Source organism: Puma concolor, chromosome C2 (genome assembly GCF_028749965.1).
Source record: "Puma concolor isolate L17-30 chromosome C2, mPumCon1.1.hap2, whole genome shotgun sequence".
Lineage (NCBI taxonomy): Eukaryota > Metazoa > Chordata > Mammalia > Carnivora > Felidae > Puma > Puma concolor.
Window position 1 is genome coordinate 101,021,932 of NC_141675.1, and position 121,896 is coordinate 101,143,827.

A 121,896-nucleotide genomic window follows, 5' to 3' on the forward strand; every position below is an offset into this window, starting at 1 on the left:
TTCCCCCCACCACAGAGACCCTGAAGGACTGCATTAGAAGGGCAAGAGGATTGGCTATACACTGACCACATCTCCCCTCCTCCAGACCAGCTCTGTGCTGCACCAAGAGGGCCCCTTTGGGCCTACATTTTACCCAGTGGATAAAAGAGAGCCCGAGGTGGACATATAGCTCCCTCAGAGTTGTGGGACACTTCTTGGGAGGCCCACTCAGATCTCGCCTCATGGGGATCACTGGGGGAATCTTCAAGACTTGATCACTGAGGATTAGAGAGAGAGAGAGAATGTGGGGCAAGGTTTACAGCAACAGCACTCAGATCTTGGAGAATCACGTTCTTCCTCGCAGCAGTGCCCTGGGAAGAGATCCCAGCCAGCAGCTCTGCCCAGAGTCAAGCCAGTGGCCACATCTGCTCAGGGAGCTTGGTGGGCAGTTCTGCATAATTCTGGTCTCCAGTCAACAAACCATGCAAGCAATGAGCCCATTCTATAGTCCCAACCAGTCAGGGGAGCAAATTTGCAGCCCTGCCCAATTGCTGAGTATAGCCTCTAGGCCCACTTGACCCGAAAGGCTGACCAAGGAATCTGAGCAGCTGTAGAGCTCATCCTACAGGTGTGCTTAAGCAGGGAGCCAGGCCGGCAGTACTGTCCAACTGTTAAGTGTAACCTCTGGTCCCACATAACCAGGGAGTTTAAACAGTGACCTCAATATCTAAAATATATAAGCAACTCATACAACTCAATAGCAAAAAAAAAAAAAAAAATCAGATATTTTTAAAACGACAAAAAACCTGAAAAGACGTTTTACAAAGAAAATATATGAATGACCAGCAGTACACAAAAAGTGCTCAGCATCACTAATCATCAGGGAAATGAAAAACAAAACCACAATGAGATATCCCCTCACATCTATTAGAATTGCTATTACCAAAAGAGAAGACATAACAAGTGCTGGTAAGAATGTAGAGAAAAGGCAACCCTCGTGCACTGTTGGTGGGAATGTAAATTGGTGCAGTCATTTTGGAAAATAGCATGAGGTTCCTCAAAAAATTAAAAGTAGAGCTACCATATGATCCAGAAATTCTACTCCTGAGTATATATCCAAAGGAACTGAAATCACTATCTTAAAGAGATATCTTCACTCCCTTCCTTGTTCACTGCAGCATTATTTGCAATATCCCAGATATGGAAACAAGCTAAGTGTCCACTAATAAATAAATGGATAAAGAAGATGTGGTAGATACACACAATGAAATATTATTTAGCCAAAAAGAAGTAAATCCTGCCATTCATAACAACATGGATGAAACTTGAAAGCATTATGTTGAAGGCATTATGTTAAGTGAAATAAGTCTGACAGAGAAAGACAAATACTGTATGATCTCACACATATGTGGAATCTAAAAAAATCAAACTCATAGAAATAAAGATCAGATTGATGGTTGCCAGGAGTCAGGGGTTTGAGGAGGGTAGGGAAATGGATGAAGGTAGTCAAAGGGTACAAACTTCCGGTTACAAGATGAATAAGTTCCAGAGGAATAATGTGGAATAATATAGCATGGTGACAATAGTTAACAATACTGTAGATTTGAAACTTGTAGGAGAGTGTATCTTAAAAGTTCTCATGCACACACAAAAATTGTAACTATGTGAAGGGGTAAACATATTAACTAACCTTATTGTGGTAATCATTTTGCAATATATGCATATATCAAATCATTACGTTGTACACATTTACCTTACACAATGTTATAGGTCAATTATACCTCAATTAAGCTGAAGGAAAATTTTTAAGTACCCATGACCATTACGGCTGTTCTTAACAGCTATATGGATAAATGGCACATCTGCTGAGCCAAATAATTCAACCACGGAGGGCAGTGTGTGTCAGAAAGGTAATGATTGGAATCAGTGAGAGATCATAAAAGAAGGAAAGGGCACTTGCAAAGGAATCACAGTATTAAAGAAGAGTATAATCATACTATTTCTGTTAGAGCATTTCAGAGCAAGAGAATAATATTCTCAGCTCTCTCTCTGAGCTAGCACTGGCTGGTGTTGGGAGGATTTACTGCATAGATGCCCTTTATTAAAATTGTGAAACTTTCCCAGAAGTCATTCAATTGAATTCCCTATAGCTGGTGACATGAATAAACACGATGGCTCTTACTAGGTTCAAGGCAGTTGAGAGAACTCAATCACCACTTGAGCTGGGATTGTGAAGGAAAAGGGGACTTGAACTGTGTGTATATTTACCCCATTAACAGCATCTCTCACTGAGAGTGAGGAGAGGTGGTAAACAGATTTATGTATTTGGAAGGTCATTGTTTCTATAGAGTAGAAGATGGGCAAGATAAGGCAGGGTTCTGGAGCCAGGGAAATCAGTGGGTAGGCTGTTGCAGAGTAGGGGGTGAAGGCTGAGACTGAAAATATGGTGGTAGGCATGGAAGGGGAGGTAATAAGTGAGGGAGAGAATGGAGGAAGACTTGTCAAAACTTGGTTAGAGGGATCAGGAAGAAAGAGAGAAGATTCCCAGGCTCTGTGGAGTGATTATCAGTGCTAATGGAAAAGAAGAATATCAAGGATGATAATTCATTTGGTTATTTGTGCCTACATAATTCCACTTAACTATTTTCCAAATATATGTATTTAATTTTAGAGAGAGAGAGAGAGAGAGAGAGAGAGAGCAAGTGGAGGAGAGGGGCCAAGGGAAAGGAAGAGAGAGAATCTTGGGCAAGCTCCACACTCAACACAGAGCCCAACTTGAGGCTTGATCCCATGACCCTGGGATCATGACCTGAGGGGAAACCAAGAATCAGATGCTAAACTGACTGAGGCACCCAGACACCCCTCATCCTCTCCTTTTAATGCCTCTTTTATTTTTGGACCATATTGTCCTAAATTGAAGTTAAATGGTCCTGAAATATTATGATAAATGTGACAGTGGTTATAATCCCAAATCTTAGAACAGTAGTATCATGGGAATCTATGTGTAGATCTTAGAATTGCAGGACTCATAGTTACTTACAGAATTCCTGTTTTGAGCCCCCCAATTCCCAGAAGAACCCTATAAAAGCCAAATGAGATAATCATGAGAAAGTCAATTGTAAATGAAAAAATGTCATAAAATGCACACTATTATAAGAATTCATTTTGGACAGACGGATATCCAGTGGGGGAACACTATCTCTGATTCTTATATTTACAAAAATGGAGAATTTTTACTCCACTCCAATCAACAGGGAATGTTCTGTACAAAACACTTCGAATTCTCTACATACCTTCCTACAAGAAAAGGAGTGATGTATCGACCTAGTGAATTCATGAGATGAAATTGAATTTTGGATCTGCCTGCTGGTGGAGCAGGCCTGGACTCCGTGGGAAAGGTTAACCATGTGAGAGGATCAGTTTAAGTCTGTAGTGACGTACTAAGAAACTCATTGTGGCTGCATATTTAAGCTATATACTCCAATCCAACTTTTGGTTCTAATTTATTATATTTTAATATTTATCAGTCTAGCTATGACTCTAATTGTCTAACTGCCCAAATCAATGGAGAAAGGAAGAGGGTAATCTATGGGTAGCTGTGGGGGGCCGGGCCCCGGTGCCAGGCTGAGACCGGGTCGAGCAACGTTCCCTGTTGACTTAGCCAACCCGGTGTTTCCCCCTCCCATTCCCCCACTTTCAAGGGCATACGAAAGCCTTGTCAAGGCTGAGAAAGTTAATTCCTGAAGCCTGTGGTCTGCAGGTGTTGGCAGTAATGCTACCTCCCTTTTTCTATCCCGAGTCAGATAGAAACAAACATGGGAACTGTGTTTTGCTAGCAATCTATCAACAAGGTCTTGTGACGCGTTCACAAAGTTCACAAGGTATACAGAACTAAATGTTTTGGCTGGCAGTGATCATGTGAAACCTGTTTATTCTTAGAATGACCTGATCCATAAGAGTCTTATATTATAAAAGATTGTGGACAGCAACAATAAAGCCGTCACTTGGGCCATCAGCCCAGGGGACCCTCCTGTTCCCAAACTTTCTCTTCTCTCTTTTTTTCTTGCATTCCCCTACCCTCAGGACCCTGACCTCAGTGTTTGTCGCGCCGGTCGCGACAGGTAGCCCCATGTTCTGACACTACCCATTAAATATCTTTCCGGTGGAGATTTTCAAAACCTTATGCAATCACTCGCTTCAAGTACAAGCATTTTCCTCTTTCTAATGTTTCCCTCTTTTCTAGGAACTTCTATTAACAGAATCCATTCAACACTAAATGTAGAGGAACCTGCCATCATAGATGGAAGTGAAAAATGTTTGAGGAAATAATTAACATTCCAATTATATCTGATAGATTAAACACACAGGAAGAATGCCACTCTGGGTGTTGTAAGCTTCCAGAGGTTAGGCATGTCTTCATAGGAACTCAGGAAGTGGATCATATCTAAGCTCCAAAATACATGAATTTCACATTAATGTATCTTAACCATGTGAAGTTGTCTGCATCCCTTGAGACACTTACACCGTGGTGGAGACACAGGATACTCTTGCCCTTATGAGTTTTTATTCTATGAGAGAACAAAATTTATGGGCATAGGAATACCTTCTCTCATGGCTCCCACTTTCTATTTGGAGAGCCTCCCTTTTCTCTGGGTCCTAAGGCAATCACATTTGGAGAATAGGGTCTATTTTCATAGGAAACAATTTTAAAATCCTAGACTGAGGCACAAGTTGGGCTCAGTGTCAAAGTCTCAAGGCTGGATGATAACCCTTGGAGCTACTTTCATTCCTCCTTCACTGTGTTTTGCCTCCTTCTGGTTCAGAGCCCTTCACTGGATTCCCATTTCCTGCAGTCTCCTCTTCTGGGCAGTAGAAGGTACATTATTATAGTTAGGTGTCTGTTCTCCCAAGCTACTGGTGCTAGGTGTTTCTTTCTTTTTTCCCCTTAATTTAAATCAAGTAAGTTAACATAAAATGTAATAATGATTTTAGGAGTAGATTTTAATGATCCATCACTTACATGCAACACCCAGTGCTCATCCCAAAGTGCCCTCCTTAATGCCCATCACCCATTTAGCCCATCCCCCCACTCACTTCCCCTCCAGCAAACTTCAGTTTGTTCTCTGTATTTAAGAGTCTTTTATGGTTTGCCTCCCTCTCTGTTTTTATCTCATTTTTGCTTCCCTTCCCCTATATTCATCTGTTTTATTTCTTAAATTCCACATATGAGTGAAATCATATGATATTTGTCTTTCACTCACTGACTTATTTCACTTAGCATAATACATTCTGTTTCCACTCATGTTGCAAGTAACAAAATTTCCTTCTTTTTAATCACTGAGGAATATTCTATTGTACATATATACCACATCTTCTTTATCCATTCGTCAGTCAACGGACATTTGGTCTCTTTCCATAATTTGACTATTGTCAATAGTGTTGCTATAAATATTGGAGTTCATGTGCCCCTTTGAATCAGCATTTTGGTATCCTTTGGATAAATATCTAGTGGTGCAATTGCTGGGTCGTAGGGTAGTTCTATTTTTAATTTTTTGAGGAACCTCCATACTATTTTCCGGACAGGCTGCACCAGTTTGCATTCCCACCAGCAGTGCCACAGGATTCCCCTTTACCCACATCCTCATCAACATCTGTTGTTGTCTGAGTTAATTTTAGCCATTCTGACAGGTGTGAGGTGGTATCTCATTCCGTTTTAATTTGTATTTCCTTGATGATGAGTGATGTTGAGCATCTTTTCATGTATCTGTTAGCCATCTGGGTGTCTTCTTTGGAGAAGTATCTACTCGTGTCTTCTGCTCATTTCTTCACTGGATTATTTGTTTTCTGGGTGTTAAATTTGATAAGTTCTTTATAGATTTTGGATATTAATGCTTTATCTTATATGTCACTTCTCATTCTCTCCGTTGCCTATTAGTTTTTCTGATTGTTTCCTTCACTGTACAAAAGCTTTTTATCTTGATGAGGTTCCAATAGTTCATTTTTGCTTTTATTTCCCTTGCCTCCCATGTCAAGTAAGAAGTTGCTGTGGCCGAGGTTGAAGAGGTTGTTGCCTGCTTTCTCCTCTAGTATTTTGACTGTTTCCTATCAAACATTTATGTCTTTCAGCCATTTTCAGTTTATTTTTTGTGTATGGTGTAAGAAAGTGATCCAGTTTCATTCTTCTACATGTTGTTGTCCAACTTTCCCAACACCATTTTCTGAAGAAACTTTCTTTATTCCATTGGATATTCTTTCCTGCTTAGTCAAAGATTAGTTGGACATACATTTGTGGGTCCACTTCTGGGTTCTCTATTCTGTTCCATTGATCTGAGTGTCTATTTTAAATGTGCCAATACCATGCTGTCTTGATGATTACAGCTTTGTAATACAATTTGAAGTCTGGAATTGTGATGCCTCCAGCTTTGTTTTTCTTTTCAACATTACTTTGGCTATTCGGGGTCTTTTGTGGTTCCATAAAAATTTTAGAATTGTTTGTTCTAGCTCTGTGAAGAATGCTGGTGTTATTTTGATCGGGATTTCATTGAATATGTAGATTGCTTTGAGTAGTATTGACATTTTAACAATATTTCTTCTTCCAAACCATGAGCATGGAATGTTTTTCCATTTCTTTCTCCTTCAGTTTCTTTCATAACTTTTCTATAGTTTTCAGTGTATAGATATTTTACTTCCTTGGTTAAGTTTATTCCTAGGTATTTTATGGGTTTTGGTGTAATTGTAAATGGAATCAATTCCTTGATTTCTCTTTCTGCTGCCTCATTATTGGTGTATAGAAATGCATCTGATTTCTGTATGTTAATTTTATATCCTGCAACTTTGCTTAATTCATGTATTAGTTCTAGCAGTTTTTTGGTGGGGTCTTTGGGTTTTGCACTTAGAGTATCATGCCATCTGCAAAGACTGAAAGTTTGACTTCTTCCTTACTGATTTAGATGCCTTTTATTTCTTTTTGTTGTCTGATTGCTGAGGGCTAGGACTTACAGTCCTATGTTGAATGACAGTGGTGAGAGTGGATATCCCTGTCGTGTTCCTGATTATAAAGGGAAAGCTCTCAGTTTTTCCCCATTGAGGATAATAATAGCTGTGGGTCTTTCACATATGGCCTTTATGATTTTGAGGTATGTTCTATCTCTATTTTCTTGAGGGTTTTTATCAAGAAAGGATGCTGTATTTTGTCAAATACTTTTTCAACATCTATTCAGAGGATCATGTGGTTCTTATCCTTTCTTTTATTAATGTGATGTATCACATTGATTGATTTGTGAATATTGAACCAGCTCTGCATCCCGGGAATAAATCCCACTTTATCATGGTGAATGACTCTTTTAGTGTATTGTTGGATCCAGTTTGCTAGTATCTTGTTGAGAATTTTTGCATCTATGTCCATCAGAAAAATTGGTCTGTAGTTCTCCTTTTTATTGGGATCTTTGTTTGGTTTTGGAATCAAGGCAATGCTAACTTTATAGAATAAGTTTAGAAGTTTTCCTTTCACTTCTGTTTTTTTGGAACAGCTTCAAAATAATAGGTGTTAAGTCTTCTTTAAATGTTTCATAGAATTCTCCCAGAAAACCATCTGGCCCTGGACTCTTGTTTCTTGGGAGACTTTTGATTACTGATTCAATTTCTTCCTCTTCTTTTTTTTTAATGTTTAATGTTTTTTAATGTTAATTTATTCTTGAAAGAGAGGAGAGAGACAGAGTGTGAGCGGGGTAGGAACAGAGAGAGAGGGAGACACAGAATCTGAAGCAGGCTCCAGGCTCCGAGCTATCAGCACAGAACCTGACACGGGGCTCAAACTCACGAGCTATGAGATCATGACCTGAGCCAAAGTAGGATGCTTAGCCAGTTGAGCCACCCACGCACCTCTACTGATTCAATTTTTTCACTGGCTATGGGTGTGCTCAAAATTTCTATTTCTTCCTGTTTCAGTTTTGGTAGTTTATGTTTATAGCAATTTGTCCATTTCTTCCATATTGCTCAATTTGTTGGCATATAATATTTGTTGGCTCATAATATTCTCTTATTATTATTTGTATTTCTTCAGTGTTGGTTGTGATCTCTCCTCTTTCATTCGTGATTTTATTTATTCTTTTCGATCAATCTGGCTAGGGGTTTATCAATTTTGCTAATTGTTTCAAAGAATCAACTCCTGGCTTCCTTGATCTGTGATCTGTTCTGTTTGTTTGTTTGTTTGTTTTATCATTGATTTCTGTTCTAATGTTTATTATTTCCCTTCTTCTGCTGGTTTTGGGCTTTATTTGCTGTTCTTTTTCCAGCTCCTTTAGATGTAAGGTTAGGTTGTGTATTTGAGACCTTTCTTCCTTCTTTAGGAAGGCCTGGATTGCTATATACTTCCCTCTGAAGACCAGCTCTGTTGCATCCCAGAGGTTTTGGACTGTTGTGATTTCATTTTCATTGACTTCCATGTACTTTTTAAATTCCTCTTTAATTTCTTGGTTAACTCATTCATTTGTTAGTAGGATGTTCTTTTTTATTTTTTAGTTATTTATTTTCTGGGAGAGAGAGGGAACACAGTGGAGGGGTGGAGAGAGGGAGAGAGAAAATCTCAAGCAGTTTTTGGGCTATCAGTGCAGAGCCTGATGTGGGGCTTAAACTCACAAACCATGAGGTCATGACCTGAGTCAAAATCAAGAGTTGGACACTTAATTGACTGAGCCACCCAGGCATCCCTAATAGGATGTTCTTTAATCTCTGAATATTCGTAGCTTTTCCAATTATTTTCTTGTGGTTGATTTCAAGTTTCATAGTGTTGTGGTTTGAAAATATGCATGACATGATATTGATCTTTTCTGTACTTGTTGAGGTCTGATTTGTGACCAAGTATATGATCTATTCTGGAGAACGTTCCATATGCACTCTAGAAGAATGTATATTCTGCTGCTTTAGGATGAAATGTTCTGAATATATCTGTTAAGTCTATCCAGTCCAGTGTGTCATTCAAATCCATTGTTTCCTTGTTCATTTTCTGCTTAGATGATCTGTTTATTGCTGTAAGTGGATGTTGAAGTCCCCTAATATTATGGTATTATTATCGATGAGTTTCTTTATGTTTGTGATTAATCGATTTATATATTTGGGTGTTCCACATCAGGGGCATAAATATTTATAATTGTTAGATTTTCTTGGTGGATAGACTCCTTAATTATGATATAATGCCCTTCTTCATACCTTGTTATAGTCTGTTTTAAAATCTGATTTATCTGATATAAATATGGCTGTTCCAGCTTCCTTTTGATGTCCATTAGCATAATAGATGGTTCTCCATCTCCTTATTTTTAATCTGTAGGTGTCTTTAGGAAAAGGAGCCAAGATGGCAGAACAGCATGGAAGTTTTTTTTTGCGTCTGTGTCCATGAAATGCAGCCAGATCAACACTAAACCATCCTGCGCACCTATAGGTGTCATTAGGGTCTAAAATGAGTCTCTTGTAGGTAGCATAGAGATGGGTCTTGTTTTCTTATCCATTCTGATACCCTATGTCTTTTGATTGGAGCTTTTAGTCCATTTACATTTAGAATGATTATTGAAAGATATAAATTTAGTGCTATTGTGTTGTCTGTAGAATTGGTGTTTCTGGTGATGTTCACTGTTCCTTTCTTATCTTTGTGGTCTTTGGTCTTTTCGTTTTGTCTTTTCTCCACTTCTCCTTAAAATTTCTTGCAAGGCTGATTTATGGTCAGAAACTCCTTTGATTTTGTTTGTCTGGGAAACTCTTTATCTCTCCTTCTATTTTGAATGACAGCATTGCTGGATAAAGAATTCTTGGCTACATATTTTTCTGATTCTGTTAACTATCCTGCCGCTCCTTTCTGGCCTGCCAAGTTTTTGTGGATAGGTCTGCTGTGAACTCGATCTGTCTTCCCTTATAGTCTAAGGACCTTTCTTCCCTTGCTGCTTTCATAATTCTTTCCTTGTCTGTGTATTTTGTGAATTTGACTATGATATGCCTTGGTGATGGTCAGTTTTTATTGAATCTAATGGGAAATCTCTGTGCTTCTTGGATTTTGATATCAGTATCCTACCCCAGATTAGGAAAGTTTTCTGTTACAATTTGCCCACATAAACCTTCTGTCCCTTTTTCTCTCTCTTCATCTTCTGGGACTCCTATGATTCAGATGTTATTCCTTTTTAATAAGTCACTGAGTTCTCTAAGTCTTGTGTCATGAACTTTTGCCTTTGTTTCTCTTTTTTTCTGCTTCATTATTCTCCATAATTTTATCTTCTATGTCGCTGATTCACTGCTTTGTTTTGTCCATCATTGCCATCATGGCATCCATTTGAGATTGCATCTCAGTTATAGAATTTTTAACTTTGGCTTGATTAGACTTTAGTTCTTTTATCTCCACAGAAAAGGATTCTCTGGTGTCTTCTATAGTTTTTCAATCCTGGCTAGTATTTTTATAATTGTGCTTTTAAATTCTAGTTCAGACATCTTACTGATATCTGTGTTTATTAAATCCCTGGCCATCACTTCTTCCTATTCTTTATTTTAGGGTGAATTCTTCTATCTTGTCATTTTGGAGGAAGGAAAAGAATTAATAAGCAAAAAGTTAAAATTAAAAAATCAGAAACAAAACAAAAAATCAAATAAAGGAAGCTAGATCCCAGATGTGTTTAAGTCTGCTTATTGAAAGAAGCTTGATAGAATAGAGGAAAAAAATGGAAAGAAAAGAAAAAAAAGTTAAGAAAATATTTAAAAATTAAAATAATAAAATAATAAAATAGAATAAAATAAGGAAAATAAAAAAGAATAAACAATTTTACAAAAAAATTAAAAAAAAAAAAGAATTTGCTCTTTGTGTATCCAAGGAAGAGAAAGAAAAAAGAGGACAATTTAAGCAAAAACAGAAGCAAAGGAAATGAACAAATAAACAAACCAGAAACAGAATGAAACCTGAATGAAGTTACATCTAGTTTCCCCTAGAACCCAAACTTTGAATCATACTAAGCAGGTGGAGGGATTTGTGTTGGTCTTCTGAGTGATGTGACTAGAGGGTGCAGTTGGGGGAAGCTTGGTGTAATAGCTCCATTCTCCACTAGGCGGCGCTGCTTAGCTTCCTGGCATGGAAATGTGGGTGTGGGCACATGCACGTGTTTGGTAGAGGTGAAATGGTTTCACCCAGCTCCCTAGTCCCTGGTGCAGGAGCTTTACACTCTCACCGACCTACAATCAAGCACCCCTCCTTTGTCTCAGGCCTCTGTCAACTCCCCACCTCTACTTTGTCCTTCTCCAAGCTGCCCACTTGCCAGGTGGTGCCTTCCTCCAGAGTTTTATGTCAGAGGGGTTGTGTTTCAAAACCCCACACTTCAGAGACCCCTGCAGCTAGGACCTGCTCCAACTCTCTGGGGGAGGGTCTCACTGAGCAGTGGCTAGGTGCCAGCTTGCCCAGAAAATGTTCGTGCAATAGCATAGAACAGAGGTTCAGAGATTATGGCAAATCACAACACACAGGTGGCACCAGGTTTCACTTCACTCGGGTGTCTTCGTCCCAATTCCAGGAAACGTGGCTGCCCTCTGGGGTCCTCTGGGACCTTTGCTCATGGGCTGCCCTCTGGGGTCCTCTGGGATCCTTGCCCATGGGGAAGCAATATGGCCTCTACCAAATGCTCTTCCACCAGGAGAATTGCTTCTCCCCATGTGGCACACAGACTTCTCAGACCACACTGCTTGCTCCTGGGGATTCTCCCTGTTTCCTCACCAGAGCACCACCAGGAACTATCAAACTCTGAATCTTCAGACTCTGTGCTCCACTGTGGACCATCTTAATTTGCTATGTGCTTCTTAAAAGCAGTTTGCATGCCATGTTTGTGTGTCTCTTCATGCCTGCCTGTCAAGTGCTTAATAAAGTGAGTTGAGTAAGTCATGGTGTGATCAGATTCAAAGTTTTGTTAAGCAAGAAAGGTCTATTAAAATCCAGACCGTGAAATGGGGAATAATATCAGGAAAGTCAGGCCCATAATTTTTTTCACAACACTTTGCATTTTCAAATATATAGAAACATTAAAACGATTTTAAAGTTAGCACCTAGGTACCCATTACCTAGATTCTGCCCTCAGCATCTTAAAGATTTTATTCATTTTGGTCACTTTGTTGGGATATAATTCACATAACATAAAATTCACCATTTGAAAGTGTATGATTAAGTGGCTTTTAGTGTGTTCTCCAGGTTTCCTGCTAACACCACATCCATTCTGTGGCCCATGGATCAAGGAGTCATTTTGACTTTCAAGTCTTACTATTTAAGAAATACATTTCATAAGGCTGTTGCTGCCATAAGTGATTCTTCTGATGGATCTGGGGAAAGTAAATTGAAAACCTTCTGGAAAGGATTCACTATTCTAGATACCATTAATAACATTTGTGATTCATGGGAAGAGTCCAAAATATCAACATCCTGTCAGCATGGTAGACCTTCCCCAAACTTTCAGTGTGACAGTGTTCTGGCAGGCTGCAGAAACACTTATAACCAGATAATCAAAAATAAAACCTCTGCTACAAAGAAGAACAAACAACCCAGAATAATGAGATATTTGAGAAAACCAATACATCAGAGAGAAAGCAAGCTCAATGAATGGAAGAACCAACAATGGAGAAACAGTTAATAGAACGAGCTAAATAAATCTTTCAAAAAAATAATAAAGCTCAGGAGTGATGAAAAAAAAGCTATCACAGTCATAAAAATAACCAATTACAGAGCACAAAAATTAAATATTTGGATGTTGAAATGAAAGCTTCAAGAGACAGTCTGTAAAGTAAAGCACACACAGCTGATGAATACATCCAGATTTTAAACAACCACTTCATAGTAGTCCCCAAGAGTAAGAATAGACCAAAGGGAGGAGAGATGATATTTAAACAAATGACAGAGAATATTTAATCTAAACTGAGAAACACATGAGTCCCAAGGTCAAAAATCTTACTGAAAGCCAAAAAAAGAAAAAGAAAAGACTAGACCACCTATAGGATAAGTTTCAGAACACTAAAGATTAGGTAGAAAACCCTTAAAGCTTCCACAAGACAAAAACAACAATTATCTACAAATGAATAAAAATTAATTGACATCAGTCTTCTGATAAATAACAGTGGGAGTGATAAGATCATGAACTATTATCTTCAAAGTTTCAAAAGAAGGCAATTTTGAGCCTAGAATTCCAATCTTAGCCAAATTTTGTAGATAAAATAAAAATATCTTATACATGGAAGAACTGAAAATATTTACCAACAAAACTCTTACCACAAGAATTTCTTGAGGATGAGGGACCTGGGTGGCTCTGTCAGTTGAGTGTCCAACTCTTGATCTCTTGATTTTGGCTTGGGACATGACCCCAGGGTCATTCTGAGTGTGAAGCCTGCTTAAGATCTCTCTCTCTCTCTCTCTCTCTCTCTCTCTCTCTCCCTCTTTTCCTCTGCCCCTCTCCCCCACTTGCTCTCTTTCTCTCTCTCTCAAAAAAAATGATATATTTCTTGAGGATGTAAATTAGTGAGAAAAACATCATTGAATTCAATGAACCATTGAATCCATGGAATTCAAGGAGCAATGATAACCAAAGAAATTACTAAAGCTTATTGTAAACATGTATTGATTTGTTAAACAGGAACTTTCATGTAATAAAACATGGAATAAGGATATGGAGAGGCTTTGAAAGTGAGCAGAGAAACTCTTAAATGTACCAATTTTCTTGTCCAGTTGAACAATATAGGCACTCATTAAGCCTAGATTGTTAGAAAAATATGTATTAATTACATGGGACAAAAAAAATCAACCTTTATAGAATAGAATGAGAATACCAAACATTCAAATAAGTCGAGGGAAAAGGGGGAGAAAAAAGGCAGGAAAATGGGGAAAAAAAACAACTGAAGTAGACTAAATAAAAAATATGAAATATAAGGTAAGGTAAAGAATAGCTCAATCAAATAAATCAACACATCAAAAACAATTAAGTTCTATTACTCCATTTAGATAGAAAATCCTTTTTTAAACCCAGGTATATATTATTTAATAATATCTATGGTGGAAAAATCAAAACAGCAGTTGTATCTAGGACTTGGAGAGAGCATGAAGGGATTTTCTGAGGTGATAGTAATGCTCATATTGTGATAGGCATTTGAGTTAGCCAGATGCGTGCATTTTTCAAAACTTAGCAAATTTACCTGTGAGCTTTGTACATTTAATTGCATACAAATTTCACATAAAAGAAAAAACTCTAAATACTGAAATCTAGTTCATTCCATGCAAATTAAAGTATTTAGCTGGAAGTGCCTAAAACATTAACAGGAGTTTGAAGGAAGTTCATTCCAATCCTCATGGATGACTTTGAGGAGTCCAAGACTTGAGTGGAGGCAGTAACTGCAGATGTGGTGGAAATAGCAGGAGAACTGGAATGAGAAGTGGAACCTGAAGATAGGACTAGATTGCTGCAATCGCATAAAACTTTAATGAGAGAGGAGTTACTTATTTCAAATAAGCAAAGAAAATGGTTTCTTGAGATGGAAGCTACTCCTGGTGAAGATGCTGTGATGATTATTGAAATGACGACATAGGATTTATTGCTGTCAAACAGTATCATATGCTCCAGAGAAATCATTCATGAAAGAAAGAGTCAATCAAAATGGCAAATTTCATTGCTGTCTTATTTTAAAATGTTGCCACTACCTCCCCAACCTTCAGCAACTGTCACTGTGATCAGCCAGCAGCCATCAACTTTAAGGCAAGACCCTCCACCAGCAAAAAGAGTATGACTTGCTGAAAGCTCAGATAATGGGCAGCATTTCTTCTTCTTCTTTTTTTTTTTTTTTAAGTTTATTTTTGAGTGAGAGCGCAAATAGGGGAGGGGCAGAGAGAGAGAGAGAGAGACAGAGGATCCAAAGCGGGCTCTGAGCTGACAACAGCAAGCCTGATGTGGCGTTCAAACTCATTAACCATGAGATTATGACCTGAGGTGAAGTCGGGTGAGATCATGACCTGAGCAAGTTGGGCACTCAACCAAATGAGCCACCCAGGCGCCCCAAGGATTTCTAAGCAATAAATAGTTAGTTAGTTGTTAGTTTGAGAGAGACAGAGAGAGTGTGAGCAGGAGAGGGGCAAAGAGGAAGGGAGACAGAGAATCCCAAGCAGGCTCTGTGCGGACAGCGCAGAGAGACCTACTCAGGGCTCAAACTCATGAAATCAGGAGATCATGATCTGAGCTGAAACCAAGAGTCGGACGCTTAACCAACTAAGCCACCCAGGTCCCCCCGGCAGGAAAATATTTTTTAACCAAGGTATGTACATTGTGTTTTTAAACATAATATTATCTCATATTTGATACACTACAGTATAGTGTAAACATAACTTTTATATGGACTGGGTGGGAAACCAAAAAATTTATTTCAGACACTTATTGCAATATTTCCTTTATTATGGTGGTCTAGAACTGAAAACACAATATCTCAAGATGTGCATGTGCGTGTGCGTGTGTGTATGTGTGTGTATTTAATAATCTTTTTATATATGTAGTTGATCTATAAGACTAATTGAAAACAATTGGAGACAAGTAGTTGGTGGAGTCTAGGCCATCAGTATTTATTTTTCATAATAGATGAAGAGGCTGAGAGAGAATTTTGTTTGGTATACACCACAAGATTGTCAAAGATGAAAAGTGCCCTGTTCTTTGTTGTAGTGAGAGTACTTAGCACAGGCTCTGTCAACTCAACAAACCCAGCAAACATTTATTGCAGGAATGAATCAAGTGAATGAGCGAAGTTCCAAGGAAATTCACACAGGGCTCCTTTTGGGCTGGACCCATATCTCTTTTATCTCGGCATTTCTAGTTTCTACCACAGAAGATTCTCAAAAAGTGGTTGTAGATATGGATTAAATATAATCGAGTGGGTCAATTATTCTTTTTCATGGAACGTCAGGCTATTTACGAGAGAAGTGCTCTCGTGGCAGCTTCCAAGTTGAATCCAAGTAATTTTCTCTTTCCTGTCCAGGTGTCTATCTTTTGTCTTCCCCCCACTCAGATCACACTCATAATACATGAAAACCAATATATCTGTAGTGTCTAGCGGAGGTGATTTAACGCGTATGTTCCCATTGGATTGTTACAACATGGTTACCATGTGAGACAGGAATCCTGGTCTCCATCTTGCAGTGGAGTAAACAGAAACTCAGAAGGGACTGGCCCAAGAGCATATTCTGCAAAGCGGCAGATGGACATAAGTCTTTGGTGACAAATTGAGTGTACCACTTTTTATAAAAACTAGTCCTTAGAATACCAGTCTGCAGCAGATAGTCAGGAGGAATTTGTTAAAAATTAGAAGCCAAATTTCCTCAACTTTAGAATGAGAGTCAGAGAAAAGGGGAGAAGTAAGAAAAATGAAAATGAACAAAATCAAGTGATAGAAGCAATTTTAGATTTATTTTGTTTTGTTTTTATGTAAAAATCTGATTTACATGTTGTTCATGGAATAATGTCTCCAAAACGTTCCTTTGATCCTGACTGGAAATTTTTCCTTTTTAATTTATAATTTCCTGTGGAAAATGGTTTGATTACTAATATATTAACTTATTTATGTCCTTGATTACTAGTCCCAGGTGTCAAGGGAAAATATTACTAAAGGAAGTAAAAATTCTTCTCAGTTCAGTTGAGTTTCCATGACCATCTAACTTAGTATTTTCCCTCTCTTAGAAATGGTGTACTCACTATGTTGGAGCTACTCATAGTCTTAACATTGTGTCAGAAGTCGAGGGTTTCAGGGTCGCCTGGGTGGCTCAGTCGGTTAATCGTGGGACTTCGGCTCAGGTCATGATCTCTTGGTCCATGAGTTCGAGCTCCGGGTTGGGCTCTGTGCTGCCAGCTCAGAGCCTGGAGCCTGCTTCAGATTCTGTGTCTCCCTCTCTCTCTGCCCCTCCCCTGCTCATGTTCTGTCTCTCTCTGTCTCAAAGATAAATAAAAGCATTTTAAAAAATGTAAAAGAAGAGAAGTCAAGAGGTTCAGAAAGGGTTTGAAGGAGACGTCACAGTAATTCCTCTCAGATTTGTTTAAATACTCAAAATTTGTATGCAGTCATACTATGACCTGCTCTGCTCTAATCATACACTGTGCTTAGCCTAGTTGAATGATTCATTCAACCTATGAGCTACTAAGGTACAAATAAAATTTGCTAACACTACCTATTTTATAGTTGTTTCATTTATATTTTTACTTGTTAATTCAGCAAAAATTGAGTATCTACTCTGTGAAGATATTGTGCATGGAGGGTGGACACAGAAGTGAAAATAGAGGCCCTTCCCTTAAGGATCTTGTAGTCTATGTGGAAAGAGAGTAGGGATGCCAGATTTAGTAAATAAAAATGCAGGACATCCAGTTAAATTTGAATTTCAGATAAGCAACTAAATGTTTAGTATGAATGTTCATGGAGTATTTGGAACAGACTAAAAACCTTCGTTGATGATCTAAAATTCAAATTTAACTGAGAGTTCTATTTTTATCTGACAACCCTAGAAGAGAGACCTGGACAAAGATAATTATGACACACAAGAGTAAGTGTTAGAACGTGGCTAAATCCAGAGAGCGATAGAAATATGTGGCTCCCTGTAAATTAGAGGTTTTATTTTTAGGCTTTCCCTATGTGCTGGGAGTGAATGCAATCCTTTTTTGCAATTTGACCAGGTCAGTAGATGAATGTCCTGGCAAGAGAGTAGACTCTTAAATAAAAATGATACATTTATAATATAAATATGGGGGGGGGGGATTCTGCAACCATATTGAGATTGATTGCACTGCAAAACATCAAAAGCATTTCAGAGCCATTTAAGAAGTGATTTCTTAGGATTAAGCTTGTTACAAATGTCCCCTTACTGTGTTTCTACATGGCAACAATGGAGAACAGGCATATCTACTATTCTCAGAATCTGATGTTTTCCCGGGGGGAGCAAATTGCTGTGGCAGAAATCCTGGGCCTTGACCTTTCAGGGATTGTACTCAGAGAAGGTACATTAAAGCTGGAAGACCAATTGGACTTAAATAGTCCATGACTTTCGTGCTATGGACAAGAGAGCTGAGACCAGCCTGGGTTAAGAGGCACAGTGACCATGAAACAGGTACTTCTGTATCATTTCCTTACTACTTTTTCTTTCCCAGCAGACAATGCATTAATATGGGTAAGCATTATAAAGAGACTCTGACTGACTTTTGCAAAGCAGCAGAAGAAATGGAAAAAAGAGAAAATATAAAGGAGGAGAAGGATGAAAAAGTGACAGTAGGGAAATACACCTATTCTGTTTCAAACATATGAACATTTAAGAAACAAAAATTGGGGGGCACCTTGGTGGTTCAGTTGGTTAAGCGTCCACCTTTGGCTCTGGCCATGATCTCGTGGTTCGTGAATTCAAGGCTCGCATTAGGCTCTGTGCTGACAGCTCGGAGCCTGGAGCCTGCTTTGGATTCTGTGTCTCCCTCTCTCTCTGCCCCTCCGCCACTTGCACTTTGTCTCTCTCTTTCTCAAAAATAAACATTAAAAAATTTTAATTATGAGGGTTTAGTGAAAAAGGTAACCTTAACTTGTTTTTTATACTGGAGGGTTTGTTAGGGGCATAGGAGACCAGCTCAGGAGCATCTGAAAATCTAAGAAAAAGAATTTAAAATAAGTGTGTTATTCATATTTTAGCCTAATATTTAAAAAAATAGGAATTACTGTCATTGACTCCATGGAAATCTCGTATGGCTTATTTCTGTATTTAATTTACTTTTTTTCTTATTTCCCTCAGATGTAACTGCTTATGATCTGAACTCCAGCACTGCCTTATAATTCAAGAATCCTGAAGATCCATAAGAAATCTGATGCCCTCTGATTCTTGTTCATTGGTAGGTAATTTGGTTTTGTTTTTTCCCCCTCTCTCTGGTCTTCTGAACCTCCATGGATATATGTGGGTTTTCATTTCATTTATTGTCCTTGCCATTCAGTGGTACCTTTCAGTGTTACCCTTCACGTGTGGGAATTATCTTCTCTTTATATATACTCTTTACAATTCCCTCCTGTGATGATTTCTGTAAACTTACTATTTAAAAAATTCCTTTTAGTCTATTGTTAGACATCCAGAATCGATTCTCTATTTCTTTCATGTTCCTCATCCCATTTTTTAGATGGATTGTTTTTGTTTGCTTGTTATTGGGTTGTATGAGTTATTTATTTATTTATTTTGGCTATTCAACCCTTATGCAATATGTGGTTTGCAAATATTTTTACCCATTCTGTAGATTGCCTTTTCTTTTTGTCGATTGTTTCTTTTGCTGTACAGAAGCTTTTTGGCTTGATGTAGTCCTACTTGTTGATCTTTGCTTTTGGTGTTATATCCAAAAAAGTAATTGCCAAGACACATGTCAAGGATCTTCTTCCATATTTTTATGTTTTATTTTGGGGAGTTTTATTGTATCAGATCTTATGTTTAAGCCTTTAATCTGTTTCAAGTTAATTTTTGTGAGTTGTGTAAGGTAAAAGTCCAATTTTATTTTTCTGTATGTGGTTTTCCAGTTTTCCCTACACCATTTGTTGAAGAGACTAACATTTCTCCTTGAATGTTCTTGGCTTCCTTGTCACATATTAGTTGACCATAGATGCGGGGGTTTATTTCTGGGTTCGTTATTCTTTCCATATGTATATGTGGTTGTTTTTAATGCCAGTATCATACTATTTTAATTTCTGTGGCTTTGTAGTATAGTTTGAAGTCAGAAAGTATGATGCTTCCTATTTGTTCTTCTTTCTCAGGTTTGCTTTGACTATTTGGAGTCTGTTGTGGTTCCATACAAATATTAGAATTGCTTTTCTATTTCTGTCAAACATTTCAGTGGAATTTTGATAGGGATTGCATCTAATCTGTAGATGGCTTTGGGTAGTATGGACATCTCAACAATAATTCTTATGACTCATGAACACAGGCTATACTTCCATTTGTTTATGTCTTCTTCAATTTCTTTCATCAAAGTCTTATAGTGTTCATTGTACAGATCTTTCATTTCCTTTGCTAAAATTTATTTCTAAGTATTTTATTGTTTTTGATGCTATTGTGAATATGGGATTGCTTTTTTCTTCACATTTGTGTTGTTAGTGTATAGAAACACAACTAATTTCTGTATGTTGTTTTTATATTCTGCAACTTTACTGAATTCATTGATTAGTTCCAGGAGTATTTTCGTTGTCCTCAAAATTTTCTATATATAAGATTATATCATCTGCAAATAACAGTTTTATTTCTTCCTTTCTGATTTGGATAGCTTTTATTTATTTGTCTTCCTTAGTTGCTCTGACTAGGACTTCCAGTACTATGTTGAATAAAATGAGAGTAGGCACCCTTTTCCTGTTATTGATCTTAGTGGAAAATTTTTTGATTTCCCCGTTGCATATGATGTTAGCTATAGGTTTGTGGTATATGGCATTGACTATTTAAAGTATATTCCTTCTGTACCCAATTTCTTATGGGTTTTCACTATGAAACAATGCTGTATTTTGTCAAATGCTTTTCCTGCATCTATTGAGATGATTATAAGAGTTTTATCTTTCATTCTATTAATGTGATGTGTCACATTTATTGATTTACATATGTTGAATCATCCTTGCATTCCAGGGATAAATCCTATTTGGTCATGGTGTATGATTCTTTAAACGTGTTGTTGAACTTGGTTCACTAACAATTTGTTGAGAATTTTTGCATCTATATTAATCAGGAATATTGTGCTATAGTTTTCTTTTTCTGTTATGTCTTTATTTGGTTTTGATATCAGGATAATACGGACCCTGTAAAGTGAGTCTGACAACTCACGTTTTTTGGAAGGATTGGCATTAATTCTTCTTTACAGGTTTGGTAGAATTTACCAGAGAAGCCATCTGGTTCTAGGCTTTTCTGTATTGGGAGGGTTTTAATGACTGCTTCAATCTCCTTAGTCATTATCCGTCTGTCCAGATTTTCCATTTCTTCATTATTCACCTTGGTAGATTTTATGTTTTTAGGACTTTATCCATTTCTTCTAGGTTGTCCAATTTGCTGACACATAATTGTCCATAGTAGTTTCTTATGAACCTATGTATTCTCTAGTATCAGTTGTAATGTCTTTTCTTTCATTTCCGGTATTGTTTATTTGAGTCTTCACTCTCTCTCTCTCTCTTTGTCTAGGTGAGCACTTTTAACTAGTTAATTAATTTTAATTTATTATTAATTATAACATTAAGACTTTTTGAATTATGTTTACCATTTCAAAAAACCATCTCTTTTTTTATTAATCATTTCTATAGTGTACTGCAGTCTTTATTTTTCATTTATTTCCACTCTGATCTTTGTTATTTCATTTTTTGGTTAATTGTCTAGTTTCTTAAAGTGTAAAGTTAGGTTGTTTATTTGAGATCATTCTATTTTTTTAATGTATTCATTTATTGCTAGAAACCTTCCTCTCAGAATTGCTTTTGCAGCATCCCATAGGTTTGCGTATTGTGTTTCCAGTTTTATATGTTTCAAAAATATATTTGGCATTATTTCAGTCTTATTAGATTTGCTAAGTTATTTTGTGGCATATCATATAATTCATCCTGGAGGATGTTCCGTGTGCACTTCAGAATAATGTGTATTCTTCTGCTATTAAATAAAATGTTCATAAATATCTGTTGAGTTCATTTGGTGTAATGTATGTTTCAAGTCCATATTTTTTATTTTTTTAATGTTTTTTTGTTTTTGAGAGAGAGAGAGACAGAGTGCAAGCAGGAAAGGGGCAGAGAGGGAGGGAGACACAGAATCCTAAGCAGACTCCAGGCTCTGAGCTGTCAGCACAGAGCCCGATGAAGGGCTCAAACCCAGGAGCTGCGACATCATGACCTGAGCCAAAGTCGGATGCTTAACTGACTGAGCCACCCAGGTGCCCCAAGTCCAGATTTTCACTCTAGATGATCTACCCATTGCTGAAAGAGGTTTTGAAGTCCCCTACTATTATTGGATTCTTGTCTCTTTCTCCCTTCAGATCTGTTATTATGTGCTTAATATATTTAGGAACTCCAGTGTGTCTATATTTATGTTCATTATGTCTTCTTGATGAATTGACCCCTTTATGATTACAAAACGGCCTTCTTCATCTCTTATTACTGTTTTTGGCTTAAAGGCTATTTTGTTTGATATAATTATAGCTACCCTTCCTTGCTTTTTCTTTCCACTTGTCCGAAACACCTTTTTTTGTTTCTTCACTTTGGCCCTTTGTGTATCCTTAAATCTAAAATGAGTTCTTGTAGACAACATATCATTGGGTATTGTGTCTTTAATCCATTTAGATGCTCTGTGCCTTTTGATTAGTGAATTAAATCCACTTGTATTTAGAGTAATTATTGACATGTAATGATTTACTAATGCCATCTTGTTGCTTTCGGTATGTTTGGTAGTTCCATTGTTTCTTTTTTTCCTTTCTTTCTGCCTACCTTTGTAAATAGGTGATTTTCTCTAGTGGTATGCTTTGTTTATCCTTTAAATTTTTTTTTGTTACTCTAATCTAGATTTTTGTTTTGTAGTTACCATGAGGTTCATATAAAACAAAAATAAAACAGTCCATTTTTAAGCTTAGAGCAACTTAGCTTTTATGGTATGTGAGAGTGCTACCCTTTTACTCCCGTCCTGTTTCTATTTTTTATCTCAGAATTTACCTCTATTTCTATTGTGTATTTATTAACAAATTATTAACAAAAACCATAGTTATAGTTATTTTACTACTTTTCCTTTAACTTTTATACTATATAAAGTGGTTAACACACCATTCTACAGTTTTCTAAATCTATTTATCTTTACCAGTGTGTCATATACTTTCACATGTTTTCATATCCTTAGTTAGCATCTTTTCATTTTAGCTTAAAGGTCTTCTTTCAGCATTTCCCACAAGGCGGGTATAGTGGAATGAACTCTCTCAGCATTTGCTTGCCTGGGAAGCCTTTATTTCTCCTTCATATATGAATGATAACTTTCCTAGATAAATTATTTTTGATTGGCAATTTTATGATTTCAACACTCTGAATATGTAATTCTTCTCCCTCCACCCAGCAGAGAGTATCTATTGAGAAATCTGCTTATAGCTTAATGAGAGTTCCTTTGTAGGTTTTTTTCCTCTGGCTGCTTTCAGGATTTTCTCTTTGTCTTTGATTTTTGACAATTTCATTATAATGTGTCATAGAGAAGCTCTTTTTGCACTAAGGTAATAGGGTGATCTAATAAGTACATGAACTTGGATGTTCATGACTTTCCCCAGGTTTGGGAAGTTCTGAGCTTTTATTTCTTTAAATAAACTTTCTGCCTCCTTCTCCCTCTCTGAATCCTTCTGAAGCCCCAATTATTCTAATATTTTATAGAGTCTCATAGACCTCATAGATTTTCTTTGCTCCTTTTCATTCTTTTTTCTTTTTCTTCTTTGATTAGGTCATTTCACAGTTCTTATCCTCTAGATCATTGATTCTATCTTCCATTTGGTCTACTCTGCTATAGATGCTACTGTGTTTTTCATTTCATTCACTGAATTTTTTAACTCCAGAGTTTTTGTTTGGTTCTTTATGATTTCTATTTCTTTGTTAAATTTCTCATTTTATTTATGTATTGTTTTCCTTATTTCATTGAATTGTCATTTTGTATTCCTTGTAGCATGTTGAGTTTCCTTAAAAGAGGAAAAGCTATTTTTAATTATCAGCAAACTCACAAATTTCCATGCTTTTGAGTTCAGGTATTGTAGGAATATTGTTATCTTTGGGGAATACAGTGTTTTCTTGATTCTTCATGTGTTTTTGCAATTTTGCATTGTTGCTTTCACAATTGAAGTAGCAAACTCCTTCTCAAATCTTAACTGGCTGCCTTCATTTGGGATGTACTATGCATTGGTCCTGTTATATCTGGAGTTTTCTGTGACCTGCTCCACACTCCTCGATTTTTCTCATGACAAAATCTTAAGCTTTTATTTCTTCTATGGTTGTTACAACTCACCAGGCTGGCTGCTAAAAACCTCTCTTTTGTTTTCCAGCAGGTGGTGCTACAGTTCCAGTTTGTGGTTCCCCTTGCCCAAAGACTAGTTTGATATTCTGTTTAGTAGAGCTCACTTACCACTACACTTGGGAGTTAGAGGAGCTGGTCACAGAGTGGGGAGAGGTATGGATTTGACACTTGGAGTGTTGGGTTGACTGCAATCTGCTGGGAGGATCTTTGGATGAGGTTCTCCCAAAGACTTGTGAGCAGACTTCCTGCAGAAGTCTTCAGCGCAGTCAGCAGGAACCAAGTCTCTGGATTGCCCTTTGAGAGTCTTCTATGTTTCTTTCCCAATTTTCTCCCTCCCACCAGTCACAGAGGTCCTGCCTCAGTACTGTGGGTGCATCTGGAGAAAAGTAGGTTTCTCCAATGTCCCACACAACTGAGTAGCCAGGCGCCTACTCCGCTGTCTTTTTCCCTTATGAAGTAGTCACCCTAGATAGTTCAACACTATCTTGTGTAGTCTCAGTGGGACGGGTCACACTGGCAAAGTTTCTCTCAGTCTCTCCAATGTGTCCAAAGTCATATTTTTCTTTCTTTCCAATGTTATGCTGTATGCTTCATTTGGAAGACTCGATTTCTCCAAACTCTCTCATCCATGGAATTCTAGAAACATTTAAAAGATAGAACTTATGAGATTTGTTAATAGTTTGGAGAGGGGGACTGAATAAGGAGGCATCAATGATTACACCCAGGGTTTGAATGTTTAAAAAGGAATTCTTTTTATTGAAGATTCTGATAGGGAGGAAGTATTTGGGGGACAAGTATCACTTCAGTTTTAGACATGTTGAATAAGTAAGCATAATACTGGAGAAAAATTATAATGCCAGTATTAAGGAGTTTGTTCCGGTATTTATAAGTTTCAATTTTATTTAAACACTTGATCAGAATTCATAAAAAAACAAAAAACAAAAAATATAGCGGGGTGCCTGGGTGGCTCAGTCGGTTAAGCGTTCAACTTCGGCTCAGGTCATGATCTCCCGTCTCATGGGTTCCAGTCCCACATTGGACTCTGTGCTGACAGCTCAGAGCCTAGAGCCTGCTTCAGATTCTGTGCCTCTCTCTCTGCCCCTCCCCGCTCACACTCTGTCTGTGTCTCTCTCTCAAAAATAAGTAAACATTAAAAAATTAAACACAAATAGCTAAATATATAAGATACTTCAAATGCCACAATTTATATACACATTACACAGAATCAAGTAAATCGTGAACTTATAAGTGTTCAATATACCTTATCATTCTAATGGAAATTATTAGTTTTGAAAGGTCTTCCACTTCCCTCAAAGTCAATTCTTTTAGCCCCACAGCATCTTCTGATGTTTGCCTCTGACAGAGCTGATTCCCTTGAGTACCAGTAGTATTGTCTCGTGCTTCACTCCTAGAGCTCTTCTTCGCTCTAGTCTTAAATTGCAGGAATTTTACTTACCTTTCTTCTGCACTGTCCTGTTCATAATCTAAAACTTCTCTTTTAGGGGAGTGATTCTCCCATATTAGATAACATCTTAGTCCTTACTCAACCTTTTTTCTTTAGTAGGGGTGTGGTAGGGAGAGCAAAAGAAGACGAGAGGAGTGAGTAATTGGATATTGGAACTGTGTACAAGAGGGCCTGGTAGAGCTTGTAGGGATGTTTGAGATGGGGGCGAGAAGAAGGGAATAGAAGATTTATCTGAAGAAAATCCACCCTCTTTTTTTCTTTAGCCTTCTATTAATTTTCACTGTATGAAACTTCCGGAACTTGTTTTGTGTCTTTGGATCTCAGTTTCTAAATTAATGTTTCTTTTTTCTGCTTCAGGGGAAATCTGAATCCAATGTCAATGGATGTCTTTCAGTAAATGAACAAAAATAGGTTTTGAGAAATCTCTCAGTAAGAATTCTGGGTCAACATGAGAACTAGAGTGAAACAGGAAAAAGTTACCCTTTATCAATATGAATAACATCGTTATTCATTGGGTTATCCATGAGTCTTTGTAAAATTTTTCTCCTGAGAAGTAATTCAGTGAATTAAATGAACTACACAATCAATGAAGACACAAAGATTGCATAATGCTTCTCAGATACAAAGATAACATCTTAATGTGAGATCTGAAGGAAGATTCAAAAAATACTGTCCAAACATGGAGAAAGCACAGTTCAGTGAAAGAGAAACAGATAGCAAAAAAGACAAGAAGACAGAGAGACAGAATATGATCTTACAGTAATCACATGTATTTTCTAGACACCCTACTTGATACTAGAGATTGCCCTGGCAGAAGAATGGATCGTGTTCCAAATGTTCATTTGTGTTCTTTTGTTTACATGTTGGAACAATGTTGATTAGGATAGCAGTGACCTCAACCAGTTCCTCCATGGAAACACTCATGGGAAATGTTGTGCACACTTACCACACAGGCCTACTGTTATACCAGAGTTGGCACATCCTTAGTCTTCCACTTAATAAAGCATATTAAAATACAAATTGATGAGAATGATATAGCTTAGAACAGTGGTTCTCAGAGAAGGGTAGATTCATCTTTAGGGTACATTTGTCAATACATGAAAACATTTTTAAAATTTTTTAAAATTTTTCTTTTATGTTTATTTAATTTTGAGAGAGAGAGAGAGCACAAGTTGGGGAAGGGCAGAGAGAGAGAGGGAAACACAGAATCCGAAGCAGGCTCCAGGCTGTCAGCACAGAGCCCGATGCAGGGCTCAAACCCACAAACCACGAGATCATGACCTGAGCCTAAGTCGGTCGCTTAACCAACTGAGCCATCCAGGTGTCCCTCAATGCCTGAAAACATTTTGATCATCACAACTGCAGGGAGTGGGAGCATTACTGACGTTTAGTGGGAAGGGCCCAAAGATTCTGCTAAACAACCTATGATGTTGAGGACAGCCCTCACAACAAAGAATTATCCATCTTGAAAGGTCAATAGTGTGAGGTTGAGAAACTGTGGCATAGAATATTACCTGGGTATTTGTTAGAGGTGCACATCATCCAGACTTAATGAAACAGAAACCAAGAGAGAGCCACAGCATTTGTGGTTTCAGAAGTCTTCCAGATGATTCTTAGTGATCCACAAGTCTGAGAACTCTTGGTAGAGAGATAACCTTGAATGGACTATAATTTTTAAATAAATTTTTAATAAAGCAATTTCACTGCTTTATTATATTCAGTGCTACCACATAATTATTTTTGAAATACTTCACAACTTAAAGGGATCATGATTGAGAATAGTTTCTCAGCTTTACTTTGCAGAGAGGAATGATCCAGCTCATAGCCTCAGGTAATAGAAATAAACTGAGAAGGGGCACCTGAGTGGCTCAGTCAGTTAAGCATTCGACTCTTGGTTTCAGCTCAGGACATGATCTCACAGTTCATGGGTTCGAGCCCCACTTCGGGCTCTGTGCTGACAGCAGGGAACCTGTTTGGGATTCTCTCTCCCTCTCTCTCTGTCCCTTCCCCACTTGCATTCTCTCCATTCTCTCTCTCTCCATCTCAAATAAAGTTTAAAAAAAGAAAGAAAGAAACTGTAAAAATTGGAAATAAAGAGAAATTTTTCTGATGACTGGATAGCCTGTTAATGAAGCTATGTTTATTGCAAAGCAATCAGTCATACTCAGGTGTGATGTAGGCAGTTTCCTAAAGCAATTAATTTGGATTTCTCAATAATGAAAAATACCATGATAATAAGATTGACTAATCACAATATGTCACATCAACAGCCTGACACAGTGACCTAAATATAATCGGTGACACAGGAAGAATAAAGAATAAATCCAAGGATTCGCCTAGAGGATATTACTGACTTTTATGAGTATATATCAATGTTGACATTGTAAGGTTTTGAGTGAAGATAAAGGAAAACATGGAATCCCTTCCAAAAGTTACAAAACACATGCTACTCAACGTGTGACCTACACATCTGCAGCGTTGCCTTTATTTGGGAGCTGTTAGGAAAGCAGAATCTCAGTTCCCAGTTGTGGACTCATTGAATCATAACCTGTAAGCCCCATATTTTGGTAAGTTCACCAGGTGATTTACAGGCACACTACAGATTGAGAAACCCTGCACTCAAATAACTCAAGAAAAATATTTGTAGGAAGTAGATCATTTCCTTACAGTTTTTGTTTTTGATATACAATAGAAATGTCTTTATGAGTTCCATTGTTAATAACACTTGAATGCACAAGGAAACTATATTCAGTAAACTTTGTTCTTTGACTTCCTTGGAAAAGAAGCATCCCATTTCTGAAAGACCAAAAAATTTCCCAATGAAGTTTCTACTGTTGCCAACGTTGGGTCATATTTTGTTGCCAGCATCCAGGCACACAATAGAAGGAAGGTCATGTCTGTGACAGTTGACTTTTCTTCCTTTCTTTCATTATTCCTCTCAGCCTTCCATCACCAAGGCATAATTCACTCATTCATTCATTCATTCATTCAACAAACATTTATTAAGTATCAAGTGTGTGCCAGGCTCTGTTCTAAGCTCTGGGGATCCCAGAATTTATTTATTTATTTTTTTTTAATTTTTTTTTTAACGTTTTATTTATTTTTGAGACAGAGAGAGACAGAGCATGAACGGGGGAGGGGCAGAGAGAGAGGGAGACACAGAATCGGAAGCAGGCTCCAGGCTCTGAGCCATCAGCCCAGAGCCCGATGCGGGGCTCGAACTCACGGACCGCGAGATCGTGACCTGGCTGAAGTCGGACACTTAACCGACTGAGCCACCCAGGCGCCCTGGGGATCCCAGAATTTAAAATATAGCTTGTGCTCATATTTGAGAACATAGTTTCTAACATATAAACTATATAGAGATGAGATAAATGACAGGTTTTCAATTACTTTAAGCGTCAAGTGGATTTGACATGAGAGTAGGCATTAAATAGGTGAAGTGAGTGACAGATCTATTGTCTAATGTTGCTCGATCAGTTTGAGCACATGTTATGAAAATAGTTCCCTTTATATACTTCCTATTTTAGCAGTTCCTTTCCTTTTGTCAATCTTTGAAAAGGGTGACAAACAAATGAGCAAGGACAAAGCAATAGGAAAAGGCCCAAGATGAAGGACTTTTCTGTTCGGGCTCCCGCATCAGCGTGCTGGCCCTGGATTAAAGTCACTCTCTTTTCTATCAATTCAGCCAGTGAGTCAGGATGTCTCTCCCCACACTAATGTGACAGAAAATGTAATTTAATTTTGTCATCTATCTGATAGTCTCTCAGGCAGGACATACTGGAAAGGGCACCGTCCCGGCTTTGCTACTAATTAGTTTTGAGACACTGAGTCAGTTCAGTGTCATCTGTGACCCTCCGTTTCCTAATGTATAAATTGACAATAAATGTAATCAAATATATGAAAGCGCTTTGATGTAAAGACACGATTAATCATGTAAGAAAACACTATTGCCTTCCCGGGTCTTACATTATTTCAGAATTAATGCTCACTCCGAGTCACCATGAGGTAATGAGGAAGTGAGCTGCAGTAGATGGAATTCTAAATCCGAGTGGTTCCTTCAAAACATGCTGCATTTGCTTACAATAGCACCCCCCCACACACCCAAATTTACTAATCCTGTCTATAATTCCCAATGGCCTTTTACCAAGACTTACAGAGTGGTTCCTGTAAAAACACACTTGCTGCATTTGCTTACAATAGCCTCCACCAAGACCCAGATTTACTAATCCTATCTAGAATTCCCAACAGCCTTTTACCAATCTCTTGAAAAGACTTCCTCACCTGACTTTACCATCAGATAGATGGTATGACTATTGTGACACAGAAAAGGCTATTCACATTCAACCTGTTGAGTTCTCTCATGAAAATTTTCTATTAATATACCAGGTGAGTATGGATGACCAGTCAGGGTAAAGGAGCAAAATTTAAAAGTAGACATTCTCCCTTAAGTAAGCAAAATAAAGCTTCTTTATTTACTGATATTTATTGATTAAAACTTAATGCATATATAATTATGCAAAACAAATTATTATTACAGAGATGTTTAGAAAAGCACATATAAAATGAGACATTCTTCTATATCACTAAAACTCAAGTTTTATTTGTTTGTTTTCCCTCCCTGAATGAGTCCTCTCAATCTTCTGCTAAGATTTGATTGATTGGCCCTTTAGGAGAGATTGTTCTGAGAATTTACCTCCAGGCTTTGCCCAAATTTATTCTTTGTTTTCCATCACAAAAATATTGTCATACATGACACCGTGATTTCTGTCTCCTCAGCTCCTCTTTCTTCATTCCTGGCTGGTCAGAGCTGCTCAGTGACTGATTCTCATCTGTGCCTAGGCCCTCCCCACTCTTTCGAAAATTCTTCCTCTAAAGAAACTCTTACCTTAATCCCATTTATTCCTTCCAAAGTAACACATGCAAGACAAGTATAATGAGATGCATAGCAATAACAGATCCATTTCTAATTAACAAACTGGATTTTAAGTATATATATTTTAAACTTATTTGCACATGTTGGGTTTTCCTCTTATTTTTCATAATAAAACCAAAACAATGTAGTTCAGTATTATATTGTTAATTTCAGAATTTAAAAGTTTAGCTTGCGTTGACACACTTTATAATTTAGTAAATTGAACAGCTCTGTCAAAACATGGATTAGAACTTATTTCTAATACCCTAGAACTCATTTACTTTTCTACTACAGTTTCTTTAAAGAAACTCAGGCCTTGTAGATTTCCGGAGAAATTTCAAAGACAAGAACTATTTCTTCTGTGGTGCTTGACAAGAAGAAAGGAAATTACTAAGTCAAAGTTCAAGAGTAACAAGTTCACTCAAAGTGGAAAGTTCTAAAAACTTTTTGTATTTATTCATTCATCCAATAAATAGTAATTGAAAACCACTATCTACAATTTACTGGGCTTCAGCAGTTCAAAATGGGGAAAGTCCCAAATCAACTCAAGCTACATTTTGAGTTGCTCAAACAGTGGCCTTAATCAGTATGATAATGATTATTTTTTAATGCTTATTTATTTATTTAATATAATTTATTGTCAAATTGGCTTACATACAACACCCAGTGCTCATCCCAACAAGTGCCCTCCTCAATGCCCATCATCCACCTTCCCCTTTCCCCCACCCCCACCAACCTTCAGTTTGTTCTCTGTATTTAAGAGTCTCTTATGGTTTCCTTCCCTTCCTCCCTGTTAGTAACTTCCTCCCTGTTAGTAATTTTTCCCTCTTTTCTTCCCCCATGGTCTTCTGTTAAGTTTCTCAAAATCCACATATGAGTGAAAACATATGATATCTGTCCTTGTCTGATTGACTTATTTCACTCACCATAATACCTTCCATTTCCATCCATGTTGCTGCAAATGGCATGTTTCCATTCTTTCTTATTGCCAAGTAGTATTCCATTGTATATATAAACCACATCTTTGTCCATTCATCAGTTGTTGGGCATTTAGGCTCCTTCCATAATTTGGCTATTGTTGACAGTGCTGCTATAAACATTGGGGCACATGTGCCCCTATGAATCAGAACTCTTGTATCCCTTGGGTAAATTCCTAGTAGTGCTATTGCTGGGTCATAGGGTAGTTCTATTTGTAATTTTTTGAGGAACCTCCACACTGTTTTCCAGAGTGGCTGCACCAGTTTGCATTCCCACCAACAGTGCAAGAGCATTCCTGTCTCTCCGCATCCTCGCCAGCATCAAAAATCCCAAATACAAAATCTAACAGCACACATAAAGGAACTAGAAGCAGAACACAAAGAAACCCCAAACGCAGCAGAAGAAGATAGATAATAAAGATCAGAGCAGAAATGAACAATATAGAATCTGAAAAAAACAGTAGAACAGATCAACGAAATGAAGAGTTGGTTTTTTGAAAAAATAAACAAAATTGATAAACCCCTAGCCAGACTTCTCAAAAGGAAAAGAGAGAGGACCCAAATAGATAAAATCATGAATGAAAATGGATTTATCACAACCAATCCCTCAGAAATATAAGCAAGTATCAGAGAATACTATGAAAAATTATATGCCAACAAACTGGACAACCTAGAAGAAATGGGCAAATTCCTGGACACCTATTCACTACCAAAACTCAAACCGGAAGAAATAGAAAATTTGAACAGACCCATAATTAATGAAGAAATGGAATCAGTTATCAAAAATCTCCCAACAAATAAGAGTCCAAGACCAGATGGCTTCCCTGGAGAATTTTACCAGACATTTAAAGCAGAGTTAATACCTATCCTTCTTAAGCTTTTCAAAAAAATAGAAATGGAAGGCAAACTTCCAGACACATTCTATGAAGCCAGCATTACCTTGATTCCCAAACCAGACAGAGACCCCACAAAAAAGTAGAATTACAGGCCAATATCCCTGATGAACATGGATGCAAAAATTCTCAACAAGATACTAGCAAATCAAATTCAACAGTATAGAAAAATAATTATTCACCATGATCAAGTGAGATTCATTCCTGGACTGCAGAGCTGGTTCAATACTCACAAATCAATCAATGGGATACATCACATAAATAAAACAAAGGATAAGAACCATATGATCCTGTCAATAGATGCAGAAAAAGAATTGACAAAATACCAGCATCCTTTCTTAATAAAAGCCCTCAAGAAAGTCAGGAAAGAAGGAACATATTTAAACATCATAAAAGCCATATATGAAAATCCCATAGCTAATATCACCCTCAATAGGGAAAAACTGACAGCTTTCCCCCTGAAATGAGGAACACAACAGGGATTTCCACTCTCACCACTGTTGTTTAACAGAGTGTTGGAAGTCTTAGCTTCAGCAATCAGACAACAAAATGAAATAAAACGTATCCAAATCAGCAAGGAAGAAGTCAAACTTTCCCTCTTCACAGATGACATGATACTATACATGGAAAACCTGCAAGACTCCACCCAAAGACTGTTAGAACTGATACATGAATTCAGCAAAGTCGCAGGGTACAAAATCAATGTACAGAAATCGGTTGCATTTTTATACACCCATAATGAAGCAACAGAAACATAATTAAAAAACTGATCCCATTTACAATTGCACCAAGATCCATAAAATAGCTAGGAATAAACCTAACCAAGATGTAAAAGATCTATAAGTTGAAAATTATAGAAAGCTTATGAAGGAAATTGAAGAAGACACAAAGAAATGGAAAAAAAAAACATTCCATGCTCATTGATTGGGAGAATAAATATTGTTAAAATGTCAATACTACCCAAAGCAATCTACACATCCAATGCAATCCCAATCAAAATTGCACTGGCATTCTTCTCAAAGCTAGAATAAACAATCCGGAAATTTGTATGGAACCACAACAGACCCCAAATAGCCAAAGTAATATTGAAGAAGAAAACCAAAGTGGGAGGCATCACAATCTAGACTTTAGCCTCTACTACAAAGCTGTAAGCATGAAGACAGTATGGTACTGGCACAAATACAGGCACATAGACCAATGGAATAGAATAGAGAACCCAGAACTGGACCCACAAATATATGGTCAACTAATCTTTGACAAAGCAGGAAAGAGAATCCAATGGAAAAGACAGTCTCTTTAGCCAATGGTGCTGGGAGAACTGGACAGCAACATGCAGAAGAATGAAACCGCACCACTTTCTTACACCATACACAAAAATAAACTCAAAATGGATGACAGACCTAAATGGAAGCCATCAAAACCTTAGAGGAGAAAGCAGGCAACAATCTCTTTGGCCTCAGCTGCAGCAATTTCTTGCTCAACACATCTCCAAAGGAAAGGGAACTAAAAGCAAAAATGAACTCTTGGGACTTCCTCAAGATTAAAAGCTTGCAGAGGAAACTGCAAAGGAAATAATCAACAAAACTAAAAGGCAACTGACGGAATTTGAAAAGATATTTGCAAATGACATACCAGAAAAAGGGTTAGTATCAAAAATCTATAAAGAATTTACCAAACTCAACATCTGTAAAATAAATAATCCAGTGAAGAAATCAGCAGAAGACATGAATAGACACTTTTCCAAGGAAGACATTCAGATGGCCAAGAAACACATGAAAAGATGCTGCTGAACATCACTCATCATCAGGCAAATACAAATAAAAGCTGCACTGAGATACAGCCTCACACTGGTCAGAGTGGCTAAAATGTTTATTTATTTTTGAGAGAGAGAGAAAGAAAGAGAGAGAGAGAGAGAGAGAGAGAGACAGAGTGGGAGGGAGGTGCAGAGAGAGAGGGAGACACAGAATCCGAAGCAGGCTTCAGGCTCTGAGCTGTCAGCACAAAGCCCAACACAGGGCTCAAACTCATGAACCACGAGATCATGACCTGAGCCGAAGTCAATGCTTAACCGAGACACCCAGTATGATTATTTTTAAAAATCAGTAGCCTACCTTGTATGCATTCTTCAATATTATTATTAGGGGCTAATATGTTGAGTGACAAGAGTGACTACAATTTAGCATATGTATGGTGTTTTATTTCTTTGTAGAATTATGATCATATTTTCTTAGAGTTCAAGGTGACCCAAGTTCAATTTTCTCTCCAAAGCAGACTTTTTTCCTCTGTGTAACAAAATAAGTTTTGATTTGGAAACCAGGGACAAAGTAGGATAAGTTGATTTTTCTTAAATAAAAGAAATATGGTATCTTGCACATCTGAGCTAATAGTTTAAGATTCATCTTACTATATTCTTAATCACACCTAGTAGGATAATCCCTTTAACCCACTTCAAAGAAGGGAACAAGTAAGGTCCTATGCTATTCAAATCAAAACCAGATTAAGGATTCATACTGACCTGCCCTTCGTGATAATAAGCTTCTCTCCTCCCTTGTAGTCATCTTCTTTATGGTAATCCTAATTGCCCAGAGGGCTTACACATATTCATCATATCCTGTAAGGAAGAGCTTCACCTTGAAACTGGAGTTTGTCAAAACTACCTCCATAAATTCGCTCTGCTGGGTCATGCTTTATGGCCGAAAGTGAAGGCTCTTTTCTTTTCTTTTCTTTTCTTTTCTTTTCTTTTCTTTTCTTTTCTTTTCTTTTTTTTTCTTTTCCTTTCCTTTCCTTTTCTTTTCTTTTCATTTTTCTTTTCTTTCTTTTTTTTTTTTTTTGTGCTTATTTAAAGAGAGAGAAAGAGACAGAGTGAGAGTGGGGAAAGGGCAGAGAGAGAGAGGGAGACACAAAACCCGAAACAGGCTCCAGGCTCTGAGCTGTCAGCACAGAACCCAATGTCGGGTTTGAACTCATGAACTGCAAGATCATGACCTGAGTCAAAGTTGGACACTTAAATGACTGAGCTGCCCAGGTGCCCCTAGTGAAGGCTATTTTCAATGAAATTCTCCCCTCATTGATGTTGCCCCAGCTACTATGCAATAACCCTGGCCATGTACAGAAGATTCTTTGGTGATCTTGTTTTCCTCCTGGCACTGATGCTCCTCTGAGAAATCTTTAAACAAAGCATCTATGACTCTGAAGAACACTGGGCTATTGCTATCACTGGGGCCCTTAAAGCACTTTGTTTCCATTCATTTCCAGTTGTCAGCCCTGATGCCAAGAACTTCTTGAGGGAGAAGAGGATCACTCAACCTTACTGCTCCTACAGAGTCAGACAGTTGCATTCATTGTTTCTTGCCAACCTGTTTGTCCTGTAGTAGTTTCTCAAGGTATACACTGAAAGGAAAAAATAATAATAACTTACTGTTTTCCTGGGAGAGTTACATCCAATGATAACTTTTACATGGCAAAATAGGCCTGGGTTTCAAGGAATTTGTTCCTTCAACACACGTGAGTTAGAAACGTACCAGATTCTGCCTTTCCAGACATCCTCCCACTATGTGTGTATAAAAATTTTGTAGTACCCATTTATATTTGCTGGGCAAGTGTGTCATTGCTTTAGTCTCTCAGCCTAACTACTATCATTGATGGAAGCTTAACTATTCATACCACAGACTCATAAATAAGATACCATAACCATAAATAGGCATAAACAAGACAACCAGTTGACTTAATAATACATTCCTCAAGTTGTAGGGCATGAGCTCATAAGCCACATCTTTGTGTCAGCTCAGGAAAAAACAAACCTTTAAAATTGCAGTGAGTCATGGACACATTGTTTTCCTATGTAGCCCTGCATCCCTCTTTATAATGGCAACTGCATACTGTCAAGTCAATCTTGCATCACCCAAAACTTCTTTAAACTAAGCATTGTGGATTTGTGAGAGTACAAATGATACCCCAGACTGTGGGTGCAGAAGCAGAGTTTAACATTGTCTGCCATACAAGAAAAATTCATTCTCCTCCTGGCTCCATGATATTCCCATGCCAGTATCTCTTGCTTGGATCCACTAAGGTAATTTTCCTTTTTCAGGTTTTAATGAGCTTGGGAAACAGAGAAAGCATATCAAAAAGTAGAAGAAAGGAAAGGAAAGAAAACAAACACGATGCTCTGCTATGCCTTCTCATTTAACCCTGGAAAACAGTGCAAAGAATTATTCACAGATGAGGACATGTGGCATGAAAAGTTGATACCTATGATTATGTAGTCTGTTGCAAATCTTGAATTTGCAGGAATTTGACTCCACAACCCATCATGCTATTATACTACTGCTAGAAGTCTCTTTTAATACTCATACTTTTTTTTTGGATTAAAAATCCAAATTTTATTTTTAACCTGTATCATTTAAATCTCAAATACTTGGGGCACCTGTGTAGCTCAGTAGGTTGATAATCCACCTTCGGCTCAGGCCATGATCTCGCAGTTCATGGGTTCGAGTTCCACGTCGGGCTCTTGCTGACAACTCAGAGCCTGGAGGCTGCTTTGGCTTCTGTGTCTCTCTCTCTCTGCCCCTCCCCTGCTTGTGGGTGCATTTTCTCTCTCTCTTTCAAAAATAAACATTAAAAAATAATAAAAAATAAATCACAAATACTTGGTATGAACACTGTTAAGTACTAAAACATGGCAAGTCATAATACAACCTTAAGTAGTGGGATCCTTTAGTATTTCAAAGTTCTTCTACATAGATTACCCCTTACATTTCTCTCAACAGTATAAGATGAATATTCTTACATCATCTCTTTTTAAAAAATGGAGAAGTCAAGATTTAGAGAGGTGACTGACTTGTGGGACATGGCATGGCAGTGCTTTTGTCAGAATGTGAAGCTGGGTCTTCTGGTTCCAAGTCCAGAATAGCTGCATTACTCTGCTCTGTTCAGAGTGCTTTGTTGAGGAAACATCTGTAGCTTCTTCTTCCTGGGGGCAGAGCATCAGGAGAAGGGCAACAAAGAGTATACATGCTTTCTCAGTTATCTTTGACAGTGGTTTCCTTACACTAACAATTTCAAGAGTTGTCCTCCCTCCATTTCCTTCCTCCTCTCCACTGAGAGTCTACGGAGTGTTTTATATTCACCGTGGTAGGTATTTGGGCTTTCTCATCCTGGAGATATGCTACCTCTCTCCCTTCGCTTGTTATGACCATATGTAATGAGAAGTTCAAACACAACCAGACTGTTTGTACTGTGGATGCAGGAACCTTGCTGCTACCTGGAAAGCCTAACAGCAAAAACCAGTCCTGCTGGCTGCCATCTCTGCCAAGGGGAGAAGGCTCTCTGTTCACTTATCCACTCAAATGGAAGCTCTTCCTCGGCTTGGGTAACATTTCCTCTTAATTACCTTAATTTTCTTGAGTCATTATTCATGTCCAAATTCCTTTCCTTGGCAGATAGGGACCTGAGGGCTTTGCTCTTGGCTGAGGTTCTGAAAACTTGCACTGAGTTTGATAATAACATGAAACTTCACAGAGGAATAGATTGTAGAGCAAAGGGGAAACTGGAGGCCAGAATCTTGGGGAAAGTGAAGTTGGGAGTCAAGTGGCACAAATATAGAAATTTTTCTAAAGGGCAAAGAGATGAGCCATAGGAGAAAATCAACTCTAAGGCCAAGAGACCAGGACCAAGGTGAAGAGAAAGGCAAGGGCTAGCCTAGAAGTGCCTACAAGGAGCATGAGGAATTTTTTAAAGCACCCGAGATACAAAACCCTTTTTTAGAAGTCCAAGGGCACCAACTTTGTTCTAATCTCTTTATTCTTCACTTAAAAATATCAATTTCAGGGGCATCTAGGTGGCTTAGTTGGCTGGACATCTGACTCTTGATTCGACTCTTGATCCCAGGGTCATGAGATTGAGCCCCACTTTGGGCTGCACGCTGAGCATGGGACCTGCTTAAGATTATTTCTTTCTCCTGAGGCACCTGGGTGGCTCAGTCAGTTAAGCACCCAACTTCGGCTCAGGTTATGATCTCACGGTTCATGAGTTCGAGCCCTTCATCGGGCTCTGTGCTGATAGCTCAGAGCCTGGAGCCTGCTAACGACTCTATGTCTCCCTCTCTCTGCCCCACCCCCACTTGTGCTCTCTCTCTCAAAAATAAATACACATTAAACTAATTTAAAAAAAAGATTGTTTCTCTCTCCCTCCTTCTACCCCTCTTCCTCCACTCTCGCTCTTTCTCTCTATATAATAAAATAAATAAATAAAATTTTAAAAACTCAATTCCAAGTGGGATGGAGGGGAATGAGGTCTCAAGAACCTCAAGTCGAGTTGGATACTCCACTGAGAAACAGCAAATTATCCTGGGCTCAGTCAAAGGGAATTCGAAGACATATAAGCAATCCCAGCAAGATTTATACCTAAAAATATTAATTTTCATGAGTCATTTACTAATATTTCAATGTTACAAGAGCAGGTCCCTAGCTTCCTAGCCATTTTATTTCTACCCAGTGCTTGAGTTGATATTTGACACTGAGCCTAAAACTCCCTTTTCTTATTAAATCATTTATTTTAATTTACCTCCCCTGACTTGTATAGGCATCTGAGATTGCAGTTTCCACTCTAGAGGCATTAACAAACTTTATCTCCATTCCTTTCCTTTTTTTTTTTTTTTTTTCTTTTCTTTTAACTCAGGAATCTCAATTCCAGTGCCTCAAAACTTTAACCAGTCCCAAAGTAGTTCCTCTCCTTCCAAGATTTCTGGGGAGCTTACTTTGTTCTTGTCACCCTTACCATGTTGCTTAATTAATGAACTATTAAACAACTCTACAGACATTAATATGATATAGAGCATGTCATGAGGCAGTACATGATTAATTTTCAAATGTGCATCAAAAGCTATAACTTAGGAGAGTGAGGCTAGAAATGATTTCTTTTTTTTTTTTTTAAGGAAAAGTATACAAAGTTCTTTGCCTTTTGTGACTTGAACAAATCTAAACTTACATTGTCTGGGGACATGAAAATCTATTATGTAACACTTTGCTGATGTAAACAATTTAGTTTGTTATATTTAAGATATGATATGTACTTGTATTATTGAAAAAAAATATGGAGAAAAGGAATCTATGTACTCTTATCTCTTATTTTTTTAGAAGTTAGGAAATAATAGGAATCAAATGCTTAGAAAAAATCATCTGAGTTTTTCTCTTTTTATCCCTGGGTCTTCAGATGTCTAGTGACTGGTCAATGGAAGCATACAGACTGAACCTGGATAAATTTTGTGGAGGAATCACTTTTGAAGGGTGGGAAAGATTTACATAAGCGGAGCAGAAGTGAAGTGGAGGGACAATTCACCCTAGTCAGAAAAGTGTACATATGAGCACAAACACAGCAATATAAAAGGTTGTTACAGAGACTTTTGAGGCAGAGATGGGCAGAAGTACAAGCTTGAGGTGATAAGGATCTTATTTTCTCCTTAAAAGTACTCCAAACTAGGGGTAGCTGGGTGGCTCAGTTAGTTAAGATCTGACTTTTGATTTCAGCTCAGGTCATAGTCTCTGGGTTCATGAGATCCTACCCCTCATCGGGCTCTGTGCTAACAGCACGGAGCCTGCTTAGGATTCTCTCTCTCCTTCTCTCTCTGCCCCTCCCCCACTTGTGCCTCCCCACCGTCAATCAATCAAAATGAACAAATAAACATTCTTTTTAAAAAAGGTACACCAATCTAGCTGAAAACTGAGTGTGATACATTTTTTCTTTTAATAAATTCAGCCAATGAAGACATATTTATCAATTTACTCAACAAGTACTTATAGAGTGCCTTCCCTTATATGACAAATATGCATGTTATATTCTCAACAAAGCCAAGAACAAGGAAGTTATTTACATATAACTGTAATTAGCATATTTCATGAGTCAAAAGTTTGAACACTGACGTGCCCCTGAAAATCCGGGGAAGATGGTTAGCAATTATAAAGAGTAAATAGGTATAAGCAAGAACAAGGGGGATCCATTTACCTCGGAGAGGGACAAAGATACAAGTGTTGCCCAGAGGTGGAATTGAAAGAACCCCAAGACTGACAGTATGGGACACAGCATGAGCTATGGGAATCATCTCAATTCAAATTAAGAACACCATCACAGGATGCTAAGTGAAACACAAGCACCTGCCATATAATAGAAGCTCAATAAATGTTTATTGAATGAATGAGTAAATGACTCAAAGTCGTCTGACAAGTGTCCTTGTTTGGCAGTCAACATAGCGCTTGATGGCACAATAAGCAGGCATCTGCTTCCCATATATAATTTTACTACTTTCAAAGACAATTAAGAAAAAACAAAGCTCCAATAATTTAAAAAAAGAAATAAATATTAAGCTTGCCCGCCTTTGAGTTTAAACAATGTTCGTAATTGCCAATGATCTATTTCTTCAAATTTGTGGGGTCACATTACATGCTTATTTTATCATCTTTTATTCCTTATAAATCCTTTTTAAATTTTTTATATTTAAAAAAATTTAGTGTTTTTTTAATTTTTGAGAGAGAGAGAGAAAAAAAGACTGCAAGCAGAAGAGGGTCAGAGGAAAAGGGAGACACAGAATCTGAGGCAGGCTCCAGGCTCTGAGTTTCAGCACAGAGCCCGACACGGGGCTCAAACTCACGAACCATGAGGCATGACCTGACCAAAGTCAGATGCTTAACCGACTGAGCCACACAGGAGTTCCCTTATAAATCCTTTCTTAATAAATTAGTTGAAAATAAGTAAAAATAAGATGAATTAAAAAAAAAACAACTCATTGCTTTGTCCCCTGCCAATCTCTAGAGTTAGGGAAAGATTATAGCTGAAGCTGAAGTTGAAGGAGAATGAGCCCTCCTATGCAGAAGGTCCAGGAACATTATGGAGTCCATTCTGCTGGCATTCGGGAGGGTTTTACTAATCAGTTCATTTGTCTGTTTTTCTATCCATAACGAAATTTTGTAAAAAGTCTGAACATATGATTAAACACATTTTTTTAAAGAATGCCATGTAAAACCCATGACACTAACTTGACTCTACAGAAGATGTTATGGAGCCACTTTAACCTGGTTTATATCTGCCACTGAATTCAGTACTGAGAAGCACAGGGTCTGCACTAAGGAGATGATCCTTTCTCAATGTTTAAACTATTAGTGAACTGGGTCTGAATTTCCATGTCAAAGTTTTCTGCAGTTTGATCAAAATTTGATCAAGTCAGCTATTGTCCATTAATCTGCTGGCATCTTCACCAGGGGCACCCCTGAGAAAGTTCAGCATTGTCTTCCAAGGAAGTGAAAACCACTCCAGACCTCAAGTGTTCCTAACCAATGACAGTATTATTAGAATATCAGGGATGCAGGAGTGGGCTTTTTTCCAAGCCCACTTGGAACCTTAATTGTCTGCACTTATTTAAAATTAGGCATGCAAACTTACTTGACTGTTATTTTCTATTCAAATTCATAACAGCTTAAAAAGTACTTTTAAAAATAGATTTTAGGGGCGCCTGGGTGGCGCAGTCGGTTAAGCGTCCGACTCCAGCCAGGTCACGATCTCGCGGTCCGTGAGTTCGAGCCCCGCGTCGGGCTCTGGGCTGATGGCTCAGAGCCTGGAGCCTGTTTCAGATTCTGTGTCTCCCTCTCTCTCTGCCCCTCCCCCGTTCATGCTCTGTCTCTCTCTGTCCCAAAAATAAATAAACGTTGAAAAAAAAAATTTAAAAATAGATTTTACCTAACATGATACTTAATGGTGAAAAGCTAGGATTTTTCTGCTAAGATCAGGAAAACAGCAAGAATGTCCCCCTCTCACCACTCCTTTTCAACATTGTACTAGAAGTCCTAGCTAATGCAATAAGACAAGTAAGGAAACAGAAGGTGTGTAGATTGAGAAGGAAGAAATAAAACTGTCTTTGCTCACAGATAACATAATTATGTAGAAAGCCAGATACAATTGCCAAGAAAACTTGACTAAAGAAGTGATTATAACAAGATTACAGTATTCAAGATTAATATATGAAAGTCAATCACTTTTTTATATACCAGCAATGAGCAAGTGAAATTTGCAATTCAAAGCAGAATAAGATTTATGTTATTACCCTCCAAAATAAAATTCTTAGGTATAAATATAACAGAATATATATAAGGTCTATATGAGGAAACCTATAAAACTCTTATGAAAGAAATCAAAAAAGAACTAAATGGGGAGATATCTCATGACCATGGGTAGGGAAACTCATTGTCAAGATGTTAATTATTCTCGACTCTATCTATAGATGCAATGCAATTCCAATCAAAATTTCAACAATTTATTTTGTGGGTATCAACAAATGGATTCTAAAGTGTATATTAATTGGCGAAAGACTCAAAATAGCCAACACAATATTGAAGGAGAAGAACAAAGTCAGAAGACCATTTATTTATTTTGACAGAGATAGAGAGGGAGAGAGACATAATGCTTGAATGAGTGTGGGAGAGGTAGAGACAGAGAGAGAATACCAAGCAGGCTCTGCATTGTCAGCACAGAGCCAGACTCAGGGCTCAATCATGAATTGTGAGATCACGACCTGAGCGGAAATCAAGAGTCAGATGCTTAATTGACTGAGACACATAGGTGCTCCAAACTAAAGTCTATTAAAAAAAAAAAAAAAAAAAAAAAAAAAAGGGGCGCCTGGGTGGCGCAGTCGGTTAAGCGTCCGACTTCAGCCAGGTCACGATCTCGCGCTCCGTGAGTTCGAGCCCCGCGTCGGGGTCTGGGCTGATGGCTCAGAGCCTGGAGCCTGTTTCAGATTCTGTGTCTCACTCTCTCTCTGCCCCTCCCCCGTTCATGCTCTGTCTCTGTCTGTCCCAAAAATAAATAATAAACGTTGAAAAAAAAAAAACTATAAAGTAAAAAGTTTATTAAAAAATAGAATTAAACATTTGCAGAACCTGAAGTGCCTGTAAGAAATCTTCAGTTATCTAAAATAGCTTGAAACCCACCAAATGATACTTTCCTTCATTTTGTAACTAATAATAACGTAATAAAAAAATCACAATACATTTATTATATTACAATACATATATAATATATACATATGTTAGCAATGCAGTTAACACCTCTTAAGGAACTTTACTAAATCTTTGCAAAAATTACCTTCTTTGTTCCTCACTGCAACCATATGAGCCAAGTATTGTCTTAACTCATTTTATGCAGATGTACAGAGAAAATTGATGAATTGCTCGAGGTCACAGAGCAAGTAAATAGAAGAGACAGTGTCAACCCAAAACTCTTGCACCTTGTACTTTTTTTGAAACCATGCCCCATAAGGTTAGTAAGATTGAAAGCTTGTTTAAAGCTTGTTTCTCAGAGAACTGTTTCTCCCTAATCAGCTATTATGTTTTTTCAGACCCCACTAACAAATCCACTAGCTGTCTCTGCAAAAACCAGGACTCAAGGTCAACTGATAAGGGTTCTAACCTATGAACAAGCAAGACCCTGCTTTCCTTACCTGAGGTAATGAGCCTAAGACTCCATCCAGTTTATACTGGCTCTCAGGACATCCTAAAGCAACCTCCTGATGTCAGGGGCTGAATTTTGCCTCATTCTGATGCTAAGTCTGTACCCCAAAGTTAACACAGGATGTATGTTTTACGTGTTTGTTAAATGTGTATTCTCCATCTTTCCTCACGAAGAGTCATAAGTTTCCCTGCCCTCTTCATCAATATGTTTGTATTCTCAACCCCTATGATTATTAAAAAAACTTGTTCTGTCCCCCTTCAGGGAGGCAGATTTGAGGCTTGTCCTCCCATCTCCTCTCCTTGTTTTGCCTGCCTCTCCAATACACTCTTTCCTTGCTGCAAACCTGACGTCTCAGTGATTGGCTTTGCTACATACACATAGTGCAGATGTACTTGGGTTTGGTTACACTTTATTTGGTCTCTTATTCCCAGGGGTTGAGCAGGACTTAGAACAGCCAGTATGAAAAAAGACTGAGTACACACAGTGCATCTGTGCCCTTAAGACTTTGCTCTGTTAGTTTTCCAAAAGGCTGCCTAAAGGAGAACAGAGAGCAAATCTAGTGCTGCCCAGAGGTGCCCTTTCTGCTCTGAAGTTGAACAGAAACAGAAAATGCTAAAGAGGCCGTTGAAAGAGTGTTCTCGTACTTTCTATTCTCCATTCAGGCACCCACACATGTTCTCTGAGAGGCTATTATGTGAAGATGTTGTTCTGGGCACTGGAAGTATAGGAGTGGACAAGACAGAAAAGGTTCATATTCTGGCAGAGGAAACAGCTAATGTGAATGAAGGCCCTGAGTTGGGAATGCACAGATGCGCGGAAGCAGTCAGCTACCTGTGGTTGATCCCCAGCGAATGTAGGAGAAGGCTCTGTAGAAGAGGTCAGCCAGGAGGAAGAGTCTCTGGTAGCCTGGGAGGGCCAATGGCAGGACAGAAGTCTGGTTTACATTTTATTCCATTCATGTGTTTCCTCCTGATACGCTTTCTGCTTCCTTCCATTTATGCCTATGTGCTGACCTCAGTGCAGATGGAGATCATATGGCTACCGGGCAGTGAGGCCTGAGTGGTGCCATTGCCTGTCAGAAAAGTTTATTAGGTTAAAAAGAGAGAGGAGTGGAAGATACAATTGAGCTCTGTTTCCGGAGCCACAGAGCTGGCACCAGGTTCTGCTGAAGGCGGCACAAACCACAGCCTTGTTTCCCAATTGGCATTGCCCACCACGGCCTCTTCACAGCAGAGAGTTCTGGAATAGGCAGTTAGATTCATTATTACCATACCAAGTATGTCAATGGTGCTTTAGAAGTGGGAAGCACTTTGCAGAACTGTTTTTAGCTGCCCCTTGGATAGTTTTCCAAATAAGGAGTTGTGACATCTGCCTCCCTAGGGATTCCTCTTTGATCCTTTATTTCCAGTAAGACTGAAATTCTGTGTTCCCCTACACATTGTTATTCCTCTCTCCTGGCTAACTTTTTCAGATTCCTTATTTCCAGCCTCAGAGTCACTTTCATCAGAAAGATTTCTCAGATCCGTCCCAGGCTGACATCAGTTGGGCTTTTTTTTTTTTTAAATCTCATAGAGGCTTTTGTGTACAGAAAACAATGCTTACAGTAGCCTGTGTTATCACTGACATTCAATCGCCTACAGTTATAAATTGAAAAACTTATTTTTTCTGAGCTTTTAAACACAATTGCAAAAATATAGTAAACTAAGAATTTTTAGTTTGAAATTAAATGCAGTTTGTACTTATTGTTAGGTTAGCTTATACTTTAACAAAATTTGCATAATCCTTTAGATACTATATATAAAACTATCTCATACTTTAAATGTATATAATTCAATAAATGAACGTGTGAATCCGATAATTTGAACGTTCTTACATATTTAAACACATTTTACAGACCTGGTTACTTACATTCTTGTGAATTTTCCAGCTGCAGTCATATTTCATATAATGTATTTCCTCAAGAATCTCAAGCACTTAAGAAAACAGACATACAAACCCCATAAACAAACCTCCATAAGCACATACACAACTTTAATAAAGCTAAATATAAAACTTTCATATTTACATATAATTCTCTTAAGTATTTTAGCTTCTTAAAAGCTAAACTCACCAGAGGCACTAAGGAATCTACTCCTGAAATGATTGTTGCACTATATGGTAACTAATTTGGATATAAATTTTTAAAAATTAAAAAAAGAAAAGCTAAACTCACCAAAGTAATCTTGAGAAAGAAGAACAAAGCTGGAGCTATCAGCAATCCCAGATTTCAAGATATACAAAAAGCTGTAGTAATCAAAACAGTATATACTAGCATAAAAATAGACACATAGATCAATAGAACAGAATAGAAAACCCAGAAATAAACCCGTGCTTGTATGTTCAATTAATCCATGACAAAGGAGGAAAGAATATACAATGGGGAAAAGATGTCTTTTTAACAAATGATGTTGGGAAAACTAGACAGTTACATGCAAAAGAATAAAACTGGACTGCTTTCTTATACCATACACAAAACTAAATTCAAAATGGATTAAACACCTACATGTGAGACCTGAAACCATAAAACCCCTAAAAGAAAACATAGGCAGTGATCTCTTGGATGTCAGCCTTAGCAACATACTTATCGATATGTTGGCAAGAGAAACAAAGCAAATTAAATTATTGGGACTACACAAAATAAAAAAAAAAAAAAAAAAAACATCTGCATAGCAAAGGAAACCATCAACAACAAAAAGGCAACCTAGTGAATATATATATACACACATATATATAAACTAAACAACTCAACACCAAAAAAAAATTTTTGATTCAAAAATTGGCAGAAGACCTGAACATTTTTCCAAAGACAGACAGATGGCCAACAGACACGCAAGAAGGTGCTCAACAAGGCTAATCAGGGAAATGAAGACAAAACCACAGTGAGATATTACCTGACATCAATCGGAATGACTCATGTCAAAAGGACAAGAAACAACAAGTGTTGAGAGGTTGTGGAGAAAAAGAAAATCTTGTGCATTGTTGGTAGGAATGTAAACTTGTACAGCCATTGTGGGTTGGAGATTCTTCAAAAATTATTGGGCATTTACCCAAAAAAGGCAAAAGTGCTAATCTGAAAAGATATATGCACCCTTATGTTAATTGCAGCATTAATTTACAACAGCCACGATATAGAAGCAACCTAAGTGTCCTTTGATAGATGAATGGACAAGCAAGTTGTGGTATATATATATAATATATATAATATTCTATATAGAGTAGAATATTACTCAGCCACTAAAAAATAATGAGATTTTGCCACTTGCAACAATATGGAGGCCTAGAGGGTATTACACTAAGTGAAACAAGTCAGAGAAAGACAAATACCATATGATGTCACTTATCCGTACAATCTAAAAACCAAAGCAAATGAACCACAAAAAGCAAACAACTCTTAAACACAGAGAATGAACTGGTGGTTGCCAGAGGGAAAGCGGGTTGGGGGATGGATGAAAGAGATAGAGGACATTAGGAGGTACGAACTTCAGTCATAAAATAAATAAGTCACAGAGATGGCAAAGTACAGCATAGGGAATGTAGTCAGTACTATTGTAATATAATACTGACAGATGGTGACTACACTTATCACGAGCACTAAGTAATGCACAGACTTGCCAAATCAACATGTTGTACACTTGAAACGTAATACAACATGGTGTGTCAATTATACCTCAAAAAAATAAGTTAAAAATATTTTAAACCTCAAACTCATAAATTTAGTAAATAAGATTACATTAAGTATTGAAAATTGACTGGAAATGTGTATAAATGGATAAACACCCCAAGTATTCCAGTTAAAATAATTTGTTTACTATGTTAGTTTCTCTCAAATGTCTTTAACATAATGAATATACAAAGCAGTAAAATTATCTTTAAAATTGTTATATTTGCATAAAAATAAATTCATATCAAAAACCCATGTCTATTTTTTCATTATATCTGTGTTTATTATTATTGGTTTTTGTTTTTTGTTTTTTGTTTTTTTTTTGGTACAGTCTCAGGTTTGCAAAATCATTTAATCAACAAAGTAAAAGAAAATCACTATTTCAGACCCAGCACAATAGCTGAGATTATACACTTGGAGTTCTTGGCCAGAGATTTGACACCAATGCTGTGGATTTGAGGTTCTTGGTCTTGCTCAAGGAATTAAAACCTGGATTATGTGAACCAGTACAAAGCATACCCCAAGAAGAGTCAGCTCAGGTGTACAGGGTAAGGCCCTTTTCAAGAGTTCTGCTATGTCAATGGAGAACCCACTGGTATATCAATTTAGTGAATCATATAAGTCCTCAACTTCTTTTCAGTTTCATCCTTACCCAAACTTCTTATCATACCTGCCTGCAACATTTTATTACTCAATTTGGATAGATAAATACTGGAACATATACCCAGATTTCAATCTCTTTACTTCCTGATTGAAATAAATATAGTTGTGCAAGATCGTATATTCCATTGCTTTAGCGATCACCATTATTTCAACTGGGCAAGGCAGCAAGTGAGGATATTAATGGAGTACAGTTCAGTGAAAGCGTAAGTATTAGCCTCCTAGGACTGCCATAACAAAGTATCACAAACTGGGCTGCTTATTTGTATCACAGTTCTGAAGGCTCAAAGTCCAAAATCAAGGTGTCAGCAGAGTCATGCTGTCTCTGACACCTTTAGGGAAGGATCCTTCCTTGACTCTTCCTAATTTCTGCTGGTTTCCCGGCCATCTTTGGCACTCAATGACTTGTAGGTGTATCATTCCATCCTCACGTGGAATTCTCCCTGTGTTTCTGTATCCATCCACACATGGCATTCTCTTTATAAGAATACCAGTCATTAGATTACAGGCCCATCCTGCTCCGGCATGACCCCCTCTTAACTAATTATACCTGCAATGACTTTATCTCCAAACAAGTTCACATTCTGAGGAACCGGAGGTTAGGATTTCAATATGCCCTTTTTACAAAGAAACAATTCAAACCATAAGCCATGGAAGAATCAATATATTGAGGATCCTGGTCACGTTACGCAGAGTTTCTCAACCTTGGCACTATTGACAGTGGGGACTGGATAATGTTTGGCTGCGGAGGGCTGTCTTGTGCATTGTAGAATATTTGGCAGAAATCCTGGCTTCTATCTGGTAAATGTTAATAGCATTTAGCATCCAGCTGTGACAACCATACATGTCTTCAAACATTTCCATGTGTCTCCTAGGGTTGGGGTTGAGGGTCAAAATTGCCTTCGGTCCAGAACAACAGGTAGAGACTAAAGAAAACCACAGATAAAGGTTAGCTGGAGTCGGAGTACTTGAGGAAATAAACAGGAAAAATAGGGAGGTTGCCTTACAGCAGTGAAAAGTGTGAAATGAGATCATGAATGAGTAGAAGTTTCTGTGAGAACAACAATTAGAACATGGGCATAGAAGTAAGTGCGTGAGGTAGGGTGAGGACTAGGATTAGGTTAGTGGAGGGGAAGAGGCAAAGGAATTGAAACACCATCTATGCACATGTCACCAAAAATTATGCCAGAAATAGTTTTGGAGATGATAGCAGTTAGTCAGGACTAACATCGTCAAGAAATAAAGATGACCTGGGAAGCTGGGTGACTGTAAGAAAGAGGAGGGGACAGTAAATTATTTGAAGATTCAAGATTCAAAGAAAGGGCTTTTCATGGAGTCAGAAAGGAAAACGGCCTAGCAATGTCATAGAGGGGCAAAAAAAGTGCCTCCTCATGCCATAACTAGGTACAGCCAAACCCCTGCAGGGGCTGCAGGACTCTGTCCTCAGGGGGGCATGGGTTCAGTTATCGCAAAACATGAACGGAAACATTTAGAAAAAATGTTCAAATAGATAAAGGGAATTAACAGATACAAACCTGCAGTTATAAAATAGGTAAGTCACGGATGAAAAGTACACCATAAAGAATATAGTCATTAACACTGTAATAACATTATATGGTAACCACACTTAACCATGGTGAGCACTGAGTATAGAATTGTTCAATCAATATGTTGTGCACCTGAAACTAATATAATATTGTATATAAATTATACTCCAATCAATAAATCAATGTAAAAAAAAAAGATAGAAAGAAAAAGGTGTGAACACAGGGGAGTTTGCTGATGACTGGCCCTGAATTCCAGGGAATAGAGGTGAAGGATTTCAGGACTTAGGGGTTGGTGGGAGACAGTCAGGAAAGGGGACCACAGTGCCTGGAGGAATGAGCACTTTCCTGGGCTGCTTGTAGTGACTGCCATAAACAGGGATAAAGACAAGTTAGGTAGTGGTGACAAAGATCGTGTTCTTGAGAAATGTGGGGCGTGAGGTCCTGTGAGGAGTACATAAATGTTTAGGACTTCCTCTTGATCCCTGAGGATGGATATTCAGCATCATTGCTCACAAGGCTCTGACTGGCAGCTCTCAGGAAAGCTTCTGCTTCTGCTTCCGCAGGGAGTCATTTCCATAGCAAGACAGAGAAAAATGAGCTTGGGCTTTGGAGCCTGCTCACCTGGGTTTGTATCCCAGCTCTGCTACTAAAAAAGAGGAGTGACTTTTGTCTCATTGATCTCAGCTGCCATGTGTTTGTCTTCATTAGCCCCCAGAAGTTGATCGTGTCCATATAATCACCTGGTCACAGGAGGATCTCAACAAGTTATCTGAAATTTCCTAGGGAGAAGGATAGCTGTGTTGGTCAAAAAATGACAGGCACACTTGGATTTTTAACCAAAAAATTACCAAAATATATGCTAAAAAATATCTGCTGAGTTGTGTGGGTATTAATAACTCAGTCATACTTTAATTCAAGTTTTTCACATTTTCAATTAACACACAAGAAGATATACATCTAACGCCCTGACCCAGAATTCAGACCCATGAGCATTTACCTTATCACATGTGATACATTCTAACAATTTCCTTTTTTGCCCCCATTGTTTCAAAGAGAAACAACTTAAGTCCATTTCATGATCCCAAATGTGAAGCAACTTTAATGTGTTTCACAAACATTTACTGAGCACCTTCTATGTGCCTAGTTCTGACAGCCACTGGAGATGAGAAAAATAAGATGTAAATTTTGTTCCACAGGACAGTGAAGAAAAAATATTAATTACTATACTAAAAACTAAAATATAACTCTATAAAAGTGCTCTGGGATCTTAGTCTGGGAAATCTGAGAACATTCTTCAAGAGGAGCAGAGCACTTAAACTGTGTCTTGAAGGGGAAGCAGGATTTGTTTAGACAAAGAAAATATACCGTGAAGACTTATATTCTGTTCCAAATGGTTGTTCCAAATTACAGGGTTTGGGATTACATGAACAGCACTTTACCACTTTTCCCAGTCTTGGAATTGTGGGAGAAATATTTTGTTTATGTGGAATTATCTTGTTGTTGGCTACCTAATTGTAGCCCCACTAGCAATCCTCCAAATGGAAACCCAGGAGACAGTAGACTTGGCCAAAGAAATGACAAATTAAAGAGCATTCTGGAAGTATACTGTAGCATATGCCAGGAGAGGCACACTCTAAGAGGGTGAGACCTAATCTGCCCGCAGGCATCATTCATCATTTTGTGCTAGAGCCTATGGGAAAGTCTGTTCCTCTGCAAATGAGGAAAGAATCAGATGAATCCACTTCAGGTACATGGTTGCACAGTTATGAAGCTCTGCCAGGTATTCCCAATCTATTTGCCAGGCATGGTCAACATTGGCTTCTTCCTGCCCTGGAAACTAACCTTCCTGTTTGGATCTAACTGTATTATTTTTAACCCAACCAGGGATTTTGGCCAATGATGTGAATAAAATCTGGGGATTTCTGAGAAGTGATTCCAGAAAACTGTAATCAGAAATATGTAAATCTGAGGGAAACAAAGTGTAAAGGAGTCTTAAACCCTTCCCTCCTGGCCATTCAACCTCGAAACCACTACTCCAATTTCCAGAGGCCCATGATTTCATAACTTAGCCTCTCACAATCTCGAACAATTCCCATAATTAGAAAGTTCTTTTTTTTTGTTTTGTTTTAAACTTTCAACTTATTCTGGTTCTGCTTTCTGGATCTCTGTATTATCTTCCTAGGGCCATCGTAACAAATTACCACAAATTTTATGGCTTTAAACAACAGAAACATATTCTTTACCAGTTCTGGAAGATAGAAGTCCAAACTCAAGGTTGTCCACATGGCTTACCCCCTCTGAAGGCTCTATGGGCAATTGGTCATTTGCCTTGTCTAGTTTTTGGTGGCTCCAGGCCTTCCTTGGCTTGATGTCACAGCACTCAAATCTTTTCTTCCATGGTCACATTACTTTTCCTCTGAGGTGTGTCTTATAAAGACACTTTTCATTGGACTTAGGGCATCCTGTGGAAATCCAGGATGATTTCATCTCAATGTCATTATTTTAAATTACATCTGCACAGACATATTTTCAGAGAAGATAACATTCTGAGGTTATAGGGATTAAGGTTTATACCTCATTACTCTACAAAAGAGTGAAGTGAACTATTTAATAACACCAAAGACTGAAATGCTAAAACAGTACCATTTTGTAGGGTTGTTGTGCTGGGAAACATAGCAAAGAACTCAAATAGTGTTAGCTCGTTTTATTATCATTATTTTATAGTACTTTGGAATTTTCAATGTGTAACCGGTGACTCACTTGATATAATCCTCATATTCCCATAGTAAGCAGGTATTGCATCAGGAGACCCAAACTTGACAATAGTTGCCTCATATTGCCACTATATTAGTTTAAGGATAAATTTTTGTTGGCACCTCTTCTTCCCCCAAATGGCTTGAAACAGTTTCAACATGCATATACTTAAAAGGTAGGAAATTGAGAAAATCAGAACCAAGTAAAAGGTAAGCACTCATATCAACCCTAATGGTAAATTTAATTCCATTAACTGAGTCTCATATTTGTCTCTTACAAAAAACATTAACAGTGGCTTTTCTGGATGACGGGATCATGGGTTAATTTTTTTATGTCTCTCTTTTCCTTGTTTTTGCTCCTTGGGTATTTTACAACTTTTCTATCATGGGCATGTAATATTTATTGTTTTCATAATTGGAAAGTGACTTCTTAATTGGACTTTGCCTTCTTGATAGTCAAGGTAAAAAGGGGAAATCAGTCATTTAGATAATTAGAATCCAAGAGGAGGTAGTAGGTCAATTCCTTCGGGGAAAGTAACAGTTTTTCTAGTACTGGCTTTTACTCAAAACACTAGGTCATACAATGCCCTCATTTCTCACAAATTCCTGAAAATGCTTCTTGCAGCCTTGTTCAAAAACAGCAGAAGCTGTAAGTGATATTGTAATGGCCTAAGATTATGTGGTCTGAGACGACATGCCCAGTAAACGAACTATGTGTCCTTAGTCAATTACTCCTAAAGATCGCTGTGAAATGAGCCCATGAGCAAGTAGAAAGGCATGATTCCTGGATCTGGTTCATCAGCACTGAGTTTGGAAGTGTGCTCCGAGCTGGCTGTTAACAGCTTTGACTATCTGAAGATGATAAATAAAATATGTGTTTAAAGTTTTGTAATAATACTGTATTAGGATTATATTTTCGTTGATAAAGGCCTAGAGTAATGGAATTCAAGGTTATTGACTGAAGAAAGATTTTATTTGGAAGACGCATGAAAAGGAGGCAGGAGATGACTAGATTGTGAACATAGAAGAGAGAATGTTCTCACTTATATGAAAGGCCACCCTCAAGCAGCCAGTTAATCGCAAAATTGGAGCTCAGTTCTTTGTTTTAAAGTTTGGATTAAGAGATTTTCAAACAATACACAAAACTAGAGAGAAGAATGTAACGAACCTCAGTTTCAACACTGACCAACATGCGGCCAATCTCGTTCCCTCTCGTCCATATCCAAGACATCCTGCCATTACATATGTAATCAAAATATAAACTGAATTATAATAAGCGCATTTCTAAATTTTATTTCCCCTTCGTGACATTACTTCATATTTCACAAGTTGCTTTTAATACACACAGATAGGTTCATTTTCCTGTCATTAAGGGTTAAATTCCTCCAGAAAAAGGGTTTTATTGGTGCCTCCCTCTGTAACTATCTCTCAGGACCCAGTGCAGCGGAGCAGCTGGAACAGTACTTGATAAATGCTACCCGCTTTGAGATACGTGCTGATCACCAGAAACGCAACTAGCAGAAGGAAGTATGTAAAATAATAAAAAGAAATGCAATGCCACTTCCTAATAATTGTATGGTCAGAAAGTAATCTATACTTGGAGCGCCTGGGTGGCTCAGTCAGTTACGTGTCCGGCTCTTGATTTTAGCTCAGGTCATGATCTCAAGGTTGTGAGATCCAGCCTTGAGGTAGGCTTTACACAGACAGTGCGGAGCCCCCCTTGGGATCCTCTTTCTCTCTCTGCCCCTCCCCCACTCGTGCCCACGCGCTTTCTCTCTCTTTCTCAAAATAAACTTAAAAAAGAGAGAACGTATTCTACACTTAATTGTTCTAAAAACCTATTATCACGAACTTCGTCCAATGACATCATTACCTCCATCCCTTTCTTCAAAATGCCAAGCCAAGCGCTTGAATGTGAAATCATTCGTTTTCTTTCTATTCATCTTTCACCGCTGTTGAAATGTTCTCTCTGAAACATTTACCTTTTGAAACTTGATGAAAGTGAATGTAAATTCAAGTCTGGCTTGTAAGTGTTCACTTCATAAGTGACTCTTGGTTTTCTTTGTTTGTTTTAACGTTTATTCATTTTGGAGAGACAGAGAGAGACACAGAATGAGCGAGGGAGGGGCAGAGAGAGAGGGAGACACAGAATCCAAAGCAGGCTCCGGGCTCTGAGTTGTCAGCACAGAGCCCAACACGGGGCTCGTCGAACTCATGAATTGTGAGATCATGACCTGAGCCGAAGTCGGACGCTTAGCCGACTGAGCCACTCAGGCGCCCCTCTTTGTTTGTTTTTAACCTGATATATATAAACTTTCCTCTCCCTACCCAAGAATGTGCCACCCTCCCACCATTGTCAAGATCCAAGGCAAAAAATATGTTTGCTGAAAGCAATTCAGACTGTGTCAGCCAAGGGAAAGAATTCTCCAGAATTTAAGTGTAAAATCAGAACTGTGTGTAATATCTATCAAGCCAGATGTTTACCTGTTCACTGTGAGAGAAATTGGAAGTACATCAAAAACCAGTGATAGGAACAGCTTTGAACCACATGCAGAAAGAGGCAGTTCAGGAAAATTTTGGGTTCCAGTAAAGCCCTGACCTCCTGAAGCTATATTTAAACTTAGGAAATGTTTTTTCTTGGCTGAGTCAGTGCCCCTAACCAGCTTCTATCAGGCCGCAGAAGAGTCTTGCCTGAGCTACGTTGGGAATTTCTACTCCCTCTTTCTTTCCTCTCTCCTGATAAAGGAATGAGTCTTAAGAAATTTCAGTGAGGGGTGCCTGGGTGGCGCAGTCGGTTAAGCGTCCGACTTCAGCCAGGTCACGATCTCGCGGTCCGTGAGTTCGAGCCCCGCGTCGGGCTCTGGGCTGGTGGCTCGGAGCCTGGAGCCTGTTTCTGATTCTGTGTCTCCCTCTCTCTGCCCCTCCCCCGTTCATGCTCTGTCTCTCTCTGTCCCAAAAATAAATAAACGTTGAAAAAAAAAAAAAATTAAAGAAGTTTCAGTGAGCCACTTGAAATCTCCAGGCCTCAGTTTCCCCATCTCTAAAATCACTTCTAATACTGACTTTTTGTGATTCCTACTCAGTCTTTTGTACAGAGACTCACAGGATGCTGTGTCCCTTTGCATACGGCAGGAAGTTTCAACTCACCCGGAAGCATATGCCAATCAACTCCTGAGATGTTAGGTCTCAAACTGTTGTTATTTTTTATACAAGTTGGTGGCTTCTGATGATACTTTGGCGCTAGAACCTGGCCAAGTCAAAAATATTCAAACACAACTTGACAGGCATGGAGTTCCCTTGGGGACTACGTTCTGCCTTTGTAAATTAAAGCTAGCTTTAAGATGAAGCAGAGAGAAGCATCTTCTCTCCCCAGGCGGTTCCTACCATGTCTAGGTCGCTGTGGAACCGGCTTGGCTTCTCAGAAACCCATGGGGACAAATGGAAAGAGGGAATACAATTCTAGGATCTCTTTTAAGCTATGTGAGTTCTCTGGAACCTTGCAAGTGCTGGCAAGGTCCTTCTGTCACGACACAGTACAGATCTGGTGAAGGAACATTAAGTCTAGGGGGGCAATTCAGGGATGTCAATCTGGGCATCCTCTGTATGCATTTAAGGGGGCTCTTTGCCATCTCTGATGGAGGGTCCTGGCTGTGAATACCCTGGAGCAAGATGGAAAAACTGTAGTCAGAAAGCCAACACCCCTTCCCTCCTCCACCACCGCCACCTCCTTCTGCTGCTCCCGGTCCCGTTTGTGTGCTTATGCAGTGTGAACCTGGTACCTCTTTTGTGCAGTGGCAGCTGAGGAGACTCCAGTGCTCAGCACGGCCAACAAAAAGCCCAGGAAGTAGCCAAGACTGAGAACAAGAATCGTATTCGTTTAAAGGTGGTGGGGCAGGATGGTTCTGTGGTGACATTTAAGATTAAGAGGCCCACAGCACTTAGCCAACTAGTGACAGCCTCTTGGGAATGACAGGGTTTGTCAGTGAGGCAGAGCAGACACCGTTCAGATATACTCCGTCTATCGGCTCTAAATCCGTTATGCTTGTCCCCAGGCTTCATGACCGCCAATTTCTAAAAGGCCTTTTCCTGCTGTCTTGGCCAATCATGCTTTCCCATAGGGCAGGAGGGATGTTCCAGTGCAAAGTCGTTTGAACTACTCCTCCCTCCCAAAATCTATTAGCATAAAGTTAATTTGTCCAAAAACTATTTGTCGACCACCTGTCTGTACTAGGTGCTAGAAAAGAGCAAGCAAGCAAGCAAGCAGATAAAAATCTCCGCTCACCATCATGAAGCTTACCATGTAATGGGAGAAGACGGATAATAAATGAAATAAATAAAGCCCGGCGTGTGCTAGATGGAGGTGTGTGCAATGGAGACAAATAAAAAGGAGAACGAGATAAAGAGCATTTGTTGGGGAAATCTTCAGATTGTGGCAATCTTCGGAAGAACATTCCAGGCAGAAAAAAAGAGTAAGTGCCAGAGTCCTGTGGCAGAAGCATGCCTGAACAGTGGTGAAATAGTAAGGAGGCTAGTGTAGCTGGCAGGACATTATCAGGAGAAAGAGGGGTAGATGATTTCAGGGAGTTATCGGGGGGCCAATCATGGACAGCCTTATAGCCCACGTAAAGACCTTGGCTTCTACTCTAAATAACACCGGAAGTATTTGGACATTTTGTGCAGAATGACATGATTTGTGTTGACCCCTATTTTCAAACAGTTCTGACAATAGACTGAACAGGGGAGAGAGCAGAGCAAGGAGACTAACAAGAAAGCTACAACAACAGTCTAGGAGACAGTGGTGGTTTGGGGCCAGATGGTAGGAGTTGGACTCTGAATGTCTTGGTAGAATAAACAGAATATGCTGATAGAGTGTGGGCTGAATCACGGGGTGAGAGGAGGGGAGAGAGGGCACTGGGCAAGAAGCCTGGCCTTCTCAGTTGAGTTTCAGTCCATCTCACATTTACAATGTTACCTGAGGAAAGTCACTGAAAAGCTTGGGGCCTCATTTTTCACCTCTAGAACAATGGCTTTAGCTCCTTCTTGACCACAGGAGTCTCAAGTGTATGTGACGTCTGTGCAAAAGCAGACTTTCTTAGAAATGAATCACAGTTCTGTGTGACCTCATGCAAGTTCATTAGCCTGAGCAACTGTGGTGGGGAGGCTGTGGTCAAATCTGAAATATCTTGGGAGCAACTACAAAAACCCAAACCCAAGAGATATTACAGTTGTGAGGAATTAATTTAGGGATGTTTACTTTTAAAAAGTTAAATCTCTTTCTTGTTAGGCTAAGGATAGCCAAAGAAGAAAGTCTGTTCAAGGAAACTGTTGTTTTTTTTTTTTTTAACTCATAAGGGGTTTTCTGATTTAATTTTTTTAAATGCGTATTCAGTTTTGAGAGAGCACAAGCGGGGCAAGGGCAGAGAGAGAGGGAGACGCAGAATCTGAAGCAAGTTCCAAGCTGTCAGCACAGAGCCCGAAGTGGGGCTCGAACTCACAAACCGTGAGATCATGACCTGAGCCAAAGTCGGAGGCTTAACCGACTGAGCCACCCAGGCACCCCTCAAGGAAGCTGTTTTAACCAAAGCTTTATGATCCCTAGTTACTGTATGGATTTTGTACTCTTTGAACCTGTACTTACAAATGTTACCTTGTTGGTGATTAATACATTTTTACATCCTCCCCCAAATTCTCATCTTGAGTTTTAGTTTTATTTTAAACCCAAAAGGCTTCTTTTGCTTTCCCCTCTCTCTGACCAGGTTTATCACCACCTTGGAATTTTTCTAAATTTTTACCAACAAGAGAACTATGTGACTGAGTTATTCTAAATGACTCAAGTGCTTACAACTTTCCCAGCATTACTTAAGCATACAAAGCCCAAGCTGCCTCTTTCCAATTCACAAATTCAGAAAAGCACTCCTAATTGAAACTTTCAGGATAAGTATGGGATGTTGGAGAGCTCCTCCCAGGGGTGACCAGGCAGGAATCAGAGGGCAAGACAGGTGTTCCACATGCATCGGCCTTCTCAGCCGCGTGCTCTGGGCTACCCCTTCCTCCTCCTCCAGCCTACTAGTCTAAGTCCAAGTCCCTCAATATGCTCGAAGGTAACTGATAAGCCACTTTATAAGCCAATTTAATTGAATTACATGGGTACCTTGCTTTATTTCACTTCACAGATACTGTGTTTTTTACAAATTGACAGTTTGGGGCAACCCTTCCTCACACAAGTCCATGGGTGTCTTCTTTCCAGAAGCATTTTGTCATTCATGTGTCTGTGTCACATTTTGGTAATTCTTGCAATATTTCAAACATTTTCATTATTATTCTATTTGTTAGGTGATCTGTGATCAGTGAGTATGACTCGATGAAAGCTCAGAGGATGGTTAGCACTTTTTAGCAATAAAGTATTCTTTAACTGAGATATGCGCATTGTTTTTCAGACATAACGTTAATGCACACTTAATAGATTACAGTATAGTGTCAACGTAACTTTTATAGGTACTGGGAAAACAAGAAATTCATCTGAGCCCTTTTTTAATGATATTTGCTTTTTTGCAGAGGTCTGAAACCAAACCACAATATCTCTGAGGTACTCCTGGATTAGTGACAAAGAAGGTTTCGTCCTAGGGTTCTCTGCACTAAGTTATGATGAAATGATGAAATGTTTAGGCACTGTGAAGATACCTGTTTAACAAGAAGTTTCCTTGGGAAAGACTCACAAAATCTTCTCATCAGGTGGTCTCCGTCTTTGCGTATTCTTTACAGGATCAGTCTTTAATATTGTCCCTGAAACCATTTCAGGGGGCCCACAAGGTCAAAACTATTGTCACCATCATACAAAAACATCATTTGCCTATTTCACTTTCATTCTCTCAAATGTGCTGTGGAATTTTCCAGAAGCTACACGATGTGTAATGTTGACATCATTCTGATGGCTAATAGAATACATGCTTATATATTTTTTTCAAATATGTAAGTTTTAATTTCAAATGTGGTAAATATTGGCAAACACTTCTCTTTACCAGAAAGTTCTTTGGGGTCCTCAATAATGTTTTTAGGGATGTTCTAAACTTTTGAGAACTGCTGCTTTAGCTATCCTGCCTGATCTGGCAGTTGAGATACAAAGATACAGTAACGCAACAAAACGAGAGGCAGGGTGGTGGCTCCTATTCAATTCAAAACTGTGTAAGCTAATCAGTTTGCAAAGGTTGGTGTCAAAAAACAACATCAAAAGAGCACATGCAAGGAAGTGCTCCAAAATTGACCATATCACATCAAATGGACACAGTTACCAAACTGACAGAGCTCCCTCTGGCTAGATCAGGGATATCTGATTTGTGACTTTGTGACTAATCAGAAATGTTAGTGGCATCTTCTAGTGGGTGAGAGATAGATGGGAGGGGAGGGTTTCACACACAGAGGGAAAGTATAAAGATTATCACTAATGTCTACCACATTCCCCAAAAGAGTATCATGAACCAAATATTTAGCCTTGACACTTTTACTTTTAATCATTCAGTATTTTAATACAAATATATGAAATAATACAGAATTAAATAACATATGAAAGGCTTAAATATACAAATATCCAATTCAACAGTGAAAACAAGTTAAGTTTTAGTCACGGAGTAGAGAGAAGAAAGCAGGCAATACTGAAAAAGTCACTAATTTGGTCTTGTGAGTAATAAGAGTTCAAAATTGTTCCACTAGTTCGAAAAATCTATTTAGGGGTCACGTGGGTGGCTCAGTTGGTTGAGTGTCTGACTCTTGATTTCAGCTTGGGTCATGATCCTAGGGTGGTGGGCATGAAGCCTGCTTGAGTTTCTCTCTCTCTCTATCTCTCTGTCTCTCTCTCTGTCCCATCCCCCCTCAAAATAAATAAATAAAAAGGAAAGGAAAGGAAAGGAAAGGAAAGGGAAATATATTTAGACCAAAGGGATCTATAAACCCATACATGCCTTCTCTGCTATTATGAGAAGTTAACTCATGAGAAAAGAAGACAGGAGAGAAAAGCATTTGAATTGACTGACTGTTATTTACAAAACTTCCTAAATGCCTATTCTTATCATATGTTTTCATTACACAAGTTTGAATTCACAATGACTAAAATAGGACTGACATCTTATGAGTCAAATGGGACAGGAAATGCAAACTTTTTTAAATATGCGAGCTGTTGGACTAACAATACTTATTCTTCTATAAAAATAGATAAGTAAAGTTAAGGTTGCCCATGTTATTTTGCAATAAATTCAGTCCCACATTCATTGTGGTAAACGTCACAAAAGAACATGAAATATAGCAGTGAAACCAAGGACTTTAGAAAGACCAGCTATTAACAATGCAGTGAAGAAACACATGAAAAAACAGACTCATGGACCTAAGAACAATATGGAAGAAGAGAAGGAACATCAACAGAAAGGTTAAAGGTAGTCTCAGAAAAGTTCTTTGGTCCTCAACACCTTTCTGTATTCTCCTTTCTCTTTTTCATTTCATTATTCATTTTCTTTCCTGGAATTACATCAGTTTTTAGAGCAGAATGGCAAATTATCTGGTCCAACTTCTTAATTTTCTGGATGCAGATGTGGAAGCTCATTGAGAGAAAGTGATGAACGTGGGGCTGCCATCAGCTGGAGCCGGAGTCAGTCTCTGAGTTGTGGCTACTGATCCAGAGTCCATTCAACAGGACAACACTGCCCTACTTCACAAAATCAAGTCCTACAACAGACTTGAGAGGTGAAATGACTTCCTTTTGGAACACTCACCAGCACTGGGTCGCTTACATGGCAGAAGGAAATCTTGAAATTCTTAGGTCTTTTACCCCTACCTCTTTTGTTCTTGGAGAATGACCCTTTTCCTCCTGCCTTTCTCATGAATCAGATTCAAGTAGACCAGGACATAATATTCAGGGTTCTGTGTGAGTCTTCTAGGGCTCTAGATAAAAGAAAGAACAAGATATTAACTTCAAACATGTATAATTTCTATACATAGTGGTATGTATTTCTATAAATAACAAAAGGGTCACTAAACACAGAATACTCCTGTGCATATTTAATTGGCAAAGATAAGGACATTTCTTGATCCAATGTGACACAAGGACACTGTGACTCTTTAAAAGGACATAGGTAGGGACTCCTGGGAGGCTCAGTCGGTTAAGTGACTGACTTTGATTCAGGTCATGATCTTACAGTTCAGGCATTTGAGCCTCGTATCGGTCTCTCTGCTGTCAGAATAGAGCCAGCTTCAGATCCTCTGTCCATCTCTCTCTCCATGCCCTTCCCCCACTCTCTCTCAAAAATAAACATTAAAAAAAATGTAATTGCTTAAAAATAAAAGGACAGGTAATTCTAGGAAAAAATGTTCTGCAGAATCACTTAAGACTACAAGTGAAAAAAACATTAAAGAATTCCAAATGATCTGGGGCACCTGGGTGGCTCAGTCAGTTAGGCGTCTGACTTCAGCTCAGGTCATGATCTCTCAGTTCGTGAGTTCGAGCCCCATGTTGGGCTCTGTGCTGACAGCTCAGAGCCTGGGGCCTGCTTCGGACTCTCGGTCTCCCTCTCTCTCTGCCCTCCCCCACTCAAGCTCTGTCTCTCTCTCTCTCTCTCTCTCTCTCTCAAAAATAAATAAACATAGAAAAAAAACTTTTTTTTTAAAGAATTTTAAATGATCTATGTGTATTTTATTTATAAGACCTTGAGCTTTGCTTCCTGTGGATATTAACTTGCTAGACATTGGGTAGCATTCATGTGTCACAAAAAAGACACATGGAGGGCCTTTCAAGGGCTATCAGATTTCTAGCACATAAACTGAAAGGATGTGGGCCTCCCCTCAAGGCATGTAGTTAGTGAAGTAAAAGGCCTAGGATTTTATCTTGGTGCCACCTCTCATTCTCTATGTAAATCGTAAGTATCGTAAGTAACTCTTCACCAGAAACTGCAATGTTTTAAACTTGCCAATATGCCCAGTATCCACTATCTGTGGTAAAAGACGTAAAGCAGCTCAGGCAAGAATGCCCGGGCTTAAGATTCAGTTGGCCAATGACTCTGTAATCAGATCATGCCCTGCCATTTTGAGATGATGGATGGCATCTGCACCCATTGGAGTGTAAACTTTTGTAGAAAAATCAGTTGGAAGGCAAGATTTCTCCCGGCAGTATTGACCTAAGCAGTTCAGTAAAGGTTGCTTAACACTTCTCTCATAAAAAGTGCCACATCTCTTCTGCTTGGAGCTCTGAGGAAACTGGAGTAGGGTAAGGACCACCCCCGCCCCCACAACCACTCTGCATTAGAGAGACATAGGTACAATCATTACGCAAAGCAAAGATTTGCATTTGTTTTTGGAAACAAATATTTTTTGTATTGCCCTTACAACTAATCACTATTTCACCATCAAAATTATTGAGCACTTCTGGTATTTGACATAGTACTAAGCTGAAAATAAGAGAAAGCGACATGATTCCACTGAGGACACAGTGTTTTATCAACACCTCCATTGTTCTCAATGAAAAGACAGCCCATTTAAAGGTCAGGTTATTATGAAGTGAAGTGAAAGAATTCAAGGTAATTATACAGATAATGTTGGTGAAGGAAAAACCACTTTGTTACAAAATAGCTGGATGATTTGAAGAAAAAGTGAAGTTTGGAATAGGTATTTCCTACGGTTGTGTAAATTTTTTACTGTTTTCCACTTATACTTTGACTCAATCAAACAAAAGAAAACTGCTACTCAAACATTTCAAAAAGCGAGATGATTATCTGTTCAGATCTGCCCCCACGTGAGGTTTTTGTTACTGAGAAGCACGTAATCATTGGTGGGTTGACTAACGAGAAATAAGAGGTTATTTTCAATCCCAAATTTAACTTCATTGTAGTATATGTGGAAGGGAAAAATTTATGACCTCAGTTGGGTTTTAATAGAATATTATAGAATAGGGGAAATTTTCCCTAGGAAATTTTATTTTTTTTCACTTTCTATTTCAGTAATAAAGCACTACATTCATGAAAGAAAATAAAAGGGATTTTTTTTTTGAAAACCTATCAATCTATTATTATCTGGTTGTTGTAGTCTCATGGGAAGTAACTGTGATCTGATCCTATCAGGAATGGAACAAAAAGAAACTGCCTCTAACTCACCATACCTTCCTCCAGAGGACACCTTTCCTGGTGAAAAGAACAACATTCTCTCTGGCGTTAAACAGGATCACGAGAAAAATAGATCCTAATTTGTACAAAAATAACATCATCATTACAGATTACCCCTCTATCCTGAAACTAAGTTTGCTGTGCTTTTGTGAGCAATGAATAAGTGATTTTGGCCTAAAATAAGCTTTTTTTGTTGCGTTTGTTATGGACCTAACAAAGAGTCAAACCCTTACTTAACTAGATTTGTCTTACCACCCAGCAGCTTCTCAGAGATGATTTCTTTGCCCACATTCAACTAGTGCAAGAATTAATTCATCCTTTCTCTCCTCTTTCTTTCTCCATGAACCATGAACACACACACACACACACACACACACACACACACACATTTAGTTCCCCCTCTTCACTTCCTTATTTCTGAACAGTTGCCATTTTTTCCAGTAACCAGGTCCAGAAATTTGGTGTCATTTTTGACTGATCACCATGTTCCCCTGCCCATCCAAAAGTTTTATGTTTCCAGATGATGGAAAGCAAAGAGAAGAGAAAAGGAAAACCCAAAGCAAGGGTAGGGAAAAAGTAGGAAGCAAATGTAGTAGGACTGTTCACTTTCATCACAAATTGATAATCAAAATTTGTTACTTAAAGAAATTTTAAACGTCAGTATCTCCGATGGTTTTCATCCCTTTCTGCCAACTTTTTGTATAACTTAAGTTTTGGTCCTGAGTGTTTAAGTCTCCAGCATAACAAACACTTGGGGACCTACTAACATTTTTGAAACCCACAAAACAATTCAGCCACCCAAAATATGCCACTTCACATTCAGTGTAATTAACTGAGTTGGCCATATGTCACGAAGATATCATCAGTAAATAGCAATTCTAGTGCTTACAAGATCCTAGAGAGGTGCAAGTGTTTATTTCATAAATGAGAAAAGCCTGGGTACAAAGATAAGCTGACTCCCTTTGCTTCAGGAATTGGAAAAGGCCTTGAACAATTCTTTTTCCCAGAAAACCTAAGACTTAATGAACAAAGGACAATTATTCTTCAAATGCCCCATTCTAGTGGAATTTACCTTGGGCTTGAATAGATTGCATTGTAAGATTCTTGTCCAACAGGGACTTTTTAAAACAAATTTGAACACTTCATACTTTTTTTCTTCGTACTTTCCAAAAGAATACAGCAGTAACAGCAAGCTAAGACTAAAATAAATGCAACCCAATAGTGCCTTTCAAGTCAGAACTCCAGGGTATCACAGCTGGAAGAACATTCTGGCAGAGGTCAGGAGACCAAGGCCACGGTTCTCGTCCTAAACCTGTTGTTAACTAGCTGTGTGACCTTAGGGAAAAAATCAATTTCCCTCTCTGGCTTCAGTTCCTAACTGGAAAAACGAAACGTTTGGATAGAGTCGAACAGCCTTCTGCCTTTGACATTCTGCAGAGCACTAATGAATTCTATGGGCTTATGTTTATATGCAATAAAATTATCTGATATGTAATCCCCTCTCCCCACAGAACACATTCTTTTGACTACTTTTGCAAAGGGGTCACTGGCACTGAAGATTTGTTGTTTTTTATAAAATGACATTAATCTGGTGTTTATATAAGGTTTATGCAGAATTAAGTGTTTGAAAAACCTAGCACATGAGAGATAGCTCATGAGACATAAAAGAAAAAGGAGGAAAAGTAGCACTTAAGTGAAGTTTTTAATAGAAATTTAAAACAACACTCTAAACCAACATTTTCTTCCTTCCCTTACAGTTATCTGAGATGGTGAAAACTCCCATATGAGCCTTTCACCCTTGGAAATCCCCATCAACATGCCATAAACTGAAGCTTTGCATTAACTTTAATAAATTATGCACTGTCTTCAGAAAACAAAAACATTTAATTCTCTCTTTCTAGCTGACTCCTCTTGTTTTACAGCGTCTCATTTTATAAAATCTCACAATGCTTTAGACTCAGCATTTATGAGGTACTGAAATTACAATAAGAAAAGGAGAATTGAGGGGTGCCTGGGTGGCGCAGTCGGTTAAGCGTCGACCTCAGCCAGGTCACTATCTCGCGGTCCGTGAGTTTGAGCCCCGCGTCGGGCTCTGGGCTGATGGCTCGGAGCCTGGAGCCTGTTTCCGATTCTGTGTCTCCCTCTCTCTCTGCCCCTCCCCCGTTCATGCTCTGTCTCTCTCTGTCCCAAAAATAAATAAACGTTGAAAAAAAAAAAATAAAAGGAGAATTGAAAACATCACTTTCAAAATCTATCCTTCCATCCAGCCAGCCAGCCATCCACCCATCCATTCATCCACTGATTCATTCACTATTTTAATGAACAGCTATTGAGCACCTAATAATATACATAAGATGTTGTGATAGATGTTGTAGGGGACAGAGAGAAAATGTGCAGTCTATAAGGACAGAATGACATAATGTAGTTAGAAGATTGCCTACATGTTGCCTATAGTGTTTGAGACATAGTAAGAGTATAACAGAGAAAATACTATTTAATTAGTGAGTATATTGGATAATTTCAGAGTCTGTTACATGGAGTAGCTGGCCCTGGGGAGCGCTGTAAAAAGAAAAGAGATTGTCCTTCTCAGTAATAAGTGGAAGAACACAGTGTGGACGCTGAGACTTCTCTCCCTGGTTTTGCCATCAGCTGATTCAACAATGGTTGGATCAACATTTTCCACATTTCCTCTCATCAACACTTACTCTCAAGTTACAAATAATTAGCCACTAAATGATCTTAGGAAACAAAAAGCAGAAGCATCCAGTTTTAACGTCCAATTGCAAGAAAATGACGCTGACGTGTTCTAAAATACCAGCAACATTTAGGTATTTTGGAAACAGCGAACAAAACACATTGTTGCCACCCCTTATTTACGTCTTCACGCCACCCCCCCAAATTACTATTAAAAAGTCATTTGTGGGGCGCCTGGGTGGCGCAGTCGGTTAGGCGTCCAACTTCAGCCAGGTCACGATCTCGCGGTCCGGGAGTTCGAGCCCCGCGTCGGGCTCTGGGCTGATGGCTCAGAGCCTGGAGCCTGCTTCCGATTCTGTGTCTCCCTCTCTCTCTGCCCCTCCCCCGTTCATGCTCTGTCTCTCTCTGTCCCAAAAATAAATAAAACGTTGAAAAAAAAAAATTAAAAAAAAAAAAAAAGTCCTTTGTTTCCTTCTGTGTATTTCTCGTGATCACTCACCTCGGTCTTGGTTCCGACGACGTTTCCAGTATAATAAGATTGAGATTAAGACCAGGAGAATGACCAGGGAAACAATACTTAACAATAGTGGAACTGAAAACCAAAAGCCTATAGATGTTGAGGGGGAAAAAGGAGACACAAAGTCATAAGAAGCTGTTGAGGCAAAAAAGGATAGAGAAACAGTTGTGATTAGTTTTTCCTAGAACTGAGCTTAAAATGAAAACTACCCTTAAATATATATCTATTGAAGTTTACATTCATGGCTTTATATTATTTTGATAGCATTTAGTTAATAATAATCTAACCACACAGTTTATGTGGTTGCTATCTCTTAAGACCTTTTGAATGTGTGGTTTCATTTAGTCCTCAAAACAGCCCAAGAGTTAGGTATCTCACATATACAAACAACAACAATAGAACAAAAAACTGAGGCTGAGAGAAGTTAAGCAAGCCCAGAATCAGAGTAGTAAGCAGCAGAACCAGGGCTTGGTCAGAGCTTGGTTTGCCTCTAAAGTGCATATTCTTTGCCTTACGGTCCGTGAAAGTCATATATTTATTGAGGGCGCTTTGGAAAATACAGAGTAATAGAAAGAAAAAAAAAATCATGCATCTCATGATTCCCACCCCAGGAGTAACTCATCTCAATGCTTTTACTGTATGTCTTCTAATCTGCATCTTTGTTATTAAAGCTCTTTCCACCGCCCAACAAACAAAGTTCCTCCGCATCGCTCTGCAATACAAAGACGGGAGGAAGAGCCTCCTGATTTGGGAGTTTCCAGCATCTTCCCCATACCTCCGTAAAGGGATTTGTTACATCATAATTGAATCGGGCACCTTCAGACAGAGATGTGTCTAAGTTCAACAGTTTCTGTGGTTGACACATGCTCGAAGCACGGGAGACTTTTAGTAAGCGTTCGCAGAACAAACATTACAGAAATGATGTTCACACATTATACATGACATAAGTCGATTTTAGCATTCTTGGGAAAGAAGACCAGTTCCTTTTCAACTTCTTGTTTTTCAGGGAAAAATGCCTTGGCTGAAAATGAGGATCTCTTCACAAGTATCCAAATCTAACACTGCATATCTTTTGATCAAATTTACCTAAATGTCGACTTTTTGATTCGTCTGTTTTTTACAAGGACCCCAAAAATGACTACAGGAAATTTTGCTTAGAGGCCACCACGCCAATAAGGCATACACAGGAAAAAGCTTTTCCAAGCTCTTTTGCTTAAAATCCTCCCAGAAAACAAAAAATCAAAACCCATCAATACCTTTTTAGGAGGCTTATTACAGACAGCCTCATCCAGAGTTGGTGCCTCAGAACCACAGACAGAAAGAAAACCGTGACTATTCGCAAAGTGTCTTGCCTCTAAAACGGCCACTCCCTTCATTCTCCCACCCAGAACCTTTAATTCTTGTATCCATGAGACCCAGAGATAGCAGTTTAGAGAAAAACACAAGAAAGCCAAAGGGGTTTTGAACAGGAGGCAGTTTGTTTCAAAAGGGTGAGGTAAACACCTTCCGATAGGCCTCTTTCTTAAAACCTCTGTTGCCCCTTTTCCACAGTGTAGATTACCAAAGCCTTTATTGGAGAGGTCACTTCTTCCAGGAAATCTCCTTGATCCCTCCAGATTGAGCTGACGTCCCTCCTCCCCGCCCTCAATCCTCTCAGGGTGCACCGCAGCTTTCTTATTGAGGCATTTAACACACAGTTTTATAACTGCCCATTCTGTATTCCCAGTAAACCAGAAGCTTTCTGAGCAAAGGGACTGAGCCTTGCTTACTGTCACATTTCAACAGTCCCAAAGCCTGGCACAGAACAGATACTCAGTAAATGTCAGCAGTGTGGAAAAATAAATGAATGGATGGATCTCAGCAAAAGCATTTGGCATGTGGGCAACATACCACATTTACCAAAGTAAAATTGGCTTTATTGGCTTCCTCAACCCTGTTTTTCTTTCCCCACTTATGCCATTCTCTCTCCTACTAGCTCCTTTGCTAAGAAACCAACAGGCTCGCAAAACATTCACCACCTTCCAGGTGTGTGACACATCTTTGCCCACCTTCTCTTACCTTTGTCCAAAGTTTGCCTGACGCTGGTCATAGTCCCCAGGTGTAGCACCTGGCAGATTACTTCCTTCCCCACCTGGCTCTTGGGGTCTTTGACCTGGAGGACACTCGTGACAGACGTGGTCCCATTGGGGTGTGAGAGAATCTCAGTACTGTTTTCAATCCCTGACCCAGAGACCTTCCAGGAGATCACAGGGGCTGGGCGGGCATTGGCAGAGCAAGTGATATTTACGTGGTCTTCGAAAAATTTATAGTGAAGGAACACTGTGGGCTGTACTGGGACAAAAAAAAAAAAATGATGGTCTGCCATCAGTTAAGCACCACATTCTCCTCAGAGGATGAAGGAAGATCTTTACAGAAAGACACTGGGGTCTCAAGACATAAGATGGCACATCCAACCCAAACTGGGGCATCTCAGTTCTTCCTGTGTCTAATTCTCTGGCCGGCAAGATGGAAACTGGCCTAGTACAACCCTGCAACAAGAAAAATCCTCTCTGTCGTTTCTCTGCAGGGGAATTAGCTGAATGGATAAAGGGCATCTTCTTTCCCATACAGTCCAGAGCTTAATTATTCTGTTCTCTTTTTCCACGGGCAATGCAGCACCTCTGCCTTCTTCTGGGTATCCCTCTCATAGTCTGACAATAGTCACCAATCAGCACTTCCATACAGGTAGCTTGCACTTCTCAGAAGTACCAGGGCAGTTTCAGAACAGAGAGCCCGTAGAGGGGCTGCTGCTTAGGGATGGCCTTTCTCTGCTTGGAGCTGGACCAGGGAATGAGATGCATGGAGGAGACTTGGAAAGTCCCTGCTTGGAATATCCATAAAAAATGTAAATTAGAAATTCACATGCCCAGAACTAGAAAATCACAGAATGACAGTTGGAAAGACCTTAGAGATCACCTGAATGGAGTTAAAACAACTAGTTAATGAGAAAAGGATATTATTTTAGTCCAGCTGTAATCCTGTTCCCTTCCAAAAGTCCCTTGACTGATGAATTCATTGCCATCGTATATTTTTCAATGTGCAGTTTATCTCTGCTGAGCAAATGCAGTTTTGCTTTCCTGTGGTTGCTTCAGAGCCCTCAAGATAATTAAAGGGCAGTAACTAAATGAAAGCCTGGTCTGTGCTTAGAGGTTCAAGAGGTGGGAGGGTGACAGTGGGCTGGAGGAAATGGGGCCAAAGGCTGTGGCTTTTTCCAAAGAGTACCCAGATACTAATGTCAAGGGGCACTGGGGGAAGACAGATAAAAGTGAGGGAAGATGAGTAGGGTTGACATGGTGAGACTGGGTGGCAAGGTGCTCTGGTATATCCAAGGATGACTTAGATGAAGGCTGTAAGGTGTAGCTGGAAAGGGTCAGAATGGAAAAGAATGGGGTTACTACCCGGAAAACTCAGGGGAGTGTGGTTTTCAGGCAAAAACTATTACAAAATATTAAGGGTAAAGTATGGGGGGGAATAAGAAGAAGGAGGAGAAGAAGAAGAAGAAGAAGAAGAAGAAGAAGAAGAAGAAGGAGGAGGAAGAGGTGGAGAAGAAGGAAGAAGGAAGAGGGAAGAAGGAGGAAGAAGGAGGAGGAGGAAGAGGTGAGGAAGAGGAGGAAGAAGTGGCAGGGGGAGGAGAAGCAGGAGGATGGAGGGAGAAGGGGAACAAGAAAAAGTAACAGAAATGAGAATGACACAAGAAGGAAAAAGATGAAAAGTGATGAGGAAGGGGGAAGGGAGGAAGGAAGGAAGGAAGGAAGGAAGGAAGGAAGGAAGGAAGGAAAGAAGGAAGGAAGGAAGAAGGGAAGGAGGAGAGAGAAAAAAAGGAAAGGAAAGAAGGAAGAAAGATTGGAGGCAGGGGGAGAGGAAAAAAGGATACAAAGAGACAGAAGACATAGAATCAAGAAGAAAATCTGACATAAGATTCTGCAGAGAGGATTCACTATAGGCAAAAATAAGTGAAAGAAATATATATATATATATATATTTTTTTTTTTTTTTTTTTTTTTTTTTTTTTTGGTGTTGCCATATGTCCCTCGCACTCTTGTCTACTGAGCATCCTCTTACCCCAGGTCCAATATTCTTAGTGTGTTCAAACTTTCACTTTAACATTCCTGATAACTATGTCTAAATTTGTCTTTTCCCTCCTAAACCTACCACCAACTATGCTATGCTCCAAAGTTATGCCTCATTCCCACTTCTTAATTCTTGATCTCAGTTATGTGTCAGTTAAAAGGAGAGGAATCTTGTCAAACTAACCCTATTGGATTGTAAAAGAATGCTTATTATCCAGTTAAATCTCTAGTTGGCCTCAGGTATGAAAGGCCTTTATGGTACATCCTCTTTCAATCCCGAGAGAACTACATTAAACCAAAATGAGAGGTACCACATAACTGGCTTCAGGTTATCCCAATATGGCTCTTTCCTTAGATACAAAAATGTTTATGCTGTTAGGGACTTTACAGATAACCTATTTTATACTTATTGTGTACATAAATAAACTCTGCTTCAGAGAGTGGACGGGACTCTTCCAGGGTCACATGATTGCTAATGGCAAAGCCAGGTCAGAATCATATCACTACTTAGGAGAACCCCATTATCCTCACCATCGTCCTTAATTTACCCTTGCTGACAACACAATTCCTCAGAGCAAAGATAACTCCAGGCAGAGATTCAATGTGGCCCCACGAACTCTTCCAATAACCATAACTACGTTATGGTAGACATGAGAGGCTAAGTTTCTTCTTATAAACCTTTCTGAGGTTAAGATCCTGAAAAACTAGGCACCACCACCATGTTCCAAACATTCTTGAAAACAACATTTCTAGCCAGAGACAATGTATTATCAGAGATTCTCACCAGAGAGGGTGAGGCAGGCTTTTCCTGAGATCTTCCCGGAACCAAAAGTATTGAAGAGGCACTTGTAACACCCTTCATCCTCCAGGGTGGTATTCCAGAACGTAATGGTTGAGTTCTTGAGTTCCAGCTGGGTGATGTTTATCTTGTCCTTATAGGCAGGCTGGACTACAACCCCATGGTTCTTGCTGAAGGTGACCATGTTTTCTGGGCTTACAGCCTTGATTTTCTGCCATGTCACAATCAAGACTTCCTCGGAATTTTGCAGAGAGCATCTTAAGGAAGCAGGTGTGTTCAGCAGCTCTTCTTCATCTTGGGTCACCACTTTTATCATAGAATCATAAAAGAACATTCATATTTTAAAATTTAATACATACAAGTATACATTTTTCTGATTTAAAAATGCATGTTCAAAGTTAAATATAGAAAACATAGGGGAAAATGCTGGAGGAAGGGGGATAGTGGAGAAGAAGGGGGATCTGGATTTTCCTTGTCCTTCAAACATAGCCTTATTGAGGTCAGAATACTTGGAACACCCAGGAAATAGATCTGCGGAGCGACAGAAGGATCTCCACGGTTGGAAGGAGACAGCCTGGCAGGATTGAGATGCATGTGTGTGTGAGTTGTGGGAGATAAAATAGTGCTGTTATGGAGAAGTGGGAACCCCTTCTGTGAAGAGACAAAAGGGAAACAAAGAGGGGCTGTGAAAGCACAGCAGTGAGTTAGCACAAGAGGAAAACCTCTCTGGACCATGGACTAGGGAGCGAAAAGTACTGAGTGTACTAGTTTGTGCAGTCTTTGGAGCTGAAACTCTCAGGTTCTGGAAGTGCACGAGTTTCTTTGGAGCAGAGCTGTGGCACGCAATCCCAGGGAGGAGGGAGCTGGTCCCAGAGTGTACAGCATGATGTAGTGATCTTTGGGGCACAATGGAAGAGAACAATCTCCTTCCTGGACTACTTTAGAAAGAGAGTTTATTGCCTCCGCAAGGACAAAAGACCCCGCAGGTGTGAGCCAAAGGTCTTTCATCAGCCGGGTGGAAAGGCTCTACTCTGGAGCAGGAGAGCAGATCACTGTCACGCCAGTCCTTTAAGACTTTGGGTTTTGAATCCCAACTGAGTGCCAAGGAGAAGGCCCAGCAGAATTGTGGCTCAGGGCAAGCTGACCGCCCTCGCTATTCTGTGAGGACTGCCTGAACAGCGTGGGTTGAGATCCCTAGTTGAGATCCCAATCTGAGACCCCTAGATTGGGAGGACGTCCCTTTTCCCCCACTAACAACAATGCGGTGGGACTTCAGAGAGCAGCACAGCTGCCCCCAGTGGAGGCCGGACACACTTACACCTAACCCCTCCTCTCCATGCCTAGCAACTGCTTATTTACTGAAACAAGACTGACCCAACACAGCCGGCCTTGCTTCCAGACCAGCACAGCCACCCCCCAAACACACACCAACAGACAACTCTGGGTTTCTTTTTTCATCCCTCTTCTTTTTTTCTTTTGGAATCAGGCTCAGACTTTCTGATTTGTTTTTTGTCATTTCTTATTACATATTTTTTATTTGTTTTTTTAAACCCTTTTCTTTTTCCTTCCTTTCTTTTTCCTTCTGCTTTCCTTACCCCCTCCCACCCCAATTTCTTTTCCTTTCACTTTCCTTGGAATCAGCCTTACAGTTTTTTATTTTCTATTTGGTTTTCTTTTCTCCCCTTTCTTTTTTCTCTTTTAATGGGATCTGGCTCCCCTCCCCTTTCTTCCCCCAGGGTTGCTTCAACAAACAAATCAAAGCACACCTAGTTAAAGGTCCAAACACTCCCCACTACAAGCAAGGAGGAGCTCTGCGGAGGACTGACCAGTGGCATAAAGCAACCAAAATGCACGAGGAGAGTACACTCAACAAAACACCAGAAACACTTCCTAGAGTGCCAGGCCCTCAACAGTGTATGACCCTTTTTTAATATAGCATTACTCTTAGGTATAGGACACATAATATGCTTTTAAAATACACAAAAGACAGAAACTTAGCCAAAATGACAAGATGGAGGAATTCTCTCCAAAGGAAAGATCAAGAAGAAATCACAGCCAGAGACTTGCTCCAAACAGATATAAACAATATAAATATATTCAGAACAATAGTCATAAGCCTAATAGCTGGGCTTGAAAAAAGCATAGAAAACACCAGAGAAACCCTTGCTGTAGAGATCAAAGACCTGAGAACTCGCCGAGATGGATTTTAAAAAATGCTATAGATGAGACACAAAATAAACTAGATATAGTGACAGTGAGGACCGAAGAGGCCGAGGAGAGAATAGGTGAAATAGAAGATAAAATGATGGAATATAATGAAGCTGAAAAAGAGGGAAAGGAAATTACTAGACCACGAGGGGAGAATTAGAGAACTAAGTGATTCTATAAAATGAAATAATATCCGTATCATTGAGTCCCAGAAGAAGAAGAGCAAGAAAAGGGGCAAAGGCTTATTTAAATAAATTATAGCTGAGAACTTCCCTAATCTGGGGAAGGAAACAGGCATCCAAGTCCGAGAGGCACAGAGAACTCCCTTCAAAATCAACAAAAACAGGTCAACACCATGACATATCATAAAGTAACTTGCAAAATACAAAGGCAAAGAAAGAATTCTGAAAGCAGCTAGGGACAAAAGGTCCTTAACCTACGAGGGTAGACACATAAGGTTAGAGGCAGACCTGTCCATTGAAACTTGACAGACCAGAAGAGAATGGCAGGAAATATTCAATGTGCTGAATAAGAAAAATATGCAGTCAAGAATCCTTTATCCAATGAGGCTGTCATTCAGAATAGAAGGAGAGATAAAGTTTCCCAGGCAAACAAAAACTAAGGGAAATTGTGACCACTAAACCAGTCCAGCAAAAATTCTAAGGGGGACTCTCTGAGTTGAAAGCAGCAAAGACTACAAAGGACCAGAGAACATTACCAGAAACACAAAATCTATAGGTAACACAATGGCGCTAAGTTCGTATCTTTCAATAAGCACTCCGAATGTAAATGAATTAAATGTCCTACTATAAAGACATAGAGTATCAGAATGGATAAAAACAAACAAACAAACAAACAACAAGATACATCTATATGCTGCCTACAACAGACTCATTTTAGACCTGAGGACACCTGCAGATTGAAAGTGAGGGGATGGAGGGGTGCCTGGGTATCTCAGTCAGTTGAGCATCTGACTTTAGCTCGGGTCATAATCTCACAGTTGTGAGTCAGTTGAGCATCTGACTTTAGCTCGGGTCATAATCTCACAGTTGTGAGTTTGAGCCCCACATCGGACTTTGTGCTGATAGTGCACAGTTTGCTTCAATTCTCTGTCTCCCTCTCTCTCTGCCTCTCCCTTGCTTGCTGTCTCTGTCAAAAATAAATAAACATTAAAAAAATTAAAAAAAAAAGAAAGTGAAGAGATGGAGAACCATCTATCATGCCAATGGATATCAAAAGAAAGCCAGAGTACCACACTTATAACAGACCAACTAGATTTTAAAACAAAGACTGTAACAAGACATGAAGAAGGTCATTATATTATATTTAAGGGGTATATCCATCAAGAAGAGCTAACAATTGTAGCACCCAACATAAAAGCACCCAAATATATAAATCAATTAATCACAACCTAAGCAAACTCACTGCTAATACCATAATAGTAGGAGACTTTAGTACTCCATTTACAACAATGGACAGATCATTTAAGCAGAAAATCAACAAGGAAACAAAGGTTCTGAATGACACACTGACCAGATGGACTTAACAGATAAATTCAGAACATCTCATCCTAAAGCAGCAGAATACACATTCTTCTAGAGTGCACATGGAACATTCTCCAGAATAGATCACATATTGGGTCACAAATCAGTCCTCATCAGGTACCAAAAGACTGAGATAATATCATGCATATTTTCAGATCACACTATCAAACTTGAAATCAACCATAAAAGAAAAGGTGGAATGCCCTCAAATACATGGAGGGTAGAGAACATCCTACTAAAGAACAAATGGGATGACCAGAAAATTAAAGACAAAGTTAAAAAATACATGGAAGCAAATTAAAATGAAACACAACAGTCCAAACCTTTTGGGATGCACGAAAGGCAGTCCTAAAAGGAAAATACAATGCAATTCAGGGCTATCTTAAGAAGCAAGAAAGGTAGAAAAGTCCCAAATAAACAACCTAAACTTATACCTATAGGAGCTAGAAAAGGAGCACCAAATAAAGCCCAAAGCTAACAAAAGGAGGGAAATAATAAATCCTACAGCAGAAATAAACAACATAGAATAAAAAAATCCAGGAGATGGGCGCCTGGTGGCTCAGTCGATTAAGTGTCCGACTTCGGCTCAGGTCATGATCTCGAGGTCTGTGAGTTCCAGCCCTGCATCGGGCTCTGAGCTGACAACTTCAGTGCCTGGAGCCTGCTTCAGATTCTGTGTCTTCCTCTCTTTCTGCTCCTTCCCCACTTGTGCTCTCTCTCTCTTGCTCTCAAAAATAAATAAAACATAAAAAAAAAAATACAGTAGAACAGATCAATGAAACTAAGAGCTGGTCATTTGAAAGAATAAACAAAATTGATAAACCCCTAGCAAGACCTCTCAAAAAGAAAAGAGAGAGGACCCACAGAAATAAAATCATGAATGAAAGAGGAACGACCACAACCAACACCACAGAAATACAATTATAAGATAATACTATGAAAATCATATGCCATGAAACTGGACAGTCTGGAAGAAATGGACAAATTCCCAGACACACGCTACCAAAACTGAAACAGGAAGAAATAGAAAATTTGAACAGGCCCATAACCAGTAAAGAAATCAAATCTATAATCAAAAAGCTCCCAACAAACAAGCGTTCTGGGCCAGATAGCTTCCCAGGGGAATTCTATTAGACATTTAAAGAAGAGTTAGTACCTATTCTCCTCAAACTGTTCTAAAAATACAAAGGGAAAGAAAGCTTCCAAACTCATTCTTGGAGCCAGCAAAACCTTGATTCCAAAACAAGACAAAGACAGCACTAAAAAGAATTACAGATCAATATCCTTGATGAACCTGGATGCAAAATTTCTCAAGAGATACTGGTAAATCGAATCCAACAGTACATTAAAATAATTATTTACCATGATCAAGTTGGATTCATTCCTGGGTTGCAAGGCTCGTTCAATATTCACAAATCCATGAATGTGATACACCACATTAATAAAAGAGAGGATAAGATCCTTTCAATAGATGCAGAGAAAGCATTTGACAAAATACAGCATCCTTTCTTGATAAAAACCCTCAAGAAAGTAGGGATAGAAGGATCATACCTTAACATCATAAAAGCCATATATGAAAGGCCCACCACTAATATCATCCTGAATGGGAAAGCACTGAGAGATTTCCCCCTAAGACCAGAAACATGACAGGGATGTTCACTGTCACCACTAGCCCTGGAAGTCCTAGCCTCAGCTATCAGAGAACACAAAGAAATAAAAGGCATCCAAACTGACAAGTTAAAAGTCAAACTTTCACTCTTCATAGATGATATATAAGATACTCTACGTGGAAAACTCAAAAGATTCCACCAAAAAAACTGCTAGAACTGATACATGAATTCAGCAAAGTTGTAGGATATAAAGTCAATGTACAGAAATTGGTTGCATTTCTATACATCAATAATGAAAAAGCAGAAAGAGAAATCAAGGAATTGAGCCCATTTACAATTGCACCAAAAATCATAAGATACCTAGGAATAAATCTAACCTAATAGGAAAAGAACTGTATGCTGTAGAAAACTATAGAAAGCTTATGAAAGCAATTGAAAACTATAGAAAGCCTACGAAGGAAATTGAAGCAGACACAAAGAAATGGAAAAACATTCCATGCTCATGGATTGGAATAACAAATATTGTTAAAATGTTGATACTACCCAAAGCACTCTACAACATTCAATGGAATCCTTATCAAAATAACAGCAGTACTCTTCACAGAGCTAGAAGAAACAATCCTAAAATTTGTGTGGAACCAGAAAAGAGCTCTAAAACTCAAATTAATTTGGAAAAGAAAACCAGAGGTGAAGGCATCACAATTTCGGACTTTAAGCTGTATTACAAAGCTGTAATCATCAAGACAGTATAGTATAGGCAGACACATAGATCGATGGAATAGAATAGAGAACCCAAAATTAACCCACAAATATATGGCCAACTATTTTTTGACAAAGTAGGAAAGATTATCCAATGGCAAAAAAGACATCTCTTCAGCAAATGTGCTGGGAAAATTGGACAGCGACACACCGAAGAATGAAACTGGACCATTTTCTTACACCATAGACAAAAATAAATTCAAAATGGATGAAAGACCTAAAGGTGAGACAGGAAACCATCAAAATCCTACAGGAGAAAACAGGCAGCAACCTCTTTGACCTCGGCCACAGCAACTTCTTACTAGACATGACTCTGGAGGCAAAGGAAATAAAAGCAAAACTGAACTATTGGAACCTCATCAAGATAAAAATCTTCTGCACAGTGAAGGAAACTGTCAGCAAAACTAAAAGGCAACCGATGGAATGGGAGAAGATATTTGTAAGTGGCATATCAGATAAAGGATTCATATCCAAAATCTATAAAGAACTTACCAAACTCAACACCCCCCCCAAACAGATAATAATAATAATAATAATAATAATAATAATAATCCAGTGAAGAAATGAGAAGAAGACATGAATAGACACTTTTCCAAAGAAGGCATCCAGATGGCTGACACATGAAAAGATGCTCAACATCACTCAACATCAGGGACATGCAAATCAAAACCACAATGAGATACCACTTCATACCTTTCAGAATGGCTAACATTAACCAGTCAGCAAACAACAGATGTTGGTGAGGATGTGGAGAAAGGAGAACCCTTTTGCACTGTTGGCGGGAATGCAAACTGGTGCAGCCACTCTGGAAAACAGTAGGGAGGTTCCTCAAAAAGTTAAAAACAGAACTACCCTATGATCCAGCAATTGCACTACTAGGCATTTATCCACGGGATACAGGTGTGCTATTTCGAAGGGATACATGCACCCCAATGTTTATAGCAGCACTATCTACAATAACCAAATTATAGAAAGAGCAAAAATGTCCATCGACTGATGAATAGATACAGAAGATGTTGTATATATATGCAATGGAATATTACTTGGCAATCAAAATAATGAAATCTTGCCATTTGCAACAATGTGGATGGAACTAGAGTGTATTATGCTAAGTGAAATGAGTCAGTCAGAGAAAGATATCATATGATTTCACTCATATGTGGAATTTGAGAAACACAGCAGATGAACATAGGGGAAGGGAGGGAAAAATAAGATTAAAACAAAGAGGGAGGCAAACCGTGAGAGACTCTTAAATACAGAGAACAAACTGAGGGTTGCTGGAGGGGAGGGCAGTGGGGGGATGGGCTAAATGGTTGATGGACATTAAGGAGGGCACTTTTTGGGGCGAGCACCGGGTGTCATATGTAAGAGATGAATCACTGGGTTCTATTCCTGAAGCCAAGACTACACTGTATGTTAACTCTCCTGAATTTAAATTAAATTGAATTAAATAAATAAATAAATAATAAGTAAAATTCTTTTACTAGTGAAAAAAAAGAAAAAATAGAGAAAAATGCAAAGAAAACATTTATGTACATGCCTGATGCTGTTAGAGAAATATACGTTCAAATACGTATATTCAATCTTTAAGAGTAACAGACTAGAAAAACAAGAAAGCAAACTCCCACTGAACAAATATTGTGTAAAGAATCCCTGGAAACTGAAAGTAGGTAGAATGAGGTTGAAGATGAACACTGTCAGATAGAATAGAATGTGTTCGTGCCCAGAGAGGCAGAAGCAGGGAAAGGGCCAACGGACAATTGGCAGAGTGCTGAGTTTAAGTGAAGAAGATACAGCAGCCCCATACATTCCACACACACACACCCTGCAAAAGAAGGGGCAGCAACAGTGGCTCTGCCTCCAGAAAGCAGTGCTGAATACGGGAACGTAAGGTAGAGAAATATTCAGGACAGTGCTTCAGGAGGCTGCATAACAGACGGCTTTGGCAGCCAAATAAGAATCTACACACCCCCACATTTTTACTTAATGCAATGCAGAGCATAAGGCATGACAATAACTTCTTCCCCCACAATGCTGGCTACTCATGTTGATATGATAGATGATTCCATAGGAAACTGCGATATAAAAACAAACAGGCACAGGTGTGAGAAAGCTGACACAATGAAAGAAGAAAAATGAACTCTACAAAACCTAAGAACTCCTACCAAACGAATAAAGATATCATAAATCAAGAAACACTTTGACATGAATAAATGTCATATCTTCCGTGTAAAAAGAAGCCAGCATTGTAAATAGTAGAAATTAGAGGTGTAGCAAATGACATCTATAAAATCTTAACTTGGCTCACTTAGCAAAATGGACATTGCTGAAGAGTCAATTAGTTAAGTAGGAAGACCAGATTATGAAATTCTTTCAGAATATAGCACAAAGGGATAAAGATATGGGAAAAATTAAAGAAAAATTCAAAGACCTAGAATATTTCACCGGTAGTCCATCAAAACTTTAAAAAAAGGGTAAAAGAAAGAATAGAAGATAAAAACACTGTAAGGGACATTTCAAAATGACAAAAGGAGCAATCTAAAATAAGATATATTAATTATAAACCTTTATATGCCTAACAACATAAGTGACACATACAAAAGCCAATAGAACTGCAAAGAAAAAATTTTAAACCCACAGAGATAATGGGAGAGTTTCACTTCCATATATTAAAAAATATATATAAAGCAAAAAAGTCAAATATAAGGATAGAGAAGGGACACCTGGGTGCTCAGTCGGTTAAGCGTCAGACTCTTGGTTTCAGCTCAGGTCATGATGTCACAGTTTCATGAGTTCGAGCCCCACATTGGACTCTGTGCTGGCAGTGCGGAGCCTGCTTGGGATTCTCTCTCTCCCTCTCTCTCTGCCCCTCCCCATTTACTCTCTCTGTCTCTCTTGAATAAAGTTTATATATATATATATATATATATATATATATATATATGTATATGGATAGAGACAATTTGAAAACTGAATATTTATATATGAATCATTATATATAAATTATATATGTATATGCATATAGGTATGTATTTATAAACTTTTATCCAAATAGAACATATAGGGGCACCTGGGTAGCTCAGTCAGTTGAGCATCCGACTTCGGCTCAGGTCACGATCTCATGGTTCACAAGTTTGAGCCCCACATCAGGCTTGCTGTGGTCAGTGCAGAGCCTACTTAAGATCCTCTGTCCCCCTCTCTCTTTGCCCCTCCCCCACTTGTGTGCGCTCTGTTTCTCTCTCTCTCTCTCTCTCAAAAATAAATATTTAAGAAAAAACAAAGAGAACATACAATCTCTACAAACATTCCCCAAAATTGAACTTGAAAAAGGACGCAAAATGGGGCGCCTGGGTGGTCAGTCGGTTGAGCATCCGACTTCAGCTCAGGTCATGATCTCACGGTTTGTGGGTTTGAGCCCTGCGTCCGGCTCTGTGCCAATGGCTCGGGACCTGGAGCCTGCTTCAGATTCTGTGTCTCCCTCTGTCTCTGCTCCTTCCCTGCTCACACTCTGTTTCTCTCTCAAAAATGAATAAAGATTAAAAATTAAAAAAAAAAAAAAAAAGGACGCAAAAAAAGCTGCTACTTTATGATCCTGAACACTGTCCACAATGCAATAAAACAGGAAATTTACATGCTTCTTTTAACTCTAATTACACCAGAAACCATAGGAAGAATAATCAATTACTATGAGTGACAAGGAGAATATAATGTATTGAAATCCAAAGAAACTGATAAAGCAGTTTTCAGAGGGAAATATTTAATCCTAATTTCATTAGGAAACAAGAGAATGAAAAATGAATACACACATATATCCAGAATCCCACACCGCCTCCCAAAAATAAAAGCAGTGAGTTAATATAGATGTTATACACATATAGTTTTAGGGAGGCATATTCTTGGTAGATGTAAAAAGTTCTAGAAGCAATACCTGCCGTTGGGATTGGGGTTTTCTGAAAGTTGCTTGAGATTTTGCAGAGCAGAGATTTGAAGAAACTGCTGCTTTTAGAATGGAGAGTAGAAAAGGAATCAAAGCTAGAGTTTTAACTTCTTAGGTGATTTTTCTCTTTTGACTATGGAAGAAATAATTTGGTGAGAATGTTTACGATTCTTTGATGCTTCTCTAGAATTCCATTTAGATTCCCCCAGTCGATTGGTGAAGCCTGTGCTGTGGATGGTGTGAAACCTGCCCTGCCCCCAGCTGTAAAGGCTGTCGTAAAGGCACATCACATGGAAGGTGATAACAGGCCAGCAGCAAAGTGAGGTGTGATTTCCTATGAAACAGAGCAGACAGGTCTGGCCCAATCAGGAAATTCAGCAGATAAGTGGACAGCACAAGCATGTGTTACATAACAGACTGTGAACCTATGGAACCTCAATATTTCGTTCTTTTCCATAGTTTTCTATAAAAAGGGGCAACCCCATTTAAAAAGCTTACTGCTAGAATACCTTCTAAAAAGGGTATATTAATTTGTACTTCCCAAGCGTTTCCCTATCTTTACAAACAGGGAATTATGTTTAAATGATATTTAGAAGTTACTCGATTTGATAGGTAAAAAAACAAATTAGGAAGAATTTTTTTTACGTCTGGTATAATCTATGAAAACAGTTTGTAAGTATCCAATGTCTTTTTCCACTTTGAAAACAAAAATGTGGAAAGCAGAAAGAACCACTCCCATTCCTCCAAGCAAATTACACATTTAAATAATTCACGCAGACAAATGAACTAGCACAGGCCAAACAACAGTGGCCAAATGTTTCCATCCCAGAAATTTTGTTTCCTAGACTCCACACAGGGGAATTACATAACTTTTTACCTTGGGCCGCCCTGCAGAGCCTCACTGCTGCGAAGAACCAAATCAGTCTGTAGGCAGACAGATGACACAAGAGCCCAACGAACACCTGAAGACAGAAAGCAAAGCAGAGAAATGGGCATTTGGATGTGGACAAAAAGCTCAAGAAGCTTCCATCTCATTGCTACCTCCAGAAATGCTGCAGCTGAAGTTTCAACCACCACAGAACTTTGGTTCTTTGGATGTAGAACCAGGGACTATAAATGGAAGAAATAAAAGACTGTGCTCAGGATACGGGAAGGGAAAAGCAACCGTGTGGCTCATCCATTATGGCAATCCCTAGCAATTGGAGGCCTTGCTCTCAAAGCCACTACTGTAAACAGCAAGGTCTCAAAGATGTAGGATGGTCAGGGGGAAAAAAAAAACTGCCATAAATACACACAGAAAACACAGAGACTGCAAACGTTAGAAAGCATTTACATCCCAAATAATCCACACCTGTTAACATTAAAAATGTAACTCAGGGGGCGCCTGGGTGGCGCAGCCGGTTAAGCATCCGACTTCAGCCAGGTCACGATCTCGCGGTCCGTGAGTTCGAGCCCCGCGTCAGGCTCTGGGCTGATGGCTCAGAGCCTGGAGCCTGTTTCCAATTCTGTGTCTCCCTCTCTCTCTGCCCCTCCCCCGTTCATGCTCTGTCTCTCTCTGTCCCAAAAATAAATAAACGTTGAAAAAAAAAAATTAAAAAAAAAATGTAACTCAGGGGTAACCATCTTTCAGAAAGATGTGACTGCCTTGAAGTTTGCTGAAGTATTTTTCCCCGCGAATTCTGCAAATTTTACATGAATCGCACATTTTGAAAAAACAGTAATGTCCTTTTTTTTTTTTTTTCTTCAATGCTTAAAGTGACCGGGCAGAAACCCCTGGCATTTTACATGGTGATATTTAATGAAATGTTATTCTGGGTATGATTTTACTATAAGATGAGAGGATGGGATGTAGACAGATTAACCTCTCTCTACAGTAGCCCCATAGATCCATTCATTTGGTCTACATGTGTGTTCATTGTGAGGGGTACAGGCCAGAAATGTAACTTTTCCCTACATTTTTCTATAATAGAGATACATAAGAAATGTGGGTTTCTCTGTATTTTTCTTTAACTAAATTTCATTGTTATTTCACGTTGCCATTCCAACTAGAGGTAGAGACTTCATTGCAGTCAATGTCACATAATCTCTGTCAATTCAGCCCCCTGCCACCCCAGCACTTCACAACTGTTCCAGTCTCTGGCATTGCATTGCATCTCCATTCCTAGAGGCTCACACAATGCCAAGCCACGGGGCAGGGCTGTTAATCCTCGGTTACAACCATCTCTCCACGGTGGCATTCTCTAAGATGGCCGTGTTCCCCTCAAGACATCATGGTCATAGCAATTAAACAATTAAACCTTGTGCTTACAGTGTCTTCTCGTCTTCTCTTTTGTTCTCCTGATTCCGTGCTCCTGGATTCTCCCTGTGTTCAGCAAAGGGACGTTCTGCGTGTTCTCTGCCTATCCATCTCTTGTCTTACTGTTCACTTATCATGATGGGGAGGCCAGTCTCTTTCCACAGTTGCCCCCAAGAAAGCAAGGCACAGGTGTTTTCTGTTCTTGGATTTCAACACCTCCCTGTAAGTTCTATTTATCATCCTCCCTGAACTCCCCACTCATGGGCACCAGGCACAGGGCTACCTTCTCAGAGCACAAATTTGTGTCTGAATATAGACTTCAGACAGACCCTCTTTGCTCTCGTAGCCTAGAAAACATTTACTTCCGCTAGGGTTGGGAAAGCTGGTTCCTCCATCACCCTGCGTTTCTCCCATCTGGAATAACATATGTCTTGGGTTTTTCAGCATATTTAGGCTTTTAAAACTCAAATGCTTAGGCTTTTGCTATATCAACACCTTGGCTTCTGAAACCAAAAAGTCTTCTTTGGCATTCTAATTCCGTGGTATTTTTTTAAAAAACCATATGCCCCTCTCTTATGTGGAAATCCAAAAGCAAAGATGATGAGAAATGCAGAACGGATTGGTTCTCGTAGTGAAAATCTGTGTTTTAGGATAACAGAGAAAACAGATGCACACCAAAACGCAGTGTGTAAGCTGGGAGCCGACAATGTTTTTAAGAAGCAAAACACAATGATTGAGACTAGGGAATTCGGAGGGAAGCCTTGCTATTAAATATATACATAATTATCCTGGGTGATGAGTTGGGTTAGCACAAACGCAGGATGCGTGAGCCAGAACAAATGACTCTACCTCTCCAAGATGTGGGCAAAATAACAGCACCGAACTCTTTTATTAAAAAGACTAAACAAAGTAGTACATGTAAGGATCCCAGAATAGTGAGTGACACAGCTAAGCGGTGAATGAATATCGTTATTATTTCATCGGGTTGCTGTAAGAACTCAGCATTTAAAATACTTAATACAGCGCCTAAGATGCAGTAAATACCAAGACATGTTAGGTAACTAAAAAAATCCACGAATCACATCATATACAGGGAGTACAAATATAAAATGGAGAAATCCAGGAGCTCTTTGCCGACAAGGCCAAGGTTCACAGAGACCTGTGCCTCTGGCAACCAACTGCTCAGAGCCTCTTCCCCTGAGTGTCTGGGTCCAAATCCTGATCCCATCACATGCAGTCACATGGACATGTAAAAATTAACCTCTCTGCTTGTTTCCTTATTTGTAAAATTCCTTCTCTGAAGGCTGTGAAGATCAGAAGCGTCCAGCGCAAGGAAACACTAGCTCGCAGGCCACCATACTCCTTTGTTAAGATGCCGAATGACTGGCTGTGTGGTGTCGCCAGTAAACTACATCTGAAAAAAATTACCTTGAGGTATTACTTGTATTTGGATTTTAACTGTTTTATTCATTGTTATTATTTCTTTTCATTACAGCAGCGTAAATAAAAAGGCTCCCATTCAGTTAGTAAACAGGTCCTGAATAAACAAAGGGTCTGTCTCTCTTGGATATCCTGGGGTTTAACCCGGATTTATAGGCTCTCAAGGCAAATCCTTTATGGCTCTCAAGACAAAGGGACCGGAGGATGGAAAAAGAGGCCGGTGTATCCCAGGAGGGAGCGAGCTCCCCCGGAGAGAGCGAGCCCTGAATCCTGCAGCCCCACCCCAGCTTTGGGTGCCACGACGGAGCCAGAAGAGCACCGCCATCCCCTCCTTGGGACAGGGTACAACAGAACGTGCTCTGCCGCCCTCGAGCCCCGGCCAGTAAGCCAGGCCGCCGGACTGCCCAGAGGGCCCGCCGGCCGCCAGCGCGCCTCCCTGCCCAGCTCCCCTCCGAAAGAGCCCGGGAGAAGCGTCTCCCGGCAGCATCCTTTTTCCAGGACACTGGGACAGGGACCCGGGCCGCCAGGAACTGCCTGAAGACCTCCCTTCCGGAGGCAAAATCCGCTCCTCCCCAGGTGAAGCGTCGCGGGGCCAGCGCCGATAGACACCGAAGCCACGGACAGCTCTGCCCGCCGCCAGCCCGGGGCCACACGCGCCGCATCGCCCACCCCGCGCCCGCCGTCCCGCGTCCCGCCCGGCCCGGCTCACCAGCCTCTCCATCGTCGCTTCCTGCCGCGCGGGATGGCCGGCCTCAGCTGGAAAGCCCGAGGGTTCTCGCTGAAGGAGCTGGAAGCCTAGAAGGCGCGGCCGGTCCCCGCCCCGAGGAGCTGCTGCAGTGGCTCTCCTCGCCGCCCCCCGCCTCCCCCGCTGGAGTCCTCACCGCTACACCCACTTGCGGGAGCCAGCGGTTGGGGTTTCCAGTCTCGTGGGTAAATTCCCCATCTGAAACACGGTGCATTTGTCAGAGGTGGCCGTTTTGGAAACACTTTGAGAAAGTGTTGGGAAAAACATACACTCTTTCCATTTCCACTCTACAAGGACCCAGAGAAAAAGGAAATCGGGGGAGGTGGGGAGACCTCAATCGTTTGAGCTCTCGCTCAGAGGTATGGCTGTCTGCATTGCTCAGCAGGTGTTAATCCACAGAAGGAGGTGAAATTAAAAAAGAACAAAGGTTTGTTATTTGGGGTCTCGGAATTGCAATTCGGGGGAGCACAGGTTTCAGGAAACCAAAAAAGTGTTGCTCTGGTAGGGAAAGCAAAGGGGGGTGGGTATGAGAAAGAAGGAAGGGGTAATTGTATGTTGTAGACAAAGAAGATAAGGGGAAAAGATGCTAATCTGGTGCTGACCCGTTGAGCCACTTCTGATAACTATCTTATTATTTTCTTGCTTGCCATCAGATTAAACTGCCCCTACTATGTGTTTATTAACTTCACTGTCCTCATATGACCTGAACGCCAGTTGCTCTGTTGAAATTTAACTGAGTGCAAAACTATTGTCGCTGAATTTCACCAATAGACACTAAAAAACAAATGTATGTGGGGTGCTTGGGTGGCTCAGTTGGTTAAGCATCTGACTTCAGCTCAGGTCACGGTCTTCTGCCTCATGGGTTCAAGCCTCGCATCTGGCTCTGTGCTGACAGCTCAGAGCCTGGAGCCTGCTTCGGATTTTGTGTCTCCCTCCCTCTGCCCCACTCTATCTCTAAAAAATAAATAAACACTAAAAAAAAAATAAAAAATAAAAAACAATTGTACATTTATTTTTTATCCAGAATCAAATTATATATTCAAGCAATCAGTGTATCTAGTATCAAATTATATATTCAAGCAACCAATTCTGTAATGATCTCTTCTTTCATGATGTGATTTTTTTTTTCCACTTGAGTTAATGATGAGGAGTCTTCTTATTTTAACACATTCCAGAGTTCTTGGCTCTTAGGGAGAGAGAGAGAGAGAGAGAGAGAGAGAAATCAATGAACTGTTCATCCTCTGAAGCCTTTATGTTTTCCTAGGACCACCCTTTGACAAGGTGCTAGGAAAAAGCTTTTACTTAAGCATCCATGTGGCTGTAAATCTGAGGGCTGTAAATAATAACATAATGACTGGATTTTTCCAGACAAACAGAAAGATATATAGAAAGGATAAATAATTCATAAAAATTGATGAATTGCCCCCATAAAGCAAATTCCCCCAACTTGTATCCCTATATAAAATAATTGAATAATTCAAACCTACATGGAAGGAGGAAAGGAGATCATGGGAGGTAGGTGAGAATTATGGCAAGTTGTATATGTTTAAGAAATTGACATTACAAAATAAATACAAGTATTGTCCTTAGTAAGTTAGGAAAGAACATCAGAAGACTAAGCATGAAATATAACTCAAAGTAACAAAAGAACATTTAACCCAATGACAGACAGTATGGGAGAAAAAAAGACTATCACTAAAAATGTAAACTGATGCAGCCACTGTGGAAAACAGTATGGAGGTTCCTCAAAAAATTAAAAATTAGAAATACTGTATGATTAAGTAATTCCACTTCTGGGTAGTTACCCAAAGAAAATGGAAACACTAATTCAAAAAGATATATGCACCCCTGTGTTTATTGCTCACTATTTACAATAACCAAGATATGGAATCAACTTAAGTATCCACCACTAAATGAATGGATAAAGAAGATGTGAGATATATATATTTTTCAGCCACAGGAAAGAATGAAATCTTGCCATTCACAACAACATGAATAGACCTAGAGGGTATTATGCCACGTGAAATAAGTCAGACAGAGAAAGACAAATACCATATGATTGCCGTTATATGTGGAATCTAAAAAACAAAACAAATCAACAAACCAACAAACCAATGAACCAACAAAAAGCAGAAAGACTCATAAATACTGAGAACAAACTAATGGTTACCGGAGGGGAAGAAGGTGGGGAAATGGACAAAATAGATGAAGGGAATTACAAAGTACAAACTTCCAGTTATAAAATAATTAAGTCACAGGGATGAAAAGTACAGCATAGGGAATAGGGTAAATAATATGGTAATAACTTTGTATCATGCCGGATAGTAACTACATTTATTGTGGTGAGCATATGTAACATATATAATTATCAAATCACTATGTTGTACACTTGAAACTAATGTATAATATTGTATGTTAACTTACTTCAATTAAAACAACTTGCTAATAACTAGAAAGAAACAAAAAAAACCAAAACTAATAAAACAAGAAACAAAAGACAGCATAGGTTGATGAGGATGTGTAGAAAATGAAACCCTTGCTTGCTATTGGTGGAGTTGCAAAATGGTACAGCCAATGTGGAAAACAGTATGGACATTTCTTTAAAAATTAAAAATAGGGGCACTTGAGTGGCTCAGTCGGTTAAGCAACCAACTCTTGATTTCAGCTCAGGTCATGATCTCATGGTTGTAAGATCGAGCCCCATGTTGGGCTCCACACCCAGAGAGGGAAAAAGATTTTTTCTCTCTCCCCCTCTTCCGCAACCCCTCCCCACCTCTCAAAAAATAAAAATAAAAGTACATATGATGCAATCCCACTTTTGGGTATTTATGGAAAAGAAGTGAAATCAGAATCTCAAAGAGATATTAGTACTTCCATGTTCCTTGTGGCACTGTGCACAACAGCCAAGATGCAGAAACAACCTAAATGTTGATCAACAGATGAATGGATAAAGAAAATATGGTACACACAAACAACAGAATACTACTCAACTTAAAAAAAAAGGAAATTCTGTGGATAAAGAAGATGTGATATATATATATATATATATATATATATATATATATATATATATACACAATGGAGTATTACTCGGCAATCAAAAAGAATGAAATCTTGCCATTTGCAACTACATGGATGGAACTGGAGGGTATTATGCTAAGTGAAATTAGTCAGTCAGAGAAAGACAAAAATCACACGACTTCACTCATATGAGGACTTTAAGAGACAAAACAGATGAACATAAGGGAAGGGAAACAAAAATAATATAAAAACAGGGAGGGACAAAACAGAAGAGACACATAAATACGGAGAACAAACTGAGGGTTACTGGAGGGGTTGTGGGAGGGGGGATGAGCTAAATGGGTAAGGGACACTAAGGAATCTACTCCTTAAATCATTGTTGCACTATATGCTAACTAATTTGGATGTAAATTAAAAAAAATAAAATTAAAAAAATAAAATTAAATAAAAAGAAGGAAATTCTGGGTGCCCGGGTGGCTCAGGTCACAATCTCATAGTTTGTGAGTTTGAACTCTGATAACAGTGCAGAGTCTTGCTTCAGATCCTCTGTCTCCCTCTCTCTCTGCCCCTCCCCAGCTTGTGTGTGTGCATGCTCTTTCTCTTAAAATAAATAAACATTTTAAAAAATAAGTAGATAAATAAAAATCTAAACATAAAATAGAAAAATATGAAGCCAATAAATATGATCATATTTTAGTGAATTTAGGTGGATAATGACTTCTTAAATAATTCCCCAAACTTAAACTGTTAGGTGAAAATTGATGAATTTAACAACATTAAAGCATTAAATATTTCTGTTCTTTTAATGATGTAACTGAGATACAGTGGTGCCAAATAGGGAGAAGTAATCAATGTCTAGTATGCAAAGAATCTAAAATATAAAGAATTTCTGCAAATATAGACAAACAACCAGGAATTACATGAAGATGTAGACAAGAACCTCACAGAAGGGGAAACCTGAATGTCTAACAAATACATGAAGACATGCTCATACTTACTAATAATCAGAAAACACACACACACACACACACACACACACACACACACAATCACACAATCACACAAATCAAAGAAACCATTCAATTGGTGTTGATTGGAGGGATCCTGAATCAGGAGATGAATAGGAATATTCAAAGTCATTAACATTAATACAATTTCACTTGAACCCACTAGTTCATGCAACTGGATTATATAAACAAATCTTTGTTTCCATTTATTTTTTAAATGATAATTGTTGCTACCAAATGGATGATTTAATATGGAAGGTTAAGTCTTAAATCTGAAGTATACACAGTGACAGCAAGAATCACACACCTGCCAATTTAATTACCTGTGAGCAGGAAAACATCGGGTTACTAAGGACTCCCCCTCAGGATGTCTCAGCTGGGGTGTAGTTTCAGGCACATTCTCTGACCTACAGGTATGATGACATTGATATATTCATTAGAAGAATACAGTCCAAACACTCCCCCTAATGGCAGTATATTGTGAGAGTACACTATGAATTAAAAAAAAAAAAAAAAAAGGGAGATTCAGATCTCTTTAGAGATTGATCAAAATGTCTTTTCAATGCTGAGTTCAGCATAAATATACTCCATTAACAGAACTTGCAGGTTATTTCCACTCTATTGTAGTGGAGTCATAACTTAGGATCTGTCCTGTTAAAGAGCATACCTTCTACTCTCCCAAATTTGTACCTCTGATCCTTATCTGCTCTGTAAATTCCAGATTCATATATAGAGATAACTGACATTCTCTTGGTTGTCAAATAAACATGTGAAAACAAATATGTTCAAAATAGAACTCTTGATCCTCCAAATTTGTTCTTCCCCTAATAATTCCCCATTTGTAAAAGGCTTCTTCACTCCATGGCAAAACATTTAGAATCATCAAGATAATTTCCCCCTTTTACCCTTTCTCCACATCTTCTCCAGCAGCAAATCTTGTCATCCTAAACCTCTCCCTAATTCCCTCAACTCCCACTGCTATCACCCTAGTCCAGACCACTGTTGATTCCCATTTTGACTATGGCAATCACCTCTTTTAAAAACCTCCTTTCGTTCATTCTTGAATCCTAAAAACTGTTCACATTCAGCCTTTTTCACCACTCAGTGGATCCCTTCCCACCAGTCACCTGAAGTCCATATGCTCTGTCCTGTCAAAATCTGTCCTCAAGAAAGAATCTTAAACTCAATTTACCATAGCATAAATTACTAACAGCCTACCTTTGTAACAATCCCAAGTAGGGTATCATTTTAATAAGAATAAACCCTTGACTGCAAGAATTATTAAATATAGGGAAAAGAGTTTTCCATCATCATTCTTTCCATGATGAATTTTTCCATGAAAAAAAATTTTTTTAGATTTAAAACTAGACCTATTTTACCCACCTTCCCTATCATAGACAGGGAGTAATATAACTTACTTTTTCTTTCTCTGAACAAGATGGAAAATGATAAATACAATACATAGAAAAATGATGAATGAACCAAATGCATACAACAAAATATAAGGAGAACCAGAAGTACCTGAAAGACACAAGCAGAAACATATTCTTTGTGACTATATGTCATTTCTATACACGGTACTTTAAATCTTCAATGCTCTTTTGATTTACCATTGCTTTGTTGATAATCAAATTGATACTTTAATATTATTTACCATATTCAATTTTGTAAAAGAATACACTAACGCATTTTCAAATTGAAGACAGATAATATTTAATACCATTTTACCACACTCAAGAATAAGAAAAAAAGGTATAACCACCAAAAGAACAATCACAAGAAAATGTTTAAGAAAAACATAATGTAGTCACAATGAAATATTATTCAATTATTAAAATATATCTGCAAAAGCCCCAGAAAATAAATTTATAATGATAATTAGTACTTAAGATTAATGTGTTAAGCAATGTGATAAGCATCTTATAAGGATTATTTACATTAACCAGGGGAGTACATTATTAGATACAGATGGGAAAATAGAGGCTCTGAGATGTTAAGAAAATTGGCCAAAGATACATAGTGATTAAGTGGCAAAATTGGGAAGCAAGTTCAGTATAGTCTGATTCCAGAGCCTGCAGTCTTATGAAAAAGAATATTGTAAAACTTTGAGTATCAACACTTTTTTTAAATTTTCTTCCAAGATTTTATTTAAATTCAAGTTAGCTAGCATATAGTATAGTATTGGTTTCAGGAATAGAATTTGGTGATTCATCACTTATATATAGCACCCAGTGTTCATCACAAGTGCCCTCCTTAATGCCCATCAGCCATTTAGCTCATCACCCCACTAACTGCCCCTCTAGGAACCTTCAGCTTGTTCTCTTTTTAACACTCTCTTGTGGTTTGCCGCCCTCTCTGTTTTTATCTTATTTTATTTTTCCTTTCCTTCCCCTATGTTCATCTGTTTTGTTTCTTAAATACCACATATGTGTGAAATCATATGGTATTTGTCTTTCTCTGATCAACTTTTTTCATTTAGCATAACACACTCTAGTTCCATCCGCATTGATACAAATGGCAAGATTTCATTCTTTTTGATGGCTGAGTAATATTCCTTTGTGTATATATTTATCACATCTTCTTTATCCATTCATCTGTTGATGGATACTTGGACTCTTTCCATAATTTGGCTATTGTTGATAGCGCTGCTGTAAACAATGGGGCATGTGCCGCTTCAAATCAGCATTTTGGTTTCCTTTGGATAAAGACCTAGCAGTGCAATTGCTGGGTCACAGGGTAGATCTATTTTTAATTTTTTGAGGAGCTTCCCCACTGTTTTCCAGAGTGGCTGCACCAGTTTGCAGTCCTACCAACAGTGTAAGAGGGTTTCCCTTTCTCTGCATCTTTGCCAACATCTGTTGATTCCTGAGTTGTTAATGTTAACCATTCTGACAAGTGTGAGGTGGTATCTCATTGTGGTTTTGATTTGTATTTACCTGATGATGAGTGATGTTGAGCATTTTTTTTATGTGTCTGTTAGGCATTTGTATCCCTTCTTTGGAGAAATGTCTGTTCATGCATGTCTTCTGACCATTTCTTAACTGGATTAGCTGTTTTTTGAGTGTTGAGTTGGATAAGTTCTTTTTTTTAAGTTTTTTTAAATGCATTTTTAGAGAAAAAGAGCACAAGTAGGGGAGGGGCAGATAGAGAGGGAGTGAGAGAATCCAGTCTCACAAACCATGAGACCATGACCTGAGCCAAAATCAAGAGTCTGATACCTAACCAACTGAGCCACCCAGGCGCCCTATCAACACTCTTTATAGTAACTATTTTGGCCATAGTATTCCTAAATTGTATTACAAATCCACTTCTTTTTTTTTTTTAACGTTTATTTTTGAGACAGAGAGAAACAGAGCATGAATGGGGGAGGGTCAGAGAGAGAGGGAGACACAGAATCCGAAAAAAGCTCCAGGCTCTGAGCGTTCAGCACAGAGCCGGACACGGGGCTCAAACTCATGGACCGCAAGATCATGACCTGAGCCGAAGTCAGATGCTTAACTGACTGAGCCACCCAGGCGCCCCTTACAAATCCACTTCTATCTGTGAATAGATATGTATATTCTACCTTCTGAATATAATTACATTTTTCATTACAACTTAAATTTAACCGAAGATCATCATGATTATCAATGCTAGTTCTTAGATATAATATAAAAATGAACCAATACACTTTGTGGATGGACCTTGTGAGGAAATTGTGCTTACAGTAAATGGCATGAATTATTGTGCATTTTGCATTCTTAGGTCTGCTTGTGGTAGAGTTTTTGAGTCCTTTTTTTGAGAAATTTTTGTTAGCGATTACTTCTTCGTTGATACTGTTAGGAAAATCCATGTGAGAAACTCTGTGCTATTTATTTTTGACTGTTCAGATGTCACTTGGTCTCAGGTTCTAGTTTTAACTATATTCTTTTTCAATGAGATACTACATAGCTCATTCAAACTGGGCAAAGAAGGCTGAATGGGCGTAAAATGTGAATACAGCCCTGAAATTGGCACTAAAATGTGAACACAGCACTAAAGTCAGCAATAATAAAGCATGGGGAAAAAAAGGCTTTCTATGAGATTTCAGTAAAACCAGAAATTTATAGGGGGCACCTGGGTGGCTTAGTCAGTTGCAGGTCCGACTCTTGATTTCGGCTCAGGTCATGATCCCAGGATCGTGGGATCGAGCCCCCACATCATGCTCAGTGCAGAGCTTGCTTGAGATTCTCTCCCTCTTTCCCTCTGCCCCTCTCCTGCTGACATGCTTTCTCTCTCTCAAAAAGAAAAAAAAAAATCAGGAATTTATATCCCTACTATTTGTTGCAAAGCTAAGCAAGGAAGAATTATCTTCTGAATTGACAAATTACTTCTTTACAGACATTTGCATTTTAGTGAGAAGTGAAATTAACCATAATAATCCAGCCAATAGATTGATGAGAGATATATACATATGCTATTCAATGGGCATGTTCCAATCTCATGATTTAAGGAATTTTTACAGAAAGAGGACCTGATTAACTTCAGCTTCAAGAAACACATGTAACAAAAATATTTACCTCTACCCTTCCTAAGACTCCATTAAAATTATAGTAACAAAAATAAACTGATTCAGCGAAAAACAGCAGACAGAAGAATGATCTTCATTGGCAAGAGATTTAAACAAATTTACAACAGATGTGAAGTGGATAGAGGAATGGCCTCTGAAGGTGCAGGGTGAGAGAAGCTGCAGGCTCATGTATGCACAGAACAGACTACACCTGCAGAGAGAGCCCCACAGAAACTAGACAGCATTAGAACTCAGATGACAAAAGAAGGAGGGATTAATCACAGAATGAAACTTACACTCAAAAGCACCCATTTCCATATCCGAAAGTTCAGTTCTGGACAGCCAGGTGCTCTGATCCTTCAGCAAGAAGAAGAAGAAGAAGAAGAAGAAGAAGAAGAAGAAGAAGCAGCAGCAGCAGGAGGAGGAGGAGGAGGAGGAGGACAAGGGGAAGAGGAAGAAGGAATAGTTAAGTAATTCATTGAATATAATGAATATATACTAGGAATACTTAGGGTAGGGGGTCAGACACCTTGAGTATAGGCCCTTCCATTCTGGCTTTTAGAGTCTTCTGCTGCCTCCTTTCTACAAACAAAAGTCTGTCTCTTTACAAGATGTAAAAAAACACACAAAAAATCTGTAAAGCTGCAGTCATGGCTCATCAGAGTTTGAATAAAACCTGTAATCAAAGTGAGAAAGATTGAGTAAAGGAAGCATAAATAAAATTTAAAATGGTGGTAGTGTCCCAAGGGTGGGCAGTGGAGGAGATAATTAAAGAAACAGAAGATAATTACAAGATTTGACAAGATATTACTTTCTTAAAGCAGGAAGAGAAGGGTATGAAAAAATTAAATCAACTTTAATTTATAAAAATAATCTTAAATTATAAAAGCAATTCAAAATTATAAGCCTGATTGTCAAAAAAAGAAAAACTTGAATGAAAAAGTTTAAAGATATTTTTTTAAGTCTCCCAGATACTATCAAGGGAAGAAAAGACATATTTTTTAAAAGATGAAAATAGGATTCAATGTAAATGTTTTCATGCCCAATTAATTGAGGTTTATAAAAAGAGAATAAATTAAGTGAACAGGTGGAAATTTTTCAAAGAAAGGAGAGAATATTCAGAGTTTAAAGATTTGAGTCTCCAAATTGAATGAACTCACCAAATGCCAATTACATTAAAGAACTATAAATAAAATACTCTAAAAATAGTAGTAGAAAGTTTCAGAGCTCTAAGGATAATGAGAAGGTTACCATTACCAAAGAGAAGATATGGTAATATTTACTATTACAATTTTCTGATTGACACTTGACTTTTCATCAATCACAATGGACGATCAAAGACAATGGAGGACTACTTTGCAAATTCTGAGGGCAAAAGGGTTGTTAAACTAAAGTTGTGTAACAAGCAAACTACCAATCACATGAAACAGCATTGTAAGACCATAGGAGAGACCCTGTGGCCTGTTAGCATGACTATCAGAATCCCTAGGGAAATTTCCCACTGTTCTAATTCCACAGCACTGAGGTGACTTTGCTTTAACCAGGTTGTGTTAACCTGGGGAAGTGAGGCATGAAAATGATGGAAGGATAATTTATGTTGGCCTGAGTGTGTTATATTTTGTAGTAGTTTCATTTTGTGCTGGTTATTACCTTGTACTTTATTTAGGTTAGTCCACAGATTGTTTAATTCAAATATTAATGAGACATCCTAGGTTCAAATGAGGTTATGTTTAGCCCATCTGGACTATGTAGTAGGCTACTTATTCCAATAGTCCAGTAGCTGGTTATGTACCCCAAATTGTTAAACTTCCAAAAAATGTGATGTGTCCTTCACTCATTCAAACTTTATGAACCAATATCATTGATGGCGAGTGATGCTTTTTGTTCTTGAATGAATGTGACAAATTATGGAGAAATTTTATCCTCCCCACTTCCTGAGTTTACATTTTTTCCAAAAGTGATGAAGGACATTAACTAAAGACTCAAGAACCTTAGGAAAACACAAGCAAGACAAATACAAAGGATGTGACACCAAAGCACTAATAATAAAACTGACATAAAACAAATGCAAGGAGAAAATCTTAAAAGCCGCCAGGATGAAAGGGAGATACATTTCAAAGGACCAGCAATAAAATTGATATATATCTTTTCAACAAAAGTAATGAAAGTCTGAAGCCAATAAAATACCTTGTCAATGTGATGAAAAATACGAAATAACTATCAAACTGGAATCAGAAATCCTGTAAAAATGTTCTTCAAAAGTTAAAACATTTTATGACCAAAAATATTAAAATAATTGGCCATCTATAATTTTTCACTATGAAAAAAACAAAAAAGAATTCTTTAGGCAGAAGGAAAAGTGTGAACATGGACAAAGAAAAAACAATGGAAAGGATAAATATAAAGAATATTATTATAAATAACAGGAACAAAAACAATAACATATTTTGGCATTTAAACATATGTAAAGAATTAAAATGTACAAAATATGCACCTGAAACTAATATAGCATTGTGTGTCAACTATACTCAAATAAAGAAATAAATAAATAAATAAATAAATAAATAAAATGCACAAACCAATAGCACAAGGAGTGGGCATTCATATAAGCCCATTGCATTATCTGAAAAGTAGTAAAAATAGTAAATTATATTAGACTTTAATAAGTCAAGAGATGTATGTTGCAGTCTCCAAGACAACCCTTAAAGAAGGGTGCAGGAATGTATAGTTAACAAACTAATAGAAGAGGTAAATGAAACAAAAATAAATAATCCAAAAGAATTCAGGGAGAGAAAGGATTATAAAACAGGTCAGAAAATAGAAAGCAAATAATAAGGCGGTAAATGAAAACCTAAATATATCAGATTTACACTTAATGTATAGAGACAAAATGGTTTCATGTTGAAAGATTATGCAGGTGAAATATAAAAACAATTATTTAAATTTTGTAGGCAATTATATAAATGCAGAACATAAATATATTGAAATTATTTAAAGTTTTAAGAAAAATCATACCTTGTTTAACTACGGCTTTGAAACAGAGGGTACAATTGACAGAGCTTGGGTGGAAGACAGGCAAGGAGAAATGGGCAGCTGAGAGAGACTTTCTATGGTGGATGAAACAAAAAATAGGTTTTACCATGCTGCTGACGGCTGCAGAGGTAAGCAGTAAGAGAACTATATTGGGAAGAAAGGAACCATATTGGGAGGAGGAACGGTTGAAGGAGGTATGAGTGAACCTAGTCTTCACTGCCTGTGGCAGAAATTCAGTGGAAAGCAGTTAAGGGAGATCAATGAAGACTTTGCCCTTTAAGAACAGTTACCACTGGAGACACAACTGGGGTAGAGAACATTTGCATTGCCTGATTCTTTTAACCATGCAGGAGTACCACAATGACTTAACATTTCTAAAAATAGATGAGCACACAAACACTTCTGGTATGAATTTTTAAAACATTTTCCCTTGTTGATTATTATTTCTACTTACATTCTTGTTTGACTGACAGAGGAACAATCTTCTCTTCATTCCTTAGAGGATGATCCATGTGCACAATCAGGTGTTGGAGACTTAGGGATCTCACAGTCTCCAAGGAGATGTTGTACATTTTCGTGATAGTCACTGTGCCATTTGGGTTCTGAGCAAGGTATTCCTCTGGTGGATTAATCAAGACTTTTGATGGGAAAAGAGATATTTGAGGAACAGGTTTTCCCACAGCTGAGTAAATAAAACTAAGAAAATCTTCAGAGTCAAAGTTGGACTGGAGCTCAGTTTTTATTTCAGATACAGCTGAGACAAAAAAGGAGACACAAAATTAAATATAAAAATATGTCACACAAGATTTCTGAAGTGTTAAAGATGGACTTCCCCAAATTTGTATATGACAGTGAAATGTTGTAAACATGTTCCTCTCAGATACCTCTCCTCACATTTTGCAAAACTTCACAATTTCGTCTCTTATACCCACTATTCCAATTTAAGAGGAACAGTTGGTATCTCCACTTTCATTCAACCTTAAAATTACATTCTTTAAATCTCCAACACTTTAAAGTTATAGCAAAATAATGAGGGGACACTATGTCACTATCACTATTCCTTCGACATTTTGTTAATTTGTTAGTAAATTTTTATTCTCTAAGTCTTCTTTCCTCTTTTTTTTTTTCTCTCTACTCTCTCTTTATCTTTTTCTCTCTTTCCCAGTGAAAATTCTGATGCCATTTATGACTTTTATCTACTGGATTAAAATCAATGCAGTGTAAAATTTAGATGAGAGGTCAGAAGACCTAAATGTTATGCCTGGTCAGGAACCATGTGGAAATCAGAAAGTCATGTAGCCATCATTGGCTTCCACTTTTTTTCTTCTGTATAACAAAAGATTGGTTATGGATGGCCTCTATAATAGTCTTTCCTTCTCTAATATTCTTTCTCTGGACCTTAAACTTCAAAGCTCACATCCCCTTGATTTTGACTTTACATAAAACATTTACATACCTATAATGTTAAGGCAAATTTGTCCACTATGGCTGCCTTGCGGGAACACATTAAATAGACATTTGTAGCAGGCTTCATCTTCAAATGTTACTTCACGGATAGTTATGAATGAGGAATTGGGTTCGATGACCTCACAGTGCAGCCGATCTCTGTATGGTGGAAGAATCTTTTCTCCATATATATTGCTATATGTGCCAATATTTTGTCGCGAAGAACCTTGGATCTTCTGCCAGGTAATTTGCACAACATCTGCTGGAGTTGTCAAATTGCAGAAAATCGTCACATTTTCTCCAAATACAGCTGTCTCATTATTTTTGTATTTTATTCTATGTGGAGAATCTGAAAATAAAGCCCAGTATAAATTAAGAGAAATGTACTTTCATACTACCTTGGATACTATCCCTATCATAGCACTCCCTTATCTCTCTGTTTTATAATTATATTTTTATTTGTGCCTTTCCCCACTAGAAAATGAGCTTTCTTATCTTCTTCACCATTGATAGGTAGTTTCTAAAAGTGTTTCTGACATATACTACCTATTGACAAATATTTATTGAGGCAAAACTTGAAACATAAATTACCAACACAAGTAATGGTAATTTTGATGAATCTCTGGAGGTTGAGGGTGAACTAGCTTGAGGGTGACAAACTCCTCAGGGCTCCAGTATTAGGGAGGACCTAAAATTCATAGTTTCCACCAGCATGAACCTAGCCAGTTTCTCGCAGTGAAGAGCCAGGAAAACTCACCTCATATCTTTGGCAAAGGAAGGAGAAAGTAATCATGTTGAAATAAGCCCAGTGCATTTTCCATAAAAATGTCCCCTTCTCCAGGGGAAAAGACTTTATCAAACCTTATCTCACATGGATGGAAGGACAATGACCCAGATCTGGTTCCCTCTAGCTTTCCTATCTTATCTAAGGTGGGGAAGGTAGGGGGAAAAGGTACAAAAACTTGTGAAGTCACAGCCAAGGGTCATAGGCCTACCAAGAGTGAAATTTAAACATAAGATTTTAAAATACTTACTTCCTTAAGTCTTCCCCACCACAGCAGTAGGGTTCCAATATAATGACAGTGGATTACAGTTGAAATGGTTGTAACGCTCAGACTTCAATCATCAATAGGAGAGACAAAAACAAAGAAACTACAAGAATTTGAAACCCTTGATACCTTAACCTATAGTGAACAGTAAACACAACCCAACTCCCTGTCAGAATAACATAAAACCCAAGTTAAAGCTCTATTTACCTTAGTTCTTATCTGACATGTCATGTCTGGATTAAAAAAAAAAAAAGTTGTAAGGCATGCTAAAAGCCCAGAATAAAAGTAATTGGAAAAGACAAAGCAAGTATCCAAGCCAGACTCAAATACAGTACAGATTTTGTAATTATCAGACAGAGAATTAAAGTCAACTATGATTAATATAATAAAGACTCATGAAAAAGTTTGACACGTGCAAAAACATATGGATAATGTAAGCATAGATACGGAAATGCTAAAAAGAATAAAGAGAAAATGCCAAAGACATTACAAGAAAATAAAACTACAGACCAATATCTCTTATAAACATATATGCAAAAATTCTAAACAAGTTGAATCTAAAAAAGTATAAAAAAATAAACTCCATGATCAAGTGAGATTTATCCCATGTCTACAAAGCTGGTTCAACACTTGAAAATCAACTAATGTAATTTATTACCTCAACAGACTAAAATAGAAAAGTCACAAGATCCTATCAACAGATTTAGAAAAAGTATTTGATAAAATCCATCACCAATTCATAATAAAACCTCACAGTAAACTAGGAATAGAGGGTAACTTCCTTCACCTGAGAAAGAACATCTTAAAAAAAAAAAAAAGAATATCTACAAAAACCCTACAGCTAGTATTACACTTTAATAGTGTAAAACTCAAAGCTTTCCCATTAAGATCAGGTACAAGGCAGGAATGCTCCCTCTCACCACTTCTTTCCAACACATACTGAAAGCTCTTCCTAATGCAATAAGGCAAGAAAAATAAATAAAAGGTATGCAGATTGGGAAGGAATACATAAAACTGTCTTTGTTCATAAATGACATGATCATCTATGTAGAAAAGCAAAAAGAAGCAACAAAGAAACTCCTGGAACTAATAAGCAATTATAGCAAAGTTGTAGGATCACACAATTAATATACAAAAGTCAATCGCTTTCCTGTATATCAACAATGAGCAAGTGGAACTTGAAATTAAAAACATAATACCATTTACATAAGCAGCTCCCAAGTGAAATACTTAGTTATAAATCTAACAAAATAAGTACAAGATCTATATGAGGGAAATTATAAAACTCCGATGAGCAAATCACGGAAGAACTAAATAAATGAGAAATATTCCATGTTCATGAATAGGCAGACTCAATATTGTCAAGATATCAGTTCGTCCCAACCTGATCTGTAGATTCAATGAAATCCCAATTAAAATCTTAACAAGTTATTTACAGACATTGACAAACTGATTCTAAAGTTTATAAAGAGAAGTAGAAGACCCAGCATAGCCAACATAATATGGAAGGACAACAAAGTTTGAGGGCTAACACTATTCAACTTAAAAACTTACTATAACTAGAGTAATCAATACTCTGTGGAATTGGCCAAAAAAAAAAAAAAAAAAAAAAAAAATAGATCAATGGAACAGAATAGAGAGTCCAGATATGGACTCACACACATAGAGTCAACTGATCTTTGGCAAAGGTGCAAAGAAATTCAACAGAGAAAGGAAAGCCCTTTTCTTATTTTATTTTTTTTATTACTTTTTTAATTAAACATTTTTAATGTTTATTTTTGAAAGAGAGCTTGTGCAAGTGGGGGAGGGGCAGAGAGAGAGAGGGAGACACAAAATCTGAAGCAGGCTCCAGGCTCTGAGCTGTCAGCACAGAGCCTGACACAGGACTCAAACTCATGAACCTCGAGATCATGACCTGAGCTGAAGTCGGACACTCAACCTACTGAGCCACCCAGGTACCCCAAGGATGGCCTTTTTGACAAATGATGCTGCTGGGACAGTTGGGTGTCTAATTAGTTTCCTAGGGCTGCCATAACAAAGTACCACAAACTTCATGACTTGAAACAATAGAAATTTATTTTTCACAGATCTAGAGATCTGAAGTCCTAAATCAAGGTGTTTGGGATTCAGGGTTCACCCTAACCCAACGTGATTTCTTCCTGAAATCACCTTAATTGTATCTGCAAAGACCTTTTTTCCAAATAAGATCATATTCTATGTTCCAGATAGACAAGAATGGGGGTGAGAGCACTATTCAACCCACTACAACAGGCATATGCTAAAAAAAATGAAGATAGACACCTAACTAACAAAAATTAACTCAATATGGATTATAGACCTAAATGAAAAATACAAAACTATAAAACTTGGAAGAAAACACAGGAGAAAATCTAGGTGACCCTGTGTTTGGTGATAAGTTATTAGATATAATACCAGAAGTATGATTCATGAATGAAAAAAAAAATTGATGTTATACTTTATTATAATTAAAGACCTTTGCTTTGTGAAAGACAAAGTAAAGACAATATGACAACAAGCCACAGACTGCAAGAAAGTATTTGTAAAACACATACTTTGTCATAGTTCATTCAGGCTGTTAAAATTAAATACTACAGATTGGGTAGTTTATAAACAACAGAAATTTGTTTCTCACAGTTCTGGAGGTTGGAAATCCAAGATCAAGGGGGCAGCATGGTTGAGAAAGGGCTCTCTTCTGGGTCATAGAATTCTTGTTGTGTCCTCACATGGTGGAAGGAACTAGGAAATTCTGTGGATTTTTATAATCTAATCCCATTTATGAGAGCTCCACACTCATGAGCTAATCACTTCCCAAAGGCCCCACCTACTCACACCATAACCGTTGAGTGTTAAAATTTTAACATATGAATTTTGAGGGGTCATAAAGATTCAGGCCATAGCAGACTTGTATCCAAATATACAAAAAAAAAAAAAAAAAAAAACCAATATGAAAACAAACAATACAATGTAAAAATAGGCAAAAAATCCAAATGGACACCTCACCAAAAAAAGATATATAATTGGCAAATAAGCACATGAAAGGATGCACAAAATCTCTTGTTAGAAAATTGCCAATTAAAATAATAATGAGCTTCCACGACACACCTATTAGAATGGCTAATATTTAAAAAATATATATACAATACTAAACGTCGGTGAGGGTATGGAGCAGCAGGAATTCTGATTCATTGTTGATTGGAATGCAAAATGATAGAGCCACTTTGGAAGAGAGTTGGCAGTTTCTTAACAAACCTACACATATTCTTACCATGGGATCCAGCGCTTGTGCTCTTAGGTATTCACCCAGCTGATTTGAAAAGTTATATCTACATAAAAATCTACAGGTAAATGTTTAGAGCAGCATATTCATCATCACCAAAAACTGAAAGCACCAACATGACTTCAATAGGTAAATGAGTAAACTGTAGTATCTATACAACAGAATATGATCCAGCGATAAAAAGAAACGAACTATCAAATCATGCACACACATACAAACCATGGATAAATATGGAATACATATTGCTAAGTGAAAGAATCCAAACTAAGAAGGCTACACACTGTGTGATTCCAAGTATATACCATTTTGGAAAAGGTAAAACCATAGAGACAGTAGAAATATCAGTGGTGTCCAGGGGTTGAGGAGTAGCCAGGAGAGTTGAACAGGTGAGACACAGGGGATTTTTAGGGCAATGAAACTATTCTGTATGATACTGTAATGGTTGCTAAGTGACCTTACACATTTGTCAAAATGTATAGAGATTTATAGCACATAAAGTGAATCTTCAAGTACACAATTCAAGAAATTATTGGGGCACCTGGGTAGCTCGCTCTGTTGGTTAATCGTCCAACCCTTGATATTGGCTCAGGTCAATATCTCATGGTTTGTGAGATCAAGCCCCTTGGGCTCTGCGCTGACAGGACAGTGCAGAGCCTGCTTGGGATTCTCTCTCTGCCCGTCTCTTACTTGCACATGTGCTGTCTCTCAAAATAAATAAACATTTAAGAAAAAAAATTATTTAGGAGACAGAGGTTGCCAAGGAGTGCAGTCTGAAACCTGAAAATCTAACTGTATTACAAATGTATCCTATGTAGACATAAGAGTTCATAGTATGTACACTTGATATGACATAATTAAAATAGCATTTTACCTCTGTGGCCTTCCTCCCCTAAACCTGTAAGGCACTCTAGTCATGAGAAAAATATCAGACAAATTCTGATAGAGGGTAATTCTACAACATACTTGAGCAGTCCCCTCAAAACAGTCAATGTCATAAAAAATATGGAAATTCTGAGATAACGGTCAGTTAAGAGAAGCTTAAGGAGACAACACAAAGAAATGTAATGGGATAACCAGGGTGGGATCCTTAAAAAAAAAAAAAAAAAAAGTTAGGGGCGCCTGGGTGGCGCAGTCGGTTAAGCGTCCGACTTCAGCCAGGTCACGATCTCGCGGTCCGTGAGTTCGAGCCCCGCGTCGGGCTCTGGGCTGATGGCTCAGAGCCTGGAGCCTGTTTCAGATTCTGTGTCTCCCTCTCTCTCTGCCCCTCCCCCGTTCATGCTCTCTGTCCCAAAATAAAAATAAACGTTGAAAAAAAAATTTAAAAAAAAAAAGTTAAAAATCAAGAAATGTGAATAAACTGTGGACTTTAGTTATGAAAAATACATAAAATGTAATTTGTTAATTAGAACAAATGTACCATACTGACATAAGATGTTAATAGTAGGGAAAGCCGGGTAAGGGATATATGGGAACATTGTACTATTTTCTCAGTTTTTCTGTAAGCCTAAAACTGTTCTAAAAAATAAAGCCTTTTTAAGGAATCAATTATATTTCTATATATCTTCAATAAGTAAATGGAGAAAAATTAAAAATACCATATAAAATAGCTTCCCAAGTAAAAAAGAAAGAAATGTATAGTAATAAAAACCTATTGGACGATATATAAGACCTCTTTACTGAAATATGCAAAATAACATCTAAAAAAAATAAAGAAGACTTAAATAAATGGAAAGATACATCATACTGTAAATAAGGAAAAAAAATAATGATGTTAATTCTATTCAAGCTAATTTTTAGACTCAATGCAACTCTAATAAAATTTAAAGCAGTTTTTAAAAAAGATTTTTTAATGTTTAGTTATTTTTGAGAAAGAGAGAGAGAGAGAGAGAGAGAGAGAGAGAGAGAGACAAGTGTGAGCAGGGGAGGGACAGAGAGAGGGAGACATAGAATCTGAAGCAGACTCCAGGCTCAGAGCTGTCAGCAAAGGCTCTGAGCACGTGGGGCTTGAACCCAAAACCTGCGAGATCATGTCCTGAGCTGAAGTTGGACACTTAACTGACTGAGCCACCCTGATGCCCCCAAGCAGTTTTTTTTTTTTTTTTTTTAATTCTGCATTTGACAAGCTGAGTCTAAAAAAGCCAAGGGCATAAACAAGACCTACTATCTGAATGTAAAGCTAAAGTAATACAATGTTATTTTTATTCAAGGATAAGGAAATGGATGAAACACAATGAAGTAGAGTCAGAAACAGTCCCACACATATATGTGCATCTGATATATATCACAAATGGAACAGACAGTGCATAGATTTGGGAAAAAGATTATCTTCCCAATAAATGATGATGTGTAAATTAGATATCCATATGGAAAAATTATATATTGGCTCTCATCTAAGACTAAAGACAAAAATCTATTTCAAATGCATTGACTCCCATCTAAAAGTAGAAACAAAAATCCATTTCAAATGCATTAAAAATGTAAATGTGAAAATAAAACACTGCTTTACAAATAAAGTATTATAGAACATCTACTTGGCTGGAGTAGCCGATTTCTTAAGTAGGGCATACATCAACAGTTATATGATGCTTTATTCCTTTTTTAGAAATATGAAATTATAAAAAATTAGAAGTGAGTGATTGATCTATTTTAATATTAATTAACTGCAGTCTATCAAAAGATACATATTCAGCAGTAAAAAGGCAACCCATAAAGTAAGAGAAGATACTTGCTATATGTATATATATATATGAGTAAGGATTTGTATTCTACAAAGCAATAAGACAAAGACAGGCAACTCTATAGAAAATGGAGCAAAATATATGACTATGCACGTCATAAAAGAGAATGTTTAAATGGCCAATAGACCAGATGCTCAACTTCTTTAGTCATCAAGGAAATGCAAATTAAAACCTGGACTATACATGACTAGAATGACTAGCTTGAAAGACAGACAATACCAAATTTAGTGAAAATATGTAAAAAACCCAATTCATACTTTGATGGGAGTGGAAACTGGAAAACCTTTTGGCTTCATGGTTGATGGTACTGTAACAATGTTGTATGGACAAATAGTAGCTACACTTGTGGTGAGCATAGCATAATATCTAGACTTATCACATCGCCATGTTGTACCCCTGAAATTAATGTAGCATTGTATATCAACTATATTTTAATTAAAAAAATGTGGAACATAGGCATATCCTGTGATCAGAAAATCTACTCCTAGGTATATATCTAATAGAAATGCCTACTTATATTCTTCAAAACACACGTACATAAATGTTCATAGAGGCATGATTTGTAAAAGTCAAAACAGAAATTACCCAAATGCAAATCAACAGTAGAATTGATAAACAAGTTATGGTATTTACACAATGGGATTTAATAAACTGCAATGAGATTTAATAAATTACATCTACTCTCAACAATACGGATAAAACTCACCAATGTATTGTTGAGCCAAAGAAATTGAACACAAATGAATAAATGCTAAATGATTATGTTTCTATATATATAATATATATAACATATATATTTATAACATATATATTAACATACATAATCAATATATATAATCAATATATGTATTATATATCAACAACAGATAAAATGAATCTATGGTGCAAGACATTTGGATAGTGGCATTTGTAGGAAAGAAAGGAAGGGGCATGAATAAAGCTTTGGGATGCTGTTAATGTTCTGTTCTTGATCTTTGCTAGATATGTTGGTCTAATCATTAAAAAAATTAATCAAACTGCATACTTATGTTTATACACATTCCTGTATGTCTGCCTTACTTAAATGCAAAGGTTAAAAAAAAACCTCATGTACCTTACTCCACTTACCTCAGACTATATCTGGTTTTCGTTCACTTGTCTTGGCTTTTATATTCAAATTATAAACAAATTTTTTTGCAAATATTTTTCAAAAATTCATTGGTCTGCAACTATACTTAGCATTGGAGAATATTTAAATACATAGAACATGTTTGTTTTATAAAGACTATTTCATTTGCGAACAAGAGAGCTGTAATGATGTCTTACCTGTGCTAATTTCAAGAAGTAAGGTTTTAGAGCAATCATTTACTTTGCCGAGCCTCAGTTTTTTCATCTGAAAAATGAGCTTAAGATACCTGATTTACAGCGTATTGTGAGTATCCAAAAAGAATATGTAAATATAACGACAGTTCCAAATCACCAAGATATTTCAGGTATCATGGGTGATGTAGTCCCCGTCCCCAAACAAAGACCCCTAACAGATTTCCCTCACTATCTGAAACTAGTGTGTTCCTATAAAACCTTTCATAAACCGAAATGGCTTAAAGTGAAGAGTGGTTCCCTGCTTTATGAAAGTCGCAGTTCCACCATTTTGCTTTTAGGAAGAACCTACATTAGCACAGGAGGGCTTTTTTGTAAAAGCAAAGTCCTCTTCAAATTTTTTTTTTAGCTAGCGACAACAGGTACTAATGCAGATCCTTCAGAAAAGCAAAGTGATGTGATATGAACCTTCAGAAAGCAGGGGACACCTATAATACCTAATGAAAGTCTAAAGGGAACAAATAAGCTATCACTATTACTGTAACAATTTCTCTAATTGTGCTTGCCACATCTCTTTATCATTATTTGCCCACAGGCTGTCTGCCCTACTGGATTTTGAGTTATCTGATATCAGAACCAGTGTTCTCCATTTTGTAGTTTAGATGATTAAGTTAAGAAGTAACATGGGACATATTGGTTTCCTCTTCTGTCACATCATTTTGTTCTCAGCATATGTCACTCCTCATTCAACTTTTGATTGGATTATCTAATTGAATTCAAATGATACTTCTTGAGGAAAAAAACTTCCTAACTGGAAGTAATCATGATTTATTTTCTCAACTGAATTCCTACAGAACATTAGTTATTGCCCTTACTATGAACCCAAGAGATTTAAGATGGAATTGAGTTAAATATCTTTAACCAAATAATTTTAATGACTAGAAGATATTAGTACCTGAATATTTAGTAAATCCCTAACATCTCAGGAGTACTTCAGTTTGTAATGATAAGCAAACCCATGAAGGAAACAATGAACAAATTTGACAATATAAAAATGATAAACCTTTTAGTGACCAAGGAGAGCCTCAAAACAAGTCAAATTCAGACTTAAAAGGCAAATGGGCTGCAGGAAATACTGCATAACTAGCTAACTAACTAACTGACGGACTAACTAACTAACTTACAGAGAGCCCATTTGCTTCCATCAGGTTTGTGGCCTCTAATCTGAACTACTCGGGCTTACTTCAGAAGCAAGGCTTCCTTAATACCTTTCTTTCATTCTCTGCTTACTAAGTCACTGTTTCAATATGCTCATCTTAAAACTGCTAGTTGCCAACCACCTGGATAGCTACATGGTTAACATGCAGACCCAAACATAATGCTCTGCTCCCCTAACTTTATAAAAGTGAAAAGACTCCATCCTGGTATTTATTTACCATTCATTTCCAGCCACAAAACAATTACGAGAAAAGGTGAAGAGTTACCTGATCCTTGTGCCCAGATGGAAAGCAAGAGGGGCTGGAGAATGAGGTAGAGTGGAAAGCCCATGAAATTTGATGATAAAACCATCACTAACATGTGGAGTGTTTTATTCTCTAACAACTTTCACACGAAAATGGCAATATCTTCCGATATATCCGCCAAAATCTGTTACTCATTAACCACTTGCTCAGAAAGTCCGTTAAGACCTTCCTAATCTTGTGGCATTTCAACTTCCTTCTCTGCCTAGGCTCCAAATTTGCTAGAATCTCAGGTCTATATAATTTTTGTCACCGTATGTGCGTGCTATTCTGCAGCTGTCGCAGGATTCATGCACAGGTTCTGAAAACCTACCTGCTAACTTGCAAGAAAATGTCGTGAGTCCTTCTTTGGGGCCTGCTACTAACTTTTCCCAGTCTTTCATGTCTTGTTATTTATGTACAAAATAAAATTCAAACTAGTTTCTCCACAAGGAGTGAGGTCAAGTGAAAAGACCTCTCTCCACAGAGGTATGCTAGGTTTCTAAAAATCATTCCTCTTGGCATCTACATCCCCACGATCACCTCCTCAAATTGGAATAGGAAATTTAAAAAAAAAAATAAGTTTTAAGTAAAATCATCAAATAGTTTCAAATTATACACACTGTATTAAAATTAAAAAAAAAAAACAGACACAGATCACTTTCATCTTTCTATAAACTCCTCCTCTACATAGTATTTTAAATAGAGGGAAAGGGGCACCTGGTGGCTCAGTCAGTTAAGCATCAGAGTCTTGGTTTTGGCTCAGGTCACAATCTCATGGTTCATGGGTTCGAGCCCCACATCGGGCTCCACGCTGGCAGCACAGAGCCTGCTTGGGGTTCTCTGTCTCCCTCTCTGTCCCTCCCCTGCTTGAGCTTTCTCTCACTCTCTCAAAATAAATAAATAAACATTTTTTAAACAAATAAATAAGTAAATAAGTAAACAAAGGGAAAGCCCTCCCTGCCTGATGCTTTGGGTTTGTGTTTTCCTCCTTTAAATTCCAACCCAGCCACTTACTTGTCCCTTGGCATTTTATGTTCACAAACTCATACAAGATTCCCCAGAATGTCTTTCTCCTGCTAAGATTGTGGAAAAGTAGTGCTCACTCACTACCACCTCCCAGAATACTTTAATAATGAACATTTGAAAGTAAGAATTTTTTTTCCCTCCTGTAATTCTATCATTGATGGCTTCATTTGGTTCAACGTAATTTTTGATTTCCCTTGATTTCCTTTTCGACTCAAGGATAATTAAAGTGTTTTTTTTCTTAATGTTTTCTGTGTTTCTTAATGTTTTCTGTTATTTTTCTATTACTGATTTGTGTCTCATTCTATGTGATCAGGGAATATATCCTCTTTTTATGAAGTTTGTTTTATGCCAGGATATGGTTGATCTTGGTATATGTTCCATAGGCACTTGAAAAAAAAACCCATATATTTTTTTTGTATTTTGCTGTTATGAGGTGGCATGTCCTATACATATTAATTGGATCTTGTTGTTGGATAGTGTTGTTGAATTCTTCTATGTACTTGCTGATTTTCTGTTTCGTTGTTCACTTAGGCTTTTTTTGTTTATTTGTTTTTGCTGTCCTATCAATTTTTGAGACAGAGGGAGTTGAAGTCCTCAACTATAATTGTGGATGTGTCTATTTCTCCTTTCAGTTCTATCAGTTTTACTCAACATATTTTGCAGTACTGTTGTTTTGTGAATACACATTTAGGAATGTTATATCTTCTTAGTATATTGACCAATTCACCTTCATGTGTTTTTTCTTTCTGTCTCTGGTAAGTCATTTTGTTGTTCTGAAGCATATTTAATACAGCTGATCCTGCTTCCTCTTAATTACTTTGCAGAGTATATCTTTTTCCCTAACTTTATTCCAACCTACCTATATTTCTATAATTGAAGTGAGTCTCTTGTAGGTAGCATATAGCTGGGTCATTTTTTTTTTTTTTTAACCCGTTCTACCAATCTCAATCCTTTGGTATCTATAGATCATTTACATATCATTTTTATATTTTTTAAGACTTAAGTTTGCCATTTTATTTTTTAATATTCTGTTTGTTCTGTTTCCCCCTCTATTTTGCTTTTCTGCCTTTTTGTAGGATACTTGAACACTTTTTATAATTTCATCTTATCTGTGGTGTTTTGAGTATACCTTCTTTATAGCTTTTTTAATAGTTATTCTAAATATTACATTATATATATGTATGCGTATATATGTATAATGTAATGCATGAGATGTATTTGGGTTTATGTGTGTGTGTGTGTGTGTGCGCGCGTGTGTGTGTACAGTTTATCACTGTTTACAGATGTCAACACTTTACCAATTCTAGTGAGGTGTAGAAAGCTTACCTCTTTTTGCATTCCTTTATCCTCCTCTATTAACGATGTGTTTTTTTTTTCCCATTGCCTCTACATACATTGAGATCCACATTTGACAGTGTCACAGTTTTGCTTCAATCATCAAATGTAATTCATAAAACTCTAAAGGAGAAAGAAAGTCTTTTATATTTACCCATAAGTTTGCTTACATATTCTTTCTTACTTGCTGATGTTCCAAGATTTCTTATTTTATTATATTTTTTCTGCTTAGAGAACTTCCTGTAGTCATTCGTTTAGGGGTCGTTTAGGGTGACAAATTGTCAGTTTTCCTTCATCTGCTAGTCTTGATTTCTCTTTCATTTGTGGAGAATATTTTCCCCTGGAGATAGCTATAGGAGTCATAAGTTCATTATTTTTTAGCACTTGAAAATGATATGCAACTTCTTTCTGGCCTCCAAGGTTTATAATAAAAATTCTGCTATTATTTGACTAGTCTCCCCCCCCCCCATAAGTAATACATCACTTCTCTACAACAGCTTTCAAGACTTTTTTCTTCATCTTTAGCTTTCTGAAGTTTAACTTGTGTCTTGGCATGGATTTATTTGGATTTATCCTGTTTGGAGTTAACTCTTCTTCTTGATCCTGTAGGTCTGTCTTTTTCCAAATTTGGGAAACTTTCAATCATTATTTCTTTGAATATTTTTTCTGTACCACCCTCTTTATCCTCTCCTTATGGAATTCTAAAGACCCAAATGTTAGATCTTTTGTTTTAGTCTGACATGTTCCTGAAGGTGTGTTCATTTTTTTTTTTTTCAGTGAATTTTTTTCTGTGTTTTTCAGAATTGGTCATTTCTATTGTTCTCGCCTCAAGTTCAATGACTCTTTCCCTTGTCTTCTCCATTCTGCTATTGAGCCCATTTGTTGTTTTTTAATTTTTTTCATTTGTTATATCTTATTTTTGAAATTCCCTTTAATTTTTCTTTATATCACCTTTTTGTTTTTCTGCAACTTTTTATTTCTTTGCCCAGAGTTCATATTTTTTTCATTAGTCTTAATTGTACTTATAACCACTCACTGAAGTATTTTTATAATGGTTATGTTAAATTCTATTCGGGTAATACTAAAATTTGTGTCGTGTTGGATTTGGCAACTGTTTATTGTCTAAGTTTGAATCCATCTTGAGTCTTGGAGCACAATGGATTTTTTTAAAAATATAATTTATTGTCAAATTTGTTTCCATACAACACCCAGTGCTCATCCCAACAGGTCCCCTCCTCATTGCCCATCACCTACTTTCCCCTCTTCCCCACCCCCATCAACCCTCAGTTTGTTCTCAGTATCCAAGAGTCTTTTATAGTTTGCCTCCCTTCCTCTCTGTAACTTTTTTTCCCCTTCCCCTCCCCATGGTCTTCTTTTAAGTTTCTCAGGATCCACATATGAGTGAAAACAGATGGTATCTTTCTCTGACTGACTTATTTCACTTAGCATAATACCCTCCACATTGCTGCAAATGGCCAGATTTCATTCTTTCTTGTTGCCAAGTAGTATTCCATTGTGTACATAAACGACATCTTCTTTATCCATTTGTCAGTTGATAGACATTTAAGCTCTTTCCATAATTTGGCTATTGTTGAAAGTGCTGCTACAAACATTGGGGTACATGTGCCCCTATGCATCAGCACTCCTGTATCCCTTGGGTAAATTCCTAGCAGTGCTATTGCTGGGTCATAGGGTAGTTCTATTTTTAATTTTTTGAGGCACCTTCACACTGTTTTCCAGGGCAGCTGCACCAGTTTGCATTCCCACCAACAGTGCAAGAGGGTTCTTGTTTCTCCACATCCTCGCCAGCATCTATAGTCTCCTGATTTGTTCATTTTAACCACTCTGACCAGCATGAGGTGGTTGCTCAGTGTGGTTTTGATTTGTCACAATGGATAATTTTTAACTGACAACTGAACATTGTGAATATTATAAGACTGGACCATATTTAAATCCCATGTTTTAGCAGACCTTCACTAACACTGCTCTAGCAAAAGTGAGGATACTATCTTGTTACTGGCAGGGTAGAATGGAAGCTCAAGTTCTATACTCAGTCTTCATTAACACAGAGCTAGGGAAAAATGTCTCTTTATTGCTAAGAAGTAGTAATGGCACCCTTCTTCTTGATGTTCCTCCACTTATACCATGAGAAGTAACCTTTTTATAGCTGAATGGTGATGAATGTCCAAACTTTCTATTTGTCCTCCTCTGACATCACCCCAGTAAAGAGGACAAGGGGTACCTGATTTGACTGGTTGGGAGTGGAAGTCCAGGCTCCAATATGGTCTCCATGGAGTCATGGGGGCCCGAGGCACCTCTTTATTGCAAGGTGGGTATACAATTCCTAGCTCCCACTAGACCTTTTCTGATGCTACCCTCTTCTGTAGGGATGGGAGTGGGGGCAGGTTTCTGGCACCATGTGAGGTCTGGCATGGGTCAAGTCTAGGCTTTCCACTCAGTTCTTGCTGGTGTGTGTATTTGTTTGTCTGTGAGGGAGGGGATGGCTCAAGTTTCCCTGTGGAGTTTGGCTGGAGTAAAGCAGTTATTGGTAAACATTTTCTGTCTTGTTAGATTATCCGTTCCTGGCCACATGGCTAGAAAGAACAGGCTTTTTTTTTTTTTTTTGAAGTCTTTTAAAAATCTGTACTTACTGGCATTTCCATTTTTCCAGCTTCTGTAGTACCCAGTCCGAGATAAAATGAAGCAAAAAGAAAACCCAAGGAACTCATCTCAGTGCAGCTATTCAAGTCTCAAGGTCCCTATCTGGCCTTCCTTTCTTTCATCTTTAAGATTCTTTCTCATGTTTGTTTTATATATAATGTCCAGGGCTTTTAGTTGTACTTACTGGGAGGGATAGGAAAACGTACACAGACTCTATCTTTGGGATATGGAAGTCCCACATAATTCAACTTTTAACAATAGGCAAGAGACTTAAACAGGCACTTCATAAACAAGAACATTCAAGTGGTCAAAAAACACATGAAAAGATAAGTGCTCAACATTGTCATTCATCAGCTAAATGAAAATGAAATATACAAATACAATAATACCAAACATCCAAAACAATAACCAACATTTTTTTTAGAAGATTGTCAATCTCAAGTGTTGGCAAGACTGGTGAGAGTTTAGGGGCTTGGGTGGTTCAGTTGGTTGAGCGTCTTGACTTCAGCTTGGGCCATGATGTCACAGTTTGGTTCGTAAATTCAAGCCCAGCATCGGGCTCATTTCTGTCAGTGCAGAGCCCACTTTGGATCCTCTGTGCCCCCATCCATCCCTCTCCTGCTCAGTCTCTCTCTCTCTCTCTCACTCTTTAAATAAATAAATAAATAAATAAATAAATAAATAAATAAACATTAAAAAAAAAGAGTGGTGAGAGTTTAAATTGGCACCATCATCTTGGCAGTTATCTGCCACAGTTGTATCTTGCATGCCCTTTGACTTGGGTGTATATACCTAGGAGTTAATATATATTAGATATATACACCCAAGGTGTATATACCTAGGTATATACACCCAAGAGAAATAAATTAATATGCCCACCAAAAGACATATGCAAAAATGTGATAGAAGCCTTATTTATGGCAGCCAAAACTCAAAACAATTCAAATGGTATCAATTCTAAAAAAGATAAGTAAATTATAGTACTCTTCATAAGATTAGATACCATGCAGCACTAAAACAGAAAGAAGAAAACTATGTCATGGATGAATCTCACAAAATAATAATGAATGGAGGCAATCAGGGGCAAAACAATACATATTATGTTTATAGAAAATGTAAGAATAGGCAAAATATTAAAGGGTAATACAAATCCAATAAAGGTAATTCTGGGAAAGGGATACTGACTGGGAAAAAGTACAGGAAATATTCTAGGTTGTTGAAAATACTCTGCGTCTTTCTATGGGCTGTAGTTTCACGGGTTGATATATATGTGAAAATTAAAAGTTGTGAAACTAATATATGTTCATGTGTGTGTATGTGTACCTGCTAAAACTTAACCAAAAAAAATATTTTAAAGATTTTCTTCCATTTCACTTTTTAATACATTCTAATGGCCATCCATTGAACATCCGTGGAATCCAGAATCATTGATCTCTTGAGATTTCTTTTTTTAACTACATTCCTCAGCTTCCTGATCTATCTTTATCTCCATTGTATTTACTATTTAGCTTCCTCAAGAAAAAGACAATCTTCTACCTGTCTATCAAGACCAATGATATTATTCCACTGCCCACTACAGTAAACTATGGAGAGTGTCCCAAACACATCATAGTATTTCACAAAAGTCCATGTATATGTAACCTTAGTTTATCTATCAAAATCTGCTAAGACACTACCTTGTTTGTGCCAACCTCTAATTCTAAACAACAAAACAAAACAAAAAAAAGTTCATTATTTCCTTGCATGAATAATTGCTGGTCTGCAAACTGGGGAGCTTCCAGAGTGAACTCTGAAACGGGCCCCTGTATTTGGAGAGCAAGGAGAGATTGAAAATAGAGGCAGCCAGTCCAGATTCGTAGGCAGCAGGTTTAATAAGCAGACAACTTACTTACAAGGCTTTCTTAGGCAGTCGCAAGATACATAGATCTCTGTACCCACCTGCCAGAGTCCTAAAAGTTTACACAGAGGGCTCACCTGGGTTCTGTCACACATACTGTTCAGGTAGTCTTAACACACATTACTCTCTTCAGGCTGCATCCTTACAAATGGCTCCTACTGTGGGAACAGCGGGCAGAATGTATATTCCAAGGACAGGGGAGGGAGTGAGGAGCCTGGGTCCAGCTTAAGGGTTAACCAGTGGCCATACCCTCTCAATGACCTCCTTCAACAATGATTAACATAACTGCTTTTATGTTCTACATACTGACAGGAGAAAAAGGACAAAGGTTGGGCTTTGCTGCAGCTCCAGGTCTCCAGGCAGGAGTCCTGAGCCTGAGGCATACAGATTACAATACTCCTACAGGTCCCTCAAGGACTTCTTTAAAGTTACAGCTTTGCTCTTGTTAGTGTTACTTCCCTCTAAGAACCATAAACACTGCCCCCCCTCAAGATATATATTAGCAATCAACTTTCAAACATATGACCCACTAATACACATTTGATGAGTCTCATGACTAATGTTTTACTAGACAACAATAAAAGCAACCTTATCTTAACTATAGCTAGCCCTCCAAGCTCCTGGAGACCTTGCTTTTAACGTGCACAAATTCCTTAGAGACTTGTGCCATCTCTAACCCCCACTAACTAGAAAAGTACATAATCAGTCACTCCTCCAACCTCAGTGCAGCTCTTTCTGCCTACAGGTCCTGTCCCCAGGCTATCATAAAAGCAGCTTTTGCACCAAAAAGTGTCAAGAATTCTTTCTTGACCACTCATTAGTGGCCCCACATCACATTCTACACGTTTGATAACTGTCTAGATCACTTATCTCTGTATTCTTGAAGGCTCCCATGTATATACAAATAATGCAGGTAAGGTGATTTTTATTTTGCCAGAGACCCACATTTCTTCACTAAACTCATCCATTCAACCAGTTCCTGCCTGTCTTAATAAGGCTCAAATTCTGTCTCCTTTGGAGAACCTTCACTGACTATCTCAGTCAAAAGTGATCATGACTTTGCTTCTACTGAATGATTATAGTACACAGGCTAGGCCACTCTTGTGGCGTTTACTAATGCACCAAAATAACTCTGAAGGGACATGTGTTAAACAAACAATTCATCAAGAATTAGAAGTAAACAGGTTTTAATACTGTCAAGGAAGAAGAATTCTCTCTGCCCTCCAAGGCCCTTCTAGCTGGAAAAAAATCAATCTTAATTGACTTTTAATCTGAGACAGATTAAGGAGAAAATCAAACCTAATTTCATATGTATAAGGAATCCATGCAGACATAGACATTCAAAGACAGGTAAAATGAGATATCCTGTCATCTTGAACTAAGGAGAGGGGGGTAGTGGGACTTCACAGTGTAGGAATGCCGGCACCTGGGTAGTTCGGTCGGTTAAGTACACCTGACTTTGGCCCAGGTCATGATCTCAGGGCTTGTGCGTTCGAGCCCCTCCCCCCCCCCCAAGGGTCTCTATGCTGACAGCTCAGAGCCTGGAGCCTGCTTCAGATTCTGTATCTCCCTCTCTAATCTAGCAATCTGCCTCCTCTTACTTCAAAATCTCTACCACCCTGTTTTATCCAAGAAACCCACTTCTTCCAGAATTCTAGGAAAGCAGTGTCCATCGGCTCTTTGCCAGAAATCCATTGTTCCAAAACATTACATTAATATAGCAATAAAATCCTTGGGGTTCCTTTTCACCTTTATTTATCTATTTATTATTATTTTAAAATAAACTTGGCCTTAAAACTTCAAAGTTCGCCTTGGTAGTGCAGGGGAAATGGTGCCGAGGAGCATCAGCTAGTGCGGGTCATCAGCCAATCAGGTCAGGAGCTATGACCTTGAAGCCAATGGGTGCAGACCAGGGGCGGGGCTTGGAACAAGTTAACTGCCACCGAGGTTGCGGTTGATTGTGGCTGTTCTGGAGTGAACGCAATATAACTTGTCTCCACTTCTCATTTATCCCTCTGGGATACTCTTCCTGAGGCTCGGCACGGTGAGCTTCCCCTAATTTCCCTTTCAGGAAGCTGCCCTTTCCCTCTGGAGTTTCCGCCTCAGCCTTACCTTAGAGGAGGAGCCAATGCTCCCGCGGTATTCCAGCTACCGGTTTCAGCCAGCCATTCCCTCCTCAAGTTTCCACCTTTTCCGTTTTCCCGCGGCAGCGAAATCAAGGCCAACAAGCTTCCCAGTTGGAATGGTTGCCCCTTGGCCCCTGCCCATATCATCCTCCATTGCCCATCACTCCTCCCGTATCATCCCTCCAGACTATTTACCTGGCTTGTGCTCGTTCCCTTTGCCTTGCTGGGGCACTGAGCGGAAAGCACCCTGATGCCATCCGCGGTCGCTCTCGGGTGAGTGGAGCTGAGCTGAGAGGGAGGAAGGACTCCCTGGGAGTGGGGAGGCATTAGGAGGGCGACGGAACGCCACCTCCCTCCCCCCCCCCCCCCCCCCCCCGAGTCCGTGAGTAAGAGGGCTGCTGTGTGGTGTGGCAGGACAGTTTACTGGAGCCAACCCCAGCGGTGCATCGCCTCTGTCATGAACCATGGGGCCGGAGCTTGGCAGGTGTGAAGATAACTGGGATGCCACAGCGCCCTCTTCAGGATGCTCTTGTCAGCCAAGTCCTGGAAAGGGCGACTAAGAAGGAAGAAAGACTTCCCATGGGGGGGGGGGGGGGGGCGGGGGAGGGGTAGTCTGACTTACACTTTTCCATGACAAAGGGAATCTCTTAAGGCTGACTGTTGAGGACAACATACAGGCCAGTTTTGAGAGAGCCTTCGTTAATGACCTCCACACACAAAGGTTTTTGTCGAATCCGTTGAAAAATTAATGTAGGAGACCTAGCTGGTAATTTCAAGACAAACCAGTATTTCTTCCGTGATGAGACACAGACTCATAAACTTCTCCAAAGCTGTCAAAAGTCGGTTTCATTAAGCTGAAGAAGAGTTTTAATTACATGCAAAATCTGTCTAGTCTCACTGCTACTTCTTTACCGGTGTCTTTTAAAATATTAAAAACTACAGGCATATTAACATTTACATGTTAACATAAAATGAGATCTCCCCTTCGGTGAGAGATTTGTTAGGAAAATTTGGAGTATAGGTTGAAAAAGCCCAACTGAGTATTCACCACATATTTACAGCCAGATAGTGAAATTATGTTGAACTCGATCCCTGAATTTCAAGGATAATTAAGATTTGGAGTAATTTTATTCTTTCCTGAAAGGAATTGATTAAGGTTAAATGTGTAAGCGCTTACTAAAGTTTTCAAATAAACAATTTTAAAAATGAGAAAAATGCTTATGGGAACATGTATCCCTACTTTTAGTTTGAAAAATAGACTTCTTAACTGTTTTAAATTCTGCAAGCATGTAAGAATGTTTATGTTGCGAAAAATACTTTTCCTTTTTTGGTGAAGTTTGTTTGCTCCAAGATGTTTGGTTCTGGAGTAACAGTGGGCAAGTTAGTGGGTGACATTGATAACATTTCCTAAACAGTTTGATGTTAACTAAGAGCAAATATGATCCATCTATCACAGTGTTGTTCCCTAATGGCACGGACTTCTCCTAGGACAGTGCTTCTGAATAATGGGCACTCGTCAGAATCACTGGAAAGATTTTAAAGTTGCTAATACCTAGGCAAGACCTCATACCGATTAGATTAACCTCTGGGGGTGCCACCCATGCATCTGTATTTTTTTTTTTTTTTAGAGAATTTATTCTTAAGTAATCTCTACACCCAATGTGGGACTCAAATTTATAACCCTGAGATCGAAAGTCTCATGCCTTACCAACTGAGCCAGCCGGGGACCCCTGCATCTGTATTTATAAAACTCTCTATGTGATTCCAGTGTGGAGCCAAGGTTAAGAATCTTTGTCTTAGAGGAACGGCTAACCTTGCTCTGCTCTAGCACTTATATGGTTATCAATATCCCCTGGTCTAAACTTCAGCTCTTGACATGTTAATGTAATGTTAGGGAATTTAGAAATTCTTTGAAGAAAAGCAAAAAATAGACAAATAAACAAAAAAGAAGTCCCTGACATCAGGGAACTAGTCTGATTTCAAAGCTAAGTGTCACTCAGTGTTACTACAACCTGGCCTGTTGCTTTTACCCAGTCCATATTATTTGCCTGTTGGACACAAACAATCTCACAGAACATTAACATGATATGAGGTCATTCGAAACCATAATAAAGTGAAACAAAAAGTCACTGGGCAACCCATAGAATACCAAACATCCCCTCCCTTGGCTAAAATGAGTGCTGCTTCTTTACTTGTGACAGCTTTATCCTCATTCTATTCTGCCCTCCCCATAGAGATTTGTTAAGATACCCAGTCACGGAATTATCCTTGCTTTCTGACCCAATCAACCCCAAATCTATATAACACCCAATCCATAGTAAACTCTCACTTGCCTCCAGAATTACTCAACCACAGCCTAGATCCACAGTAATTTTAACATCCTTTTATTGAAACACCCCACATTTCCCCAGGCTGAATGTTATCCCAATTTGTCAATAATGAACCCAATTTGTCAATCCCACATGTGTTTCTGGTGGTCTTTGCCTAAAGGGCATTGATATTCTTTCTCACAAAACCCGACTCAAGAATATTAAAAAGAGAAGAGAGAGGAAGCCTAGATGGTGGGATAGCATGGAAATTCTCTGCTTTTTTCATCCCTGAAATTCAGCTAGATCAGCACCAAGCCATTTTTCACACCTAGAAAATTGATCTGAGGACTAACACAACAATCTGCATAACTTGAGTCACAGAACTTGGCTGGTACGTGGTGCAGAGAGGTGAACTGTAGGAGAGAGAAGCCATGGAGGGTATGGAGTTGTTTTTTTTTTTTTTTTTGCAGAGAGAAGACAGATACAGTGGGGAGAATACAGGAAAAGCACTATCCCAAAAGCATCTGCAGAGAAAGACAAAGGGTGGAAACACCCACAAGAAACTGAACAGAAAGGGAGAAAGGAGAAGGGAGAGGGTTTCAATACCATTAGGACTCTAGAAACAGGGGAGCACAGAGTCAGAAACTCTGTAGTTCAATATGTAGTGGTGCTGTGATGGGAAAGGTGAATCCCCAAAAGCAGACAGCAAGGTCCAAGGAGTCCAAGAGCCACACAGGGAGAGAGAGTTCCCCTGCCAGGAGGACATTTGGTAGAAGCCGTGCAGCCTCCCCACAGGCAAAGAAGATCCCAGCAGAACCTGGATTACAGCCACATTTGCAGTGTTGGAACAAGGACACTAGGGTGCAGTGAAGCCTGGCACCAGATGTGTGTTATGATTTACCATAGTCCTAGAACTGTTACTGCTACACAATCACGAAAATTTTTTCTGGGGCAGGCTGGAACCCGGCCACAGTCTCTGAGTCTCTGCAGCAGTGAAGTCACATGAGCATTTGGGGGGCAGGCCAGCATCCAGCCATTGCTCGGTGAGACCCTCCCCTGGAGGTCAGAGTGGGTTCAAGCCACCGGGCTCTCATATGTGAGATATAACATAAAGTGAGATAAAATTTGGGAGGGAGGTGCCACTTGGCAGGCTGATGTCTTGGTCATGAACAGTGTAGAATCAGGGACTGGACAGAAGCTGGGGACAAAGGAGGGATGCTTGATTGCTGGTTGGCAAAAGCACAGAGTTCTGATGCTGCAGACTGGGAAGCTGGGTGATGCCATTTTCACCTGTCCTGCACATACACATATACATGTACACATGCCATACTGATCCACCCCAATAAGCTAAGCAGCACCACCTAGTGAAGAATGGAGCTGTTACACCAAGCCCCATCCAACTGAGCCAACCCAGCCCCAGAGGA

General features: G+C 38.5%; 2 protein-coding genes and 3 long non-coding RNA genes across 8 annotated transcripts; 1 reads left to right on the plus strand and 4 right to left on the minus strand.

The window, feature by feature from the left end:
* Positions 1-35,063: 35,063 nt before the first annotated feature.
* Positions 35,064-55,167, minus strand: LOC147577458 (uncharacterized). Its single transcript, XR_015240320.1, has 5 exons — positions 51,941-55,167; positions 50,270-50,427; positions 44,573-49,027; positions 37,089-37,220; positions 35,064-36,845 (listed from the first exon to the last, which is right to left on the minus strand). It is a non-coding gene; the product is annotated as an uncharacterized LOC147577458 (long non-coding RNA).
* Positions 37,216-59,354, plus strand: LOC147577459 (uncharacterized). The gene is made up of 3 exons (XR_015240321.1): positions 37,216-37,619; positions 56,633-56,870; positions 58,957-59,354. It is a non-coding gene; the product is annotated as an uncharacterized LOC147577459 (long non-coding RNA).
* Positions 59,355-59,883: 529 nt separating this feature from the next.
* CD200 (CD200 molecule) lies at positions 59,884-86,853 on the minus strand. 4 transcript variants are annotated; one of them, XM_086675450.1, is made up of 7 exons: positions 85,274-86,853; positions 82,594-82,678; positions 78,473-78,584; positions 71,644-71,964; positions 68,809-69,081; positions 66,733-66,885; positions 59,884-61,329 (listed from the first exon to the last, which is right to left on the minus strand). In XM_086675450.1, the coding sequence occupies exons 3-7, from the start codon at positions 78,489-78,491 to the stop codon at positions 61,322-61,324; spliced, it is 774 nt and encodes a 257-aa protein (XP_086531576.1). In that variant the 5' UTR covers positions 78,492-78,584; positions 82,594-82,678; positions 85,274-86,853; the 3' UTR covers positions 59,884-61,321. The 4 variants fall into 4 exon arrangements, with proteins under 4 accessions (XP_086531576.1, XP_086531574.1, XP_086531575.1 ...); XM_086675448.1 differs by lacking the exon at positions 78,473-78,584 and having other exon boundaries at positions 86,162-86,853; XM_086675449.1 differs by lacking the exon at positions 78,473-78,584 and having other exon boundaries at positions 66,733-66,840; positions 86,162-86,839.
* On the minus strand, positions 73,567-78,466 carry LOC147577460 (uncharacterized). Its single transcript, XR_015240322.1, has 2 exons — positions 74,865-78,466; positions 73,567-74,811 (listed from the first exon to the last, which is right to left on the minus strand). It is a non-coding gene; the product is annotated as an uncharacterized LOC147577460 (long non-coding RNA).
* A 335-nt stretch (positions 86,854-87,188) lies between the features above and the next one.
* Positions 87,189-118,629, minus strand: LOC147577461 (nectin-1-like). Its single transcript, XM_086676343.1, has 6 exons — positions 118,359-118,629; positions 99,243-99,581; positions 98,241-98,540; positions 91,644-91,746; positions 90,549-90,632; positions 87,189-87,383 (listed from the first exon to the last, which is right to left on the minus strand). The coding sequence occupies exons 1-6, from the start codon at positions 118,627-118,629 to the stop codon at positions 87,359-87,361; spliced, it is 1,122 nt and encodes a 373-aa protein (XP_086532469.1). The 3' UTR covers positions 87,189-87,358.
* Positions 118,630-121,896: the final 3,267 nt, after the last annotated feature.

Excerpts from the sequence above, each read along its gene's own strand:
- CD200 (XM_086675448.1), bottom strand. Across the intron at positions 69,082-71,643 it reads AGCCTGCCTCACCCTCTCTG|TACAGCCCACAGTGTTCCTT; the intron begins GTGAGAATCTCT and ends TTTTTGTCCCAG. Across the intron at positions 66,886-68,808 it reads CAGGCAAACTTTGGACAAAG|CTTCTTATGACTTTGTGTCT; the intron begins GTAAGAGAAGGT and ends TTGCCTCAACAG.
- LOC147577461 (XM_086676343.1), bottom strand. The coding sequence starts at position 118,629 with ATGGTTCATGACAGAGGCGATGCACCGCTGGGGTTGGCTCCAGTAAAC. Across the intron at positions 98,541-99,242 it reads AATTTGCCTTAACATTATAG|CTGTATCTGAAATAAAAACT; the intron begins GTATGTAAATGT and ends TTTTTGTCTCAG. Across the intron at positions 87,384-90,548 it reads CGATGTTTTCCTGCTCACAG|AGCCAAGAACTCTGGAATGT; the intron begins GTAATTAAATTG and ends TCTCTCCCTAAG.